Source organism: Chenopodium quinoa, unplaced genomic scaffold (assembly GCF_001683475.1).
Source record: "Chenopodium quinoa cultivar QQ74 unplaced genomic scaffold, ASM168347v1, whole genome shotgun sequence".
Lineage (NCBI taxonomy): Eukaryota > Viridiplantae > Streptophyta > Magnoliopsida > Caryophyllales > Amaranthaceae > Chenopodium > Chenopodium quinoa.
In genome coordinates this window covers 347,235-451,170 of record NW_018743021.1, presented here as the reverse complement: position 1 = coordinate 451,170, position 103,936 = coordinate 347,235, and the positions used below count along the sequence as shown (strand labels likewise).

General features: G+C 36.3%; 9 protein-coding genes and 1 pseudogene across 11 annotated transcripts; 4 read left to right on the top strand and 6 right to left on the bottom strand.

Annotated features, from left to right (window-relative positions):
- Window positions 1–4,272: 4,272 nt before the first annotated feature.
- LOC110730113 (2-alkenal reductase (NADP(+)-dependent)-like) lies at window positions 4,273–6,666 on the bottom strand. Its single transcript, XM_021909888.1, has 6 exons — window positions 6,308–6,666; window positions 5,870–6,053; window positions 5,511–5,677; window positions 5,304–5,386; window positions 5,085–5,211; window positions 4,273–4,787 (listed from the first exon to the last, which is right to left on the bottom strand). The coding sequence occupies exons 1-6, from the start codon at window positions 6,539–6,541 to the stop codon at window positions 4,539–4,541; spliced, it is 1,044 nt and encodes a 347-aa protein (XP_021765580.1). The 5' UTR covers window positions 6,542–6,666; the 3' UTR covers window positions 4,273–4,538.
- A 6,231-nt stretch (window positions 6,667–12,897) lies between these two features.
- On the bottom strand, window positions 12,898–15,199 carry LOC110730112 (2-alkenal reductase (NADP(+)-dependent)-like). Its single transcript, XM_021909887.1, has 6 exons — window positions 14,848–15,199; window positions 14,399–14,582; window positions 14,017–14,183; window positions 13,745–13,827; window positions 13,528–13,654; window positions 12,898–13,270 (listed from the first exon to the last, which is right to left on the bottom strand). Exons 1-6 carry the CDS (start codon window positions 15,079–15,081, stop codon window positions 13,022–13,024), a joined length of 1,044 nt encoding a protein of 347 aa, XP_021765579.1. The 5' UTR covers window positions 15,082–15,199; the 3' UTR covers window positions 12,898–13,021.
- A 400-nt stretch (window positions 15,200–15,599) lies between these two features.
- LOC110730111 (nucleotide exchange factor SIL1-like) lies at window positions 15,600–26,782 on the bottom strand. Of its 2 annotated transcripts, none has more exons than XM_021909886.1 (9): window positions 26,507–26,782; window positions 25,614–25,811; window positions 18,887–18,978; window positions 18,221–18,371; window positions 17,525–17,652; window positions 17,207–17,365; window positions 16,794–16,979; window positions 16,220–16,426; window positions 15,600–16,052 (listed from the first exon to the last, which is right to left on the bottom strand). In XM_021909886.1, exons 2-9 carry the CDS (start codon window positions 25,792–25,794, stop codon window positions 16,032–16,034), a joined length of 1,125 nt encoding a protein of 374 aa, XP_021765578.1. In that variant the 5' UTR covers window positions 25,795–25,811; window positions 26,507–26,782; the 3' UTR covers window positions 15,600–16,031. The 2 variants fall into 2 exon arrangements, with proteins under 2 accessions (XP_021765578.1, XP_021765577.1); XM_021909885.1 differs by having other exon boundaries at window positions 25,614–25,863; window positions 26,507–26,780.
- A 9,670-nt stretch (window positions 26,783–36,452) lies between these two features.
- On the top strand, window positions 36,453–43,581 carry LOC110730110 (protein ABHD17C-like). The gene is made up of 5 exons (XM_021909883.1): window positions 36,453–37,707; window positions 39,744–39,780; window positions 40,387–40,623; window positions 40,951–40,998; window positions 42,470–43,581. The coding sequence occupies exons 1-5, from the start codon at window positions 37,379–37,381 to the stop codon at window positions 43,196–43,198; spliced, it is 1,380 nt and encodes a 459-aa protein (XP_021765575.1). The 5' UTR covers window positions 36,453–37,378; the 3' UTR covers window positions 43,199–43,581.
- Window positions 43,582–48,492: 4,911 nt separating this feature from the next.
- On the top strand, window positions 48,493–54,750 carry LOC110730108 (cellulose synthase-like protein D3). 2 transcript variants are annotated; one of them, XM_021909882.1, is made up of 4 exons: window positions 48,493–49,145; window positions 49,626–50,430; window positions 51,147–51,954; window positions 52,606–54,750. In XM_021909882.1, the coding sequence occupies exons 2-4, from the start codon at window positions 49,634–49,636 to the stop codon at window positions 54,364–54,366; spliced, it is 3,366 nt and encodes a 1,121-aa protein (XP_021765574.1). In that variant the 5' UTR covers window positions 48,493–49,145; window positions 49,626–49,633; the 3' UTR covers window positions 54,367–54,750. The 2 variants fall into 2 exon arrangements, with proteins under 2 accessions (XP_021765574.1, XP_021765573.1); XM_021909881.1 differs by lacking the exon at window positions 48,493–49,145 and having other exon boundaries at window positions 49,192–50,430.
- A 493-nt stretch (window positions 54,751–55,243) lies between these two features.
- LOC110730109 lies at window positions 55,244–59,546 on the bottom strand (annotated as a pseudogene).
- Window positions 59,547–60,114: 568 nt separating this feature from the next.
- On the top strand, window positions 60,115–64,566 carry LOC110730105 (ribose-phosphate pyrophosphokinase 2, chloroplastic-like). The gene is made up of 8 exons (XM_021909879.1): window positions 60,115–60,445; window positions 61,189–61,368; window positions 61,476–61,724; window positions 61,989–62,132; window positions 62,232–62,399; window positions 62,769–62,838; window positions 63,709–63,790; window positions 64,182–64,566. Exons 1-8 carry the CDS (start codon window positions 60,329–60,331, stop codon window positions 64,360–64,362), a joined length of 1,191 nt encoding a protein of 396 aa, XP_021765571.1. The 5' UTR covers window positions 60,115–60,328; the 3' UTR covers window positions 64,363–64,566.
- Window positions 64,567–70,283: 5,717 nt separating this feature from the next.
- LOC110730106 (probable xyloglucan endotransglucosylase/hydrolase protein 30) lies at window positions 70,284–74,355 on the bottom strand. Its single transcript, XM_021909880.1, has 4 exons — window positions 73,947–74,355; window positions 73,649–73,749; window positions 73,328–73,536; window positions 70,284–71,028 (listed from the first exon to the last, which is right to left on the bottom strand). Exons 1-4 carry the CDS (start codon window positions 74,149–74,151, stop codon window positions 70,485–70,487), a joined length of 1,059 nt encoding a protein of 352 aa, XP_021765572.1. The 5' UTR covers window positions 74,152–74,355; the 3' UTR covers window positions 70,284–70,484.
- A 5,272-nt stretch (window positions 74,356–79,627) lies between these two features.
- On the bottom strand, window positions 79,628–85,362 carry LOC110730104 (UV-B-induced protein At3g17800, chloroplastic-like). The gene is made up of 3 exons (XM_021909878.1): window positions 85,119–85,362; window positions 81,795–82,075; window positions 79,628–80,580 (listed from the first exon to the last, which is right to left on the bottom strand). Exons 1-3 carry the CDS (start codon window positions 85,242–85,244, stop codon window positions 79,749–79,751), a joined length of 1,239 nt encoding a protein of 412 aa, XP_021765570.1. The 5' UTR covers window positions 85,245–85,362; the 3' UTR covers window positions 79,628–79,748.
- A 3,526-nt stretch (window positions 85,363–88,888) lies between these two features.
- LOC110730013 lies at window positions 88,889–100,811 on the top strand. The gene is made up of 10 exons (XM_021909795.1): window positions 88,889–89,240; window positions 97,820–97,902; window positions 98,468–98,545; window positions 98,618–98,707; window positions 98,925–98,984; window positions 99,068–99,145; window positions 99,255–99,923; window positions 100,036–100,173; window positions 100,256–100,325; window positions 100,413–100,811. Exons 1-9 carry the CDS (start codon window positions 88,889–88,891, stop codon window positions 100,322–100,324), a joined length of 1,617 nt encoding a protein of 538 aa, XP_021765487.1. The 3' UTR covers window position 100,325; window positions 100,413–100,811.
- The last annotated feature ends 3,125 nt before the right edge of the window (window positions 100,812–103,936 follow it).

Here is a 103,936-nt window from a genome sequence, read left to right as displayed (position 1 = left end):
CTGTTAAAATAAGTCCATTATGCTCGCGCATGTCCCTCTTCGGAATCAATAATCGATTTTGTCGATCCCACAAATCCGCATAAGGTATGTATTTTTGCATTACAAGCTTAGGCACCTCACCTCCCATAACCACTGCTTTCTCTACCAGTTCACTTGGAAGATTAGGGGGGGTTAAATTTTGCCTTTTTCTTTTCTCTTTTTTTGCTTCTTTGATGACTTATTATGGCCTTGTTCCAAAGAACGACGTCTCTTTAGCACCCTTTTTTTTTTTATTTTTTTATTTTCTTGATTTACAACAAGTGAATTATTATTTGTCATAACACTTGCATAAATCTTCAGGGATGATAGCCTTATCGACGTTGTCATTATTTTTTCTTCGTGCATAAATCTTTTTACCAAAAAGTATAATCATAGTAATAGTATCATTATTATTACTACTACATGCTTCTTCAGGGTTGTTGACATTGTCTTTACTATTTCCTTCTGCAAATATCTCTTTTCCAAAAAGCTTAATCGATTTCACCATTATTGCAACGGATGATCTTTGAAGTTAGAAGCTAGTTGAAAATATTATGAAAAGGTACGTGAGAAAGAAAAATATTGGTGTATGAAAATTGTAAGTGAAACTCAATTATTTGGGTCAGTATATATAATACTATTAACCGCTTTATGATTTATGGAAATAAGTTTGGGATAATGCTAATGTTAGTCCTAATTCTAATTAAAATGGGATAATGCTAATGCTAGTCCTAACTCTAATTAAAATGGGATAATGCTAATGCTAGTCCTAATTCTAATTAAAGTTGACACAAACTTTTTTTTAAAAAATATTTGTACAATTGTGTTGAAAAGTTGCCAAAATTATCAAACATTAGTTAGATTAAAACTACCCCAATATAATATAAGTTATCTATGTTTTATTAATATAAAGCTAAGTTATTTTTTAAAAACAAATAAGAATAATTAAATCTTGCGTACTAATTACTAAGTAGTAAAACTTATCTCATTGTCTAACTATTCACATTAAAAGTTAATATTATTCAAAATTAGTTCAAAGTTACCCTACAACTGATTGATGCATGTACAAACTCTCTAATATCATTGTAAAACGAACTTAGTACACAAAAGTTTTCGTTAACATGATTGAGATCATCAAATCCAAATTAAAATTCCTCCTTCTCAAGTCTAAAAAAATAAGTTCCTTTTAAATTAAAATAGTCATTTTTTTTTTGACAAACAAAATAATTATACTTAGCTTGTACGGAACAAGAACTAATTAAAATAACGAAAGGGTTATAGTATTAGTATATATACTTGTATAAACTTTTAAGGGCTACATATAACAAAACCCTACAATAATGGTATATTTGACTGGCGCTGGGAGATATCATACGGAGTATATAAAAACCGTCAGCATCGTCGTAGAGTCAAGGTAGTTGCAGTACTCAATTCCGTGTAATAGACTAATACTCCGTATAATATAGTGTATGCTTATTATATTATTGATAAAGGATACCACTATAAGAAAACGAATAATGAGTTGTTTAGGGCTTGTTTGACATCAGTTTTGGTTTTAAGTTTTCTGTTTTTTTGAAAACCAAAAACCAAAAACAGGAAACAAGAAAATTGTGTTTCCACTTTTTTGTTGTCAGTTTTCAAAATTATCATAATTTTAACAAGTTTATATAATTTTTGAATCATTATGGGACACATATCATATACTTTTAGAAAACAAAAAACCAAAAAACAGAAAACCACAGCGGTGCCAAACGAACTCTTATTAAAGAGTTTCGTATGAATTTCTTCTTAAAAAAACATTATTTCATGTTGATTGAAGGATCTTGAATTTGATATCGAAATGAACTTGAGTAATAGAAAGCTAAAAACTAGAAAGCAAGTTGATTAAGTACGAACAATTAACTCTTAACTTATATTAATATTGAAGCATAGAATATTAGACTATTATTATTCAATTGGTTTTGGGTAGTATTTATTTAATATAAACTCAAGGGCCGTTTGATCTTATGCTTGGTCTTTCACTCTTTTGCTTAGTAATATGAAGGTATATGGAATATTTATTTTTCTTCAAAAAAAAAAAAATCGAATATTTATTTTACAATAACTTTTTTTTTTTTTTTTTTTAAATATGTGAGCAAAAGCAAATTTAAACAACGAGAACATAGCTAAATCATAAGACTACAACCTTTTTTTAAAAAAAAAATAAGATCGAATATAATAATAATCCTTCCTAAACAATATCTTAAACTAGATTAGATGAAGCCCTAACTTCATTAATCAACTAACCCTAATACGTAATAATTAGTAAAAAAGAGTTGCATGAAGCTACACTAAGCTAAGCATTATTTAATTTGTTGTCAAAAACTTTGAGGAAAACAAAGCCAAGATTTGTTCTATCTTGTCCAAACCTAAACGCCCATAATTGAGCAACGTCACCTCCTTTAAGATCAATTTTGTCAATCACTTCCAACCAGTCACTTTGCAGCACATAATTACGATTACTCTCATCAACTTCATTCTTCTTTGGCCACTTTGATAGTTTTAGCTTCATCTCTTCTTTGGTTTCCAATATAAGTGTCACCTTAATATCGCCGCCTTCATCCAATCCCTTCTTTTCTTGATCCGTTAACAACATACTTCCATCAACCTTACGCATGTCAGTCTTGGGAATCAATAATCGTTTGTGTTGGTCACTAACATCTGTTACACTTATGTATTTTTGCATTACGAGTTTAGGGACTTCATCGGTCAAACCCTTGACTTTCTCTATCAATTCACTTGGAAGATTTGGGGGTTTAAAATCTGCCTTCTTCTGTTCTTTGGTTGGCCTTGGATTTTTTTTGCTTTTTCGGTGTATTTTTGCTTTGTTCGTCGCAATAACTACTTCTCTTAAGCTTTGGTACCCTTTCTTGATGCATTACAAGAGAACTATTATCAGTAGCGAATGTACCACTAGTACTTTTACTCGTACTATTAGCTTTTTCTTCATGATTCATATGAACAACCTTGTCGTGGTCGTAATCATAATAAATGTCAACACCAAAGAGTCTCATCTTTATTTTGATGAAAAAGGTAAGTAACAAAAGAATACGAAGTATTATGTTGCAATAATGTAGTACTCCGTATTTTGATTGAGAGAAAGGAGGTTGTTTGGCTTTATATATAATACATGAATGTTAAACCGTTTTGTTTTAGTTATGGGAATAAACTTGAAATCCAAGTCTTCGAGGTATAATCCTAAACCTAAACTAATCGTAAATGTCTAACCCCAACCCTAATCCTAATCCTAATCAGATAGGTTAACACCACTTTTGCAAATCCTTGTTCAAGTTAAACCTTTCAATTTTTTTTTTATTTTTTTTATTTGGATCAACGAAAATAAAAAAACGGAAATATTATAATAAGTTGATATCAAATTGGAAGATTGAGTTGGATATGTTGTAATTTGACTTTAATTAAATTTAAAAGGATAGAAATCTGAAATCGGTTAGTCAATGTTCATATTTTCATTACCTCCTTAATTCGTTGTTAAGTTTATTGAAACTGAAATTTGGGTATTTTTTTATTTTTTATTTTTTTTGAATTTTATTTCACCATTATTTTTGATGGCATATACGTAGTGATGTAGTATGATGTTGTATTTGATGTTGGAAATGATATGTAGGGTCTGTTCTCATACGTTTATTTTCAATTCAGATCAGTTCAATTCAGTTTAGCTCAGTTCAGTTCAGCTCAGCTCAAATTAGTTTAGTTCAGTTCACTTCGGTTCAGCTCCTAATTTCCTTCTCTTTTAAAATATTCATTTCAGTTCAGCTCAGCTCAGCCCAGTTCAGTTCAATTTAGTTCAGTTCAGTCTATGAGAATAGGCCCGTAGTCTACTAAATGATACTTCACCTTTTTTTTTAAGTTGAATTGTAAAGTTTTCACCATTATTTTTGGTGGCATATACAGAGTATGATGTTGTATTTGATGTTGAAAATGATAGGCAGTCTACTAAATGATACTTCATATATCTAGAGACGGTTTGGAAATAATCTGGATCGCATTCGGTGATGACTGATGAAAGACATCATTTGGATGCTAAGCTAGCACTGGTGAATGGTAATGTTGTCATTTCTGTCTCACTTTACATACTTCACTTAACAAAAAATGCTCTCATAAATATTAGTCAAACGAGAGCAAGTTAAGTAAAATAAAACTAAGGCATTGTTCACTTCACTTTAAAAAAGAAATTACTCACATATAGTAAATATGAGTGCCTAAAAAAATACTCGCATTCAGACTAAGCCCATGAATATTCGCAATAGAAAAAGAAACATGAACAACAGTAAACCAAACATGACCACACAAAAAAAAAAAAAAAAAAAAAAAAAAAAAAAACAAAACAAAAAACGCTCTCGGACACGGTCGACGTATGCACGATGCACCAATGCACCATGCACCGAGTTATTGTTTGCTTAAACACAATTTGATGTAACATGAGGTCTCACAATAAAAATAGCATTTAGACTAGTTATGACTTAGACTTGAATGACAACCTTACCAGAATTGGAACTGGTAAAAAGTGAAGCAATGCTATCTAAAAAGCTCTCAATACCCTTGTTAGTTTTAAGTTTTGAGCTTAGTTTTTGTTCCTTCAAATATCCACCCATTTCTGTTGCAAATTCCTTGAATTGATGAAGATATGACCGTAACATGAAGCCTTGCATGTGTACTTCCTTTCCCACCATATTCAATAGATTTCTCACCCCTTCCCTTTCTGTCCATACCTGTTTAAATCACATACTTAAGAATTTAATTACATGTAATTATGCATGTAGCACTCTACAATTTTTATAGAAGCTATATCAATTCGACATATAATTATAACACTCCGTGCATAAATAGTTAAATCGGAAATCACAACAACACAAGGTGGTTTTATCAACTAACAAATTAAAGACAAATGCAAATCCCCCTCAACTTATTTTCATTTCAGTTCAAGATAATTAAAAGAACATAGTCATCTAATGCTCCTTCCATTTACAAAATATAAATAGAAATTATAGAAAGTACTCCGTATATACCTTATTGTATTGGGAAATCATTCCACAAAGTGGAATACGCGCATATGTATTAACATGATTAAGAACAGCCTCAAGAGTTCTGCCTCCCACATTCTCGAAGTATATATCAATTCCATTAGGAAAGTACCTACATATTTAATTTAGAATAATTAAAAATCCTTAGTGAAAATGAAAAGATATTGTGTATATATATATATTAACCCTCAATTAATTAATTACTTGCTTAAGGCAGCATCTAGATCTGTTTCTTTCTTGTAGTTGAATGCATCATCAAATCCAAATTCTTCCTTCAATAATCTCACCTATAAAAAATATGATCGTTTATTAAATTAAAACTCGGTGCTACCAATAATAACCCGGGAGGGGAGACAGGATATACATACTTTCAAGGGCTACGTATAACAAAACCCAAATATAAAAACGTACCTTGTCATCAGATCCAGTGCTACCAATGACGCGACAACCTTTGAGTTCAGCCAATTGACCAGCAATCATCCCAACACCTCCAGCCGCGGCAGAAATGAACACATTCTCCCCTGCCTTTGGCTTCCCTATTGCTTGAATTCCTACCCATGCTGCAAATCCTGGTATTCCTGCACATTTCCCCCATAATCTATATGCTTAGGCATTGTCAGTCAATTTTATGACTTGCTCGTCTAAATGTACTCCCTCCGTCTTTTTAATTAAGAAGAAATGAACAAGTAGAACGATAGAGGGAACAATTAAGAATAAAATAATTATAAAACATAGAGACAGAGGGAGTACGTAGTATAAAATCATCGTACCAAGCACATTGAGATACTCCAAAGGGCTAACCCCTAAGGCAGGATCAATTTTAGTAGTCACAGCTTGAGAGGGTATTACACTATACTCAGCAAGTGGCATTTCTGGGCAAACCACCAAGTCACCCTCCTTATATTTGGCATCTTTCGACCTAATTATCTTCCCTACTCCATATGCTACGATAACCCGCATATAAATTCCGTTTATCCAATTATTATTAATGTCAAAAGTAAGAAAAATGTAAAGCTAAGCTAGCGTAATAAATTGAACTGGAATTTTTTATAGAGAAGTTCAAAAGAACAAGGCCTAAGAAACTTAACGACACACTATAAACCAAAATGATATACATGATAGTGTCGTTATTTTTTGCAATGAAGAAGTATAATGCAATGGCATTATTAATAGAAAGTCATACGACATTTGCTACTTGAATAACGAACCTGGTTAATGGGATACTGAGACACATTAAGACCATCCTCTTCCACTCCAGTCATTCTTGAGCGCATATACGGATCAATTGAGATCCAAAGGCTCTGAATAGCAACATGATTGTCGGGGATGGAATCAACGGCTAAGGATAAGCTCACAGTTCTCAATTTAAGATGATCCGACGATGGTACACCGTCTCTAGCGTAGGCTGCCATGTACCATTCTTTGCTCTGTACTACCTCCATTTCTTTCAAAACTCGATCTCTCTAAACATACACAAAATAAGCACTAATTTATACTATCGTACTGCGAGTGATAATAAGAGATATATGGTGATAACTGCACAGGTGAAAAAAATGAAAAAATGTGATTCATTACCAATAAAGCGTAGATAATTTTTATTTGTATTATAGGGATAACCTTTATTCATTTAAAGGGTAACTTTTGCTCATTTTAGGGTTTATAACGGATGTACAATATTTTATTGTACATCCGATTTTTTTAAAAGTTTGTCAATAATAATAGATATATGGTGATAATTGCACAGGTGAAAAAAATGGAAAAATGTCCTACTTTTGTGGTTGCATAACCATTAGTAATGATTTGAAAATTTGAAATAAGTGCATCAAATTAGAACCACGCATATTGTTTCAAGGAAAAAGATAGTACATGTGAAAAACGATTGGCTTTTATGCTCCAGTGAGATGTAAAGTGTAATGACCTCTAAATTAGTCTAGAACTTGTAATGTATCAGTGCTATTTGATTTCATTGCATGCAATGCACTTATGCACCTTATGTGACCTTGATTTCGGGAGGTAATAAGTCGTGTAATGAATAATAAACAATGATGATGTTGGTGTTGGTGTTCGACTTATGATGTTGGACGATAACGTGAAGGCTAATAGTAGTAATCTCAAGATTGTTGTGATTAGAGCTATCAATTCGGGTATACAGGTCGGGTTTGGGACGGGAAATAGTGGGTCGGGTCAATTCAGATTAATTCCATAACCTATGCGGGTCAGGTTTGAGTTGGGTCATGCCTCAGTCCGGTCACGTCGGGTCATACTTCTTATCGGGTTTGGGTCAGGTTTAGGTCGGGTTACATTCGGGTCAGGTGGACCGACTTGGTCTCCCTAGACAAAACACTTTGATCAACAATAATAAGGTGGTCTAAATTGCATTTAAGGTCATTTGAAATCAGGTCATGATCAATTTGGGTTGAATTTAGGTCGGGTCAATAACAAGTCGTGTTAATTTTGAGTCGGGTTAGTAACAGATCGGGTTGAATTTTTGGGTCAGGTAAGTAATAGGTCTGATAAAATTCGGGTTGGGTCAATAACTAGTCGGGTTGAATTTGGGTCAGGTCAATAACAAGTCAGGTTGATTTCGGGTCAGGTTTGTAACAAGTTGGGTTAAATTTGGATCGGGTTAAGAACGGGTCGGGTTGAATTTAGGTTAGGTTAGTAACAAGTCGGGTTAAATTTGGGTTTTGACGGGTTAAAACGGGTTTGGATCAATTTCAGATCAAGGAGGGTTCGGTGCAAGTTAATTAAATTGGCCGTTGTAAACCAATAAATCAGTGCAAGCTGTAAAACGGTAATTGGCTGTTTAAAAGCGAATTGGACGATTCCACACACCCAATTGGACTCCTAGAGGGTATTAGGAAACCATGATAAACATTTCGGCAATTTTTATTTTCAGGCGAAAAAAGTAAAAAATTCCAAAATTAAAGGCTAATATCCACACTTTTTGAGAAATTTTAGAGGTTTCAGGGCCCGGTGTCAAAAAGTCTTGAAATTCTATGGGATACATCTCGTGGTCATATAATGCTGTTTGGAACCATATATGATCATTATTTGTTGTCATAAATGTTCGTGGTAGGCTTGAATTAATGAAATCGGTACAAGTTGTAAACCGGTAAATTGGTCGTTTAAAGGCAAATAGGATGGTTCCACCCACCCAATTTGACTTCTAGAGGGTGTAAGGGACCATGTTAAATATTTCGACAATTTTTATTTCCAGGTGAAAAAAGTCTAAAAATTTAAAAATTGAAGGCTAATATCCACGCTTTTTGAGAAATTTAAGAGGTTTCGGGGCCCGGTGTAGAAAATTCTTGATATTTTAGGGGATAAATCTAGGGGTCATATAATGCCATTTGGAACCATATACGATCATTATATGTTGTCATAAATGTTCGTAGTAGGCTTGAGTTAATGAAATCCGTGCAAGTTGTAAACCGGTAAATTGGGTGTTTAAAGGCAAATTGGATGGTTCCACCAACCCAATTGGACTCGCGGAGGGTATTAGGGACATGGTAAACATTTCGGCAATTTTTATTTCCGGGCGAAAAAAAAAAGTAAAAAAATTCCAAAATTGAAGACTAATATCCACGCTTTTTGAGAAATTTTAAAGGTTTCGGGGTTCGGTGTCGAAAAATCTTGAAATTATCGGGGATACATCTCGGGGTCATATATTTCTGTTTGGAACCATATATGATCATTATTTGTTGTTATGAATGTTCGTGGTAAGCTTGAGTTAATGAAATCGGTGCAAGTTGTAAACCGGTAAATTGGTCATTTAAAGGAAAATTGGATGGTTCCACCCACCCAATGGGACTCCCGGACGGTAGTAGGGACAATGGTAAATATTTCGACAATTTTTATTTCTGAGCGAAAATAAGTCAAAATTTTCAAAATTGAAGGTTAATATCCACGCTTTTTGAGAAATTTTGGAGGATTAGGGGCACGGTGTCGAAAAGCCTTGAGATTTTAGGGATTACATCTCGGGGTCAAATAATGTCGTTTGGAACCATATATGATCATTATATGTTGTCATAAATGTTCGTAGTAGGCTTGAGTTAATTAAATTGGTGCAAGTTGTAATCCGGTAAATTGGCCGTTTAAAGGCAAATAGAATGGTTCCACCCACCCAATTGGAATCCCAGAGGGTTTTAAGGACCACGGTAAATATTTCGGCAATTTTTATTTCCGGGCGAAGAAAAGTAAAAAAAAATTCCAAAATTAAAGGCTAATATCCATGCTTTTTGAGAAATTTTGAAGTTTTTAGAGCTCGGTGTCGAAAAGCCTTTAGATGTTAGGGGATACATCTCGGGGTCATATAATACTGTATGGAACCAAATATAATCATTATATGGTGTCATAAATGTTCGTGATAGGCTTGAGTTAATGAAATCGGCGCAAGTTTTAAAAACCGGTAAATTGGTCGTTTAAAGGCAAATTGGATGGTTCCACCCACCCAATTGGACTCCTGAAGGGTATTAGGACCATGGTAAACATTTTGGCAATTTTTATATCCGGGCGAAAAAAAGTGAAAAAATTCATAAATTGAAGGCTATATCCACGCTTTTTGAGAAATTTCGAATGCTTCAGGGCCCGATGTTGAAAAGCATTGAGATTTAAAGGGATGCATCTTGGGGTCATATAATTCCGTTTGGAAACGTGTAAATTGGTCGTTTAAAGGCAAATTGGATGGTTCCATCCAGCCAATTGGACTCCCAGAGGGTATTAGGGACCATGGTAAAATATTTCGACAATTTTTATTTCTGGGTGAAAAAAAAAGTCAAAAAATTCCAAAATTGAAAGGTTAATATCCATGCTTTTTTTGAGAAATTTTGAAGGTTTCGAGTAGAGCTGTCAATTCGGGTAAACGAGACTGGTTTGGGTCGGTAAGAGTTGGTCGGGTCAACTAGGGTCCGGTCAATTCGGATTAATTCCATAACCTATGCCGGTTGGGTTTGGGTTGGGTAGGTCATGCTTGAGTCGGGTCACTTCGGGTCATACTTCTTATCGGATTTGGGTCGGGTTTAGGTCGGGTTACATTCGAGTTGGGTGAACAATAGGTCGGTTTTAATTCGGGTTTTCACGGGTTAAAACGTGTTAGGGTAATTCTCGGGTTCGAGTCGGGTTCAGTTCAAGTCAATATTTTGCGGGTTAGAATCAGGTCGAGTCATGCTCCTATGACCATACAACAAATATATACTATATTTAACTTTTAAATTTGAGGATGATGCTCCTTTCTTTTGCTGGCAAGGACCTACTTGGTCTTCCTAGACAAAATGCTTTGATCAACAATAATAAGGTGGTCTAAAATGCATTTTTAGGTGATTTGAAATTGGGTCAGGAACAATTTGGATTGAATTTAGGTCGGGTCAATAACAAGTCCTGTTGATTTCGAGTCGGGTTAGTAACAGATCGGGTTGATTTTTGGGTCGGGTAAGTAATAGGTCTAGTAAAATTCGAGTCGGGTCAATAACAAGTCGGGTTGAATTTTTGTCAGGTCTATAACAAGTCAGGTAGGTTGATTTCGGGTCGGGTTTGATGTAACAGGTTGGGTTAAATTCTGGTCGGGTTAGGAACGGGTCAGGTTGAATTCAAGTTAGGTTAGTAACAAGTCGGGTTAAATTCGGGTTTTGACGGGTTAAAACGGGTTTGGGTCAATTTCGGTTCAATTCGGGTTCGGTTCAGGTCAATAATTTACGGGTTACATTCGGGTCTGGTCATCTCCAGGTTAGTTTATGTTCGGGTTTGGGTCTCACATACTCGGGTCAACTCGGGCCTAGGGTTAGTTTCAGGTGGGGTCAGGTCGGGTTTGGGTCACCAATTTTTCGGGTTCAAATGGGTCGGTTAATAATCGGGTTTTAGTCGGTATTTCGGACCGGGTCAACTTTTGACAGCTCTAGTTGTGATACTCGTTTTCTTTAGTGTGCTTATTGATGCAGGAATACTTCAAAAATCGAATTAGTTGTTAAAGCATTTCATAAAAATTTGAAAAATTTGTGGAGAGGGTCCTTTTAAGTGGTCGACCACTTAATTAAATTAAATGAACTTTATTTTTCTTCTTTTTCCCCTCGATTTCCCTTTTTTCCCCCTTCATTTTCCCTCTTTCCCTTTTCCCCTTTTTCCCCTCAATATCTTTCTGAGATATTAGTTTGTCACTGGTTTAGACATGGCTTCAGTCTTAGGGCAAAGTCAGGGATGCTGCTAAACAACTGCTATTTTTGGCTGAGGGAAAAAGAGGGAAAGAGGGAAAAAAAATAAAAGTTCATTTTAGTGGTCATGTGCTGTGCATGTAACTATTTTTGTGGTCAGAAAAATTTGGTCAACGCCAAAAATTGGTCAAAGAACCCTCCCACAACCAAAACATGATATAAAGATCTTTTATGTCACTTTTAAAAGTACCTTCCTTACAAATTTTCCTAAAATTTTCTTCTCAGATATATCAAATTATGCATATAGATTGAGGGGTCTTGAATTTGAGAATTCAAGTATTTAACGATTGATCTTTAGAGTTAAAGAACTTTAGATAATACGCTGTATTGTATTTGTATACTACACACCAAGAAGGCAATAAAGAAGAGGGGGGGGTTTGGAAAAACTGGTGTATATTAATGAAAGGAAAATTTGTAAATTGCAACCATTTAAAAAAAACTACAAATTGCAGCCTAAAAGTTCGTATAAATTGCAGCCCGATTCAACTTTTTTATCGGTTTACATGTCAAAAAAATCTTCGGTTAAGGTTTTAGGGATCATTTTAGTCCTTAGGGTTCTGAATTGAGCTCGGATTTTGCAAAAAAAATAACGTAAGTGTTTCATTTTTATAGTTTCCCACAAATTGATACATTTTTGTTACACAAAATAGGCACTTGCGTTAGTTTTTTTTTCTAATTCCGAGCTCAATTCGGACCCCTAAGAGCTAAATTGGCCCCTAAAATCTTGTGAAGAAAACCTCTAAGAGAGTAATAAGAGAGAGCCACAAAGAAAAGTGAGGAGCTTGAGATCATCTTTAATCTCAAGTTAGTGAGTGTTCCCCAATTGTACTTTGTGAGAAAATATTGTTATCCATCCAATTTAGGTGAAGTCATATTGTAATCTACTATTTTCTCAGTCCCATAATTAAAGGCAAATATACTATTTTGGGTGTCCCAAAATATTCCTCCTATTACTAAAAATAACACCTAATCATTATTTACTTTTTTATCTTTTCCATATAAATTACACACCTAAAAAATCATTACTTAATTTTTCTTTTTTTCATACAAAATACACACACACCTAACAAATCATTACTTACTTTTTAACTTATCCATATAATATTCTCTACTTTTTATTATTCTCATATAATATTCTTTACTTTTTATCTTTTCCATACAATATTTTATACTTTTTCCATCCTTCTTAAAAACTGAATTGTTAAGAGTTATATTTGCTTGTAATTATGGGACGGATGGGGTATTATATTATTATAGTGGAAGTTTTGGACTACTAGTCCCGCGGTTTTTTTTATTATCATTATTGGGTTTTTTGTATTAACAAAAATCTCTTGTGTTACTTTGTTCTTTTTATTACTATTATTTTGTGTGAATGGTAATGTTATCTCCGTCTCATTTTACTTGCTACTAACACTTTAATGAAAAAGAAAAAACTCTCATAAAAATTAATCAAACGGGAGTAAGCTGAGTAAAATAAGACTAAGGTCTTATTCACTTCACCTTACAAAAATAAATACTCGCATTCATTAAAAATAAAGTATGCACGATGACCAAAAAAAAAAAAAAAAAAAAAAAAAAAAAAAAAAAAAAGCTGAAATCTAAGGAACGTACGACTATGGACGATGCGCCATGCACCAAGTTCGTATTGTTTGCTTAAACACAATTTAGTGTAACATGAAATCACACAATAGAAAGAGCATTTAGACTTGTTATGATTTAAACTTGAATGACAACTTTACCAGAATTGGAACTGGTAAAAAGTGAGGCCATGCTATCTAAAAAGCTTTCAATACCCTTGTTAATTTTAAGTTTTGAGCTTAGTTTTTGTTCCTTCAAATATCCACCCATTTCTGTTGCAAATTCCCCAAAACGATGAAAATATGACCGTAACATGAAACCTTGCATGTGAACTTCCTTTCCCACCATATTCAATAGATTTCTCACCCCTTCCCTTTCTGTCCAAACCTGTTCAAATGATATGATTAATAATTTACTAAATAGGCTAACTTTTATATACAACGAATCACAACAGCAAAAAGGTAACTCTATCTAAATTTTAGCAACTAACAAATTAACAACATTTGCAGATCACCCTAGATAATAATACACTAAGGTGTTGTTTAACTGAACTTATTTTCACTTTAGTTCGGTTTTATTTTTTCACTCCTTCCATATGCAAATCATGAATAAAAAGAAAGTACTCTATACATAGTTATACTCACCTTATTGTATTGAGAAATCATTCCACAAAGTGGAATACGTGCATATGTATTCACATGATTGAGAACAGCCTCAAGAGTTTTGCCACCCACATTCTCGAAGTATATATCAATTCCATTAGGGAAGTACCTGTAATTAATTTAGAATTCAAATCCATAATTAATGCTAATTTAGATTGGGGTTAAAATGAGAAGATATATATAATACTGCACAAATTACTTGCTTAGAGCAGCATCAACATCTGTTTCTTTCTTGTAATTGAATGCATCATCGAATCCAAATTCCTCCTTCAATAATCTCACCTACATAAAAACAAGTTCCGTTTAAATTAAATTATAATAGACATCACGTTTGTATGAACTTAAAACTAATTAAAACGTGGAGGGGAGATGGGATCGATGTATACATGTACCATCTCTAGCGTAGTATTATATATACACCTCCAACTCTCCAAGGACTATGTATAACAAAACTCAATTATAAAAATGCACCTTGTCATCAGATCCAGTGCTACCAATGACGCGACAACCTTTGATTTTAGCCAATCGACCAGCAATCATCCCAACACCTCCAGCCGCGGCAGAAATGAACACATTCTCCCCTGCCTTTGGCTTCCCTATTACTTGAATTCCTACCCATGCTGCAAATCCTGGTATCCCTGCACATTTTTCCCATACATACTACTTTATATTATAAGGCTTTTCCACTTTGATTATATGACCTGCTCATCATCAAAACTGTACTCCCTCCGTCTTTTCAATTAATTAAGAAGCATTATATTGAACAAATAGAGCGATGGGGAGAACAATTAACGATAAAATAAAACATAGAGACAGAGGGAGTACGTAGTATCAAATTGAATCATCATCGTACCAAGCACATTGAGATACTCTGAAGGGCTGACCCCTAAAGTAGGATCAATTTTATTAGTCACAGCTTGAGAGGGTATTACACTATACTCAGCAACTGGCATTTCTGAGCAGACCACCAAATCACCCTCCTTATATTTCACATCTTTTGATCTAATTATCTTCCCTACTCCATATGATACAATAACCTGCATTTAAATTCCGTTTATTCCAATTACAATTATTGTCGAAAGTAAGAAAAAGTGACCATAACTCTAAAGATCAGCATAAAATAAAATTCTGCAGAGAGGATTAAAAGAACAAGGCCTAAGACACTTAAAGTAGGGACACTATAATATTTGATAAAACCAATGCAAATGTCTATTTTATAGCAGCAAAGAAATTGAAATAAAATGGCGTTATTATTAATAGAAAGTCATACGACATTTGCACAAAAAAAAAAAAAAAAAAAACCTGGTTAATGGGATATTGGGACACGTTAAGGCCATCCTCTTCAATACCAGTCATTCTTGAGCGCAAATAAGGATCAACTGAGATCCAAAGGATCTGAATAGCAACATGATTTTCGGGGATGGAATCAACGGCTAAGGATATGCTCACAGTTCTCAACTTAAGATGATCCGACGATGGTAGACCGTCTCTAGCGTAGGCTGCCATGTACCATTCTTTACTCTGTACCACCTCCATTTCTTGTCTAAATCATACACAAAAAAAGCACTAATTTATGAGAAAAATGGTGATGATTGCAAAGATGGATAAATATCTTAATTTTGTGCCTTGGTAACCATTAATTAGTAATGAGTTGAAATAATAAGTACATCAATTTAGAACCACGCATATTGTTCCACATCTTACCAAGTGTACTATCTTTATCAAGGAAAAGGATACAACATGAGAAAAACGTTTGGCCTTTAACTGCTCCTGTGGGGTGTAAAGGTGTAATGACCTCTTTATTAATCTACAACTTGTACTGTATTATGTGACCTTATCTATACATCGTATATGATAACTTTGATTTCGGGAGGTAATAATTCGTGTAATAAATAATAATCGATTTATGGTGTTGGCATTCGATTTATGATGGTCGTATATAGATTGAGGGGTCTTGAATTTGAGAATTCAAGTGCAATTGATCTCTCTATTTAACAAACATTATATAATACTCCGTATTGTATTTGTATACTACTCACCATGGGGGAAAAATGTAGAAACAACGAAAAACGGTCGTATATTCATGAAACTAATGATATATACAGTACACACTAACACAGGCTACACAGCTAACTGTGAAATCCTTTGGACTCCCAGAGTGAAAGACTAAAAGTACAAAGCAAGGAGCTTGGGAAAATATTTGTTCTTGTACAGTTCGCAACTGATTTGTCATCCGCGTATGAGTAGTGTATTACACATATAATACATTACTTAGATGTCTAATACAGTACTAGAATAACTAAACAAAACCCTATCTGAATAGTGTCAAGAACCATTCCATTGTGATCGCTATAAAACCCCTAGATTGCAGATTTGAATAGCTTTTCTTTGATTCCTCGACATTTTCCAAGGATCGCTGATCAAGCAAGCATCTACAACTAACAGTTTATGTTTCAAAGAGTGGCAACGGCTCATGCTAAGTTGTGTTATGTAGGAACTTGAATTCCCTGCAAATTTATCACACAAAAAAGATTTGATTTCAGGGTCCATGAGCAAATACTTGTCAGACACAAGGAAATACTGTGCCCAACTCAAGTATTTGTTTCTTAACTAATATGAAGTATTGTGCTTAATAAAACCAACTGTCTAATAAGCGGTTAAAGAAGAGACGTACTTTATTGAGCTTCTTGTAAAAAATCAGTTCCACCTCTCGACGAAGAATTTCCACATCCTTTGCATAGTCGCTTTGATCTTCCTCCTCCATTAACTGCTGCAGTTGCAGCCTCATTCTTTCCAATGCCTTGTCCAAAGCGCAGAAGTCCTTCAAAGCAGAAGCGTCAATCGTTCTAAGTTGTAGAAGACTCTTAATTGCAGCAAGTGCCTGTAAGAGAAAACAACATAATGTTCAATCAACAGCATAGATACAAACATGTTCATAACTATTTCACAGACCATCAACATCCAAGTTATACTCGACAATAGAGGGAGACAGAACAAACAGCTATGTTACATGCACTTGGATACTCATATCAGACACAGACACTAGACACTCCTATTTTAGATTGATTTTCCATTGTTTTTCACCAAAATGAGGCGTCAGAGTGAAATGCCCAATTGCCAAGGATCCAACAAGGGTAATTGGGCGAAATGAAATCCGAACAACGAAAAATATTAAGAAATTTGGGGTGTGAATGTTCAACAAGCACATTACTGATTCAGATTCACAAATAACAAAATTAAAAGGGTACCTTTTCCTGGAGATCAAGGTCATTTGACGATGTTAAATTAACTATCGCCTTCAGAAAAACATGATCTCTGAAAAAGGGAAGCTCTGCCTGATCAGCATTCTGTAATTGGGACTCTGCCAAATCACCAATAAGAAAGACGCATTTTCGGCGTAGTCTGATGTCAAAGGTAGAATTGCTCAGTATATCCTGCAAAGAAGAGAACATTAATGCAACTTTCAAGCCCTCTTAAAATTAAAGCTAAGCATGCCCTAATAATAGCCAAGGGAACCCAACTCTCTTTTAGTTCCATGTTTCCATCAATATGGCCTTTCTTTAGTATTTATCTTTATTTTTATGTTTCCAGAATAGGATGAACAGATAATTAAGGTGTTAGTTGGATAAGCCAGATACCACCAGAATTTATCCTAATTTACCTTAAGCGTCAAGTCTCCAGCTTCCGCGTAAAAATACTCCTGGCCATTTAAATTGTTTCTGACTAAGGCAGAAACTGCATACAATGCTTTGTTGGCCTCTTCCACAGCATCAGATTTCACCATCTCCAAGAGCTTCGCCAGTATACCAAAATCCAAAACCTGAAATCCACAAGTAAACTTATCACATAACATGAACATCTTTTAGCCATTAGTGAGGTTCCCAGTTCATAATGCATTTTCGTTAATGTATAGTGAACACATACGGCTGTATCCTGCAGCAAAAATGCAGAACTACTTGTGAAGAACAGATAAGCTAACCTGCTTCTGAACAACTGGATTGTTCTGACATGCTTTTCCAAGAACCCAAGCAGCAAGTTTCCTTACATCTGGCTCAGCATTGTCAAGCTGTCTTATAACAGCGGCAAGACCCCCAAGTTTGTTCAAATCTGTTGTAAAATGACGAAGGAAGTATTAACCACCTAAGAAAGCCCTATCCAAAGTAAAATAAACAAAACCTTTTTGTCAACACACTATCACAATAAAACAATGCTGACTAATGTTGGAGCTAAAAATGGTTTGTTTGGGGGACAAAATCAGAAGACCCCAAATTGGGGTGGGAGTGGGAAGCTGAGGAGAGTTTGCTAGAGATTAAAATGTCAAAAAACATGCCGATGCAGCTCTAACAAATTCCACAGTCGAGTACAGAGAATATAAAGCGCTATTGTTGAGTATGTCCTGCAGTCCTGGTCTTCAAGGTTCTAAAAATTACTATAAAAGTTCAAAGAACTCTAACAGACTAAACGATGCAGCTCTAACAAATTCCACAGTCGAGTACAGAGAATATAAAGCGCTATTGTTGAGTATGTCCTGCAGTCCTGGTCTTCAAGGTTCTAAAAATTACTATAAAAGTTCAAAGAACTCTGACAGACTAAACTGCAACAGGATAAAGATTGGTATAAATAGAGAGTTGGAACCCTAAAATTGCAATATTAAGCTTCTGTGTATAGGACATACCATTGGCATTGTCAATAGGCTCAACAAGTGTCAACAGCTCTTCCAGAGCACGAAGGCGGTCTTCCAAAGAGAGAGAGGAATTATTCAAGTCATCTATTGCAATTTTCATCAGCTCTGCATCTGAAGGCATTTTTAACTTTTCCATTAATTCCTGGACATAAGACATACACATGTTAGATCTAATAGCAGTGCCAAAGATTCAGGTGTATTGCCACAAGAGAACAAATATTGGAATTTATAACAAAAACAGCAGAAGGAATTCTACTAAGTGAAATTATCTCAAGTGAACAGGAACATGTTGCACTAACGAGAAGGTTATAAAACTTATGATGAAAGCAGTGACATCTTAATTTGTCAAGTAAGTGTGTAAAACACTTCTTCACACCTATAATGTTTAGCACAACTTTAATTTGTCACTATCAGTAGATATAAGTAAATATGTTGCTGGGAGCAGGCATAAACACAAGATATTAGCTAAATTATAGACAATGTTCTTTTTCAAAAGATCTACAAGTAGCAAGGTAAGACAGTTGAACAAGGAGTAGCTTAATGCAAGCTACATAAAATTTAAATTCTTCACCAAAGAAAACAAGAAGGCAAAAGTAATGATATAGAAAAAACCATTATGTTTTGTTTATAGCATTTTGAGTACTAAAAGATAAACACCTTAATTTCTATTTGGCGCCTCTTCAGGTCATCATCAGACAGGCGCTGCACAGATTTTGCACCTTCCTTTAACTTTGCTGGATCAGAATGTCCTGTAACATCAATAAATGCAGAAATAGAGATGTCACTTCACAAGAAAAACATGTTGCACAAAACATGCCTAGAATATACATTCAGTGAGAAGACTTGTGCAAACACTAATCATATGGTAATTTGGATTGCTGTAATAAATGTCAAGTTATTTCCATATAAATCTGTGGGGTATAATGATTATGCTTGGCAGCTAAAGGTGCACCAAAAGAATATATAAAATGTGGAGTATATCCTTTGTTATTATTATTTTTTCTTATTTTGAGTGGGGATGCATGAATAAACTCTTTGACAATGGATATTCAAATAGGTGAGTAAATATGATTACACTGCCACAACGAGATATCTGACACAAAGGAATTCAAAAAATTTAAAGATAGATAATAATTCCCTTTATATGAACAATGAAAGGGGAGCTCTAGCTACTACTCTCTCATTTGAAGACAAAACCACTAAGCATTTAACAAACTTCCGGATATTTTTCTGCCACTTCATGGCACACTACTCATAGTGTTATCTAGCTAATGATTAATCAAACTATTTTGAATACTCCTGGCAACGTCTAGAATTTTCCCATTGGCTACTACACTATATAAAATACATGCCCTCTCTTATACCTAAAATTTTCCCTCTAGGGTTTTTTTCTCTTGGGAGGGTTTCCTTCTAGCCATTGCTAGTTTCTGCTTCTACCTCGAAGTTTGTTTGTTTCTTTTCAATTGATTTCTTTATCTTGATTCATAATTTACTTTTCTCTATGGCGACCCCCGAGACAGAAAATAACGTGGTTTCAGACCTTAATAAGAGGAGTGGTGATATCGATTGGGAGGATGATGGTGATGGAGATGAGGAGGCTCAAATCGAATTGGCGATTGTTGGGAAAATTCACACTCCCCGTAATGTGAATAATAATGCTCTAATTAACACAATGAAGAAAGTTTGGAACCCTAAGCATGGATGTGAAGCGAATGTGATTGGCGACAAAACCTTTTACTTTCAATTTCATCATTGGAAGGATAAGCAATTTGTAATGGACTCGCAACCTTGGCATTTCGATCATCATGTTATGATTTTAGATGACGTTAAAGGTATGTCGAAACCCTCGGAAATTCCTCTTTATTGTGTGCCCTTTTGGATTCGAGTTTATGACCTTCCTTTTAAAGGGAGGAATAACGAAGACAATGCTAGGAGAATTGGGGATAAAATTGGGTCCTTTACTGCCATGGATAAAACGGATGTGATAGGCATTAATAAATCCCTAAGGATTCGTGTTTATATTGATGTGAACAAACCGTTAATGAAGTCTGTAGAACTGAAGATGGGGAGGGGATTGATGGAGGTTCCTATAAAATATGAAAAGCTCCCTGTTTTCTGCGATGTTTGTGGTTTGTTAGGCCACGGTGAGAAGGACTGTTATGAGGTTGCTGTTGCTAGGAAGTTTAATGAGAAGTTGCGGGTTGCTACTCCATGGAAAGCAACAAAAAACGATGTTCATGACGATGAAGGGGATTTAAGTAGTGCTGTGAGAAGGCTCTTTATAACAAAAAAATCTCAGCAATGCAGTGAAGCAAAGAATAAGAGGACAGATATGCTTGTGGAAAAGTTAGATGCTGCTACTTTTTCACAGGAAGACCTGAAAGCAAGAGAGAATGAGGAATCGAATCCATTGTCTGGATGGTCGAGTTTAATATTGGTAGAAGAGGAGGGACTGAAGCAGATTCCTGTACCACAGGAAACCGAGAAGCAGAATTTTGCAAAGGAGTCAGAGTCCCCTGTTTGTGATGAAGGTGTCCATGAGGCCCAGCTCCTTTGTATTCCTAATGAAGTAGGAGTAAAAGGGGGGATGCGACAATGGAAAAGAATAGCAAGAGAAGGGGGAGGAAGCAATAAATCAGATTTTAATCAGGTGGAAAAGGGAAAGCGAGACAGAGAAGGGGGAGAAGCAGTAGAAGAGGGGCAGCACATTGGGAAGAAAATAATATACACAAATTTGTTGAGTGGTGTGGGGCCAATGGCGGAGGTTGGTGATGGCCAACCCCGCCGTACCCAATGAGCGTATTAGCATGGAACTGTCGGGGAATGGGCAATCCCCGATCAGTTCATCGACTTCGTAAATGGAGTCACAAATTTTGCCCAGGGATACTTTTTATCTCTGAAACTATGGTGGACAATAAAGTAGTAGAAGACCTTAGGGGCTCCTTGGGGTTCCATGGAGCTTTTGGTGTTCCTAGCAATGGTCGATCAGGTGGTCTTTGCATCTATTGGAAGGAGAGTGTGGACTTTAGACTTAATTCATTCTCACAACATCACATTTGCGGTGACATTTGGTGTGAGGGCCTTTTGAAATGGAGGTTCGTTGGGGTGTATGGTTGGGCGAAATCTGATGAAAAGTTTAACACTTGGCAGCTCATCCGACAATTATGTGAAGATGAGGTTCCAATTGTCTTGGGTGGGGACTTTAATGAATTGTTATCATATGAAGAGAGGGAAGGAGGAGCCCAAGGGGAAAGGAGAGAAATGGAAAATTTCAGAGCAGTGCTTTTTGATTGCGGGCTTCGAGACCTGGGCTACAATGGTACGTGGTACACTTGGGAAAGAGGAAGATCCCCAGCTACGAGATTAGATAGATTTCTCGGCTCAATATCTTGGTGCTCGATGTTCAAGCATGCTTCTGTGGACCACATTGTTCGAATAAAATCTGATCATGCGCCTATTTTGTTGCACCTCGATGTTACCCGCACAAAAAAGAAGAAAAAAGATTTCAAGTTTGAAACCTTCTGGATGATTGACGATGGGTGTGAGGAGGTCATAAGAGATGCTTGGGAGGGTTCGGCTACCTTGAACGTGATTGGGAAAGTAGCTACAGCGGGCAGGAGTTTGTTGAGATGGAGTGAGGAGCACTACAATAAGCTGGGTAAACAGATTGCTGATGCCGAATTTGCCTTACAGAAAGCTCAGGAGAGACCGATTGATGGTGATAGTTGTAGGGAGTGTAATGAGCTTAAGAAACATCTCGATGAGTTACAAGGAAAATACGAAGCTTATTGGCACTTGAGGTCTAGAGTTGCGGAGGTTCGAGAAGGAGATAGAAACACGAAATATTTCCATCACAAAGCTTCCCAACGTCAGAGAAAAAATACAATTAAGGGGCTATTAGACAGAAGCGACATTTGGAGAACCGAGGAGGAGGAGATAGCTAGTATTATTGGTGATTATTTTGAGGGTAATTTTACATCCTCAAATCCCACTAGTGTTGACTTTGATCAAGTTCTCAGCAAGGTGCCGGTTTAATTTCCCATGCAATGAATGAAATGCTCACTGTGTCGTACACAAAGGAGGATGTTCACTCAACCCTTAAGCAAATGCACCCAAATAAGGCCCCGGGCCCGAATGGTATGCATGCTATTTTTTATCAATGTTTCTGGCATATTGTTGGTAACGATGTAGCAACTTTTGTCACTGGAATTTTAAATGGTAATACCTTTCCGGAAAATGTTAATAAAACAAACATTGCACTCATCCCGAAAGTTAAGGAACCTCAGAATGCTATGGAATTTCGACCTATCAGTCTTTGTAATGTTATTTATAAACTTGTCTCGAAATGTCTAGTTATTCGGCTGAAGGATGTATTGCGTGAGATCATTACAGAAAATCAAAGTGCCTTTGTTCCGGGGAGATTAATCACAGACAATGCTTTGATTGCTATGGAGTGTTTTCATACTATGAAGAAGAGAAGCAAGGGTCGGAAGGGTCACATTGCAATGAAACTAGACATGAGCAAGGCCTATGATAGGGTTGAATGGGGTTTTCTTCGCCAACTTCTTTTGAAGATGGGCTTTGACGGAAGATGGGTAAACCTGGTGATGATGCTTGTCTCCTCAATTAAGTACTCCTTTGTGATCAATGGAGAGGTTTGTGGTGCAGTGACTCCCTCGAGAGGTCTACGGCAAGGTGACCCTCTCTCACCTTATTTATTTATTATTGTAGCAGATGCGTTTTCTCATATGATTCAGAATAAGGTAAAGAAGGGTGATATTCATGGTGTGAAAGCAAGCCGAAAGGGTCCAGCAATATCTCATCTTTTGTTTGTAGATGTCAGTCTCCTTTTTACAAGGGCAAACCAACAGAAATGCTCAAACATTGTTGATATTCTCAACCAGTACGAAGCAGCATCCGGGCAAAAAATTAATTATGAGAAATCGGAAGTGTCCTTCAGTAAAGGGGTTAGGACTGAGCAAAGAGAAGAGATATTAGAAATTCTGAACATGAAGCATGTGGATCGCCATGAGAAATATCTTGGTATTCCGAGTATTTTGGGGAGGTCAAAACGGGGTATTTTTGAAGCTTTACTTGACAGAGTTTGGAAGAAACTGCAGTGTTGGAAGGAAAAATTACTATCCCAGGCCGGGAAGGAAATTCTCCTGAAATCTGTGATCCAGGCTATTCCGACTTATCTCATGGGAGTCTATAAATTCCCCTCCGAGGTAATTAGGAAAATTCATTCGGCAATGGCAAACTTTTGGTGGGGTCAAAGTGAGGGAAGAAATCGTATCCATTGGAGAAGCTGGGATTCTATGTGTACCCTCAAATGTTTAGAAGGGATGGGTTTTCGAGATTTGACTGTTTTTAATGAAGCTCTACTTGGTAGGCAAGCATGGAGATTGTTGTCAAATGTCAACTCCCTCCTCAGTCGTGTGATGAAGGCCAAATATTATAACAATTCGGATTTCTTGTCCTCTTATCTTGGCTATGGTGGTAGCTTCTCGTGGCGTAGTATATGGGGGTCAAAGGCACTTGTAAAGGAAGGCATTCTACGGAGAGTTGGTAATGGAAATAGCATCAATATATGGACTGATCCGTGGTTGTTCAAGGGCGATGGTCGATTCATAACGAGTGATCGGTCAACTGAGATTACAAAGGTCAGCGAGCTAATCAATTTCGAGAGCTTAACCTGGGATTATGAAATCCTGCAAGCTTATTTTAATGAGCGTGACTTGAAGTGCATACTCGCTATCTCTTTAAGTGCCAGAATCCCGAATGATGACTTAATGTGGGCTTTTTCCGAGAATGGGTTGTACAATGTTAAAACAGCTTACATGTTGGGTAAGGGATGCAATCTAGATGATTTTCATCATGCTTGGGTCGAGATATGGAAGATGAATGTTATCCCAAAAGCACGGAATTTTCTATGGCGCATCTGCACTAATACTCTGCCAGTCCGTAGCCTTCTGAAATATCGCCATCTCACTGAAATTGATTTGTGTCCTTGGTGTGATTGTGAGCCCGAGACTTGGCAGCATGCTTTCTTTAATTGCTGGAGAGTCAAGGAGCTATGGACCAAGCTGAATTGCGAAAGGATGAGGAAGGATGTGGACTCTCTATCCCCATGTGACCTTATTGACAGTTGGAAGGACTTAGAGAATGGGGTGAAAATTCGTGGCATTTATCTAATGTGGGGTTTATGGCAAGATAGGAACATGAAAGTGTTTCAACAAAAAGATGGCCCAATTGATATCCTTATAGCTCGTATTCTGCGCTGGACTGAAGAAAGCACAAAGAGTGCTGAGGCAACTAAGAGAGCTACTACTGCCAGCATCTGTTCTAGTCCGAAAAAGTGGCTTCCTCCCCCTCCTGGAACTATTAAAATCAATGCTGATGCATCGGTGACTGATGAAGGATGGGTGGGACTAGGTATTGTTGCGAGAGATGAAAAAGGGGAGGTCCTATTTGCTGCCACAAAAAGAATCCGTGCTTGGTGGTCTGTGGAAATAGCTGAAGCAAAAGCTATGGTTTGGGCAATAAGTCTGGGCTCGAAGTATGGCTACAACTCGGTGATCATCGAGTCAGATTGCCAAGTAGTAGTCTCTAGACTTGAAAAGGGCATTGCTTACAGCACGGAACTTGACTCGATCCTATGTGATGCTATGGAGCAGAGCACTGCTTTTGACAGTCTTCAGTGGAGCCATGTGAGAAGAGAGGGTAATGTTGTAGCACACAACCTTGCAAAGATTATTCCTTCTGATTGTGAGCAAATCTGGGACAATTTTGTTCCTCCTAATGTATCCCCGTTTGTACTCATGGATGCTTTGGCAATTAATATATAAGTTTGCTTCCCCTCAAAAAAAAAATATAAAATACATGCCAGGGAATAAAAAGCCTTAGCAAAAATCAAGGCCTGCTCCCTCTAACACCAAGTGACAAACCCAGATTTTGACTCTGTGTATCCTTAATTTCAATCAGGGTGCTCCACCATTATGTGATTTACTGCATAGATAGCAGTCTAAATTTTATGAACCACCATGTCATCTAGTGTTAGCCTTACTTTCTAATAAAAAACAAGACAAGTTAGGGTCAGCAGTATTAATATAGAGTATATACTACAGTTAAGACTCAGATATGCAGTGTAGCTGTGCCATGATGCTAGAATATACAGTGACACCTATATGTCTTATGCAACAGTATAGAATGGGGAAATATGTACGAGTACTTGGTGACTGAAATTAAGGTTTTACAAATCAAATCAAGGCTGATATCCAGATAAGGAAAAAGACAATTCTAATGACATTAAATGACTTTAATAAAATAACAGCAACCCAAAAATACTACTCAGCAAAGCATAAAGAACGAAAAAGGGCGATACCTATTGCCCACTGTAACATCCCATCAAGAGAAGAGAAACCACCATCAAGCTCATCATTGTCATCCAATGCCTCAGGTTCTGCAGGTTGCGGATTCTTTAACAATTCTCCTTCTTCTTTACCAGTCGACCAAAACAACCCCAAAGCTGACTTGTTAACCCGGCCATCACTTGCCCATGCCATCGCAGCCGATATTACGACTATTACAGACAGAATAAGGCTCAATCTAACTACCCTCATCTTGTACAGTATCTAGAAGAAAAACATTTGCAAGAATTCCAAATGTCTGTCAGCTTACCAATCCTAAAAAACACAAAATCAAACTAGCATACATAATATACTTAACCATTCAATCAAAATCACCAACAGACTAATAACTTAATAAGTACTTGATCTGCACATAAAAACCTCCAATTCATGAAAGCAATAACACACAATTATTTCCAGAATTTTCTATACCATATTTCAAAATTGAACCCAATTTGTAAAAATAGAAGGCTTTCTATAAACACCCATTATCAATCAAGCTTCCCTAGTCATAATCACAGTAATTTGTTCTTCCCATTTCTATCAAATCAAAGTTCTTTCGTACAAGTTTCACTACATTTCTACTTCAACCAAACAAACAATTCCACAAAAATAAAACCCATCAAAATCAAAATTAATAAACCCTTGATTTAGCTAATCCCCATCAAGAAATTGACTTAAAATTCAAATTACAAACCTAAAATACACCAAGATTCAACTTTAAGTAAGATTAACAACAAGATTAATGGGCACGTAATCAATCTTCAACAAATCCAGAAGATTAAGCAAAATTAAGAATCTGGGTAATGATTTAAACAGCGAGAAAAAGGGTATTTTACAACAATCAGAGAAGAGAAAGAAAACATACTGATTATTAAACTCAGAAATTGAATTTCGTCGAAGAGAGATTTCACGGAGGTTTTTGGCTGAGGAAACTGTATTTTTTGTTTTTTTTTTTTTTGTTTTTTTTTTTTCCTGTGTAATAAAAGTTGAATTGAATTAAAATAGGGAAATTAAAGAAAATTGTTTAATGTATTTTCGACGTTTACATCAGCTAGCCAATGACATTGAAAGAGATCTGTTTGCACTTTATGTTTGGACACATAGGATGAAGTTTCTAGAGGCTTTTCTTTTACTTTTTTCCTGGATTTGCCAAAAAAAATGATCTGGAAGAGAGGAAGAAACGTAGGAAATGGGAACCTGTGTATTGGTTGTTGACTGGAAGAGGTTAGGGGCCTAGGGCTAGGGGGCGGTGTTGTTGATGAGCCGTGGCTAGATTGGGTAGACCAAAAGTATTGGTCCGGATACTTGATAAATTGAGTTGATTTAAAGTAAAATTGGCCCGGCTTAGTTTTAGCCTGATTGAATTTAGTAGATTTGAAAGTGATACGAGTTAGCCTGTAGTATGTCCCCTCTTGTGATCTCAAAGTTATAGTAGTGTTTGTCAAAGTTTTGCTTACTTTTATTAGACAATATGTATGTATTTTAGATTTTTAGTATATAATTGCTGATTTTGCCGAACACATATATTATTAACTCTTACTTTGATAGTAAACCTCTATCAACTATTAATTGACATCTACTAAAGCTACCCACTATTGTTAATTTTGCTAAAGAGACGAATGGAGCCGAAATTTAAAATTGGTGGGAGTAAAATAGTTATGAGAGTTGATACACATACAATTATTGTATGTTATCCCTACATATAAACCTGAGCACGGGCCAGGTTGGCCCGCGTGCCGCCCGGCACGGCCCGCCGTTCGGCGCAGCCCGGCACGGCCCGAATTCAAGCACGGCACGGCACGAAGTTCAACTCCCGTGCCACGGGCCGTGCCACGGACAGGGTTTAGAATTCCCAGGCACGGCCCGGCACGAGCACGGCCATGGCCCGCCGTGCTGGCCCGTCGTGCCGGCCCGCGGGCCAACGGTAATGTTACCGTTTATTCTAGCTCCTTAATAAGCCAAAAAAACGGCTAAAAAACGGCTAGTTTTTTGCCAATTTGCTCCCCAAAAATTCTATAAATACTCACCTCCATTTCATTCCCAAATCACAAAATCACAATCTCTTCTTCTTATCTCTTATATTCTCTAAATCTCTAATAATCCTTATTTTCTTAAATTCTCTAATTATTCTCTTAAATTCTCTAATTATTTTCCTAATATCGGAAAAAATTAAAAAGTTCGTAATCGTAATTAGTGGAGCGTTGAAGCACGGTTGTAAGATCTAAACTAATCTTAAATTTATTATTGTTTTATTGTTATTATTAGAATAATCTTGTTTAATTATTATTGTTGTTAATTGTTATTGTTGTTGTTATAATTGTTGTTATTAATTATTATTATTGTTACAATTGTTGTTATTATTTATTTTTGTTGTTATTGTTATTGTTATAGTTGTTGTTATTAATTATTATTATTGATATTTTTATTGTTAAAATTGTTGTTATTAATTATTATTATTATAGTTAACCACTTTTTATTAAAAAATTAATTGTTAATTATGGCATCGAACAACCCATCATCTAGGTCTAGGGGGAAAGGCCGACTTATCCGTAGTAGTAGTTATAGGGAACCACCAAATACAACGAGCCCCCAAATTACGAGTCAAACCAATGACCCCATTTACTTCCCCCGGGGCTATGAGCCATATAATACGTCGGGATTTCCAGCACCACCACTAAACCAATTTCCACTACCACCATACCAATTTCCACCTAATTATATCGGTGATCAACAAAACTATTGTTCTAGCCAAGGTAGCCAAGAAAGTACCCGAATTCCCTCCGGTTCTACCCCTTCTACTGTCACTCCCACTAGTCCCACTACTAACCATCACACACATCATGAATGGTTAACCGAAACTGAGATGCTACTTTTGAAAAACCGAAGGAGTGAGGTATGGCGTTATTTTGTCCTAAGTAAAGATGGTGAACAATGGGCAAAATGTAAAACATGTAATAGTGTATTCACGGCAGTTACCAAAAACGGGACGGGACACTTATCTAGACACATGAAAGCTTGTGCAAAACCAGCTAGTGATCCAACCCAGCCCAAAATTTCCCAATTCCATTCATACGGCTTTACATAAAACTATGAGAGGGATAGGGATGAACTAGGAAAAATGATAGTACACGCCGAACAACCTTTTCTTTTCTCGGAAAGTGACGCATTCAACACCTACATTAACAAAGCACTACAACCCCAACATAAAAGAATCTCTAGGAAAACCGTTCGTTCCGCCGCAATGAAAAATTTCCTAGAGTACAAAGTCCGGTTACAAGCCGAATTGAGTAACCTTAACTGTAGAGTATCTTTAACAGCCGATTCTTGGGATAGTGGTTATAAATATCACTATTTATGTGTGACTTGCCATTGGGTAGATGATCAATGGATGTTACAAAAAAGAATAATACATTTCAAAATGCTGGAATACCCACACACCGGCATTAACATTGCTCACCATTTAATGCAAGCAATAGACGAATACAACCTTCGAGATAAAATGATGTCTATGACTTTTGATAATGCAACCTCTATGACATACACAGCTAATCTTATCAAACAAAACTTAACCGATGTACTATTAGACGGTGAAGCTCTTCATACTAGATGTGTTTGCCATGTACTTAACTTATGTGTACAGGATGGAGTTCGGGCAATTGGCCCATACTACAGCAAAATCAGAGATGCTATTATGTCTATTAATAGCTCTAACATGAGATACCAAGAATGGAAGAGTTTTCTAAAACAACAAAAGATAAGGGTAATAAAAATTAGAACCGATTGCCCAACTAGGTGGAATTCCACCTATGACATGTTAACAAAGGCAATTGAGTACAAGGGCCCGTTAACATTATTTTACAACCAAAAATTTCCACAAAATGCTTTGTATGATGATGATTGGAATAACTGTGAAAGATATATGCAATTTTTACAGTTATTATATAACATGACGTATTGTTTTTCTACTGTTTACAATCTTTGTGCTCAAAACTTTCTTTCTAATGCATGCTTACTCGCCCAACTTTTCGCTGATCATCGCCATCAAAGTGATTATGATCAGTATCTTCCAGCAATGGAAAAAAAGTGGCGTAAATATTATAGTGAGATTCCTTTGATTTATATTTTTGCTTCCATATTAGATCCTAGGAAAAAGTATGAAAACACATTTATGTTAGTTGACATTTACTTTCAATGCATGTTTCTTGACAATGATGTAGAAATCTATAAGACTAATGTGAAGGATCAGTTTTTTGCTTTATATAGAGTCTATGAAGCCAAATATGGCACCGTTCCTCGCTCAGGGCCTTCCCAACCATCCAAAAACGTAAGTAAGAAGGCCAAACATTTATTTTCACAGGCTACTAACTTGATTTCAAGGTTTTCAGGTGATTCATCAATCAGGAGAACGCAAAGCGACGTCCCGGAGTTGCAGATGTACCTGAGTTACGACTTCACCAAAGGCATGGACGACGATGAGATAAACAGCCTCGACCTCCTTGCATGGTGGAAACAACAAAGCTCGAAGCATCCAACTTTGGCGGCAATGGCACGAGACATTCTCCGTTGCCTCCGAACGAGCTTTCAGCGCATCCGGAAGGGTTTTAGACGATAGAAGAACAAGTCTAAAACCCGAAACACTAGAAATGTGCGTGTGTTTCAAAGATTGGTTGGATGCGGAAAATCGCTCACAAGACCGTTCTTACGACCACAACGACAACGAAGAAGGAACCTCCGCTTCCGGTTCGGGTTCGGCTAGTTCCCAATCTATGCAACTAGCCGATGACCTTGAAGGCGAAGGCGAAGACGAAGACGAAGATGAAGACGAGCAAGAAGAAGGAGAAGAAGAATAGACAATTATTGTATATTGTACGATTTTAAAAATATCAATTTTATCATTTTCCAATTTTTGTTTAATACCATCATTGTATGATTTTTATCATTGTTATCATTGTACAATTTTCTCAACTCAAGTAATAATAATATAAAGTACGCATTATTCACATCCAAAGTCCAATTTGCCTTTTTTCCCCGTTTTGTTACAATTTGTAAATTCATATTAAAAAAAATAAAATTATACCAATTACTAATAAATCATAAACATTAAATTTTAAAGTAATAGTATAAAGTAAATATATAAATATAAATATTGAATATACAAATTATAAAACATAAATATTCAACTTATAATTATAAAATTCATAACTTAATAACTTATAACTTATAAGTTATAACCTTATAAAACTTATAATTATAATTTTATAACTTATATACATTATAAACTTATTAATTTATAATGTTGTCATATATAAAATAAAAATAAAAAAAAAATTGAAAACTGCACCAGCCCGCAGGCCGGCACGTGGCCGGCACGGCACGAGCCCGCCAGGCACGAGGGCCGTGCCGTGCCGTGGGCTGGCCTGTGAAAATGGCCGGCATGGCACGACACGAAATCCTGGGCCCGCCGGCATGACCGGCACGGCACGAACCAGCCCGTGGCCCGCCAGGCATGGCCCGCGGCGGCACGGCCCGGCACGGTGCCCAGGTCTGCCTACATACAATAAATTGAATTCTAATGGAACATGGACCCATTATTGTAGCCAATAAAAACATAACAAAGTAAGATTGTATTTAAGGACCACATACAACAAGTATATGTGTAGCCTTTACCGATAGGTATCCACGTTTTCATAGTTTCGTGATCCAAAAACTATAGGATTGCAAACCTATATTATAATTGGGCTTTGCTTGAAAGTGGGATGCCCTTTAAATGCAACTTAAATTCATTGAGTGTACTGCGTGTGCGTCCAATTGCTATATGAGAACCCCTCTTGCAAATCTGCAATACGCCCAACGCCCATACATATTACACCAATAAGAATTTGGAATAGTAATAATAATCCAAGAAAAGTCAGAGATTCTTATAGTTATGTACTTCGTATATATCTCTCCATTTTTAACCTTCTAATGGTTGTAACTTGTAAGTAATTTTATAGATTCTTATATTGAAGTATAATTTTGTCACATAATAGAGTGTTTATTTTTATTTTTATAGTCAATATTTTATGTTGAACAAATCTAACAATCTCATAAGGGGTATTGAGATTTTGTCTTGTAAAGTATGAAGTATTATTTAGCAACCAGCAAATAACTACGGTCTATTACTTATAATTTTTTATATTTACCAAGCATTTTTTCACAACCACAAAAGAGATACTCTGTATTATAACAATTAGCCAAACCAACTAATACGACTAACTAAGCTAGCCATTGACCTATAAAAGCCGAATTGGCAATTATCTACTCATAGTCTCCTATCATTCAGCTTTGTTTATTTACGTGTATTTTTTTTTAATCATTGTTGGATTCCAAAACTAGAGCTAGACACAACAGACACATAGTAATCTTACTCAAAGACAGAGACATAAACAAGAAGACAATTACAGCAAATATAAAATGAATAAAACAATGTTTAATTTAGTGTTCCTCGACCCCCTGTAGTATGTGGGATTGTACATTTGTTTCTTCAAAATTTCAAAAATGATGATTATAATATTAACATGCACGAGGTATGAAATCCTTTTACACTTTTGAATTCAACATATCTCTTGGAATCTTAACCTTACTAAGCTTGAACTTAGTTAAGACAATTAACTTTTTAGTCATGCTTAAGCCCTTTAATGTGGTTGGTTGATAGTTTTATACTCCAACTTCATATAATTACGGAGTACTCAATCACTTTGGCTTGGGACTATGGAAATTTCACCATTCACCATATGAATGGGAAAAGTGAAGAAACAAAACTAAAAGTATAGTGCAAAGAGATATGATTGTATGTAGTTGTGGTATAAGATCGGCTTGTAAATTAAAATGTCTAGATTTGAGTAGAAAATTTTATTTGAGTTAGTGTATAAATGAGTTTGTGGCGTTTATTATTACATATTTTTTTCCGAAAAATTAATTTCAAAGAATGTTTTAGATTAGATATAAACCGCCCAAATAAATAACAAAGTCTAATTTAAAATGGTCTTAAAATATTATATTGGAATAGAATAAATCGCAACTTGATTCCTTAAGGTCAAGCCATTTCAGTCAATTTTGTTCATATTATTATTAATTTATTATGATTTATTCATTTATTCTTTTCAAATCTCTAACTTTTTCAACTCATTCAAATAAAACAAGTTCAACAAACTTGCAAGTTGCAAGATGTTAGGCCTTGTTTGGTAGTAAGCTTATTGGGTGCATATTAGCTTATTTGATAACTTTGGCTGATTGACTAGTCAAACAAGCTAATACAAGTGTTTGGTAATAAGCTTATTGAAAGAGCTTATTCCACTAAATAAGCTCTTTTTGAAAAAGCTCATTTTAGGAGCTTTTTCAAATAGCTTATTCATTAATTATTGTGAAATGACATTTATAACCTCATTTAATTTAAAATCCTATCTAAACTACCTACCCCACAACTAGCTTATTGGTCATTTCACATACTCAATCACCTTTAAGCTATCAGCTATTTACCAAACACTTTTATATAGTCAGTTAATACAATAAGTTAGTCAAATCAGCTAATAAAATTAGCTAGTCAAAATCAGCTAACTCAATCAGTTTCAGCTTTCAGCTTTCTCCCAAACAGGACCTAAATATTTAAGGTAGATAAGAATAAGTTGAAAAATACATTTGTATACTATAATTATTAGGATCGATAGAGTATATCACTATATCAGTATATGGCTAATAGGCAAAGAAACAATAAAAGAAAATGCAATGTTTAGATTCCAGAAGAAGAAAAATACAATCAAAAAACATTGCATATCAATTATTCATGAGTTCATGACCTCTCAAGTCCCAAGTGACAAGTCAAAACTTAAATAAGATGGGTCATATATATATATATGTATATTCATAATGTTTAAGCCTATCCAACAAATATACACCAAAACAAACAAAATTATAAATGAGGCACAACTTATTACAATATCAATGAAGCTAATGCTAAGGCCCACGAAACACCAATATATGAAACAATCCTAAGTGTTTAATTGAGATAGACGAGACTTTTGACATTTTTTTGACAATTAAATTATAGAGAGTACTTTGTAATTTAATAAATCCAAAAAAAATTGGTTAAAAACTTTAAGGCTTAAATCCCAAGTGTCGGAGTTTGGTTAGACATAACTCTAATAGGGTAAAAAGATGAGGGTCCCTTTTTCTTCGCGTGCGGGTGCTATTTCTCAAGTGTGATTTTACGACTTTGACAACATATAATTCTTTAAAAATAAAGTGTACTTTTTTTTTTTTTTTTTTTTATTAAAGATTTATATTCTTTTTCTTTTTAGGTACAAATTACTTTGATGCAAAGAATTGAAGAGGAAAACTTATCTTTCATGCATAATGAGGTTTGTAAGTGTCCTCTTATTATCTAACAATTTTAACCTATGTGTTTACTTTAACAAGAAAAGTTTGTTTAATTTCCATTGTGATTTAACATGCAATTATGTTGTCTTTAATTAGACTTAAAGTGGAATAATGTAAGGTGAAGAGAGTTGTGAGACATCAACAGTATAATGCTCTCAATCTCTTTTCTTAATTGTTTAACTCTAAGGTTATTATGCACAATTTTTTAAAAATGAACTTTATATCTATGTGATTATCTAGAACTAATTATTTCTATAAGCAATAGTGTGTTATCGAGTGATTTAAATTTTTATATGAAGATGTAACGATGCAACACTTGTTTAATTGATGGATATATAATATACAAGTAATGAGAAAAGTTATTAAGATATAGTCATACAAACAAAATATATAAAATTGAGCATTTACTATAACTAGTAATAAGCAAGATGCAAAGTATCAATGAGCATTTAAATTGAGAGCATAAGGACTTGGGGTCTGTTCTCATACGTTTATTTTCAGTTCAGTTCAGTTCAGCTCAGCTCAGTTCAGTTCAGTTCAACTCCTAATTTCTTTCTCTTATAAAATATTCATTTCATTTCAGCTCAGTCAATGAGAACATACCCTTAGTGTTAAGTTATGAATTTACGTACGATAGTAGCACACTAGCAAACCGAACTCTAAGCTCCCTACCCATTTTTGCTTATTAGTTTTATTACATGTGTGTTGTTGCAACTTTATTTGTAAGTCATTATAAACATTGTTGCAGCACATGTTTCAAAGCATTCCAAAAACAAATAAAATTCAAGGAGATCCCAAAACAACTAAAAATTTTCAACCTCAAACTTCTCTCTTATCGTCAATAGGTAAAAGTATCCATCAATCTCTTCTTCCTCTCGGCCATTCGTGTTGCATCACGCTCACAAACTTCATTCTGCATGCACTTGGTTAATGCCCTCATTGCCAATAAACAAGTGCGTGCGCACACACATCTAATGTCAAAAATTATATACCATGATTGAGTCGATTTGTGTTACTCAAAAATCAAATTGTTGCATGTATTGAAAAGAGAAAAGTTAAATCACAAGTAAAAGTAAAATGTAGATAAACTTTAAATATATAATAATATTGTTCTTAAATTAGGATTATTTTTTTACAACAGATTTTGTTACTTAATTAGTAGGGCAAGACAGCTAACGTTGTCCAGCTAGTGAAAGTAGTGAGATTAGACTCCAAAATGCATGTACCAGTACCACTTGTAGTTGCTTAAGTTTTACATTGATTGGGTAACATTATCTTAATGGTGAGAATAATAGTACTAATGACAGCTTAATTACAAACGTACTATCTGGCAAAAAAGAAAACAACGGCACTATATTGACAATATTGTAAGAAATTTGGTCAACTGACCGTTACCTTTGACTGAATCATGTTATTAAGTTGGGGATTATTATGTACTAGTATTTTCACAATCTTCCCATTATTTTTCCTTTGGGTTATCCCTTCATCCATACTCATGATCATAGTTATATATATTGATGTAATCATGCAAATGATTTACAACGTATATGATTTGCACACAAATTTAAATTTTGGTTTACATAGAAAGAGACATGAACAATAATGATGTAAAAGAAAATTTATCTCACGTAAATGACAAGTATTACAATTACCAATAGGTTTTAAAAGACTTGGACTTGTACAATATATGACTATACGCTATACTTAGGACATGTGAGATTTTTATTTTACTTGTCACAGTTAAATAAATAGTGAGATTTTTTTTTTATTGGAATTTAGTTTTTATGAAATATGTAAAATAAGATGAACCAAACATGACCTAAAGTGGAAAAGAAAGTTTATGTTTTAAAAGAAAATAACTTAGATAGGTTACAATTTTTATTTTATTTTTTTAAAAAATAAGTAATGTAGCTTGTTCAATTAACTTGTTAACATAAGAGAAGAAAAAAACAAAGCTTGGCTAATTAAAGGTAGTGAATATATATATATAAAAAAAAAAGTGATATAGAGTATGGAGTATTAGAGTTTGGTTTACAAAGATTTAATAAAAGTGAAATGAGTCTTCTATTTAAGCACATTTTTTTTAAAGATTTTATTTAGCACATGATTTTCTAACAAAATGGAATTTTCATTTGTAAATGAAGAGAGAGTAGTTTAAAGCTTGCTCCCAAGAACAAACTAAGACAAAATTGAAAATTGACATGAAATATTGATGACCAAAAATAACTATTGGTCACTAATAATGCTACAAGTTTGTTTCAAAAAAAAAAAAAATTAATGCTACAAGTTCTAGCTAGTCAAAAGTTCAAAACAATAGAGTGAGTGAGTGACACCTAATAATAATCTTAATCAAAAGATCCAAAATTACAATTTGCTAAATCTAAAACCTATAGTCTATATGCTTTATACTCTATAGTCTACAATTTCCAATTCCAATTTTGATTTTCTCCTTATCTTACACAAGTGCACAAATATAAAGTCCAATCAATAATAATTACTTTGATAATATTGTCCATTTTCCATATATTTTTTTTTTATCTTCCATAAAATGATGAAAATCCCTGCCCCCAACTTTGTCTTCTTCTTCCTTATCACATGCTTCATAAAACCATAAAATTTAAACAAATTTCTCTTTCTCTCTCTTCCTCTGTTACTTCTGACACAACAATGAAGTCATAAAACTCAGTTCTTAAGTTAACTTTTATTTTCCTCTTTCAATTTCTTTCTTCCCCATTTTTTCTTTTCTTTTAAAATTCTTTTTCACTTCCCCTTTCTCTCTCTAAAAATAATTGAGATGATCTTACACAGATTTAGCTAAACATCAGAGTACCAAACCTCTGTTTTCACACCCAAAAAAATTCCCATTTATTTATTTTTTCCTATTTTCTTCTTTTTAACATCACCTATTTCAATTTAAATTCAACCCTATTTTCCCCTTCAAATTTAACCCAAATCCCAGAAAAAAGTTTCAATCTTTTTCCATTTTTCATTAATTTTTTCTGAAAAAAGATTAAACTTCATTTTAGGCTATAACCCTTCTTCAACCATTTTCACCAAATTTCTATCTTTTTTAGGCATTAAAATTAATTTCAACTAAACCCAAAAAAATTTCTATTTTTGAAAAAAAACCCACCTCACTTAAACCCCCCATTTCCATCAACTTTCTACCAAAAACCCACCTCCCAAAAATCCCAACTTTCTCTCTCCTCCTCTGTTTTCCCCTGTTTTTAACCCCCAAAAGTTAAAATCTTTACACTTTCCATTACTCTCCACATGCATTCATGAGTTGGGCATTTTCTGATCTGCACCAAATTGGGGTGAAATGGGTTGTTGTTCAATGTCAAATTTGGCAGCTAAATTTGCTTTCTTTCCACCTTCTCCGGCAACTTATGAGGTAAAAAAGAGAGATTCCGACGGCAAGTTTGTGGCGGTTTCGACGGCTGCGGCAGTCCCAATTCCTCAAGGAGATGACCCACTTTTGAATGTTCATGTTATTGAAACTAAAAGAGGAAACAAGATTGTTGCTTTTTACTTGAAAAATCCTTATGCTAGACTTACTGTTCTTTACTCTCATGGCAATGCTGCTGACCTTGGTCAACTCTATGATCTCTTTGTTCAGCTTAAAATCAATCTTAGAGTCAACTTAATGGGGTCAGCTTTCTTTCTTCTCATCCTTTTTTATTTTTAATTTTATTATTCATTTTACAAAGTTTAATGGTTTGTTCCGTTTTGCTCTGTTTTTTGAGGGTTATGGGCATGTGGGATTGTGGGGTTCTTGAGATTGAGTATTTTTTGGGTTTGGAAGTTTAATTTAGTAGACGGGATTCGATCTGAGGTCTTAAGTAACAACTGACACTTTTCAGAAAGTCGAGGATTTACCAACTAAGCTAGCTGACATCCATTTGAATTTGTTGTTTTTTGTTGCGTATTTTTATTATTATCACTTTGGCAGTGGTATTGGAATTTTGAGTGCTTGTAAATTTGCATGGTTAGATTTATGTTTCTGGGTTTGGTTAAAAGTTAAACAAAATAAACTTAATTTCTAATTATTTTTTTGTTTTTGTTTTTGTTGGGGATTGTTTAATCTTAACTTTCTGTAAGGGTAACAGTAAAGTTCTGTTTCACGTTGGCCATAATTTTTTGGTGAAAAGCTTTTGATTTTACTCACTGAAAGAGTGAAAGCATAAATTTTGGACTTACTTTTGTTAGAAAATGACACTTTTCTCCCTTGTGAGCTAATACTATCCAGCTTTTTTTCCCAAAAAAATTTAACTTTTGGAATAAATAATGAGTATATTTTGATAATAATTGAAAACTACTTAACATAATACAATGGAAAAGGTTTTCATTTTTTTTTTTTTAAAAAAAACTTTTACAAGGATAATTGTTTCATTATTTTGGCAAATTTGTGGTCACACCAATTTGTTAAAGCCCAACTTTTGATGCATTACATTTTCGATAACTTTGTGTGTAAAGACATGTATTTTTAGAGTTTTTTACGGGAGTAGTTTATGAGACAGAATCTGTTTTAGGCCTTTGTGCCTCTAGTTTAGCGTGGGATTATTCTTGGGATTTTGTCATTTTTTCATGTTAATAATAATTGTGATAAAATGCTCTTTTGGTTTTAGTTCAATTTATTTTCCTTTTTATGTTTCCCTCCAAATTTTCATCTTTTGATTGTAATTCATTGTATGGATTTTTTTATTGTATTCATTGTATGGAATTGAATTAATTTTGTTCTTCAATCATCTTGAATTTCGTATTGGATTGGGACGAGGTGTGTTAATTTGATTTGCTGTCATTTTTATCAATGGTTTCATTTGAAAAATCCTCATTGCAATCATAGTAGCGATCCTTATCATGTGTTACTCTTGAGTCTAATTGACCTATTCCTTACCCCCACCTATGCCGGAAGCCTCATAGATTGCATTATGGTACTCGTACTAGTCTATAATTGGTCCATTATCAAATTGTAAAAAAAGGTTGAAACTGGTCCATACTTGTCCTCTAGTAGTTGATTTGTTTGTGTTGATTATTATGATTTTGTCCTTTCATCTTGTGAATTGAGTGCAAAATTATGTTCTCATAGAGGGAGTACCAAAGTAAATTTTGACGTGGGAAAATTAACTGGCATTTCAAAGATTCACAATTTCACATGACTTGGAGGGTTGGAGAAACTTGTTCTTAGGCGCACATAATAGGGTTTGAGTGCCGAGGTGTGGACACTTGGACTCTTCCATTTAGGCCGAATGTGCAAAAATATTTCAAAATAGTTGGCTGAGACAATGATGTGTCATGTGTGTACTTGTGGTGAAAATTTTGTCACAACTCACAAGGGAACATGCATTGTAATTATGTAAATTGTAATGCATAAGGTTAGTAGGTAAGTTTTGATTTGCAAACTTAAAATAATTTGTAGGGTAGAAGTACTCTATTACGAGTATACTTGTTTTTGTTGATTTGCATGTTGTGTAAAATTTGGTTCCTCTTGAATCAAATATGTTAATTGGCTCAATGAAATTTACTTTTTCCCTTTGAAGCTTGAATCACACTTCGTATCAATTTTACTTAATATCATGTCATATTAATTCCGTCTTACTTAAGTACTGGTCCTTTCGCGAATTGTTATCTTTGTCATGTTATCATCCTATGAGGTGTTCATCTATTTTTTGTCTGCAAATCTGTAGGTATGATTACTCTGGGTATGGTGCGTCTACTGGTAAGGTAGGCTGTTACACTCATCAGCATAAATTTATGAATTTTCTTATTTCTTGAAGCATAATAGTTAATAGACACATTGTAGAATTTACAATTCTTGTAAATAGCAATGCTACAATGTTTTTTCCCCTTAAATTTGGAAATCACCTCTACACAACATTACACAATTAGTATCAAATTCTGCATAACCTTTTATATCAAGTCAAGTTAGCAATACCTCTACAATCCGTAAAAAGATGGTAACACCTTGAATAAGGTGAAAATTAAGGAGATACCATGCATTTATAGCCTGCTCGTCTTCTATATTTGAGACAGTCGAGTTAAGAAAAACTGGTCATCTGAATAATCACTTCGTTTCATTGCATTAAGTAGCTGATTAATTAGAGCTAATGTCACGACTCACGAATCAAACTGTTTTCTTGCCCATGTTTTCTTAGAAACTTTCCCACCATGTTCCTTAACTTCTCGTAGATTGTATAATATACAAACGTGTAAATATTGGTTGTATATACTTGACGGCCTCCAAATTGTCTGGCTAGAGGCTTTTTGTTATCCAAGGCTTCTTAAAATCTTAGGTACTGACCTTTTCCTCATGTTTTCTCTCTGGTCCAGCCAAGCGAGGCCAATACATATGCAGATATAGAGGCTGTTTATCAGTGTCTTCAGACTGAATGCGGAGTTAGTCAAGAAGACTTAATTTTGTACGGGCAGTCAGTTGGAAGTGGGCCCACACTGCACCTTGCAGCAAAACTGCCAAGATTGAGGGGGGTGGTTTTGCACAGTGCCATCCTTTCTGGGCTTCGTGTACTGTGCCATGTGAAATTTTCGTTCTGTTTCGATATTTATAGGGTGAGTGAGTTCTTTCTTCATAATCTTTGTTTTAATTAAAAGCATGGTTTTATGGTGTATGTACATTCATCTGCGGTTTGCAAGATGCTTTTCATTTTACATGTATGCATGTATATATGCCTCTGGCCTGGTGTGATGTGCAATCGAATGAATAGAAAAACTGAAGATGTAGTTAGTCAAGTTAGCTTGGTGCCTTCACAAATCCCTGCTTTGGTATATTTGTTATGGCTTTTTAAATTGTGAATCATGTAGGCTGGTCTTGTAATTACTTAAGTGTCGATCCCACTTGCATTTTCTATACCTAATCATATGATGCTTTGAATGCAGAATATAAGAAAAATACGGAAAGTGAAGTGTCCTGCTCTGGTGATACATGTAAGTTACCTTTTTTCATGTATCAGAATGCGTACTTTTGCCTGCAGACTCCGTGTCATATTTTCATATAGCGAATCTCTAGTGTAAAGTGCGAATATCTAACAAGGTCATGAATGTTGAAATAATGAGCTTTCTATTTATTAGCCGCCATAAATTACTTTTCTGCTGAGGGTTTGTTGGTGGTGGTAATGACTAGTGAAATAATTAGTGCTATATTAATTCACCTGTCTTTTAGATCAGGATTAAATTGAGTGAGGTAAAGGGAATCTGACTTGCATGATTTATGTATTCTAATCACCTATTATGAAGGTTGAAATGAATGAATTGATCTGTAAATTACTCTTTCCTTATACAAAAGTATCGCTTCATAAATGATGATTGCTCTTTACCAAGCATAACCAATCAACTCAATTCAATAAATGTAACGAAATAGCATTTTGCCTTTATGCAAATTTATGGCCCATAGCTAGAGTTATTGACAGCTAAAAATGAAACTAATTAGTGAATCTTGAGAAATTTCTTCTTACATATCTTTAAGTAGTCAAGTACCTTTCCTTTGAGAATCGAGGGGTTGAAAGAATAAAATAATTTGGTTTGTCTTTTGAAATCATTAAGAGTGAAAGACTTGTAGAGACCCTCTATGTAATTGTGTGTTGAATATTAAAAATGTATAGACTTTAAATATATGATAAGTGTGGAATTTAGAGACCCTCTATGTAGTGTGTCGAATATTAAAAATTTATAGACTTTAAATACTCCGTATATGATAAGTGTGGAATTTAGGGTGTGGTTGTAGGAATTGTAATTTATAAAAGGAGGAAATGGTCCTAGTACTTGTAGTGTTGCAAATTGATGTGAAGGATTTATGTATTAGATTGACGATATAGTCAGTGATTTTTTGGACAAGCACACCAGCCACCAGGGTCATGTTTGAACTTTTTGGTTATGGTTGGAGGCTTAAGATATTTAGGATATCTTAGGATACGGGTGCTGTTGTATGCTCATCTTCAGCTAGGGAGACTACTTTTGCAAGAAAACACCGTAATTTATCAATTATACTTATCCCGGCTGTAAATAGTTGTCACATGTCCTTGGGATGAAGTGGTGGAAGAGGATGGAAACAAACAAACAACTATCAAAGAGGGTATCATACCAACAACCCAACATACCAGTTAGCATGTGCCAAACATATATCCGGAGAGCTAGGAGCATTTGCTTTTTGAAATGGAATCGAGTATATATAACTTCAATTGCTTTTTGAGATGGAATAGAGGATATATAACTGCAATTGCTTTTCGTGATTTTTACCATCTGTGATCTTCCCTTTGCCCTCAAATGTTAACTTTTTTTTGAATTACTAAGACTCTAAAACATTCATTAATTCTTTATTTTACATTTCGTTGAAAGTAAGGGTGAAAGCATTCTGGTCTTTGCATCTTCACCTTTGTCATATCAATCTTACACAATGCAGGGTACAGAAGACGACGTAGTGAACTGGTTACATGGAAATGGATTATGGAAACGGGCCAGGGAGCCTTTTGAACCCCTATGGATAAAAGGCGGTGGGCACTGCAACTTGGAGCTTTACCCTGATTACATTCGCCACCTATGCCGCTTTGTTCATGAAATGGAGAACATGACCACACAGACCCGGCTTAAGAAAATCCGAGATGTTCTCAACCTCCATCCAAAACCCCGTCATCCACCCACTAAAACAACCTGTAGCCGGTCTTGTAGCTGTTGGAACTGTTGTAGTTGTACCTGTAAGATGAAATGCTGGAAACCTCGATGGCCTAAATCTTGCTGCTCTTCGAGCTGCTGTTCTTGCTTCCAGTGCCCTAAATGCACGAACTGCTGCAGTTGTTTTGGATGGCCGAAATGCTTGAGCTGCAGTTGTTTTAAATTGCCTAAATGCTCTAACTGCTGCAGCTGTTTTGGATGGCCAAAATGCTCAAGCTGCTGCTGCATACCTAGTTGTTTAAAATGCTCAAAACCCAAATGTTCGGAGGGTTGCTGTTCGTGTGAAGGATGTTGTTCATGGATTTGTTGTGGCTGCTGTTGTCCTACAACAGATCAAAGGCAGACACCGAATCAAAGGCAGACACCAAATCAAAGGCAGACAACGGATCAAAGGCCGACACCAAATCAAAGGCAGACAACGGATCAAAGGCAGATAACGAATCAAAGGCAGGAGAGTTAGAACAAAAGGGGTGGTTTATAGTTGTTCTTTTCCATGTGAATGTGGGATTGTACAGATTCGCAAGCATACTAGCTAACCTCCCTGGTTCTCATTCTCCAATTTGTGCAGTTTAGCACCGTAAGTTATACAAATTGTGGTTCCTTCCTCTCCTCGCTTGCCCCCCCTTCCCTCAAAATCTTTGTCTTGTAAACTCTAATTCAGTTTTAGTATTAAAATTACTAGCCATCCTGAAAAGCTTTGGCTGTGAAACTATACATGAATGATGTTGGATGTTTGACAGGCTGAGAAAAGCGAGAATTGATGCCCACAGTCAGCTCTATTTCTTGTAATATGTGGTAATCATCTGAGTAAAATCAGAGTTATTCAAGATCGAAGCCAGGATCTTTCAAATGTTTTCGAAATTATGCTTGATAGAATAGGAAACATTTTGTTTATATTAAGGTTATTAGCTAAGGAGGGATGGTTGTCCCTCCATCCTCCCCCCCCCCCAACCAAAGCGGTGGGGGTTCGATCCTCATGGCCCTATTCTTGTAATATAGAGTGGGGGACCCCTTCTTGTATCTAATCGATTAATTAAAAATAAAAATTAGGTAAGGACTTTGAAATACCTAAAGGAATAAACAACTCCTAACCCAAAGAAAATTATGCGTTTTAGTATGATTTACTCTCCTTAAAAGTTCTCTTTGTTTGGACAGTGATTGTCTTCCAAAAAAATTAAAGTCGTTGAAACAAGAGCTTTTAAAGGACTAACAAATTAATACCGCACCATACCGTGCACCAATCTAGTGTAGCACTATTGTGATTTGTGATGATCAGATCGTACTTTGGAATAATGATCATGTGGTATATATGACTATATGTCTATATGTAGAGCAAGTTCTTCTACGAGCAAACACCCTAAACACCATGTAAGTTACATCCAATGTTATCAATAATAAAGTTAAATTCAAATTTTAATTGATAAGGTGAGAATAATTAAAACTATAGCAAGTTAGAAATTGTAGTAAAGGTTTGCATAATTGGTGTAATTTAAAGAAATATTGTAAAGCCAAAGATTCCAACTTTAAAAGTTGTAACATATTATTGGATTATTTGTAAAACTAAGGAACAAAAACATCCGATGAGATGTTGAATATGCGGCTTACGTAGGCCGCCATGGAATGATCATAGATTCTTACTTTCTTCAGTAATCACACTCTTGGTGCCAATTGCCCATATATTTTATTAAGTAGGCCCAATTTTAAGGAAAAAGGTTAGTAACTTGTATGCTAAAAGTTTTACATACCATCCTTGTCAATCCAACAAATAGGCATGCACAAGGCACGACCATAGAATGTTTCTTTAACTACATGCCCATCATGCCCATAATTCGATATACTATCCAATGTGTCAAGTTTGACTCGACCTAACGATAAAAGGTCATATATGTATGCGAACATACTTATCCTTCTACGTACTTTTGTGTATGTGACTCGTTAATGTTAAATCATGCGACCTATAAAACATGTTAGTTTATGTTTGAACGATTTTAGTGATGATTTCCTGATATGTAAGATTAGTGAAATTTCCGGCCTTTAGTACCTTAATGTAATTGGAGGTAAAACTTATTATAGTCTACATCGATCTGAATCGTCATAGTATTAGAAAGTTATAGACAAAAGTACAATCATTGACACCAACTTTGTGAAGTTTTGCAATTATTGATATCAACTTATATCTAGGGGTGAAAGTTCGGTTTTCGGTTTGGTTTTTGGCCCAAACCGAAACCGAACCACCATATTTCGGTTTCTTGATTTTGCAAACCACACCGCACCACTTTCTCTTTGAAACCGAACCGAACCAAACCACCTAAATTTCGGTTTTCTTAAAAAAAACCAAACCGCACCGAATTTTCCTATCAAGCCTCATGAACATCAAATTTTGCAAAAAAACCGAACCGAACCAAACCAATTAAAACCGAACCAAACAAAACCAAACCAATCCAGGGTATTAATTATTACCATCCCACCTTATCACCACCAACACCCACCCACCACCCATCACCCTGACCACCTAAAACCCACCCACCACCCACCCTAACCTACCAAAACCACCGAAACTCACCACCCATCCCCCAAAACCACCCGAAACCCACCCGCCATCCACCCTAACCCATCAAAAACCACCCGAAACCCACTCATCATGCATCAACCCGAATCCATCAAAAACCACCCCTCCACCCACCAAAAACTAAAGAAACCCACCATCCATCCTGACCACCCGAAACCCACCCAAAACTACCTACCACCACCACAATTCAATCATACACCACCATAAAAATAAAAAACTCAAACCAAATTAAAAGAAAGAAAAAGAGGACATACCTCACATTCCACCGAAAAACCTCGAATTTGGGTTTTAAAGGTCAAATTCGACCATGAAAACACTAGATCTAGTGTTTTCATGGTCGAATTTGACATGAAAACCTTTAGAATGTGAACACTGGTGCCCAGGTGGTCGTCCTTGCCTCCTTGGTCGTACTGTCGAAGAGGAGAAGAGAGTGAAAGTGGAGAAGAGATCGAAGAGGAGAGAGAAAGGACAGAGTAGAGAACTAGAGATTGGAGAAGATAAGAAGAGGAAAGGAGAAAGAGAGAACCGAGAGGGAGAAAGCTCACAAATGGAGAAAAGAGAAGAGGATTAGAGGAGAGAGAAAGGGCGGAAAGAGAAGAGGAGAGAGTGAGAGGCTGAGAAGAGTGATTAGGGTTTTTTTTTTTTGCCTTATATAGTATGGGCCGAAATTCGGTTCGGTTTCGGTTTTCATTTCCCGAAACCGAAACCGAACCATACAATTTCGGTTTCTTGATTTTACAAACCGAAACCGAACCACTTAAGAAAAAAACCGAACCATATTCCTAATTCGGTTCGGTTTTTGGTTCGGTTTGGTTTTAAACCAAATTTGTTTCACCCCTACTTATATCAGTTGCTAATTTGACTCTAACTTGCTACAAAAATTAAAAAATTAACATAAATTACCCTTAACAACTAAATTTACGTAACTTTCAAGTTTCAACCCTTGTACAAGAATTAAATTTATTTTCAACAATCATTTGCTTCAAAAAGTACGAGTTCTTAATATGTTGGAAAGATAAGACTATATAGATGTCATGTAAAGTATTATTGAACGTTTAGTGCCTTTAGTGTCAATTTTGTTCTTTTTTGAGCAAGTTGGTATTAATTTAACAAGTAACACAAGTTCGTGTCAATATTTGCAATATACGTGTCAATGAGTGTAATATAATGTTATTAGAGTTATGTAGCGTAATTTGTATTATCTGTATTATTAGTTTATTATAAACATTTTTCACTATTGTATATTTATATTTTATGGAGTATTATAACTAATATATAAAAGAAATTTAATTTAAAAAAGTTACTCGCGGGATATAACGATCAGTTTTGTACTGTAATTTGGGTGGTTTAATTTGCGTGTTAGATTTAATAAAGTAGACCGTTGAATGTACATGGCACTACTAGACTTGAATGTGAGAATAGTCATCAACAGCTAATATGTGTGAGTTTGTAAACTCTTATGTCCAGTTGCCTTTGAAAGCTTAGCTAAAGCCGCGTTACATTTTTCAGCTTTTAAACTAATCATATTTATCAATTTATGTCATCATGTCATTACACAACCACATGCTAAATTAATTAACGTTTAAACTAATCATATCGTCATGTTATTTATGTATCTAAAAAACTCCTTCTTATTGATGAGATTGTTATATACATCCGGATGCACCGTACATTCATGAGTATTTTGTTTTCATTTTGATGATTATTTTTCATTTTTTTTTAATACATAAATGAAATACATAAATAACCAGTGTATAAATACATAAATAACCCGTGCATAAATATTATTAATTTAATTAACTTACAATCAAATACATAAATAACCGGTGCATAAATAAAATACATAATGACTAACATATGTAAATATGAAAAAAATAAAGAACCATATTAAAGGAAGCATGTTATTTGACAATTTGACTATTTACAAAATTTTGGTATTGTATTAATCTTTAGCACTATTTAGTATTTACCTACTTCATTTTGACTATATACCTAAGGAAAACAAAGTCATGTAATTTCATATTAGATTTTTAGGCATGCAACATCATGTTAAGGCCCGTTCTCTTCACCTTAAAAAATAATATTAAGTAAAAATAATTTCAGTTCAGTAAAATTAATTTCAGTTCAATAAAAATAATTTCAGTTTAGTAAAAATAAGTCCAGTTCAGTAAAATTCAGTTTTCTTAAAGAAGAATTATAATAGAAAATCAGTAAAAATAATTTAAGTTCAGTAAAAATAATTTCAGTTCAGTAAAAATAAGTTCAGTTCAGTAAAAATAATTTCAGTTCAGCAAAATTAAGGTGAATCAAACAGGGCTTTAGAGTTAGGGCCTGTTCTCATACGTTGAAATTCAGTTCAGTTCAGTTCAATTCAGTTCAGTTCAGCTCCTAATTTCCTTCTCTTATAAAATATTCATTTCATTTCAGTTCAGCTCAACTCAGTTCAGTTCAGTTCAGATCAATTCAGTTCAGCTGAGTTCAGTCAATGAGAACAGGCATGCAACATCATGTAAGATTTGTTTTCATATAATTATACATACTCATATACCTTTAAACATACAATTATTTAGAGATACTCCGTATTAATTATTAAAAATTAAGTGTTGAAAAATGAACAATGTCAAAATTAGTGTAGTATAAACGTATTGCATCATTCAGGAATACTTTATCAAGTAAATCGCATCATTCAAGAATACTTTGTCTTTGTAAAAAAAAAAGGAATACTTTGTCAAGTAAATTGGTAAAGAAAGGAAAAATCTATAATTTTAGAAATATTTATTAGCTAGTGTATCATTTAATAGAATTACTTCATCACGAATACTTTGTTGGGTAAATTACTTTATTTCAATACATCTTGTTGCCAATATATTTGACAAGATAATTGAAATTTGTCAATTCGTATTCAAGATCTCAAAACTTAACATCTTAAAAAAATCTCAAATCCAAGGAAAAACAATTCAAACCCCGAAATTAAGAAAGTTGACCTAGTTGCTTGCAAAACTAATAAGAGTAAGAAAGCGTATTGAACATGTAACTTTCAAACTCATAATCGAAATTATAAACCAACTCAACCAAAATCTACTTCAAGCCCAACATATTAATCCGAACATGACCAAACTAATCTGTTTAAAGTATTTAACATATGTCTTAAAACTTCGAAAAATGTCCTAAAAATCTAAAATCATAATTTGACTCCATTGTTCACATTTTTGGATATCCAAATAATATTGCAATTAAAGGGGGAGGATGTCCAAATTACAGCCGCGTTGAAGCCGTAAATTCCTTTTCTTTCAATTTCTTCCCCACACCTTTTCTCAGCCGTCTTTTCTTGCTTACTTCCTCTTCACCCAACTCAATCACAAATTTCTTAATCAAACCTTTTTACTTATTTTAATCAATCACCCACAAATTATTTTTATAAATCATTCGTTTATTTTGTATAAAGATCGAAACTTTTAGTCAAATCAAAACAGAGTATTTTATATATATTAAAGATCTGGCTAGTTTATAGAAGTGGGATACTGGGATAGTACTTGGTCTCATGTTTTAATTAGTTGGGACTAAGTCTAATTTCAAGTTAATTGTAATTAAGATTTCTTAATTTACTTGAATTTGAAGTAGTTGAAGACATTTGGGGTGCATGTCATGCAATTGAAAGCAACTAATTTGGGGGGTTTGAAGATTTCAGAGAGAAGAAGACACGCTTTCTAGAAGATTAAAACTATATTATATACAATTTAATTTGTTGGAATATATAATTTCTGGGTTTTTTTTATATAATTAACAAAGGTTGCACCATAGTTGATCAGTCGTGGAGTTCAACCTTTGCAGTTTACAGGTAATTATTTTCTCTCTCCTAATTTTAATGGGTTTTGGGTTATTGACTGTTGCACGTTTTTGAGTTTATTGGGTGTTAGGTGGGGCCTGCTTTGTTTAATTGCATAATATTTAGAATCATCTCAGGTAATGGGCAACATGTCTGAGTGTATAGAGTAGAAATTTGTAATGTGATGATTGATAAATTATTCTGTTTTTGGTATCATATATTATATGGTTTGATGTTTGTATAATATATGGTTGTGTTTCTTTGCTAGTTTATGAAAAAAAGAATAGCAATTGGGAGGGTTAGTGGGTGATTTTAATTGAGATTGTTTTTATGATGGTTTCAATGGTGTTAGATTGTTGAGATTGTTAGAATTTGATTGAAATATTTGGTAATTGGCATTGTTTGGGGTGGAAGGGGGTGAGAGTTGAGATAGTTAGAAGATGTTTAAACCAAGTAGATCCAATTTGTCTGATTCATCTGATCTTCCTCCAGCGAGACCGATGCGTCAACCTCAGGTAACGTTTGCTAGGCGGACCGCTTCAGGCCGCTATGTGCATGATAATCTATCAAGAGATGATCTTGATAGTGAGCTTGGGAGTGTGGAGTTTATGAATTACACAGTTACTATACCTCCTACTCCTGATAATAATCCCATGGACCCTACTATCTCTCAAAGGGTGGAGGAGCAATATGTGTCGAATTCTCTATTTACGGGTGGTTTCAATAGTGCTACTCGTGCACATTTGATGGATAAGGTGACGGAGTCAGAGATAAGCCATCCTCAAATGGCAGGGGCTAAAGGGTCTTCTTGTCAAGTCCATGGTTGTGATGGGAAGGTGATGAGTGATGAAAGAGGTGCTGATATACTTCCGTGTGAATGTGACTTTAAGATCTGCCGGGATTGTTACATTGATGCTGTTAAGGGAGGTGATGCAATGTGCCCTGGGTGCAAAGAGGCTTACAAGCATACCGATTTGGATGAGAAGGCGGTGGATTCTGCTGGACGCCCTTTACCATTGCCACCCTCAAAGCAAGACAGACGGATGTCTTTGATGAAATCTACTAAGTCGGGGTATATGAGGAGCCAGACTGGTGGAGCAGAGTTTGATCATAACAGGTGGTTGTTTGAGACTAAGGGTACCTATGGTTATGGCAATGCTATCTGGCCGAAGGAAGGGGGATATGGAGATGGTGATGGTGATGGTGAGGGTCATGAGCCACTCGAGTTGCTTAACAAACCGTGGAGACCTCTTACTCGAAAGTTGAAGATACCAGCAGCAGTCATCAGCCCATATAGGTATGTAATATTTCTGCAAAGATGGTTTTCTTTTCTCTCTTGCTTTTTTTTTTTTTTTTTTTTTTTTTTTTGTTTTTTTGTTTTTTTGTGTGTGTGTGTGTGTGTGGTGTTGGTGTTTAAATTATCCATGTCTGCAAATTTTGAATTAATTTTATACTATGATATTTTTCAAGTATGCAGTTGATTAAACCTTGTTTTGTGCCTTGAATTGTTGTGTAAGAGCAAATGTTGAATTGCTGCTGCATGATTACTAAATTTCAATCAGATAATGGAAATTTCCTCTGCCTTTTTAGCAAGTTGACATTCAGATGATGTGGTTTAGCCTTAATTTGAGATGTTCAAAAACCGGTCAAGACAAATAGCACAAGCTGACACTTTGTGAGGTTTATTATAAAAACACAAATAATTTGTAATAACTCATAAGAATATGTGTCGAATATGATAGTAACTAAAAACTCTGATTTATTATACCATTAGTAATTAAGTATAGGAGTAGATGGTTTGCTATTTCACTAGTATTGACTCTATTGTGTAATGATGATATGTTTTGCACTGAGTTACTGAATTTGGTACTCAAATTATAAGTTTAGTCTGGTTTTCTGGTAATGTGTTATTATTTGCTTCAACATCAGTGCAACCAGCTTATGCATTTTTATTTTTGAGACAACGTTGATCATAAGATGGTTTTTGTGTTCTAATTAGCAAACCCTTTTCAGGCTTCTGGTGTTCATCAGATTGGTTGTTCTTGCATTGTTTCTCGCGTGGAGGGTAAAGAACCCTAACAATGATGCCTTGTGGCTGTGGGGCTTGTCTGTGGTTTGTGAAATCTGGTTTGCATTCTCTTGGGTCCTTGATCAACTCCCTAAGCTTAACCCAGTTAATCGTGTTACTGACCTTGATGTTTTGAAAGAGAAGTTTGAATTGCCCGGCCCCAACAATCCTACTGGAAAATCTGATCTTCCAGGTGTTGATATATTTGTTTCTACTGCTGATCCTGAAAAGGAACCCCCTCTTGTTACTGCAAATACGATTCTGTCTATTCTTGCGGCTGACTACCCAGTAGAGAAGCTTGCTTGCTATGTCTCTGACGATGGAGGTGCCCTTCTAACCTTTGAGGCAATGGCTGAAGCAGCTAGTTTTGCTAACTTGTGGATTCCATTTTGTCGGAAACATAATATTGAGCCAAGGAACCCTGATTCTTACTTCAGTCTGAAAAGAGATCCTTACAAGAACAAGGTCAAAGTAGATTTTGTCAAGGATCGCCGTCGTGTTAAGCGTGAGTATGATGAATTCAAGGTTCGTGTCAACGGTCTTCCTGATTCAATTCGACGACGTTCTGATGCTTACAATGCCCGAGAAGAAATTAAGGCTTTGAAGATGCAGAGAGAACAAGCAGGAGATCAACCGTTGGAACCTATAAAAATTCAAAAAGCTACTTGGATGGCTGATGGAACCCACTGGCCTGGTACTTGGCTGAATTCTGCACCTGATCACTCAAAGGGTGATCATGCTGGAATCATACAGGTACTGGATTTTGGTTTTGCATCTTTCATTTTCAACTTTTCCATTTACTTTAAAAATTGTTGTTATTGGAAGAACACTGTCACAATGAGTGGTGTTCGCTATAATATTGCTCTCCTATACAAGAACTACCACCACCACCCATTGTGACAGTGTTCTTCCTGGGCGGGGTTTAGGAACTGTCGGTTGTAGACATCCTCAACCGCATGTTTAGAAGGCTGTTTCTTCCTTGCACTCACACCCCTTTCCTGTTTAAAGAAAAATAATCCTTCACCTTTCGCATGAGAACTTTATATAATAGGCCACATGTATATATTAGGCCATGTCAAAATGATAGACCGATTTCTTGTTTAAATTTGTATTTTGACTTTCCATAGTACCCATAATGGCACCTTAAGTTTTAACTAAGAAGTTGAAAGAAAAGCAACTACTGCATGGTAGCTATTTAAATTCCTATATAATGAAGGAACATTATGGGGTTATACCTTATTTTCATAAGAATGACTTCCAACCAAATGAGACCTTTTTATTTAGAGATAGAGGGAGTAGTAAGCTTGTTCTCATTGGATTTGTACTCGAAAGTTCTTTGACTTCATTTTTGCATTGCCCTGCAGTTTTCGAGTCATAGACTGATTTTTCATTTTTATGTTACAGGTTATGTTGAAGCCTCCAAGTGATGAACCTCTTCAAGGATCAGTTGGTGATGATATTCCTTTTGACTATAGTGAAGTTGATATTCGACTTCCGATGCTGGTTTATGTTTCACGAGAAAAACGTCCAGGTTATGACCACAACAAGAAGGCTGGGGCTATGAATGCACTTGTTCGTGCCTCGGCAATCATGTCAAATGGACCTTTCATTCTTAATTTAGATTGTGATCACTATATCTACAACTCTGAAGCCATTAGAGAAGGTATGTGCTTCATGATGGATCGTGGTGGGGATCGTATTTGTTACGTCCAGTTCCCTCAGAGGTTTGAAGGCATTGACCCTTCTGATCGTTATGCCAACCACAACACTGTTTTCTTTGACATCAACATGCGTGCTCTTGACGGGCTTCAGGGCCCAGTTTATGTCGGAACTGGTTGCCTTTTCCGCAGGATTGCCCTGTATGGTTTTGATCCACCTAGAGCCAAGGAGCATGGTGGCTTTTGTGACTGCTGCTTTGGTCGCAAGAAGAAGAAGCGTGTTGCAATTGATGCTTCATCTGAAGAGAATCGAGCTCTAAGAATGGGAGATGATGACGAAGAAATGGACGTCTCTTTGTTTCCCAAAAGATTTGGCAACTCAAGCTTTCTTGTTGATTCAATTCCAGTGGCAGAGTTCCAAGGCCGCCCACTCGCTGATCACCCATCTATCAGGAATGGCAGACCACCAGGTGCTCTAACCATCCCTCGGGACCTTTTGGACGCTTCTACAGTTGCTGAGGCCATAAGCGTCGTATCTTGTTGGTATGAAGATAAGACCGAATGGGGTGGTCGTATTGGTTGGATTTATGGATCTGTGACGGAAGATGTGGTCACAGGGTACAGAATGCACAATAGAGGTTGGAGATCAATCTATTGTGTTACCAAGAGGGATGCTTTCCGTGGTACTGCACCCATCAATCTTACAGATCGACTTCACCAAGTCCTTCGATGGGCCACAGGCTCAGTCGAGATTTTCTTCTCTAGAAACAACGCCTTCTTAGCCAGCCCCCGCATGAAGGTTCTCCAGAGAATTGCTTACCTTAATGTTGGTATCTACCCATTCACCTCAATTTTCTTGATTGTCTACTGCTTCCTTCCTGCACTATCCCTATTTTCCGGTCAATTCATTGTCCAAACCCTGAGCATAACCTTTCTCATATACCTCCTTGTTATATCCTTATCTCTCTGCCTGCTTGCACTTCTGGAGATCAAGTGGTCAGGCATCAACCTCGAAGAATGGTGGAGGAATGAACAATTTTGGCTCATTGGAGGCACAAGTGCACATCTTGCTGCTGTGCTTCAGGGTCTGCTGAAGGTTGTTGCTGGTATCGAAATTTCTTTCACTTTGACATCAAAATCAGCTGGAGACGACCTCGATGATGAATATGCTGACTTGTACATTGTCAAGTGGACTTCTCTGATGATTCCTCCTCTTGTTATCATTATGATTAATTTGGTCGCTATTGCGGTTGGTTTTAGTCGTACTATCTACAGTACCATCCCACAGTGGAGCAAGCTGCTAGGAGGGGTGTTCTTTAGTTTCTGGGTGTTGGCTCATCTCTATCCTTTTGCCAAGGGGCTCATGGGAAGAAGAGGAAGAACACCCACCATCGTTTTCGTCTGGGCAGGTCTTATTTCCATCACAATTTCCCTCCTATGGGTTGCAATCAAACCCCCGGGTGGTGCTCAGAACGCCGACATTGGTGGGGGTTTTACTTTCCCTTAAACTTGACTACTAAACTTCTTTTGTTTATGGCATATACTGAAACTGTTAACCTTCGAAAAAAACCTTTTATTTCCTCCGGCGATTCAAGAGTATTGCTTGGAATCCCATGAAATATACAGGGAAAATCAGATGGGGATGTGGATTTTTCTGGGAATGATTTTTCAATTCCCTTGGAAACTTTCTGTTTGATTTGGATGTTTATACTTTATACATGCGGGGAAAATTGAACAGGCAACCATACATTTACTGCACCCTTTACATTCTTTTGTAATTTATATTTTAGAGACAAAATAGCTGAAAATCATCTGTAACATGATTCAAATCATGTAACATGTAATCATCACATTTGATTTATTTTCTATGAGCAATCAATTTTGTTATGTATCTTGTTCTTAGCTTTCATACAGTATTTGTTGTTTAAATGATATCGCCAAATAAAAAAAAAAAAAAAAAAAAAAGATTAAAAAAAAAATTCTATAAAACCTTTCATATTAGGCCACAGTCGATTTAGGGCCGTTTTTAAGTTTTTATGTAAGAATTCTAATATACATTGGGCGTATCTGGGCAAAATTAATTTTAAGCTTGCAAAATCTTAAATATGACCTATTATTTTGGAACGCGTTTAGCGTAAGATTGTTGTTGGCTTTTGGATCAAAGACTATTTGCTCTGACCGACTGACCCCAAGGAGTAAGAAAATAAAAATATTTTGAGAGATTTTGAGCTAGCCACGATTTTGATAATCAAAATGGAGAGATGCAGATTATATTAATAGACAGCAATCACAGTATGTATGCCAAAATGAAAATTCTAAGGTGATCATCACTCAAAATTGCAAATTAATGTATGTTACATTCTGACATCAAAATGAACAAAATATGACAGGCTGAAAGTAATATTGTCTATAAATATAGGTTGGTAATGATGATACATGCCTGAAGCCCAGGTACACTACATCAACAAATTATAGGGGCTGCAATATCTTTTCAGTGTTGGATGCAACAAACCAAGGAGCTTGAGGCAAGCATTGAAAATTTATTTCATCAACTCACCTTTATTCATCATCATACTCGTCATACTCATCATCTGTTCCTCTAGCTGACGAAAACCTCAATATGTGGCGGCCATCTGGTAGCCTCTCTAAAAAATTCCCATCCTCTTTAGGCTCTTCTTTACGCATCCAAGATTCTGGGACTTGCAACTCATTCCATTTCGTAATGCTTCGAGTTCCAATATTAGGATGGATAAAAGTTGTTTCTCCCAAAACCGGCTCCTGTAATGCCTCTGAACTTAAATTCACCATTGCCTTACACACTAACCTGTATGTCACTGCCAAAGGTATTCCACTCGTCATGAGATACAAGGTAAGGGATTGCAATGAAGAAGAATCAGCCAAGGATGCCGAAAAGCCAGGGAAACAGTTGAAATAGAATGGACCCTGAAATAGATTACATTCAGCAAGTGCTAACAAAGAGTTTTCTCAGTTAAGGTGCCTAGCATCTCTAAGGCACACTACCACTGGAGCTCCTATCCCGTCTCTCAGTAGAGGCTTGATAGCTATTTGGACAAGACCCAAGTGCAAAAATTTATGTTTCAGGGTGATGATTTTTTCATAATCGGTTACAGCATAGCTTGGAAAAATCCTAAACATACGTTTCTTGTAAACTTGATCAATGGGGATTTTCGGAAATTTCCAACCATCAAGGTTCCTTTTGAACCGGGAGCTGCCTTCACCTTCATTGGCAAGATTACTAGCCATTGATCTGACCTGAAATTTAATGACACAAAAGATTTATACTATACCCAGTAACACAGAAATATACAGAAACAATACCTAACAAACTGAAGTTTATTAATCCGTACGAATTTCAGAAATTACCAATTTGCGCGTACTGCTTGGCAAGAAAGAGAACAATTTTTGAAGGGCTGAATAATCAATCAAACAGAAGCTTCTGCATAAACATTTATAATTGGAAAAATAATTTTTAATGTTTCACCAAATACAAAATATTTTAGTGCAAAGATGCTTCTAATTATTGTCCTTGACATTGCTTAACTAGTTATCTTTCAGAAAATCAAGACGTTTGATCTTTCTTTCCCTGCCAATGTAATTATGTCGTAAAGTCATTGTCTTGGGTCTTCCTTAAGTCTACCCCCTTTGTTATCTTAGACCATGAAGGAGGTAGACTTTCTCAATCATTTGTACATCACTCTACTAAATGCCAGAGAACAGAAAACAGTACTCTACTAGATGACACTGAGGTCGCATTTTTTTAAGAGAGATTCTTCAAGAAGAGTCTAACTTTCCCCAGGAGCATTAAATAAATAAGTTGACACAACAAACCCTTTCTATTCCATGAGAAGACACCTTTCAAGATAACTGAAATGAGAATAATTAAAATATAACTAACTTCATACTTGAATTTCGTCCCTATCTATATTTAGAAGGGTGGTTAGTAGCAGGGTAGAAGAGGAGCTAAAACTAAGAATAAGCTTTTTTTTTGTACAGTTACTCAGTCAGTTCTTAAGCTTTATATCTACTTTTGAGTTTTGACCACGTTATTTTTCCCATAGCATTACACAGACTGAAAACGTTTGTCTCTTAACTCCACCTCCTGCAACCAGTTTCCATTACTCTGTTTATGCTGTAGCCTACACTCACAAAAAGCAGCAGCAGTTCTACATCTCATATTTGTGGATGTCTTGATGGTTCACACTTCACACACCATTCTTAGTCTAGTAGCGTGCTCTAATAAAACTAAACTATAAATACGATATACCCAAACTAGCTAAAATACAGGCTATACAGCTTGCTCACAATAATCCAAACTATGACAAAACTAAGCTCATGCTTTAGTGAACATCAATAAAAAGAAGCAACAATAATAAAGTAGAAAACAGACTAAAATTCTAAAGAAAATTACGTTTAAAGTAGGTGATCAGTAAATGTATGTGCAAAATATCAGTTTAACAGCAAAAATCCAGTAAACTCACCAATTTGATCCAAGCAACAAACGAATCAAGCTTTAAGACTTCGATCATGAGAGAGCATTTGTGTAGTTCCACACTGATTTGGAGGCCCTGTCACCTCTTTCTGACTCCCCTATGATAGGAGCTCGTTATCCATCTCCATCTTGTTCCAACAATTAATTTCCATCTTGGCCTATTCATGTGGCATGACAGGAAAATCATCTATCATCTTCTTTTGCTAGAGATAGCACATTGTAGACTGCGTTTGATGGTTTCAGACCTAAGCTCAACATCTCTTCACCTAGAAATTCAGCTTCTTTTAATTTCCTGTCTTTACACAGGGCGTGTATAGTTGAACAGTAGCTAGCAACATTTGGAATCATCCCCTTCTCCCTCATGTCTCTCAGTGACCGCAGTGCCCTGTAAGAACTCCCCTCTCGGCAGTAACCATTAATCATCATATTATAAATCACATCACTTGGATGTAAATGCATCATCTCCATAGAATTGAACAACTTCGATGCTTCTAACATCCTATCCTTGCTACACCATCCATTTATCAAGGCACCAATAGTGTAAACATCTGCTGCCATTCCGAGCTTCTCCATTGAATAATACATCGCCAATGCCTTCTCCATATCACCAGAACGAACAATTGCATCGATTAGAATTGTGTATGTCACTTTAGATGGGGTGATACCTCGCTCCCCCATCTCCCTGACTAAATTGGTAGCCCTTTTAAAATTTCCAGATTTTGAGAAACCTGAAATAAGAGTATTATACGTCACCAGAGTTGGCAGTTGACCATCCAACTTCATTTGTCCAAATAAACTCAGAGCCTTGCTCAACTTCCCAATGTTACAAAATCCATCAATTAGGGTATTATAGGTGATCAAATTTGGACTCAAGCCATAGTTTTTCATCTTTGTAACCAAATTCTCAGCCTCCCACGGGTTCTTCTCCTTGCACAGCCCACTGATCTATATATTGTAAGTCACAATGTTGCACGCCAAGCCTCTCTCAACCATTTCATCAAACAACAAGAAGGCTCTACCTAACAATCCGTCTTTACAATGCTCATTCATCATGCTATTGTAGGTATAAATATTAGGTAAAATTCCACAATCCTTCATCTTCTCATAGAGTTGAAACCCTTCTTTCTTCAGCCCTTTTTTGAATAACCCATTCATCAAAACAGTGTAAGTATGCTGATTAGCAACCAATCCCAATTCCTCCATCTTGTTAAACAAATCCTTTGCTTTAGCAATATCACTATTTTTACAACACCCATCAATCAAAGTGGTATAAATAACAACATTTGGAGACATTCCCACATCATCCAATCCATCCAACACATTAAAAGCCCTTTCCAAATCATTTCCTTGACAAAAACCCTTAATCATAATCCCAAAACTATACACATCCAATTCAACTTTACCCTTAAATTCATTAAAAACCCACCAACCCTTTTCAAGATGGTTGCTTTCTAATAGAAGAATCAACAATGAATTAAACAAATTCAACCTCGGTACTGAACCGTGATTAATCATCTCAATGAAGGACTTCAAAGCCTCTTCAGGCAATTTAGCTTCAACATATGCATTAAAGATGATTTCTTGGAGATGAACACAAATGGGGTGTGAAATTGGGTAATTCTTGGTGAAACTCTGAACAATTGACGCAGCATTCAAAGGTGAAGATGATTTAATTCTACCAGAAAGCAGTTGAAGGGTAAAAAACTGGGCTTGGGGCATAAATTTGAAGCTAATTAGGAAACTCAGAATCAAATCAATGGAATCATGGGTGTGCTCCATTTCATGTAAAACTGAAGATTTTAACAGAAAAAAAGCTTTTACAGGAGGGGTTTTCACCAATTTTTGCATCAATATTAGACATTGGCTTCTTGTTGTTGAAATTTTATGCATTTTAGCTCAAATTTGAAGAATTAACTTAACAACCCAGCAACAATTTCAACAAATTGATGATAATAATAATAACCCATTAAAGAAAAACATTCAAAATTACTAAATTCAATTCAAACCCAAAAAAAATTGAGCTTATAAACAAGAAATCAAAGGAGTTAACTGGAATACCTTCTGTTTGGAGGAGAGAGACTGCAAATTCAAGGCTAAGGCAAAACTGTGAACTCTCATGCTCAAGTATTAACGGGCCATTAAACGGGCTTATGGGTAAAGGTCGGCTTGAAAGCCAAAATATTTTTATCAGACGACCAAGTCCAAAAGGCCAAGTATCTATCAATCACTTGGTGAAACGGTCTTACTGGCTAAGATTTCGGCCCAAGAGTCCAAGACCCATCGGCTTAAAAATTCCAATGCAAAGATTTGATTTTATATGACAATAATTTTCATTTATTGGTAAAATAATGATTATTTTATATAAATGTAAAGATTAAATTTATATCAATTTTAATTTTACTAACATTGCATGGTTCAATTTATTCATAATATAATGGATAAAATATTATATTTACAATTTATTTATATTTAATAAATTTATTATAATTTACCGTAAAAAAATTTACATTACGAGCCTATCTGACGTTAAAGAAGCACATAATTTCATTAATTCAACTCAAGCTCCGCCAAGGTTCATAGTCATACGGAGTAGTTCAAAGGGGAACACGTTCCTTTTCTAAAAAATGATAATATTTGACCCTTTTTTCTAAAAAATGATCTTTGACATCAAAAGTATTGGATGAGATATTTGAAATATTATCGTAAATTTTAACAATGTTGTCTCTTCATCTAGATAGAATTAATTCCATAAACCGATTATTTTTTTCTCAAGATCCACACCAAGATCTCATATGATCGTTTCAATAGATGAGTTACACCAACATATCCTCAATCGAAAAAAAATTAGTTAAGTGGTCAAATAAAATATACGGCGTAATCACCCAACCCTGGTCCGGTGTCAAGTCCTAGAAAAGCAAAGTTATAACACCAGAAAAGAAATACACATTACACATACACAATGGCGTCAATGGCTCTTCGGTGTTTGTCATCTTCGTCTTCTTCTACTTCCTTTTGCCCTACTTTTGCCCCTCCTCCTCGCTCGCTGCCTTGTCGCATCTCACTCCCTTTTACCGTTGTAAGTCTTTATTTTTTTTTTTTGTTGCGATTTATATGAATGTATCAATTCTGAAATCCAGAACTTTGGTTGCATATCTGATTTCTGATGATTTTTTCCGGTGTCAATTTGGTGTAATGCATGGTATTTTTTTATATTTTTTTGAAGAATGTTATAATTCAACTTTATAATTTTGTGCGACTAAATTGATGATTAATTTCATCACTTATAAAATATGCAGTTATGGAAGCCGATTGAATTATGTTTTTGTAATGTCTTTTATTTTTTTTAAAAAAAATTCTTTATATTTTAAGTCTTTAATTAATTATTGAATTTTAATTTTTACTGCCCTTATTTATTTCGGAGTTAATAGTGACATATACTGTAGTTTTTTTAACTATTTGAAAAAAAAATGTCACTTTTCATAATTTGGTACTCACTCTGTTTTCTTTTATTTGTATACGGCATATTTATCGAGATGTAACTTTAATCATTAATATCTTTAATTGTTAATTAGTTAAATCAAAGTGATTGTTAGGGTATGTTCATATTTACTGAGCTGAATTGAACTATTATGGGCTGAACTAAACTGAAATTAAGTAAATAGTAATGCATTAAAAAAAATGGAGGGAGTATCTGTTTGAAACTAGTTTTAGTTACCAAATATCGGTTATATGAGATTGAGTGGTGTGTAGTGTAGGGCTCGAATCAAGTTTCTTATGATTTGGTTTTGTGATATGTTGTAATTTGTAACACTCTTGTAGAAATGTAATGGTTCAGAGCCGTTGGAGACAGTTAATGGACGACCATCTCTCCCTTTCCCAATCCTCGACGAGCATTCTCAGCCAAAGTTGATGCACTCGAGACGTTTAGAGAATTCTGTAAATACGAGTGATACAAGGCTGAAACTGTTTTCAGGGACAGCAAATCTTGCTCTGGCTAAGGTCAGTTCGTAGTTTATATCATTGTGTTTGGCTGAAACAATGTTAATGTTGGTGTCTATAATCCCAATATTTGATTTGTCAATTTTTTTGATGGTTGTTGTGTTCAGGAAGTTGCTTGGTACATGGGTATAGAGCTGGGAAAAGTGAAGATAAGTCGCTTTGCAGATGGCGAGATTAATGTGCAGCTGAAAGAGAGTGTGAGAGGGTGTGATGTATTTATCATTCAACCCACAAGCCCTCCGGTAAATGAAAATCTAATGGAGCTTTTTTTAATGATAGATGCTTGTCGTAGAGCATCAGCCAAAACTATCACTGCAGTCATTCCATATTTTGGATATGCCAGAGCAGATAGGAAGGCAAGTAATTCTTGATTTTCCTATTTTGTCTTTTAGTATTTGTAAGTTGGAGTTACTAGTGTCAAATTATTATTTACTTGACTTAGGGCTTGTTCTCATTGACCGAACTCAGCTGAACTGAACTGAACTGAACTGTAGAGCTGAAAACGTATGAGAATAGATTACTATATGTGTCATTATGTTTATGTCACATCTATTGAGGTTCTTACCTCATAATTTGTGATTTTGAAAACCATATCGTCTGAATCTACTTGTTTATTTCAGACTCAGGGTCGTGAATCCCTTGCTGCCAAACTAGTTGCAAATCAAATTACAGCGGCAGGTGCTACAAGGGTGCTGGCATGTGATCTCCATTCTGGGCAATCAATGGGTTACTTTGATATTCCTATAGATCATTTATACTGTCAGGTAACGATTGATGGTTTTGAATACATGCACTGATGAATGTTGGTGACATCTAGAGATGATCATTTGCAACTTCTGATGCTTTCATTATTATACATGCAGCCTGTGATACTTGATTATCTAGCAAGAAAGGGTATTGCTTCAAGTGACTTGGTTGTAGTTTCCCCCGATGTTGGAGGAGTTGCAAGGGCCCGTGCTTTTGCCAAAAAGCTGTCTGATGCACCTTTAGCCATTGTGGATAAAAGACGGCATGCTCACAATGTAGCTGAGGTGATTTTCTCAAAAATAGTTTGTTAGGAATTTGAATAATCTGGCATATCAGTAAAGGAATTTGAGTTATCCTTTTGTTATTGCCAAGTACGTGCTTAATATTCTTTCTGTTAAGGGCAAACACTATTATTCCAAGGCTTTAGATGATTGAATCATCTTCAAATATAAGAATCTGTGCTTCCTTCACGGGCTTAATCCAATACATGCTATTAAAAAATATGATCGAAGTCATACTTGGTTCATCCTTATGCATATCACAATCTGCTTGTTATTATAATTTTTATTTGTCTTTTAATAATGTTTATCTTGTTTGGTATTCATTAAGGTAAAGTAACTTACGGCGCTTAAACCTGAATTTTTGTGGTGCAGGTGATGAATCTTATTGGTGATGTGAAAGGAAAAGTTGCTGTTATGTTGGATGACATGATAGACACTGCTGGTAAGTTGTTTTGTAAAACGATACATATAGCTATCTACATGGTTTTATTCATGGCTGGAAGTAGTATACATGATAACTTTCAGCTTTTACCGTTGTGACAAGTTTTCTTTTGCTGAGTAATAAGTTCAAGTCTTGCAAATCTTTTGACTTATTTTTTCTTGGAGCTCAGAAGAGTGCTTATAGGATTCAATGCTCATTTTTTCCTTAAATGTTTTTATATGGAGGGCTTTGTTTCCATGTCCTTTTATCATTTTATCCCCCTAATATAATACGGATTAGTAATCTATGTCTAGCCTGTTTCATTAGTAAATGTCTGCACCATTTGCCCTGCCCATGCCATGGTACAGGGGATCTGTATGAGCAATTGGACAATGCTATACAGCGGGTTAGTCTTTTGATTTTGGGTGTTTGAGCGTGCTAAATTATTTTGACATTTCTAAAAATTTGGTTGTGAGAGTATTGTGTATGTAAATAATAATGAGAACAAGCAAGTTTAGCCCCCAGTCTTAAGACTTGGGTGACATCATCATTTTGAGTCTTAAGATTTATACTTAAGACTTTTCACATTTTTCTTCAAAAATCTCAAGCAAGTCTCAAGTTGATTCTTGAAATTTCAAGACTCAACTTAAGTCTTGAGATTGGGACCCACTTCACCTACTTCATTTTTATTTTTATTATCCCTTTTTTTTTTTACACTTTTCTACATATAATATGTCAAATATTTAAGTGTTAGGGCTAAAGTGATAAATTTGTGTAAGTCTTAACAAAAATTTGATGACATCATTTTCAATGGGGACCACCAAAAATGATGTCACATCCAAGTCTTAAGACTTGGGGCTAAACTTACTCTAATGAAAAATTTGACTGTAGGTACTATTACAAAAGGTGCAGAATTGCTGCATGAAGAGGGGGCTAGAGAAGTCTATGCATGTTGCACTCATGCTGTCTTTAGGTAAGAATTTTTTATATTTAAAATTTAAGTTTCTGTTTTGTGAAGAGGTTTTAAAGTATGAGTTGTAAAAGAAACTCACAACTATTGGCTCGTCCCTGAAAAGGCCTGTTACATTAAGAAAGTTGGCTGCATACGATCACTCCTTTACCTTGCACCAAGTTGTAGCCTCTTTGGAGATCACTCCATTTTCAAGGCTTTATATTCATCAGAAAATTTGTGCCAAGAGCACTTTAAAATGTGTTTGTTCCGGTACTTGGCATCTGAGTTGCAAAATGATTACGTTCAGTGCTTTGAGAAACACTCGTGATCTTACAAGTTTGGGCCATCATATAGTAAACTACACGACCACTTAACCAGTCGCTAATCTTATTTATTGATGTTTGTTTTGCAGTCCACCAGCAATTGAGAGATTGTCCAGTGGTTGTTTCCAGGAAGTGATCGTAACAAACACAATTCCAATGGCAGTAAAGAACTTGTTCCCCCAGCTGACTGTCCTTTCGACAGCAAACCTTTTGGGGGAAACCATTTGGAGGATTCATGACGACGACTCCGTTAGTAGTATGTTTCAGTGAAATTAGCCAGTCCACCAACATTTACATAGTAGCGTATCTTATAGAGCCAAATCTTTTGTAGGTTTCTTTGGTGTCCTCGTTAGTTTCTTGCCTTCATAAACATACAAATACAGGGTTAATTTAAGCTAGTACGAGTAGTTATTATCCGATGTAGTACAAAGAGTAGCATATATTTTTAGTGTCGCTTACAGTTAAATTCAAGATTTGAGTTGAAGCCCAAGGTTTATTTCTTGTTGCATTTTGAATAATTTGTGACGCTCAGATCAATTTTATCTATTTTTCAAAAATAGAGCTAAATAAAACTTAGCAGCAAAAGATTTCTAATGGGCTTCTACAATATTCAATATTGATTACGTATGGCCTATATCTGGCCCAATGACAAGCTAACTAACTAAGCTGAAACTTGTTAAGTGATCCATCAGCCCAAATGAGGATGCCCCAGTTTCTCATGGTGAGAAACAATCTCACATGACATTTTCGTAAATACACCAAGAACTTTATTCAATTGTGGAGCCCACAATAATGAAAAAGTTGTTGATTTATTCACGAAAATATCATTATGAGAAACAAATTTGTTTCTCACCATAGAGAAACAGGGAATTTCCCCAGCCCAAATATGGCCTGATTCAATTCAAGTGATTTAGTTGCTACAAATATTTTTAATTCGAAGTTTGCTTTACATTTTAATGGAACAACCCTAATTCTAATTCCAAGGACTTTAAATTCGGTTCATCGAGGGCATTGTATTTAGAGACTGCACAAATAAAGTCTACACTAGAGCTGAGAGTTGAATCTTCCAATAATGTTTGTAAAGAAACTTACCAACACTAGAGCTGAGAGTTAAATCTTCCAATAATGTTTGTAAAGAAACTTACCAATGAGCTGAGCTTTATAACTTATACTTCCTCTGTTCTTTTTTACTTGACCTGTTTCTTTTATCACATCTCCATAACGATCAATAACTTAAATTCTCCATAAGTAAAAATTATAAAAGTTATATATTTTGATAGTTATTATTAAGACGAATCCAAAAAGATCATACATGAATATATTTTTCCTTACTTATTATTCACAAAAGACGGTCAAAGGAGGGAAGTAAGTAAGAAATCGTAACGAAAAGTTGGATATCAACAGCTTTGAATTCATACTTCCGGACCATACAAACTCAAAATCACAAGCAATCAGGTATCGGAAAGAATATTCTAATCCATCATCATTAGGGATGGCAATGGATCTGGACCCGACCCGGATCCATGGACCCAGATCCGTTTTTCACGGATCTGGGTCTTCAAATTTTGAACCCGACGGATCCGGGTCGGATCTGGGTCCTGTTAACAAAAACGGATCTGGGTCTGGGCCCTAGACCCGGATCCAGATCCGTGGACCCATTTTTTTATTTTTCCTATTAAAAAAAACTAAAATTGTTTGTTTCTTTATTAAAAATGTTGATAATGTTAGTAATGATAAAGATTAACCCTTTCAAGAGATGAATTTTGAATGCTTATATTATATACATCATCGTTGTTTTTTCATTAGCTCATATGTAACATCGTATTTTTTTATTGTTTTTAATTTTAATTCAAAATATGAGTGTATAAGTTGGTTAATTTGGGGTTGAACTTAATAACTAACAACGTAAGTTTGAAATAAAATTTTTGACCCGAAAATTACATTTTTTGCAAAAAATTAGGCAAAATATATTGGATCCGTTTTGGACCCGGATCCGTTGGACCCGACGGATCCGGATCCGGGTCTTCATTTTCTAGACCCGACAGATCCAGGTCGGATCTGGATCCTACATACAAAAACGGATCTGGATCCGGGTCCATCCGGACCCGCTCCATATCCGACCCGTTGCCATCCCTAATCATCATCTTCTTCTTCATGCTAGTAAATTATGGGTGTGTTTGGTAAAAAAGCTTTTTAGAGAGCTTTTAGCTTATTTTGTCCAATTAGATGTTTGACCAATTAAAAAAGGTAATTTGGGTGTTTGGTATATAGCTTATTACAAAAAGCTCTTTTAGAAAAAGCTCATTATAAGAGCTTTTTAAAATTAGCTTATTGTTTCTTAAATACACTAAAACAGATAACAATTAACAATTATTTACCAAACATTTTTATACAATCAGCTAATTATAACAAGCTAGTCAATTCAGCTACTATAACCAGCTAGTCAAACCAGCTAATACAATCAGCTACTAGCTAATTACCAAACAGGGCCTATATATGGCTGGAAATTTATATTAAATAGGTGTCAATGTCTATTTGTAATTTTGGACTGTAAGAGATTTTCACGTGAGTGACTTTATTTAGTCAAGATCATATTCAAGGTACGTTCGAGTACGTAATTGGTAATTATTTAAGTGAATAGAAGCATGCTAGACTTTGATTAATTAATCAAAGGTAGTATCATGATAGCTATTGTTGGAATTGTTGGTTGGATTTGTGTTGGTGAATGATTTAAGCATGGATTATTTGTGGTGAATGGATGATTGGAATTAATTATGTTGGCATGATGAATATAAACCACACTTTTATCATTGATATGATAGAGAACATGTTTAATTAAGGGTTCGTTTGACATTGCTGTGGTTTTCTTTTTTTGTTTTCTAAAAGTATATGATATGTGTCCCATAATGAATAAAAAATTATATAAACTTATTAAAATTATGATAATTTTGAAAACTGACAACAAAAAAGTGGAAACACCTTTTTCTTATTTCCTGTTTTTGGTTTTCAAAAAAACAGAAAACTGAAAAACCAAAACTGATGGCAAACAAGCCCTAAACTATATGTTTAATTGAGTTTGAAATATTAAAAGAGAATTTTATTATGGTTCATATAATTTTTATTGATGATATAAGCATGGGAATGAGCTATATATTTAAGTGTTTATGTACACTCTACACGAGGATATATATTTTGGTGGCTAAGTGCACTTAAAGGATAAGATTTATGGCGCATTAATTATGCGTTTAAGGTGTCTTTGATACCGAGATAGATTTAAAAAGGTTCAATATATATTAAAGGTTATGTTCTCACTAATTATTCAAGAATTAAATTGGTATGTTTGATTGCTCGAATGATTATAATGACTGATTATGTAATGATTTGAGAGTCATCACCAAGTCTAAAAAGAAATGTAAACAACGTAAGGGGAAAGAGCTTACACACTAAAAAGCTTCGAACATATATACATTGAGTGAACATATGGAGGGGGGGGGGAGGTTATGTGGTTTTATGCACATTGAGTATGGACGTTGTACATTCCTTTTTATTATGCGCAGCAATTCCGCCACTTACGAGTGTTTATTTTATATTGACACGGTTAGCTCCCCTTTATAAGGCAGGTTAGAGGGGAAACCCGTTTGCTGCGTTAGCAGTTTGTAATAGTTATGGTTATGTTGTATGCTTGTAAAGGTTAAAATTTTCAATAATTAATGAATTTGAGGATCATGTCCATATATTTAGTGGTCAAATAACATTAAACTTGGGGAGTACGTATTAAAAGAAAAGTAGTTTGTACTACTAGACTTTTAATAAGCACTACCTTTTCTTAATTTGGAGGGAATTGAATAGTATAATAACACGTACTTCTTGACCTTTTGCTCTCTAATTTGCATTAATTATGTTGGTTTAATTAATTGCTTAGGGTAGATGATAATATAACTACTCGCAAGTTGCAGCAAATCCGATGAATATAGAGTCAATAGACAATTACTTGAACATAGCCACTTAGTAGGTCAGTAGGTGTATCCGTGAATAGCAAATTTTGTTCACAGAAGTTTTAACTAAGCTACTTTTTTCCTTGCTTTTTGTTTAAGTAATGATGCACGAGTGCATGATAATGTGAAGAAAAAAAAAAAGACAACAATCTGTTTAAATTAGAGTAGATCAATCTTGACTCCATCTAGTTATAATCTTCCATATATATAAATATAGCTCGAATCGGATTGGTTCAACCCGATCTCAAATTTGGAGTTAGGGAAAAACTTCTCGACTTATAATCAACTATTTTTTGGAACTAGACTCCGATCCATGATCAACTCTAGTATTAACTAACTGAAACTCGTATATAGTATATGTAGCCAGATGCTCAATTATTTTAGACAAACTTATTTTAAGGGCTTGGGTTGGAAAAGTGAACGAGTCATGAAGGAATATATGCGGACAATTAACAACCGCGTCACCTAGCTAGCTAATGAATGTAATACGGATTAGTTTTTAAGGGAAGAGCTACATTACAAAAGTTTGCCTGAAATAGTTGCATGCTATACAGCTTGGCCGGTCGATGGAATAATAAGAAGCTCACCCAACCAGGTTAAGAACATGGCAACTCTAACTACCACCTACAATTAATTAATCCTTTAATTAATCTAATACGAGTATGTAATACATTAATGTATACATTATATTTGTATTGTGTTTTTTAATTTTTACTATGAAGAATAATGGGTGACCAAAGCAACAACTTTAACAAAATGATGGTAGAATGAGTATCATTAATTAGCAACCATTAAACTTTTAATCTCCAAATAAGAAATGATCATAAATTCATTCTATGTAATTTCTAATGGATGGTTGTCATGCATGCAATGGGTAACTTTAGAGAACACTACATTACTTACGGAGTATTTTTTTTTCAATTAATTAAATTTTGGAATGCCAAAAAAAAAAAGAATGAAGTACTCTTAAGCTCATTACTAAGATATGCGTTAAAAAGGATTATTAATATTTTTGTCTATCTTTTACAAGTCCGAATCTAGGTACAATATTATAAATCATATCCTTTCTTTTTCTTAATATACTAGTTTAATCAGGCTAAACTACTAATATTTGGGAGCGAAATTATCCCGCTAATTAAACTTAAGCATATATCAATAAGATAATGTCGTCACTTTTGCTAGCAAAATCTTTATGTTTTAAGACTTTATTGTATGAAAATATGATATACACTTCCTTAAAGCACAATCTGTTAAACTTGTTGTAAACATATCAATTCTAATCTGCGGCATGATTTTAGAGATCGAAAACAAAAGTGATAACATGTGAACTTTCTGTTTACTAAATTGTTCTATTCTACGTGCGATAGTGGCATTTTCCATCTAAATTCTAATTGGTCACTGGGTTCACAAGTGCAATAGTAATTTGAACTATTAAGTTATATTCTTTCTATTCTTTTTATGCAATTTTGATTTTTTTTTTTTATTATTATTTTTTTCAGTGAATTCGTTATTAATTAACTTGTGAGATACTTAAGTTGTAAGCAATTTTTTCAACGGTATTTTATTAGGCCTAGTAATTGGAAAGATACAAAGTATTGCCTTTGCTTAGCTTATTCTATGCCACTATTTTGGTTGTACATTTGTACTTTTTGAAGTAGAGATTGACTATGTATACTAGCTCAACATTTATTTCTTTATACATTTAAGTTACTACTACAGAGTACATATTTGTACTATTAGGATAACACATATGCAATTTACTCCCGAGTCATAGTGATTAATCCACCGTAATGACTTTTCGAATTTCTCAGTTTTAGTGACATTTTTGTGTTATTCTGAGGGTATACGAATAGATGTTTTGAGATTCTCCTGACTTGTGTAATTAAGGAAGTGATTTCGATATAAACAAATGTTATATTCTTATATCGTATAAGTGTAATTAATGCTATAACTTGATCAGTTCAAGCGAGATTAGCAAATTTTAAGCCATAGTATGCATTGTAGGAAGGATGTGTTTGCCTTGATTTCTAAGTTATCTTAGCTCTTTATACATAGTAGCTAGTAATTGTCAATACACAAATGTACTTTCAATTTCTTATGCATCAAAACAATAATTATGCATTGATTGATAAGGTAATTCAATTAGTAAAATATATAGATATTTTTTTTTTGGTCATATCATAATAACTTCAAGAATTAATAAAAGAATAGAAAGAATCATGTTTATATATGTGTAAAATGTACTATGCTTCCACATAATTAACTCTTTATCATTTATATTAACCCAAAACAACCCCAAAAGAATAAATCACATATATATATATTCTCACAATCACCCTCATCACCTAATTTCTTCTTAATTTACATCAATAAACCCAATATTATTACATCACAAACTCACATATTAGCTTGTAATTCCTTAGACTCAACATTGTTAATTTGCTTCCTTCCACGACCTCTCCTCCTCCTTTGCCTCTTAGGAATAGACCCGAACTTGAGCCTTCCCGTCTCCTTGAACCTCTCTTGCTCGGACGCCATGATCACACACTCCGGTGGTGGGACCGGGTATCGGAGCGTGTCATAACAATATGAGTAGTACATGTACTTCTCCCTAAACCACTTCATGGCCTTTTGTCCCCTAAGAGTAATTTGTGAATACTCCTTATTTTCGATTTCTTCCTTCTTAGCGTTACAGTCCGAAGAGCTTGTTGTGCCCGCTACTTGTTCAATTGGGTCTACAGCACACCCGTCTAGCACAAAGTCGGTGAACTCGGACACGTAGGGCTCAAACTCGTACTTGACCTTGTATCTACCACCCGCGGTGGCCCAGCTCGAGGCGTCCCATATGGTGGCGTAGAGGGACATTGGCTTAGATGGGTAGTCGGATCCCATTGCTTCATTGCGGACTATTTCTCTGATTGGGACGTTGTCTACGTAAAATCTGCATTGCATGAAAATATGTAACGGTTTAGTAAGATACAAGTTAAGAATATCTACTGTTGATAGTTCTAAGTCATCACAAAATGATTAAAAATTAAGAGTGATCAACTATAAAATACGTAAAGACGATACTATTACATACATGCTTCATACAATATATATCGCACAATCTATGATTTTTTAAGTCATTTAATGTCGATGCAAGTTGTCAAGAAATATAATACGTCATCTTCAAGACTTAAGCAGTTAAACTAACGGATATTTATATATAATATCTTATGGTTGTTATAGCCAACCATATAAGAACTTTATTACGAGTACAATATAAATTAAAATATTGAAATTGTCTTTATCCAAATAATAAAAAAATCAAATAGTGGAAAAGAGTAGTTGGTTAAAAAAAATTATGACAAATGTGCCCCCATTAAAAATAAAAATAAAAATAAAAAGATTATTAATTTTATAGGAGCTAAAATGAATTTTGAAAACGAAACTCTATAAATGTATAAATAATGATTGAAGGCAAAGAAGCGTGCAAATTCAAAACATTTATTTCATTCATTGCAAAAGAAATGAATGAAACATCATCACTTTGAAAAATTAAACCTCACAAAATAATTAATGAATTTGTGTAGGAATTGTAGTAACCAACATATATAAAAGTTGAATGATTATTTTACTTGAGAATTTAAAATCATAGCTAATGTTTAAATAAGTAGTATCACCTAAATAAGGTTTACAGTTAGGCAAGCTGCTTTGCTTGAAAATGACCCATATAATAGTGCACCACAGCTGGGATATATTCCATACAATTCCATGTTTGTGGTACAAATTCAATTAGTCAAAATTTATTTAATCATCACTTATATTCACACCTTATTCAAATTATCAATAAATTTATTAATTGGACGGAACCCTCACACTATAACAAGGCATAAGTTAATGGGCGCCCCCAGGGTGTTAGATAAGAGAATTAAAGTGCAAATATTAGAGTAAAATTATCATTAATTACACCGAACGACGCGTGATTTTGTCATGAATTCATAACTTAATATCATTTCAACTAATATAATTTATCTTTATCTAACGCCCCGGGGCGCTCATTAGCAAGATCGCTATAACAATACCTTCTTAAGGATAACTCTTATAAATTTATTAGTTATGTTATGGTCTTAAAAACATTTTGAATGTATGGATTAGTAGGGACTAGACTATTAAATATTAATGGCCATAATATCTATCCGAGTAGCACTTTTACACCTATTAATGAGCGAATATATAAAACATTATGAGACATCGATCATATTTTCCCCGGAAGCAATGATATATTGGTATGGAGATCTGGAACATCCTAATTGCTTTGAAATATTTCAAGATGTCAAATCATTAATTATTTTGAACAATTTTTTTTTTAATATTTGCAATATTATGAAATAAATAAGGAAAAAATCATACTTAAATGAAACAATATTATATGCTTAGCTAGCAAATATTAACTTTATGTTAGCTAGCAACGATTACACCTTAATGGCTAAGATTTGTTGATTACTATGGACACGGAGTACTTTATTTTATAATTATGAAAATAAACCACTAAATTATAAAGTAGTAAATTAAGCACCATATAAACCCAATTTTAAAATTCCCATAAAATAGGAAAGCTCTCCAATAATAGATTAAATATATTAAGCAAGAAAAGATTTTTATGATTCTATCCAAAGAAAGTATAATTTTAGCATCAAAATATAGAAAAAAAGAAGACGTCAAAATTGGAATACTAGCCAATATGAAAAGTTACCTAAGAATAGAGAAAAAAAAAAAAAAAAAAAAAGAGACGCATGAAACTAAAAATATAAAATATGGTCAAAAAAACAACCAAAAGAAGAAAATAAATTCTTTGGCGTTGAAACGCTCTCCTCCATTAATACATTCACCACAAATCTCTCGTCTTTTTTTTTTTCAAAATTCCGCGTTACAAAAAGTTGTTGCCTAGGTGGTTAAAGCCAAAACCCAGCTACTAAAAGTCTCCCTTAACCCACCTAACGTGTCAAAACATATGTTCTATCCGAATATACAATTAAAAATATATGTAACGTTCGTTCTAAATCTTAATGACCAAACACGAACACAGATACGATATTGACATAACCTAAAATAGCTTAATTATAACATGTCAGCATATGAAAATGTTTTTACCTATTCGAACACAACACGAATACGGATATAGTATAAATACAGATACGATACAAACACAAAATAAAATATGTTTAAAGGATTTAGAAGAGGGAAAAGGAACATACATGATGTTTTTACGGGTCCAAAGAATGCTATATTGATGAAATTCTTTAGTAGGATCAAACCATAAACGATATCTCTCTTCTCTTCCTCTACTTGTGCTTCCATTTCCATACATGTTAGTTTGAAACCTCCATGGCTTTCCCTTCAAGTTTCCCAAGAATTCGATGTCCAACTCGTCGTGATTCTTCTCCCATACATCTCCATTTGACGTCTGCATACAATTCAAAATAATCAACATCGAGATTACTGTAATATTCCACTGTTTTATTTATTACTGCCTATCAAATGGAAAAACGCGTTATTATAATAGAAGGTGTGCTTACATAGAAGGCTACCACGACTCCAGCCGTGTAATTACCGGGCAGCTTAATTCTTGAGCTAAAAAATCCATAATCGTAATATTGTGATGAAATAAATCCTGACCCTGAAAATCATATTCATAACATTAATATTAATTAGATAACACATAAAATAAATGCCAATTTCCAAGAATATGTTACAAATTTTCGTTTCACATGACAACATGACACAAACCAAACCCAAACTTATAAGGGTAGAGAAAATTCAAAATAAAAACAAAACACGACACGACAATATGACCCGAACAAAAAACTAACGTACCGGCGTAGCGATTGAGGTGGAGGTTAGCGCTGCGGCCGTCTTCGGACTTTTTAATATTAAAATCAGCGAAAAGAGGGGTGTATCCGTCGTCGAAGGAGATGGTGGGAAGATTAAACGAAGCGTTTGAAACGACGGCAAAGAAGGAGAGGAGAGAGAGAATAATAGAAAGGAGGAGATTATTATTTCTTCTTCTTCCTCCTGACATTTTTTTGGTTTTTTTTTCTTATATTTTTGTGATAAAAAAAAATAATAAAATGGGAGAGTTTTATTTTCTCTCTCTAATTTTAAAAATTTTCTGTTACGTATTGTACAAGGTTATACAGAAGTAAGCGAGATATAAGGAAGAAGAGGAGAGAGAAAGAAAATGAGAGGAAGAGAAGAAAGATGGCTAGCTATTTGGAATGTGTATGTATGTGTCTTTATATGCTGATTTTTATTTGTTTTTTAATGACAATTATGCCATTATGTTTTTTTGTTTATTACGGTTTTGCCACTGTTTTTAACTAGGATGTTGGGTGATTAGGGTCAGTATTAATTATTTCATGAAGATTTTTTTTTTTTTTTCTCAATTTAAAAATTATATTTATGGTATAGATTATAGATATGACATATGAGTACAAGTAATATATATTCATATTTTCTCCTTTTTTTTAGATGAGATACTTTTATTTTCACTGCATTTACCACCGGGCATACTATTTATATTCTCAAATTTTGGTAATTTTTATAAGAAAAAAATTACGAAATTTTGTTAAGATCATCTCAATAATACATTTGTGTATGTTTTTAAAGAAATATTTTTATATAAAGTATCTATTCTTATTAAAAAAAAAATATAGATATTAATAGTTAAAATTATGATTTAATAAGTGTGAAACTGAAGGAAGTATTTGATGATGAACATAATTATGTGAATTGTATTGTAACCTATATAGATCAAGTGAGCAACCGAGCATGTGTGATTTATGTACCTAATAGTTTGGTTTTATTGCTAGGTTAAGATGTCATAGAAATTTCATTATTGCAATATAACTTTATTAAATTTTGTCTCTTTTTTCCTATTTGATGACTCTTACAGAAAATATTACATTATTGCAATATTATTTTCATATATGTATCTAATAATTTACAAAAATATTCCCAAAAATACCCTTTAAAAAAGTACATGTGAATGGTATATATCTCATACTCGGAGTTGTCTTACGAGTTGACAACAAATACCAAAAGAGCGTTACCTAAAAATAAAACAAAAACAAAAAGAGTAGACCTTTGGAAAACAATAATTGCATTAAGGGGCCAACTGTTTAGAACTTTAGAATAAAGTTGGGGAGGTGGAGACCAAATAATTAATTTTAGAGGGGTCTTTCAAATAATTACCTAAAATATACTCCTTAGTAATTATATTTAATTTGATTATTTCATACTCTATTTAGTAGTCATCCATATAATCATATCCTCCATAATATGGATTGGCTAATAAGCAACTTTCCTAGGCCATGTGCTTATAATAATAGTACTAATCATCCTTTTTGTTTTGCCTTGTTATAAAAAATTAAAACCACAAATATAATTTTAATGATAAGGTTGGTTGAGCCTCCCTCCTAACATTAATTATTTAACATGTAATTAATATTAATAATATAATTAATAGTTTAATTTTAAGCATCATCTTCCACCTAAAATATTTGGCACCTTCTTTCTAATTAACAAATAGTGTATGGTCACCATATACTAAACAAAATACTAATTATATCTTCTATTTGAATATTAACAAGTGGGAATTGAAAAGACTAGTTGCAACAGTTTATATGAATTTAGTCCAACATATTTACTCTCTGTCTTACTATATTGTAGTCACAAAATTAGTAGACGAATCAAATTATTGGATGAATGATTTTTATTCTAATAATTTAGGTGTTTCTTGAATAATGTATTAGAGTTATTCTCCTAAAGTTTATGATTTTGTATTACTATGTTGTATATTTATACATATGGAATCAATCCTTTTTTTCAACTTTGGTATTCTCCTTCTTCAAGCAATCTATGTATGTGAAAGTTACGTATATGACTCAGTATAACTTAACACTAGTACTCTTCAAATTTATTCTAGTTACGATGATGGTAACACGGGATGACATAGTCTTACATATTTTCCCACGAAATATAATTTGTCAGATCAATTGATCCGGTCTCACTTTAAACATATAATATATTCATATAAAATTAATTAAATTGAGCCCAGAAAATAATTACATTTTCTTTTGACCACAAGCGCTATATACTAGTATACTACAAGTCTACAAGTATAATTTTGTACGTGGTAATAATTTGCCACATTTTGATTAGTTGTTTGTTATATAAGTCTTGTTGTCTTATATCGTGACTCTATCTAATGTCAAAAGTCGAAATATTTAATTCAGATTGTAAAACAATCTAACTAGTATTGTTATTAGAAATATCTCCGATCAATCCCATAATTCGAAACCAAAAATTAAAATTGCTCTCTAAGCTAGTCTCTACTGCACTGCTATTCACAAAATAAAGCAGTCGATAGAGTTGAACTTAATACCTCTTGGCTAAGATTCAAATCTCCTTTGTTGTAAGCTAGGTATATTTTCCAATTATCATACTATTACTTCTTTAAGGTATTCATGGGATGCAAAGTCAAAAAGCAGAGATACTTAGTCACTTTATTTATGCTCCATGCAATCAAAGTTGGCATCAATTTATAAATTATTGCAAGAATATTAGCAAAAATTAATAGATGAAAGCTAAGTCTTTTCGAAAAAAAAAAAAAAAAAAAAAAATTGATTGATGATTTTGTTATGTAACAATGTAATTTTTCACTAGGTTAAATTGAAATAAAATGTATGTATTCTTATTATTGCATGCCCACCTACCATACTATAAAATAATTAAGACTTTAAATATAAAGTATAATCTTATACTTCGTAATATATATGTATATATCAAACAACCAATAACAATAGCTAAAATACATAGTTGTATAAGTGTATAGCTACCCTGGATTCGACAACATTACAAGCTGGTTATTCACGTAACTAGTGATTATGACTACTTATAATTATGAGAAGAAATTAGCACTTATCCTCTATAATCTTCCATATTCATATTTATTGAATAACGTAAGTGGTGACAATGGAAAGATTAATACATGGTAACTAATGATGGATATATAACAATCATACTAGTCTTTATATTCTCCAAATTCATTAAATTGGACCCTACATCTTGACATTAATTTCATATACTCCGTATGTATATTACTCTATATATCATATCAAATACAGTCGTTAATGCATAACATTGAATAATAATGGTATCTTTAATCATAAAGTATTGGGCGTAACTAACCATTAGTGAGACGCAAATTTTTTGAGCTCAAATGATATCATCCATCAAATTAATTATGTTAAATTATGATATTACTCAAGCCAATACTTAATATTATTACACGTATCACCAAGATTTTCAAACTAGTCCTTATTAAATGTCAATTTTCAAAAGCAATCAACTCTAATGAATTGAAAAATCCTTGGTATTTATATACACTATATATGGAGTAATACTTTCAAAATAAAAATCTTTGTGAGAAGAACTCTAATCCAAGGGTATTTTAGGAATGATAACAATTGTTTTGCCACCTTTTATGACAAAAATAAATAAGCTAACACGACTAAAAGATTACATTAATTTGTTGTAATTAATGCCTAAAGACTTTAATCTAGAATTCTTGACAAGAGAAAATGTGAGTTGCATGCTTTACCCAAAATAGCCTTGGATGAAATTGATTCTAAACACTCCGTAATAAGTATAAATACACAATACACATGCAATTTAATTTATTTTTATTTTGATTATTTAAAAAATAGGAGTATCTTATAATGGAGTGCAATAATTAGTACTCCATACTAGATAGATGTTGATGTTAAAGGTATAAATGTCCTTTTAGGGGTTGTTTTTGTTACAATAAATGATCTAGCGAGAATGTCAAATTGTTGTACTGCGTTTTGCAACTGACAACTCATATGAGTAAAGATCACTCCATGTCCATACAATTACAATTATACTTCATAATAACCTTTTTATTACTTATATTATTGTGGGGATCTTAGGAATTTTGCTAGGATATACTTGGTATATCAGATAATGCCTACAGGTCAGCTTAAATTTTGGATGGACTATACTATTCCCTCCTCCGCCGTCCTCCCCACTCTACAACTTTTTATGTTTTGAAGTTCGTCTCTCATAATCACTAGCTACGTCATTTTTAATGTAATCTTGATATAGCACGTGAGTAAGAGAATACATAACATCATTTTGTGTGGTCTCGTGAATATATATTATTTAACTTGAATATTAATTAACTATTCAGAAGTTTAGAACCCAATTAAATTTGTTCTTAAGTTGCATTCGTGCGCATATATGCATGTCATGAGTGTACGTGTAAACAATTTGACATGTTAAATTGTCATAGAAAGCAAATCGAGTAATTAAATAAGTCATCGTTACTAGTTTGGCTTTCCATTTTGAACAATATGTTAAAAATGCAAGCATCACACCTAATAAATGAATGAAGAGACAAAAGAAGTATAGAAGAATGAGGTATAACAAAAAGTTGTATATGAAAAAAAAAGTGGATGTCAAAAAAATCACGGAAATGCATGCGGGCAGAAATGAGCCGATGGCGACTGAAGAATTTGGATAATCCAAGTAAACAAGTGATAATGCATGTTATTAACAACCCGAATTTAATGGCATTACAAATAAAATGGATAAGATTGGAAATAAAAACAACAGTTGTCTGCTTAACGACTTTATGTGTTTGATGTTGCCACCCAATTGTATTATGGACCCCCCAACCCTAAAGTTTGATTTTTGATATGATTTGTACCACTAAATGCTTGTACTATAAACTTTTTATGAGTTTATATAAAACAATACGAGTAAGGTTTTTGGACAAAATTTTGCTATTATTGTGAAATGTGATAATGTTGATCTCTTATAATTGGGGAGTATTTGTTTTCCAAAATCGTCTTATGGGGGTGTTTATATATCATTAAATTGTGTGTATAATTTATTATAATTGATTAATAGGGTAAATTTAAAAAATATAACTGAATATTTATACAGCAACGCGATTTAGTATTGCATTGCCATTAACATAAGATCACTAATACAGAATATCATCTAAATTATTGTTGACAGAAAATGGGCACTTTTTATAGATTGAATAAACAAAGTTTTTGTTGATATTGTTGAAATCTAAATTTTACATCAAATCTCATCTAAACTTGGGTTGACTAAATAAAGTTGATAAAGTACCAAATCCGTCTACTATAATTTTAATGTATCATGTCCTCAAACTTCTTTTTGTGATCATAATGACATACTCTTTCTAATTCTTACATACTTCGTACTTACTTTCTTGCAAAATACCTTAATTAAATTGTTTCAACAATAAAGTTGATGTAATACTGATCTTCCTTCTAAAGTTCTAATCTTATACATACTCGGAGTAAATCATATTGTATCTATAATTATGACTTGAGTGAAATGTGATATTAACGAAATCCACCACTGGCTTTCAGGCATTCGGCTCGAGGTCGAATCCTCATTCCTTCCTTCCCCAAGAGTTGTACCTCCCGAGAAAAAAAAAAAAAAAAAAAAAAATCCTCTGTTGTGTAATTTCATTGAGAATTTTAATATACAAGGAAAACAACCAATATGGGTTAGCTCTCTACAAATTTATATGACGAAAATGAACAATACAACTTTTTTTCAGCTATTAACAAAACTGTACTTGGATTCAGCATAGTCTTCTGCATCCCACAAAAATGAACCAAACGCGACTGCTTCTAAAATTAGCATCGTCAGTCCAGAGAAAGTAATCGAAATAATCTCATCATTCTGTGTCTCCAACACACCCCCATCGGTAATCCTGATATCTGGTCGACCAAACAAGGCTTGGGTCTGCTTTTCAATCAACGACATTGCTTCCCTAGATCTTATGGTTGCATAGCTCTGAAGAGTTTCAGGATCCAAGTACATGACATATGACCTCAGTTTGTAGTTCTCACCATCACCAATATCCATAGGTTCCTCGTAAGGGACATAATTTGTTATATCTCCATCAGCTGGGATTTGGATTAGTGAATCTGGATCCCATAGTGGGTTTTGAGGTAATGAATCCTGAAGCCTGGTCGGATTTTTGCCAAAGTCTTCCGGAAGAGTTTCCATAGCTCTTTCAAGTTGGTATCTCCGATCAACTCTTCGAAGAAAATACCCATACATTATGGAGGCAGCATACAACTTACCAAGTTTTACTTTGCTCATCTCAACAAGAGTCTGCAAGGGACCCAGACCCGCAAGGCGCTCGCCTAGTACAAGGGACAAGTGGCTTTGTATCATTTCTAACGCTTCCACAGAGTGTACAGATTCGAGTTTCTGTTCTTGGTTTGGCCAGAAATCCACCCTGCCAGTTGGATCTGAACTCGGGGATATATTTGGGATCATAGAGATGTTTGTTTCCACGAATCTGTGTACAATTAAGCAGTATATAATGTCCTCTAAAGCTTTTCGCCTTTCCTTCTCTCTTACTTCAGCTATTCTCCTGTAATCATCATACTACAAAACTCAGGTTACTTTTGTCTAGTCAGATCAGCTGGATGGATACATCAACATTTGCATGAATAGCGTGTCAAGTTGTCAACTGCTCAGGTGCAACAAAGCCTTACTCCCAAAATGCTTAGGTGCAAATAAAATAATAATAATAATAACAAATAAAAATAAAAATAAAAATAAAAATAAAAATAAAAAAAAGCAGGGCAGACTTTCTAGATGAAGAATGAACAGTTGCTTGACTTGCTTCAGATGTCTAGTGTAGAATTTTGTTCATACATCTGAAAGCATTAGACATCGGCCTAAGAAAATGACCAGTAATAAAAAAATAAAATAAAAAAAAAAATTGTCTAAACTAAGCTTGTTGAAGACTGATGTGTGAATGGTACCAGATTGTTGGTTCTTGTATTTAAAATCGGTTAACTTATAAGAAAAAGTACACTCATAGAGTCAAGTTAAAGTTTGCATGAAACACTAGAAGACTAACAAAGGAATGAAGAAAAAAGTAAGGAAATCCCACTCAAGAATAGTATACTTTGTAATAAACTAGTACTGCAAGTAGAAAAGCCAAATTGATTTGTTACAACATTTTATACAAGTATATATCTAAACATTAGTGCTGCAAACGGAGTTCAATAGTATCAATGCTCCTATAACTGAAATTATGTTACGGAGTAGTAATTCTGAACTATTAAAATTCTACATCTTGAGTAGTCAAAACCGAGAGAGATCATCCAAAGATTCAAATGCTAAATATATCGCTTTTACGGACCATTTTTGGTAGCTGGTTATAGAAATGGTGATGAGAATTAATTTAAGTGCAATTTGACAAGCAAAATAACCTTGACCCCAAATATTACCCCCCAAATGGTAATGGATGGTTAAGAAAATTAGTGAACAAAAAGAGATATTTTGGGGTGAACGCCATTAGTATATGGACATTGATTTCTCAAACAAATCTATTTACATATTCATACCATTACCACCATTTACTACCACTTACCAAACGGGCCGAGAGTAGGCAACTTTGGATTTCAAAGGAAAGTGAATAAAGCAAGATGAAAGGCAATAGATACTCCTTTGGTGTTTATGAGGATGCTGTCGCCTCCTTTTCATCAAACAAAGATGATAGGAAGAAAAGGATGGAAACACTAATGAACAATGAAGAGTGCACATTAAAAAAATGACAGGCACGGAGAAATCTACCTGTATAGGGAGAGGTCTTCAGTTGATGATGGAGCTTCTTCCTTTTGGGCATCTCTGTCATTTTGCAGGTTCTCAAGCTGTTGGTCAATAGCTGCAGGGAGGAGATGTGGGTGTGTTTGCAGTATTTGTGTCAGCAGTTGCCCAGCTGGAGACTCCAAGTGAACAGGGGCAATAGGTGCCAAATTTTCACCTGAATGATCAGATGCTCTCACCAAAAATCCCCTCGACTTGTTCTTGTCCAGTCCTGTGGCAAGCTTTCCAATGTAAAACGAACTACAACCCTGCAAATAAAGATTCAAAAATTGATGAAATCGGAGTCACTGAGTGACTAATATTTACTCAGATAAGCCCCACAATTCAGAATTATGGGCATCCAAGCAAGAAAGAAAAAAAAAAACAGGACGGCCTACAAAGTTGCTACAAGCTAAGCTTATCTAAGCTAGTTGGAAATCAACTTTCTAGTGTTGCATATAATCATGCAATTCAGACTGCTTCCTCCACAATCACTCTGCCAACAAAATGTCAATGGACTTGCGAACTACAGAGATGAGCTTAGGCCCAATAAAGGTGATGGCTTCTTCTTTTTTTTCAATTTATTAAATATTGCATTTGTTGTACCTAGCGCAAATAACCAAATACTAACAACTTTTTTAGAGATTAGCGAATATTTATAACTTAGCTATCTACCTATCAGAATTCACAGCCAGTCAAAGAAGACTTGCATATTCTTCGGGAATCAGATAACCCCTCATAAAGGTCTATAAATCTATCAAAACAAATTCTATTCTTCCATACAGAAAATAGATCATCACATCAAAGGAGGATTGGAATCAAAATGTATACTTCATCACTAATTTACAAGTTTCTTATATTACAACTTTAAAGCACATTAGATAAAGTGGACAACGTGTGTCATGAAAAAAGCAAGACTTTACAATCAGATTCATTAGTGCAAATTGTGAACCAGTACCAAATCTCATACTAGCGAATTAGGAAACACTGGCCCATTTGCAACTACATAGTGTAACATACAATCTCCATCTCTCTCGAAATACACAAGGTGAACAAAGTCACTTCCAATGAAAAGGGCACTTGAATGTATTTTTTATTCACAATCTCCAAAGCAACCAAGGATCTTATACGATCCAGAAACACTACAACTTTATTGCAACAAAATGTACCCTTCAATTCTCTGCCTCTCCCTTTAACCATAGGCAAGATTCATAGTTGGCCAGTTGTTCGAACAATCACAGTCTCCAACAAGATACAAGTTTCTTTATTCATGGACTTGTAGCAAAGGTTCTCCACAAAAATACTACTTTTGCTCCTTTGAGTTGGTTACAGTTACTGTTTTCACAAGAATTAGGGAGGATACGAGAGAGAATGTAGCAAGTGAGTCCCGTGTAAGAAAATGTAAAAGGGATGATACTATAAGTGAAGTTATTTTAGGGAAAAAAAGTGTTGTAAGGGGGGTTGCAAGTAGTAAAGAGAGAGTTGCATGTTGAGTAGGGAAGGGTAAAAGTGTAAAATAACTTTTACAAAAATGGATGAGAGAGGAAGGGTAACCAACTCAAAGGAACAGGCAAAAATAGAACACTAACCCAACTTAAAGGAACTGGGGAAGTAAATAGTAGCAATTAAACTTTGCAGCAAAATTGGAACATTAACTAGCCTCTATAAAACGAGACTCAGAAATATGGTTTTGCGGCATTTGCTAGGGTTTAAGAAAACAGAAGATACGGATTTGGAAATTTCCTAACCAATAAACTAGAGTAAGTAGAAGCTAATTTAGATTGCTAGAAAGCATGGGGCCACAATTACATGCAATCCATCAGCAACTGGCTTAATGACTTTAAAATCACGAGTCATACTTATTACAAGCAAATCATAAAGATATATAATGACAAAGAACAGCAAGTAGAGGTGGCAAACAAATTCTAGATAACTAAGACCATACAGACACACTTTTGTATAGTAAAGAACAAAAAGAGTTTTGTTACAGACACTTGACATGGTGAATTGTTGGCAGACTGGCAGCTATTACTTCCTCATTTCTCTACAATTCTACATTCCTATTGACATGGTGAAAATCAAGAGTTTTCACTATGGCAATCTAAGAATTGGGGTAGGCAAATGGGTGCTCTAAAAGTTATTATATACGGAGTACTTCAAAACTTCATCAAAGATTCATAAAAACTAACTCTAATCAAGTAACTTTGATCAGGTATCATTTTTCAATTCATCAAAAGATCCCCAAAGTAAAAAAACGAGAAAAACTCTAGAGAACACCAATACCATGATTTGTCTAAACAAGAAAATGCACCAAACCATGCACCCTAGTTACCATGTACAACTAGTCTCTAAGATAATGATTTTATACTCTAAAATCAAAACCCTTTACACAAATCTACTCCATAACAAGTTCTCCTCCAGTCATTGCTCATCTTAATTGCAAGTTAGATTGTGCGAATAAGCTTCAATCAGCCAAGTTATATTCCCTACCTCTATACACTTCAATGCTACTACAAAGATATCATACTATCCAGTATCCATTGCTTTCAAATTCTTTATCGGTGCTCTTATCAACTACAATAAGGATAAAAATTAGCTAACATTATTAAATTTGTAATTTCTAAAGTCCACTAGATAATAGATAGTTACTTGCAGAATCATCTTACTTTTCTATTGCTAGGTTTAAAAGAAGTCCTAAAAAGAACAGAACAATAATTGAGATATGTAACTATTCAATACCAAAAATACTACCACCCCTTAATTAGACCTTGCAACTGCTTGCAAGATTCTTACCAAAACTAAAGAACCAGTAATACTACCATCAGAGTCATGATACATAACCCCTTTGCACATTCTAGCTTCTACACATATATCCCAATTCCCAAATAGGGCAAATAGTCCCTTGGTCCGAAATCAATAGTCACGTCGATAATGTAATTTGACTCGTAATGTCACAACTAAATCTTGAAGAGACGGAGGGAGTAAATAAAATCACAAAAACAAAGATAAAAACATTTTTCAATTTTCAATTCAGTAAATATATCCGCTTAACTATTTACGCATACAGGTGGCATTAACAAACAACAATACCCTGAATTCAACAAATTAAACCTAAAATTACAGGCAGAATTACAAAAACCTCAATTTTTCTTCTCTTTTAACGATGGAAAATTCGAATAAAGGATTAATCTTTCTATGTGTTAAACCTAGAAATGATAAATTAAAGATAATCATGGAGATTAAGAAGAAAGAACAATTAAATGGCATCTGATTAAATTTAATTTGTAATTCAATTAAAAAAAAAGAACATACTTTGATAGAATTAGCAGAAGTAGGAAGAAAGGAATAGTTGAAAAAATTCTTGAATTCAGGAGACCGATAAGAAGCAGTTGATGGTATGGCTACTAAAACGTCGCTAATTGCACCTGAAACCAGCATCTTTCTTGCAGAAGAGAGAGAAAAGCGTCAGATTTTTTTGGGGTGTCCAAAATTCTACGAGTACAATTTTTGGTTTTATTGTTCTACGCAGTATCTTTTGTGCAAGATTTTTCCTCTACAAGCGCAAATATTTGCATATAGCCCCAAAAGAAACCGGAGTATAATTGTTAATCATATTTCATATTAATTGTAACAATTAGATATTTTTCCTCTCTAATTTATATCAAATCGTTGCAAATAATATGAAACGGGCGGAGGTAATACTAACTGAATAGGCGAGTAACTCCGACTAACTAAATTACCCTTAATCGACTGAGCAGTGGCTGTTTTGGGTGTTTTTGTCCCTCGGGAGAATTACAACACGAAGACTGATCTGGGGTGAGCTGTACCTGCAAAACAAACGGAGACACCAGATGGGTGGTGCTCTGCCTCCGACGCACAAGTTAGAAACTTGAAGGGAGAAAAAGGTGCGGAAATTTAGGTAGGGATCTGCTCGGATTCCAAGCTCAGGATGTCTCTATCAAAGAGTAAATGTGTAATAAATGATCAAAACGTGCCCCCAAAAAGAGGGTCATCTCCCTATTTATAGGGTCTTTGGGATTTGTGCCCCTGATTAGGTCACTGTACCCTAATCAGTGGTGGGTTGCGCCGCTTTGCGGCTTTCTCGGGATTTGGGCCTGAAGGCCGCCCTTTTTTCCCTTATTTTCTGGAGCGACACGTGTCAAGCAGAGATTGGTCCACTTTGGGCCATCCTGAGGTTGACACGTGTCGTCCTCTGATTGGACCACGTGGCGGGGTAAAATTACCCTAAACATTTGCCCCTCACAGATGTGACGTGGCATGCCACGTGGCATCTATGACATGTGTCACGCTCCAATTGGCGGTAATTTTACCATTAAAGAGTAACCGTTCACCTTCTGGGTAAATTACGGAAATGCCCCCGTTTTTACCCTCTATATATAGCCGTTTACCCTCATAATTTTGGTACGTTTACAAAAAAAATTCTAGAGAGAACTTTGAGAGAGCAGAAGTCATCCGTTTGAGTCAGGCGCAAGCAAGAAAGCTCGTCTTCCAGAGACCCAGCCGGACCCACCTAGTTTCAGATATCTCTTCAAAAGGTACCGTCTCTGCCTCTCTCAGCTCTTTTTCTTTTTTCACCGCTTGTACATATTTCTTGCAATAAATGGATGCATCACCAACACACACGGCATAGCCTAGGTTAGAGTCCAGCCGGTCACCAGGGACGGCTGAGTCTAGGACTGGGAGTGCCGTCTCGGGGTGTTGGGACCACCCTTTGCCTCAAATTCCGACCAGTTACGTGTCTGTGCAGGACACAATGGCTCGGATAAAGCAGACAGCGACTGATCCAAATTACAAGAGCGAAGGCTCAGGCGGCCAAACGCCTGAGGGAGAAACGTCCGGTCAGGGTGACCAGACAGCTCTGGAGAGATCCCCTCCGCGCGCCCCTTCAACCCCTGCTGACTCTTTCTTGGAAGAGTGCGACCAAGGCGGCGACGAGGCCGTCTCTGCCCCCTTAGGTCAAAGTGAGGAGGAGACGGAGAGCGACAGCTCCGCCTCTACCTCTGAGAGTAGTGACGATTTACCCCCGCTTCCGGATAGCGAGGAGGAAGAAAGGAAAAAGTGGAACGAGAAGGATGATCCCTTCAGCATCCACGTCTCCTCCAAATACCGGATCGAAATGGAGGAGAACTTAAAGAATTTTACCCAAATACACCCGCTAGGAGACGGGTATAGAATCCGGGTGCCGCCTGAGAATGGCACCATCGCCTGGGGGGACGATCAACAGAACGCCAACAGCTATTTCGGCTGTTATGAGGCGGCGTTCAAGGCTGGCCTTCGCTTCCCCCTTCACCAGGCGGTGAAGGCAATTTTAAGAGGCTACGGCCTTGGAGTCTGGCAACTTACCCCCAACTCTTGGACAAACATTCTGGGGTATGTTTCCGCCTGTGAGTTTCAGGGGCTTAACCCCGGCTGGGTGGCTTTTGCTAGTATGCACTATCTTAGCAGAAGCTCAGGCGGCTGGAGGGCGTGGTACACTCTAACCACGCAGCCTCAATATATGATGACCTTGGACAAGGTCTCAAAGTTCGATGGCTGGAAGCACAGGTTCTACCTGATGTCAGCCCCAACCAGACGAGAAAATTATGAATTCCGTTTGTACAATAAGAAGCCCGACTTGTTGGGCAGGAAGTGCGCTCTTCCCTGGATCCCAAAGGAAGATTTTGACAAGATAATTGAGGCAGGATTTTTCGGCCTCACAGACGCAACTCTGTCAACCGGGGAAACAATAAAAGTCCCCAAGAACTGGATTCCCAAGAGCGCCTGGCTCAGGGACGAGTGTTTCCTAGCCGCCTGCGGGCTAGGGCACATGTTTACCAAACGTATGCGCCTGAGTTTATATCCGTCTGTAGTATTTTTCTATCGAAATTGATTTATGATATTGACCAATTTCTTTCTTTTTGCAGAAGAAGCATTAAACATGTTGCACTCGGAGAAAAATCCCAAGCGGTCTTCTGCAACCATCCACAAAGATCTTGCGGAGAAAGCTGCGGCTGAGGTCAAAGCCTAGGTAACAAACGCCTGACCCTTTCATAAGTTGATCTTTTAAAATCATTTTTCCCGGATGCTAACCGTAACTTTGGTTATTTTTGCAGGGAGGGGATGTTGGAAAGTCGTTTGAGAAGCAACTCAAACAGGCTAGGGAGGAGAACCCTGCCGTTCTAAAAAAAATCAAAAAATCCACCTCTGCATCAACTCCTGGCGCCTCAGTCGGGCATCAGCAGATGCGGATAGCGGGGCGACTCGAGAAGATAGGCGGCAGCGTGTGCCTTGATCTTGTCAACCCCTTATCAGCAGCCGCGGGGTTTACCACGTCTGCAAGCGGTTCCCTCTTGGCTGGCTCTGAAGGTAAGAACCCTTTTGAATCCCCGCTTGAGCTAGGGTGGCCTTTGCGGGTGAAATCCCACTCTCAACAGACGTCATCTTCAGATGGCCGGCAACAAATAGGTGCTGCCTTAGTTTCGCACTCATCACGTATTGATTCTGGTGCAGATCAATCTCCCCGCTGGCCAGACGTTCAGAAGCATGTCAAGGCCATGCTGGAAGCCGTCTGGAAGAGGGATAAGGACAATATCCCTGGGATAGAGACGTTCAATCTTGAACGCATTCTATCCCTTCTGGCTGAGGTAAGAAACTTGTCAATTCAATTTTATTTTTTCCAAGTGTTTTATCCCGCCTGCAATACTTATACCGCCTGACATTTTGCAGGCCATGCTGCGGGTGGACGGGCTCAAACGTCCTTATTCCCGCAAACGGGAAGAGGTAAAAAGGGCCTAGAAGTCCGCCACAGACGCTGATAATATTGCTTTACACTCGACTATCGTAAATGAACTTGAAACTAAAGCAATAATTATGACACAGCCGTCTAGAATCCAACAGCTGGAGTCAGATCTGAAGACGGCCATCAGCGGGCGACGGATGCTGAGACGGCTAAGAAGGAGGCGGAGGAGGCCCAGAAGAAGGCAGACGAGAGCGCCAAAAAGGTTGATGAGGCGCTCAAGAAGGCCTAGACGGACCTTGGCACACTTAAAGGTGTTTCCGAAGAGAACACCAAACTGAAGACCATGGTTCAGAGGCTAGAGAAGGAGGCTGCTCAGGCTCAGATAAACTTTGCAGCAACCCTGGAAGCGGAGCAAAACCGCCTTGTTGCTAAGAGTGACGCTGACAATGACGCCCGTATGAAGATTGCCTGGGCTGCCTTGTACCCAGACGCGGATTACAGCATCTGGGCACTGGCGCACAGCTATGCCGAGTACGTGGTGTACTTGAGAGAACAAGGTGAGCCAGAGCCTGCCTCTTTCGAAGCCTGGGTCAACTCCAACAACGAGCCGTCCGTGCCTGAGCTTCCTAGTCCTGGTGAAGCACAGGAGATACCCTCAGATGATGAGGAGGAGGACCAGGAGGCACCGTCTGCAGGTCAGAAGTGACCATTCAGCGGCAGTATGCCAATCTCTGCTTTTTTGTTTTTTCTTTTATTCAGCGGTTGTATGCCAAAACTTGTTTTTTTCCGACCTGCGTGCCGAGTATCCTTGTATTTACCGGCTAAAGAGCCGAGTTAATTAACAATTTCTTTCTCCCGGACGGGGTCCGATTAACATTTGATCCACTACAGCCGTTTGGTTGGGTGAACTTTTATGAAATGCACCGACTGAGTCGGTTTTGATCATTTTGCATTTGAATTTTTAATTTTTCATTTTTCATTTTTGCCCAACTTATCAAAAGCATGCGTCGATTTTTCATTTTTGCCTAACTAATCAATAGTCCGGCTGTCCTTGCCCTTGGACGGCTGTGTGGTTGGTTTCAAGTGGAGTTGGTTGATTGACTTGAAAACGTCTGATGTTGTAAAGAGCATGATATGTTTGCAAGTAAATCAATCACAATAGTGATTTCCCTAAACCAAGTGCACAGCCGTACACCTACAGGCGTTCCAGTTACTACCCAGACGGTGCTTATCCGTCTTGGTAGAGATTTCATAGCCATTGTACGACTCCTTTGCCCCAATTGAGGTAGGAATTGAAATTTTGGAATAAATAACCAAGTGAGATCTTCAGCCGGTGACCGACTGATGCCCCAGGGCATTCGGTATTCGGCAACTTGATCATTCTTCACCGGTCATTTTGGTCAGACGGCTATGAGTTGACCAATTTGATCGTTCAATTTTTGTCGTCTACATGGGTACGTAGAACTGACAAATAGTCTGTTCTGTGCGACGATTGCACCCGGAGGGGTGTCGCCGGACGCCTTTGTCCATGTTGGGGCAGACGATTTTATAAAATGAGCAACCATCCGGCCATTTTAGCCTCTGGTCTTGTTTAAGACCGGTTGTATAGCCACTAAACGTTTTTGTGCTTAGTTTTTAGTCAAAGTATTGAATTTACACTAAGTATCGAACTCAGTTTTTTAAACAAACGAGTCTGTCTGGGTATTACCCAGACGGACAGACAAATATTTGATCATACTAAGTATCAAACTTAGTTAGATAAATGGAGAATCCGTCTGAGTATTACCCAGGCGGATAGTCAAGAAGTTGAATAAACAAAGTATCAAACTTAAATAAACAAGGGATCTGAGTATTACTCAGGCGGTCCATCAAATGTAACCTTTACTAAGTGTCAAACTTAGTTAGTAAAAGAAGAATCCGCCTGGGTATGACCCGGATGGATAATCAAACAATAACTCAATTTTGCAAACAAAGTCTGAATCTTCATTAATTGACTCACTGTTTACAAAAAGTTTACAATCTCAGAAGTAGTACTTTTTTAGATTGTCTACATTCCAAGTTCTAGGCAGACGCCTGCCATCTGGAGTTTCCAGGCGGTAGGTTTCATCCCTTACTTCTTCATAGATCCGGTAGGGGCCTTCCCAATTTGGGGTTAGCTTTCCCAGCTCATTGGCCCTACCGGTTGCCTCCATTTTTCGTAACACTAAGTCGTCAACTTTCAAAGGACGCTTGTGTACTTTTTTGTTGTAGGCTCTCGTCATTCTCAGACGGTAAATCTCATGACGCAAGGCGGCATTGCCCCTGCGTTCTGGGAGTGAATCCAATGCCAGGCACATTGCTTCCCAGTTTGCCTCTTCATCATATAGCATGACTCTAAGAGTCGTCTCGTAATGTTCGATGGACAAGACGACTTCAGCACCGTAAACCATGAGAAATGGGGTTTCACCGGTTGCCCCCTTTGTTGTTGTCCGAATGGCCCATAGGACATGGATTAACTCTTCTGCCCATAAGCCACCGGCTCTTTCTATTTTCTTCTTAATTCCATCTAAGATGAGTTTATTGAAGGCTTCAACTTGGCCGTTTGCTAAGGGTCGGCCAACGGATGCAAAATTTCTTGAAATCCCCTGATCTCCCAGCCAAGTTTTTAGCTGAGGCGTCTCAAACTGAGGACCATTATCAAACACCATAGACATTGGTACCCCATACCGGGTGATAATGTTTTTCCAGATGAAGGAAATTACGTCTGAGGTTTTGATGTTTTTAACCGCCTCAGCTTCTACCCACTTGGTGAAATAATCCACAGCCACCAAGATGTAGCGCTTTCCGCCTGGAGTAGGCGCGTAAGGACCTAGAATGTCCATGCCCCATTTTGCAAACGGGATTGGGCTGTGGATGGCCGTCAGATCAGTAGCCGGACGGTGAATGAGTTTGCCAAATTTTTGGCACTTGTCACATTTCTTCACCAACTCCTTGGCGTCTTCCTCAAGAGTGGGCCAAAAATAGTGTCGCCTGGCTCTGACGGCTAGGGACTTGCCGCCTATGTGAGAGGCGCAGAATCCCGAGTGCAAGTCTTCGAGAACTTCTTTCTCCTTTTCTGGGGTGACACACTTCAACAAAGGCTTCAGAAACCCCGCCTTGAAGAGTTCTCCATTTTTCAACTCGAATCTTGCAGCTCGCTTTTTCAGGACGGCTGCTTCATGTGGCGAATCAGGAAGTGTGCCGTCTGAGAGATAGGCCCGGATGCCATCCATCCCGGTAGAGCTTCGGTCTAGAATTCCAACGGGATCCTCATAGATGCTTCTCTTTTCAAGAACTTCCCAAAAGACTGACCGAGGCGTATCATGGCAGGCGGAAGACGCCAGTTTTGACAATGCATCCGCCTGATTGTTTTCCGACCTAGGCACCTGATTCAGCCAAAATTCCTCAAGTGCCTTGGTCTCTTCTTTGACTGCCTGAAGATATTTAATCATAGCCGGATGAGTAGCCTCGTAGCTTCCCTTATACTGGCTAACAACCAATTGAGAATCAGAGTAGGCGTCAATTTTCATGGCCCCTGCCGCCTTACACATGCGAATGCCGGCTAGCAGGGCTTCATATTCCGCCTCATTGTTAGAGGCTTGAAGCGTAGTGCATACTTAAATCTGTCCCCTTCAGGAGACTCGTAGATTACGCCTGCACCACAGCCGTTCCTTGTAGAGCTCCCGTCTACATACACTTTCCAAACCTGATCAAGATTATCCGGAGCCATCGGACGGGTCATTTCAACAATGAAGTCGGCAAACGCCTGACCTTTCACTGCCTTTCTTGGTTCGTAAGTGATTTCAAGACTTTGCATTTCAATAGCCCATTTCAACATTCTCCCGGATGAGTCCAAGGTAGACATTGGCCGCTTGAGTGGCTGGTCGGTGTAAATCACTACCGGATGTGCCAGAAAGTAGGGCTTCAATTTTTTGAAAGCCATATACAGAGCAAGGCCAAATTTTTCAACCATGGGATACCAGAGTTCAGCATTTTTAAGAACATGGCTAATGAAGTAAACCGGGAGCTGCACGCCGTCTCGCTCAGCAAGGAGAACGGCACTGAGGGCATGATCTGAGACGGCTAAGTACATGTACAACGTCTCCCTAGGTAAAGGACTGACCAACCTAGGTAGAGAATGTAAGTGCTCTTTCAACCTCTGGAATGCCGTCTCAGAATCATCCCCCCATTCAAATCTGGTCTTCTTCCTGATTGCTTGGAAGAAGTAGAGGCACTTGTCGCCTGACCGGCTGAGGAACCTCCCCAGGGCGGCCAGACAGCCGGTGAGTCTCTGCACTTCCTTGACAGAACGGGGTGACTTCATGTCTATCACCGCTTGTATCTTTTCAGGGTTAGCCTCTATCCCCCTTTGATCAATCAGGAATTCGAGAAACTTCCTAGACTCAACACCAAAGATGCATTTCTTAGGATTTAACATAACCTTATGCCGCCTGAGGGTGGTAAATGTTTCTCGGAGATCAGCAAGGTGATCCGTCTGGATCTTGGATTTGACTATCATATCATCAATGTACGCCTCCACATTCCTCCCAATCTGATTAATGAAGACCGTATTAATCATCCGTTGGAAAGTGGCAGGCGCATTTTTCAAGCCAAACGGCATCACAGTATAACAGAATAACCCCTGATCAGTGACGAAGGCCATCTTCTCTTGATCTTTCTTCCACAGGGGTATCTGATGGAAGCCGGAGTAGGCATCCATGAAGCTCATCAAGGCGTGACCGGCTGTAGAATCGACCAGACTGTCGGTCTTTGGAAGCGGGTAACTGTCCTTTGGACACGCCTTGTTGAGGTCTGTGTAATCAACACACATGCGCCAGGTCCCATTCGGTTTCTTAACAAGGACCACATTGGCCACCCAGTCGGGAAAATTACAAGGCCGGATGAACCTGGCGTCTAGAAGCTTTTTGACTTCGGCAGCTGCCGCCTGACTTCTTTCCTCACCGCGGTTTCTTTTCTTTTGCCGGATGGGCTTCTTTTTAGGATCCACGGCGAGCTTGTGGACAGCAAGATCTGGGCTGACGCCTGGCATCTCTTCCACTTCAAAGGCAAAAATGTCTTTGAATTCCTTCAGCAGAAGGTGCAAGTCTGCACCCAAAGTAGCATGAGCGACCGTCCCAACCTTTACAGTACGTTCCGGATGGCTGTCATCCAGAACGAGATCAATGCTTTCACCAGCCGGTTGGGGACGGAGCTCATTTGACCGTTCACCGGTCAGTGATTGCTATTTTTTCTCCTTCTTCACCTCCACCAGCAGAGGTGCCTTTCTTTTCTTTCCGGCTGCTGGTGGGGCAGGTGCTGGATCGGCATCCTTGACATTGTCAAGGTCAATTGGTTCCTGACCGCCTGGGGCCACAGTGTCCCTAACGGCTGAGAGATAGCACTCCCGGGCCGTCTTCTGATCCCCATTCAAGGAACCAACAGAGCCGTCATCCCTCTCATATTTGATGAGCATCAGAGACGGGATGATTACTGCCTTGGCTACGTTGAGGGTTGGCCAGCCAAGGATAATGTTGTAGGCGGTCAACTCCTCAACGACCAAGAATCTGACGACAATATGTCGTCCTTGGCCTTTCTCCCCCAGCCGGATGGGTAAGTCAATTCTTCCGGCTGGGTAGACCATCCCACCCCCAAAACCAACCAAGGGGTGGGTGACCGGATGCATGCTGCTGACATTGTATTTCAGCTTTTGCAGGCACCGGAGGCTGATGATGTCAGATGAGCTGCCGGTGTCAATAAGGATCCGTCCAACCAGCTGGTTGGACACCTTACATTCAATGACAACCGGGTCATCATGCGGATGGCGGACGCTGCCCCTATCCTTCTCAGTAATCAAGACGTCTGGGAAGGAGGTGCTTGCAGACGCCTGCTCATCCTCATCCTTGTCCATCTTTCGAAGATGGCTTTTGGTGCCCCGGATGGTAGGGCCACCACAGGAGAACCCGCCTGCTATTGTGTAGACCGACTCTTTGTCGGTATCCGAGCTGCTAGCAGGCTGGGGGGTAGTCTTGGAGGACTGAACCTTGCTTTTCTTTTTTGCCCCGGCTGGGGACTTAGAAATGTAGGACTTCAACAGCCCTTTGTCAGCCAGACGGTCCAACGCCCGCTGAAGACTGAAGCAGTCGTTGGTATCATGGCCGACCTCCTCATGGAACTGACAGAATTTATTTTTGTTCCATGACTGGACAAAACTCTTCATAGGATTCGGCTTCTCAATGGACAGCCGGTCCTTTACCTCCATGAGGATGGAGTTGCAGTCTTTGTTAAACTCGTACTTGGGGACGTACGGTTTAAACTCTTTCTTTTTCTTCTAAGACGACTGGTCAGAATCATTAACCGCCCAGATTTCTTTTCTTTTCTTCCTCTCTTCTTTATTTTTGGCCGGCTGAGCAGACCGACTGTCTTTCGGTTTGTCGGACTTCTTGGAGTCCGACTGATTACCAGGCGAGCAGAGGTCGGTAGCTTGAATGTAACTTTCCGCCTCCCTCAGGGCCGCCTGTAAGGTGAAAGCCCCTTTTCTGACTAGGTCAAACTTAAAAGTCGACCCGTCTCTCAGACCCTTGAAGAAGTCTGTAAAAGCTACCTCGTCAGACAGTCCTTGGATCTGAATTCTGATCAGACTGAACCGCCTGACATAGGAGCGCAGCCCTTCTCTCTCTCCCTGCTTAATAGTGCTCAAATCAAGGCTTGTTTTCTTAGCAGGGATGTTCATTGAGAAGTTGGAAGCAAACAAGTTGCCAAACCATTGTTGGGCAATGCCCTTCAATGTAGCCGGGAAGCACCGACACCAAGTGGCATCATCCAACCCCTGCAGATACATGAGGTTGGTGTAAGCCATGAGGTGGTCTTCCGGATTGGTGGTACCGTCATAAGTACCAACCAACACATTCTTAACCTTGGACGGCTGAGCCGCCTCGGTTATCTCCCGGGTGAACGCAGAAGGCTGTTCACCCAGGCGTAGCAGACGAAGCTGCCAGTCCAATGGCTGGACATTTGGATATGCCGCCTGACCTCCAAAGAGGGTCGGCTGCATGAAATGAGGGGGATACTGGCCGTAGACCTGAGTAGGCACATACGGTACAACTCCAATCATATGAGGGCCAAAATGGACGGTATTACCACCTGTCTGACTCTCGTGCAAGGAAGATGCATTCCCGGCAGAGGTATTGTTGAAGCTGTCTAGAAAGTTCGACGTTGAAGCCGACTCAGACAGCGACTGGTTTCTCTTCCGGTTAATGATCTCCCGGGCATCAAGAGTTGATTTTTTACTTCTCACCGGCTGTTGAGTCCGGCGGGAGTTATTGTTATTCCCCTTGGGGAGAAGAATTTTGGACCAATCAATGGTCCCAGCTGCCTTCTCCTTTGGATGAGGAGTGGGCTGCCGATCTTTGACTGACTTCCCCTTTTCTAGAGGAGTCTTCTTGGCCGAATGACCTCTACTTGGGCCAGCCCGGCTCTGGGTGATCAGCTCTTTAATTTCACCCTTGAAACTTGTCATGAATCTCATGAGCTCATCTCGGGTGACAGGCGCTGATCCAGCTGCCGTTTGGGTTTCCCCTTCCAGCTGCCCAGGGGGTCTACTTGCACTCGCCTGGGAGGCACCCCGCTCCAGAGTCTCTCTGGGCCGGATGCGCTTGATTCTGAGAGAGCCGTCTTCGGCTGTAAAGGTTTCGACCTGAGGATCTTTATCCTCATAGTCTGTAAAGACTTCTTGGTCTTCACCCAGACGGTTAGGGGGTGGTACAGACTCTTGAACCATCTTCGAGGTACTCTCCCCACAGACGACGCCAAATCTTTTGGGTGTTTTTGTCCCTCGGGAGAGTTATAACACGAAGACTGATCCGGGGTGAGCTGTACCTGCAAAACAAACGGAGACACCAGATGGGTGGTGCTCCGCCTCCGACGCACAAGTTAGAAACTTGAAGGGAGAAAAAGGTGCGGAAATTTAGGTAGGGATCTGCTCAGATTCCAAGCTCAGGATGTCTCTATCAAAGAGTAAATGTGTAATAAATGATCAAAACGTGTCCCCAAAAAGAGGGTCATCTCCCTATTTATAGGGTCTTTGGGATTTGTGCCCCTGATTAGGTCACTGTACCCTAATCAGTGGTGGGTTGCGCCGCTTTGCGGCTTTCTCGGGATTTGGGCCTGAAGGCCGCCCTTTTTTCCCTTATTTTCTGGAGCGACACGTGTCAAGCAGAGATTGGTCCACTTTGGGCCATCCTGAGGTTGACACGTGTCGTCCTCTGATTGGACCACGTGGCAGGGTAAAATTACCCTAAACATTTGCCCCTCATAGATGTGACGTGGCACGCCACGTGGCATCTGTGACATGTGTCACGCTCCGATTGGCGGTAATTTTACCATTAGATCCCGCGTCAACTAGTGAGAGTTCTTCACAAGAGTTCTTGACCGCTGAACCACAGACAATACATAGTACCATTTAGTAGTTGCATATTTATTTATCTTATATTTACTTTATCTCTAAATTACGAATTTTCCCCAAATCCAGTATGGGTTCAGCTGAACCCACTGAACCCATACTGGAATCGCCACTGCGACTGAGTAACCTTTGACTAAGTAACTCCTGACCGAATAACCCTAATTGATCGAGTAAGGGTCTGTTCTGATTGACTGAACTGAGCTGAACTTATTGGAGCTCAACTGAACTGAAATGTATTAAAAATTAAGATAAGAACTTAACTTAACTTAATTTATTGGAGTTGAACTGAACTGAAAATAAGCTGAAAAGAACAGACCCTAAATGAGTAATCCCTGCCACAATTTGTGATTCTCAATTGAAAAATATTTTGACACTTTTGCAAGAAAGATGTTGGTTTCATGTGCAATAACAATAATAATTCACACTCCGGGTTTAAAATTTCTTAATTTTGTGATCTTAATTCTATCGACGGACCTAGCAACAAGTGATACGAGTTATGATTTATTGGATTTTAAAAAGCAAATCGAAATCTCAACAAAACGTTAGAATGGTACTACACCAATCCCGTACTGTTAAAAAAAACTTCAACCAAACATCTCTAAATGGTACAATGCCCTGTAATCCTGTAATAAGTTTTTAGCTGATCACTAAATTAAAAATAAAATAATGCATAAAAATGTGTACAAACAAGCTAATAACAAGTGCTTGCTATATACCAATATGGCGCTCTGTAGTTTTAAATAAAATTTATAAAGTGGTTTCTACTTTTACTCCAAGTTTCAAACTACATATGAACAGTTAATCCATTCCTATATAGAAGATTTATCACTCAACTTTCAGACATTCTGCTTGAGATTGAATCCTCATTCCTTCGTGCCCAGGTGCTGCAACTCCTCAAACTTCAATGTACAAGAAATCAAAGAATATGTGTTAGTTTTGTGCAGTTTTATATGATGAAGCATACACATTTCTGAACTATCAACTCTATAGCATTTCGAGTTGACATAGTGTTATGCATCCCACAAAAATGAACCAAATGTGAGTGCTTCCAAAATCAGCAATTTCAATCCAAGGGGAGTAACCGAAACAACTTCATCATTTTTTGTCAACAACTTTTTTTTACCCACGTTAGGAAGCCTGATATCTGGTATATCAAACAAGGCTTGCATCTGACTTTCGACCAATGGCATAACTTCTTTTGACATTGACTCTGCATAGCTAGTAAGAGTTACTTGATTAACGGGAAATACATGTTCATCTTTTTTATTAACGAACAATGTTAATCTAGACCCATTATAGGTATTTCGCCCAGCAATAGTAAGGACTGTCAGGTCATTTCACGCGGATGACATGGACTACTGCACACTCTTTGTGCTGACGCCACATGCCAACTCACGCTAGCCGTTTACACGGTCGATAACTCATTGTTGACGTGGTTTAACTCAGGTTAGGGGTTACAATGTTCAAATTCCTATTTTACTCTATCATTCATTCTCTTCATCTCCTCAACATCGAAATTTTTGGGTAAGTCTTCCTTCAGATCTTGTATGTCAAATTTTCTATATTTCATTCTGTAAATCCTACTCCAATGTCCAGATTAGTATGGGCCAACATGTTTTGGGAAAACGGGGTCGATGTCCGGATACTCAACAAATTGCGGAAATTTCAAGGACATGCTCCGATTCAGTAAGTCATTTTTTTGAGATTCATACAATGGTTGCTTCGTTTTTAATTGTATGTATTCACTTTAATTGCGTCTACAAACAATCATATACTCATTATGTGTGAAGTATTTCAATACCGTATCGCTCTTAATTTTCAATTTTAATAGCATAGCTTACACTATTGATTCTTTAATTTTGCTATGAAATTGGAGAAGATGATACTTTTCATGTAACTGCAGAGGCTAATTGGTACCGGAATGGTTCCAAAAACAATAGAGTTACATCCCGGACTCTTCATGGTAATCAAAAAATGTTGTAAGAATCCTAAACTACAATTGCTACAGTATACATTCAATTACCTGACTTAGGATATGTATTGTAGGATGACAGTTTGACTTTGGGAGGTGTTGTGAAAGCAAAAGGGCAAGTGATTAACCAATACTCATCTGCAATGCGTAGAGTGAGTTTCATTCTCATACTTGTAAACATTATCTAGATGATGGTATTGCTTAATTAAAGGCTAATTTAGGCTAATGCATACATATTGACCTGTCATACATGTATTGCAGCCCCCAAATATGACTTGTCGGGTTGAGTCTTTTGGAAGAATATGCCAGAAATTTGATGAACAAAGGAAACGATGGGTTTGTGATATGGGGTTTGGGGGGCTGCTACATTTTGCTTCACATATGCACTTACCCCGACAGTTAGCTTACTGGGTAATGACCCGTATTGATCCTATTAATCGGTGTTTCATTGGAACTAATGGTTGTTCGGTTTCCTTTTCGAAGAATCAAGTGCATTGGATCTTAGGAATTCCTACATCCAAGGATATGTCAGGTGTAGTTAGGATGAAGGTCCAAAAAAATTTATTAAAGTACGGGAGGTCGTGGGAGACAAAAGCTAATAAACATTGTTCAAGGACATATACTTCTGTTGGCATTCCTGTTACAGGGATCATGATGGATAGATTGGAGGGACACTTTGATGCACACCAGGAAGAAGAATTCAAAACCTTGTTCCTAATTATATCCTTGAAAATGATATTGTGTCCAACACAATCTCCCAGATTGTCAACTGATTTGTTACCCGCTCTGAGTTGTTGTATGGACAGCCAAGACTATGATTGGTGTGACTTGGTGCTAAGCAAATTTTTGGAAAGTGTCTCCAATTTTGCACGACGGTTTTATGTCAATGGATTTGCAGGTGGAAGCGGTGGCTGTTCAATTTTTGCAGTTGTGAGTACCTCACATATGGATTTTTGTGGTTTGTTGTTGAGTTAAATATTGTTGGTTACACTGTAGATTAAATAGTTGATGTGATTATATCTGTTAATTGACCTCATTTTAGATATTCTATCTTGATCGATTAAACTTGGATCCCAATGCTTGGGATACCTATCCACGAGTGAAGGCTTGGACCATGCAAAGAATTGGGTATGCTGGCAAGCTTGACCGAACCTATAGTGGTGACTATGGAAAACTCGGTGTACGTTCAATATCTCCGTGTCCTTACTGTGGTTGTGGTGCATTTCTTTTAACTAACAGATTGATATCGTTGTTTAATGTAGGTTATTGATGTAGCTTACGGTGAAAGACATCCTAAGCTAGCACGGACCACCTCATTGTCCAACTTATGATGTGGGTATTGTATTTGGAAACCATTACACTTCACGTCTTACAATTGCACCTTTTCCTTTTAATGAAATGTCTGTCATGGTTGTTTAGGATGTTTCGGCACTCGTACCGAGTAGTGGTAGAGGTAGGCGTAGACGGTCGGATTTAAATGGGTTACGTTGGTGTTCGAGGTACTTGTACGATGGTACCTCCCCCTCCCAACCAGGTGACGTTTCAACAAATGCGGAAGGTGACGAGTATTGAATGTTATACATCGTTTCTTCGTGTTTTAATTGGCTCATTGAGTTGGTAGCAAAACTTTTTAATTTGTGTTTTAGATTCATGTATAATTGTACTCACTTCCAAAATACATGTCTTGCAACTACATGTCTTGATATTTAGTTGTATTCTTATATTGTTATAATTTGTTATAACTTGGGTTTATATTCTTTATTAGTAGGGGCCCAAGTATTGAGTAGTTGGTCAAAGTGATGTGGCCCATCGAAATTGGATTCATTAAAATTCTGAATTTGTATTTTTAATGTTTTGATTTTTTCATAAATGGCCCATATGCATAAATGGCCCAATTGCATAAATGGCCATTTTGAATAAATGGTCCATTTGCATAAGACCTTCAAATAAGCCCAAACCGTATAAAATAGAAGAATTGGTTTGAAGGGCTTCTTTGAAGAGGAAATGTAAAGAACCGATTTGGTTATCCACCATTCTTTCACCAATTACTTTTTCGTATAAAGCATCCTCACATTACCAACATCTTACGTTAGGACACAAAACAAAAACAATGTCACATTGTTAGGGGAGCCAAATTTAAATACTGAGATACATAACTGTTCTTCAACTACTATCTAAAACATACATCATTACACGGACGTATAAAGCATCCTCACATTACCAACATCTTAAGTTAGGACACAAAACAAAAACAATGTCACATTGTTAGGGGAGCCAAATTTAAATACTGAGATACATAACTGTTCTTCAACTACTATCTAAAACATACATCATTACACGGACGTATAAAGCATCCTCACATTACCAACATCTTACGTTAGGACACAAAACAAAAACAATGTCACATTGTTAGGGGAGCCAAATTTAAATACTGAGATACATAACTGTTCTTCAACTACTATCTAAAACATACATCATTACACGGACACTTGCAAGGTTCAACCTTCCATCGTTAAAAATCAAAATATTAGGTCATCTTTACGCCCTATTTTGCAACTTTGATGCACTCTGATTATTGTTCACTCATACCTACAAGCTCAAGACCCTTCCAACTCATATGAATGATACTCTTAGAGTTGGCGGACCCATACCAGTCAGCTCCACAAGCACCTTCGCATCCTGTTCAACACCTTCACCCCTGATGAACTCCGGCACTCCTTTCTTGATGTTGCATGACGTTATCTTTCCACGACTATCTTTCCTAATATGCATTGTGGTCGTCCATCTCCGACTTTTATGTAGTTGTACCTCACAGGGGTCTTTCAGTCCTCCAAAATGTGCCCGGGCAAAGTGAACAGGGACGTTCTGCATAATAAGAAAATAAAATCCATGTGAAGACCCATTTTAATGAAAATAACCAAGTTCAACACTTTTTTTTTATCCCTGTTGCCCACATGTAAGCGTCAACAATTTTATTAATCCCTGTTGCCCACATCCCAGCATACATGTAATTATAGATTACCTTCCACATGAGTGTTTAAAATTGAACTTAAGGGCTAACGGCTCCGATAAAGGGTGACTCATCCAGATTGTGACTAATATGTGTGACTATATTGGACTACTAACTCTACATAACACTAATAAGTTTTTTTAAGTTTTTGAGTACTATTTTTATTCTGTGTATTTGTATGCATTGACAGTAACCAACTAAGTCGCCAACATATTTCTTTCATTATAAGCTAGAGTATGAAAAAATTAAGTGGCACTTTTTAATTGTGAACTTACAATAGTTGGTTTGAATATGTAGCTGTATAGGAAGGTGAATGTGAAGGAGTTGACCAGGTTTGGTGGTGGGCTTTGTACCACCCTATCATCAGTAGCATCATCACCTTCGCCTTCGTCGTCGCTTGAGTCAGATGATACCAGTATAACCTCACCGGTTATATCAGACCCACCCCTTCAGATAACAACCTTGAATAGATCATCATCTTCTACCGTAACGATTAATATATCATCCACAAAAATCCCATTTTCCGCAATGAAAACCTCCCAACCATCTCCCAAATAAAAGTTATGTCCAGTTTTAGTGTTGACCCTTATGATTTTCACATCAAAAGTCCTTGAATTATCATCGTGTCTCTGAACATGACCCGTGTTTCCCCCCGGCGCGTAACCATGTCGCTTATATACTTTGGGAGACACTGTAAAGAATGTTATTTAAGAATATGAATTAGTTACTCTTAAAAAATGTATTCAATCCATTGCAACATTTGTGCAACAATAGGCTCACCGCAAAGCTTAAATTTCTCTGATTAACTCTGAATGTAAACCACGCCATTAGCCTGTTGTACATAAAAAAACGTACACATTACTCAATATATCAAAATTACAATTTATTTTTCATATAGCTAGGGAATTTGTAATGTTAGTTCAATATTCATTGTTTTATAAGAATTTCTTACCAAAAATCAATGTTAAAAATTCACAATTGTATGGAAACCTAGGTTCCCACTAAAGATTAAAGAATCCATTTATTTAACCAATTACCCGTATATCTGGAATATAAAGACTACCCTCCATACAAATTGGACTATTCTGTTTCAAATCCCAACATTTTAAGAATAAAATATTTAACCAACGACGTGGTGTCCCAACTGTATCACCAATTACCATTGATAAGGGGGAATCATTGGATTCAATTGTAGAATCGAAAGAGGTCCAATTAAGGGTGAAGAAGGGCGGTTACCCAAGTACATCTGCTGAACACTCTCCAATTATTTAACTTGCATTATTTTGTTACAACCTAATTTTAGTTTTTCTGTAGTTTGTTTTGTTGGTGGTGGTCTTCTCCTGTTTAGAAATTGCAATTTTCAGTGTAATCGTTACAAGTTGTATTTGGTATAACGTCGCAGTTGTTCTGTTGTGTTAAAAGTAGCATTTCAACTTTACATTTTACTTGAAAATCTTCAATATCAAACAGAACAAAAACAAAAATCAAAGCAATCGTACAGCTAAGGCTGCTTAAAAATAAGGTGTGCAATCAAAATATGGTCAATGTATACAAAGTCCAATGACCACTTTAAAAGTGAATTGTGAAATTATGGCCCAATAACAATGCTCGACGAAGTCATTGTATGTATTGGGCTATTGGGCCGTAGTTTGGCTGGCCCTCATTTACAGTTAATAGTTTTAAGTTGTTTCATGGTTGGCCCAATTGTGGAGTTGTGGAAATGTCATTGTTTGTAAGAAAAGTTGTCTAAATAACACCAAATAGTACTGGCGTATATAGTAGTACATGTACAAATGTACAATGTACCATTGTAGAATATAGTTTAAATATTTAAAGTAGAAAAACAATATACTTTAAAATGGAACGATAATAGTGATTGCGAAGTAATGGGAATAAGGCATTTCCAGTGAAATGATAATGATAATAACACTTA

Coding starts and splice junctions, on each gene's coding strand:
- LOC110730113 (XM_021909888.1), bottom strand. CDS start 6,541: ATGGAGGTAGTACAGAGCAAAGAATGGTACATGGCAGCCTACGCTAGA. Junction 5,387..5,510: donor GCACTGGATCTGATGACAAG/GTACGTTTTTAT, acceptor TATTTTTTATAG/GTGAGATTATTGAAGGAAGA. Junction 5,212..5,303: donor CTAGATGCTGCCTTAAGCAA/GTAATTAATTAA, acceptor TTAAATATGTAG/GTACTTTCCTAATGGAATTG.
- LOC110730112 (XM_021909887.1), bottom strand. CDS start 15,081: ATGGAGGTGGTACAGAGTAAAGAATGGTACATGGCAGCCTACGCTAGA. Junction 13,828..14,016: donor GCACTGGATCTGATGACAAG/GTGCATTTTTAT, acceptor GTTTTTATGTAG/GTGAGATTATTGAAGGAGGA. Junction 13,271..13,527: donor TGATTTCTCAATACAATAAG/GTGAGTATAACT, acceptor TCATTTGAACAG/GTTTGGACAGAAAGGGAAGG.
- LOC110730111 (XM_021909885.1), bottom strand. CDS start 25,851: ATGAGGGTAGTTAGATTGAGCCTTATTCTGTCTGTAATAGTCGTAATA. Junction 17,366..17,524: donor ATCCAGTTGTTCAGAAGCAG/GTTAGCTTATCT, acceptor TGTGGATTTCAG/GTTTTGGATTTTGGTATACT. Junction 16,427..16,793: donor ACCTTGATCTCCAGGAAAAG/GTACCCTTTTAA, acceptor TTTCTCTTACAG/GCACTTGCTGCAATTAAGAG.
- LOC110730110 (XM_021909883.1), top strand. CDS start 37,379: ATGGGTTGTTGTTCAATGTCAAATTTGGCAGCTAAATTTGCTTTCTTT. Junction 37,708..39,743: donor CTTAGAGTCAACTTAATGGG/GTCAGCTTTCTT, acceptor GCAAATCTGTAG/GTATGATTACTCTGGGTATG. Junction 39,781..40,386: donor ATGGTGCGTCTACTGGTAAG/GTAGGCTGTTAC, acceptor TCTCTGGTCCAG/CCAAGCGAGGCCAATACATA.
- LOC110730108 (XM_021909881.1), top strand. CDS start 49,574: ATGTTTAAACCAAGTAGATCCAATTTGTCTGATTCATCTGATCTTCCT. Junction 50,431..51,146: donor GCAGTCATCAGCCCATATAG/GTATGTAATATT, acceptor AACCCTTTTCAG/GCTTCTGGTGTTCATCAGAT. Junction 51,955..52,605: donor ATCATGCTGGAATCATACAG/GTACTGGATTTT, acceptor TTTATGTTACAG/GTTATGTTGAAGCCTCCAAG.
- LOC110730105 (XM_021909879.1), top strand. CDS start 60,329: ATGGCGTCAATGGCTCTTCGGTGTTTGTCATCTTCGTCTTCTTCTACT. Junction 61,725..61,988: donor ATGCCAGAGCAGATAGGAAG/GCAAGTAATTCT, acceptor TGTTTATTTCAG/ACTCAGGGTCGTGAATCCCT. Junction 62,133..62,231: donor TAGATCATTTATACTGTCAG/GTAACGATTGAT, acceptor TTATACATGCAG/CCTGTGATACTTGATTATCT.
- LOC110730106 (XM_021909880.1), bottom strand. CDS start 74,151: ATGTCAGGAGGAAGAAGAAGAAATAATAATCTCCTCCTTTCTATTATT. Junction 73,750..73,946: donor CCACCTCAATCGCTACGCCG/GTACGTTAGTTT, acceptor TATGATTTTCAG/GGTCAGGATTTATTTCATCA. Junction 73,537..73,648: donor GAGTCGTGGTAGCCTTCTAT/GTAAGCACACCT, acceptor AATTGTATGCAG/ACGTCAAATGGAGATGTATG.
- LOC110730104 (XM_021909878.1), bottom strand. CDS start 85,244: ATGCTGGTTTCAGGTGCAATTAGCGACGTTTTAGTAGCCATACCATCA. Junction 82,076..85,118: donor CTTCTGCTAATTCTATCAAA/GTATGTTCTTTT, acceptor CTTTATTTGCAG/GGTTGTAGTTCGTTTTACAT. Junction 80,581..81,794: donor GAAGACCTCTCCCTATACAG/GTAGATTTCTCC, acceptor TGATGATTACAG/GAGAATAGCTGAAGTAAGAG.
- LOC110730013 (XM_021909795.1), top strand. CDS start 88,889: ATGGTTCAGAGGCTAGAGAAGGAGGCTGCTCAGGCTCAGATAAACTTT. Junction 98,546..98,617: donor CTCAACATCGAAATTTTTGG/GTAAGTCTTCCT, acceptor TCCAATGTCCAG/ATTAGTATGGGCCAACATGT. Junction 98,708..98,924: donor CAAGGACATGCTCCGATTCA/GTAAGTCATTTT, acceptor ATGTAACTGCAG/AGGCTAATTGGTACCGGAAT.